The following is a 122,412-nucleotide window of genomic DNA, read 5'->3' on the forward strand; positions in this document are numbered from 1 at the left end:
CAGTGTGACACAGCAGAACCAAGAGCAGGGTACAAGTCTGACCATAATTATGAAGCTACGTGCCATGGGCACTCAGATGGGAGAGAGGATTTCTCTGTCATTCTCTCATCTCAAAGGTGGAGTCCTTCCAGCCACAGGCACTGAGTCACCACACTTCACGTATGAACAATTAATCCTCCCAGTTGCTGTCCTTACCTAAGTACTACCTGGGTAGCTTGCACAGTGACACATCCTCCTCCTGCTCAGTCTGTGAGATGTGAGGAGATAATGGAAGGCAGAACGCATGGGTAAAGAGTTTTCAGTTCATAGGGTAAATAACCTTCATGCCATAAACACAGACAATAACACAGCTGAAAGATAATTATGTGTTAACATCTCATGATCTATATGATTTGGTTTCTAAGGATTTTCCCAACACTTGTTAGTAAATCATTTGCAATTTCCATTTTTTTCCATAACTTTCTTCAGGATTTTTTTAGTTTTACATGGCTGTTAAAGTAGTAAATGAGAGGAGGTAATTTGTGTATGAGTTACAATGGTTGTAATGAAGCATAAAAATGTGCATGATTCTACCAATCTGTGATTCAATAGCTTTTACGAGCCCAACTCTTTTATCTGTAATAAGGTGTATTAGAACATATTAGATACATAAAGATGCATTAGGTGTATTAGAATACAAGATGTATCAGAATAAAAGATGTATTAGAATAAAATTAAATAGATGACTAATAAAGATAAAACAATTAAGCAATTTGAATTTCTAATAGTCAATAAAATAGTTACGATGACTACTGCACAGAAGTGTTACTTATTGGATGACTTACCATGTTCTTTTACTCACACAATAAATATACAGGCTGATGGCATGTTACTTTATCCATACATCTGTACAGAAGAGAAGCAGGAAAGAATCTTAGAGCCTTGGTTGTAAGAAATAAGTATAAGAAATCTAGGAGGAAGACAAATTTTAGATATATATTTTAATTTTTTAAAATTATTTTTTATTGATGAATCTAGATGTCAAAGGAGGTAATTTCTTGACTCATGCACATCAAAGCTATTCAAAATAGCTATTGATAATACCTATATATTTTATAACCAAGATGCTTGGAGTATATAACAAGTTTATAGTTTTTTTCTGAAAATCCTAAATATGTTTAAGCAGGCATGACTGGGAGCCAGCTTGGTTGAAAGGAGAGCACGTCACTGAGCCTAAATACAAAGATGAAGTGTACAGACAGTGGAAGTGGGGCCAAGTTACCCGGGAGGAGTGTAGAGGCATTGCCCAGGCATGCAGGGAAAAGCCAAAGCTCAGCTGGATTTGAAGCTGGTGAGAAATGTGAAAGGTAAAAAGGTCTTCTATAGGTACCTCATCAGCAAAATGAAGATCAGCAAAAATGTGGCCAGCTGCTGAATGGGGTGGTTGAAAAAGAACACGGAAAACACAAAGAAGTACTTTCTTTGACTCAGTCTTTACCGAGTAGGTATTTCCTCAGGCATCTCCAGGACTCTGTGCTGACTGATTGAGTTTGGGGGAGAGAGGTACTGCCCATAGTAAAAGAGGATTGAGTTATGGACTGCTTAAGCACATGGGACATAAAGAAATCTGTAGGTCCAGACAGCATACTGAAGGAGCTGGCCAAAGTATTGCAAGTCCAGGCTCTATCGCTTTTAAAAGGCCATGATGGTCAGGGGAGGTCCCCAGTGACTGGAAAAAGGCTTCTTCAAAAGTGCACGAAGGAAGGTCTATCTACTGGACAACTACAGGACAGTTGGCTCCAACTCAGTTTCTGGGAAAGTTATGCAGCAAATTATCTTGGAAGACATTTTCAACTGCATGAAGGAAAAGAAAGGGATTGGGAATGGCCAGCATGGATTTACCAAGAAGAAATCATGCCTGATCAGCATGACTGTCTTCTTGTGAGGAAATGGCTGGACCTGTGGACAACAGGAGAGCAGCGGATATCATTGATCTTGGCTTTAGCAAGATTTTTGGCACATTCTTCTACAGTATCTTAGTAGCCAAATTGAGAAGGTTTGTCTCAGATGGGTAGGCTGTAAAATGGGTGAAAAACTGGGCTCAAGGGGTTTGTAGTCCAATTGGTGTCTACTTATAAACTATGTTCCCCAGGGACTGAAACTAAGGTCAAAACGGTGTAACATGTTTATTGATGATGTGGATGATAGGGTGGAATATAACACCAAAGCAGGGGGAACAGTCAGTATGCTGGAGGACAGGGTTGTCTTTGAGAGGCTGGAGAAATCCTCATGAACAGAAACCTCATGAAGTTCACCAAAAAGACAAATACAAAGGCTTGCACCTGGGATGGGAAAATATCATGCAACCATGCAGCCTGGGAACTGACTGGGTAGAAAGCAGATTTGCAGAAGGGGACCTCACAGACAAGAAGTTGAACAGGAGTCAGAAGTTAACCCACGTGGTGAAGGCCAACCATACACTGTGCTGCATTGGCCAGAGCACAGACAGCAGGCTGTGGGAGGGGATCCTTCCACTCAGTGCTTCTGAGGCTGCACCTGGGGTACCGTGTATTGTTGTATTCTACAGTTTTTACTTCCTTCAGCTTTCCATGTAATTGTCTCTAATCTGTGTTAGAAACTCTAGGTAAGCCTTGGACATTGTGATTCGTATGACATGCTTACTGGAAGTCTTCAGTTGGAAGTTAAAAATATATTAAAAAGGCAGATTGTGAAGGTACCTGCTATTTGGTCAAGAAGCAGTCTATAAAATCTGGCAACCAGTGTTCCTCTGATTGAAGGGAAGAATGGGAAATTTCTGCCTTTCAATCTTTGGCATGCATATGCTCTTTATCTCAGGAAGGCAGGCTTTCTAATGTATTTATGTTTTAAACAGAAATTTGTGGATTAAAAAAAACACTGCAAAGAAATTTGGCTGAGGAATGTAGGTATGTTTTTGCAGAACCGAAAGCAGTCCTGTAATGCAGCCATCCTGCCAGGGCACCCAGGGCAGCTTGCTGGGGCTGGGGACCAGGAGCAGCAGGGGCTCCCTGCGGGGTACATCAGGGCAGGGCCTGGCAGCCAGGGGCTGTCCCACCACCCCGGGAGGAGCAGGGCAGCTGGGGGCACCAGGGCAGCCCCAGCCCCATGCGTCAGGCACCTCCATGGGGATGGGCTGAGGCCAGGCCAAGATGTGGGCCCGTGGACGGGCAGGGCTGGACTGCGGGGAGCTGGAGACCGGCCCTGCCACAGCATCACTGGGGAAGGGACTGACAGCCCCGGGGGGCTGACATGGGGTCCTGGGCCAGGTCGGGGGAGCCTCCGGGGGTGGGCAGGGACAGTCAGGCCCATCAGTGCCCTCAGGGCCATGACACTTCCTTTCACGGCACCAATTTTCCATTTAATTATATTCAAAAGATGCTGAAGTTTTTCTTACTGGAAACGTTTTCTACTGGGCACATTTTCAATGCTTTAATCTCAAAACAAGCCTTCACCATTCAAAATTTTCTGCCAAGGTTGTTTGTATAATTTGTCTTCTCTTTCCTGGATGAAAATGTTGTTTATCTCAATGTTTGAGACAGTATCTCTCCTTTCAGATTACAGGTGCAAATGTTGTATATCTTAACACATGCCAGGTAGTAATTTTTTGGTACCCTTATTGTCTGAATGCACATTATGTACAGTATAGCAAGGTTCCACACTGGTTACTAAGAAAAGTAGCTATTGATGTTAGAATATTTATATTAATAGGGAAGTTAATTTGGCCAGCTGACATACACAAGCCTTTGGTTTATGCAACTCAAAAAGAAATGACTCACATGACACCCACTCTTTTAAGAGAAAAAAGATCATGAAAACAAGATAATGCATTCTTGAATAGCTACTTAAAAGTCAGAAACCTTTCATTAATTTAGTGAGATGAAAGATTTGCATGAGCAATATTATTTGGATTTATTTGAAACAGATCTCCAACTTTGAAAATATAAAAACTTCCTCCTTTGAATGCAGTTTAAACGAAGGATGTTTACCGAAAAGTTGATCCTCATGATTTCTCTCACTTATCAATATATCATAGATAACTTACACAGTTAATAAACATTATACAGGTAATAAACTGCATAGATCATCTGTAATACAGCAAACGGGATCTATCTTTCCATAGAAGAATTTGTCAGTCCCTCTACACATTGTTTCAGGTATTTGTGATACATTCAAGGGAGACTTTTCTTTTTATTAAGGGAACAAAGAGGTTAGAAGTGCCCTCTAGAGTAACCAATAATTGGATTTCTATCCCACCCTTAGCTTTACAGCTTTTATCCCCCTGTCTCCCTGTGAGATCAAGATTGTTAGACCCCTCCAAGAACAGACTCTCAAAGGTATTATCATCAGCATAAACTTTCTACAGAGGGCTATGGAAAAGAAGGAACTATCTGTTCCTCTCACTGCTGTTCCTCCTGAATTATCCTTTCCTTTTGTTAATAATAAAACAGTCATTACTAGTAATGGCGATTATTTTGCTTGATTCCCATCATGGTAGTTCCTGATGTCCAACAAGCAGACCAACATGACCTAACCAGTCTCCAGCTCGAGAAAACAGCCTCCAAGGGCAACAGCTATTCCAATTTGGCCTATTGCTTTTATTACTCTATACTATATATTTTTAGCTCTTTTTAGGTAATTTTTGCTGTTACAAAACAGCCCGTTTTACCTCACATTCATCCCAGCATGTGAACTTAGTTCTAGTCCAAGTGCAAAAAGACATCTCTGCAATTTTTCCATCAATGGTCATTATACCTATATTTATATACATCCAAAAAGGCAACATGCATGGAATGATACACAGTGCAGAAATTAAGTTAGCAATGTTATTTTTGAATTTATAGTTATTTTTGTGTTAACTGAAGAAAAGCTAATCATAAGCATTTCTCAATGCTTTTTTTTATTTTGTAATTTTTTCATTTCCAGATTCTCAAAATCTCAAATCAATACTCCCTAAGCAAAGATCGCAGAGTCAGAGTTACTTAGGAAATAACAATAGCACATTTATTTTAGCTAGTGACTGAGAGAATTAATTTTTCTCTCAAAGTAATAATGGAAATTTATTACCCAAAGATACATGTAATCACTTAGATACTAATAAGACAATAATCTTACTAAACCTGTTGTATTTCTAATATGTTACATATTTGGTGGGTATTAATATTTTTTTATTTAAATTATTGTGTCAAGATGTATGTATTTCTATAAATTTCTGCACATTTTAAATAAGAAAGTGGGGAGCTGCCAAAATAAACACGTGTAGGAGAAACCTGGCTGTCTATCAGTACTGGTTTAAATAGCCAACAGGACTGGCACACTTCTGCTAGAGAAAAGAACAGAGGCTGAAGACCGACAGAAACCTAGTCTGCAGTGACAGCCTCCGTCCTGGCACACAGGGACATGACAAGAGCAGCAACAGGCCAAGGAAGAAGTGCAGCACTCTGCAACTTGAGAGAGAGACTTCTCTCCCTTGCAACTACATCAGCTTTCCACCTCTGCTGCACGGGGACTAGACGCCTGGAAATACTTGATTCATTAGGCAGTGCTGACAGAACACTTTGACACTTTGAACTCTCCTGAGGGCTACCATCTCCCCAAAGTGCACTTTATTTGATCCCTCGCTCTGTCAGGGCAAGTCTCCTAAAGACGCGTGGCTGTGTTCCCAAGTAGGCAGCTTAGTTAATGATGAGCTTTATTTGTTTGCTGTGCAAAGCAGCAGAGGAATCTTCAACCAAGGCAGTGAATTCAAATAATAGTTGATCTAGTGTGGAACACTTCATTGAATGAACTTGTACAACTTGCCTGTGACTCATAGCCCTCTTGTACTTCATGCATAAATCATCTTTTCACAGTTTCACAAAGTCACCTTGCGAAAAGGAGCAAGAAAATGTGAGCGGATAGGTTTTTCACGAAGAAGATGACACCCAGGATGTACAGGGCCCCTCTGGAGCCAAAGGAAGACCAAGCTTTGCATACAACTTCACTGTCTGACCTTCTCCTTACTTCTGCTCCTCCTCGCCCCCACAGTACATGCTCCTCCTTTAGCTGGCAACACATTCCCGAGAGGCACAGCAGGACAGTTCACTCCTAATGAAGCTAATATTTCAGGCTGTGCACTAAGCAACAGGTAGCCTGTTATATTTTTAAGGTTTTCTTCATATCCAGACAGAACGAGAAACATTTCTTTTGAAATAAACACAGATACTTTGATCTCATCATGTGGCCCTGGGCCCTGCCCAAGATTTTGAAGCGACACCTCCCTTCTCCCCACCCCAGGTGATCGCTGCTGTATCATGTCTTGGCAATACCTACGCCAGCTCTGAGTTCGTCTCCTTGTCTGCATGACTCAAGTGTAATTACTCTGAATTTTGATATGGGGGCTTTGGCACATGAATCAATCATGACTTAACAGATGAGTCGTCTGTTTTTCTACATATGGCTTTAATGAGCCATTGTTTCCTGTTGTCCAAGGTTTATAAGACACAGTACCTCCACCTTCACCCACAAAAACCTGCCATTACTATCAACACAACTGCCCTAATCATATTTGTTGCTTCCTGCACAGCCATGCAGGCACAGCTACTCATGTGTATACATATATGCATGGTGCGGTGTGGCACAGTACCCTGACAGAGACAGAGTGGGTACGGAGACCATGGGAAACTAAATGCTGACAGTATAGGGCTGAGGAGTTATGCTACCTCCTTCATACACCTATCTTTGCACATCTGCTTTTCCATGCTCCATTTTCTTAGACAGTCTCTTGCACAGCACGTAGTGTTTTAAAGAGATAAGGAAAATGCTGATATAAAAAGATTCCTGTACTTTCTTTGCACCAATGAAATGACTGAACAGGAACAACCACACTGAGGTAGATCTAAAAGAAACAGCTCAGGCTCAGGCCAGAAAGGCCTTTTCTTTTGCTGAAACAAAGCTCATTTTCTGACTTTTATAGTATTTTGAAACAATGTTCTGGTGTGGTTTTGCCTCAGCTTTTCATATGGAATGTGTCCTTAAATGGCATTTGTATAGTCCAAGCGAAAGAAGAGTCGTGCAGCAGTTTTCAGAAAATAAAAACTGCCTGCATGGAAGTATCATGATAACAAATAAAAAAATAGATAATGGTTATGTCCATATTATCTCTTAAGGAGAGCAGTATACTTGACACATGATGCAGAAAGCCTTAGCTCAACTACATACATCTTCAGTCATCCCTTGCCATATACACTATGAAACCCTTCCAAGAAGAAGGGTCAATATGCCTACCCACGTATCTACTAGCCGCATGATAGTACTCCACAGCACTCGGGGACAGGCAGTGGAGAATTTTGCCTGGCAGACAGAGTGGTGACCATGTCCATGTGTCAGGAAGAAGAGTCCTTGGGCTCTTTCCAAACAGGGCAAGCTGGGGCCCACTTCTCCCTTTTTCTGCTCCTATTTTTTTGGTGGCGTCATCTTGAAGTCCAGCTGAAGGAGAAGGGGGTCAGGGCCGCGTTTAGGAAAGCTTCAGCTGGCACTTGTTAGGCAGGTTTGATGTAGCTTGTGTGTTCTGCCCAACACTTTGTGGGCGTTCATTCATTCTCCCTGACTAACTTTGATGATGAATGTTTAAAACATGGGAAGTGTTTATGAGGGGGGTAACAAAGTGCCTCCAGATTTTGTGGGGTAAAAGGTGCAGCATGTGTATGCATTTTAAGTTAGCAGGGACTTAGGCAATTTCGGACTGACACAGCAGAGTTAGGCAAGCAACTGAACATTTTTTTTCAGTTTCTGGGTTGCCACAAAGATGCTTAAGTGGAAGGAAGGTATGAGAATCCCCACAGCTTGCAGCTGGCAAATATCCTATCATTAACTGTCTAATTCTTCATGTCTCTTCTTATTCATTTGCTTTTGAACTTAAACTTTTCAATTCTTATTCATATGGAAGTCTTTCCTTGAGTCTAATTATTTTTGTCACTTACCTCCGAACTCTTTTCATTTCTGCTTGATTAAAACGCAGTCAGTCATTTTATGCAGAATGATAACCCTGTGTTACTGACAGTGTGCAGTTTTTGCCATCAGGTTTGCTAAAAAAAAAAAAAAAAAAAGAAGTAGGTCAATAATTATTTAAATGAGAAGACAGGCTTCTCTATGTGGTAGATTAATTTCAATGCACTGCCAAGCAAAATGGTAATTTACCACTGCAAAAGACATGCTAAACATGTCAACTCTCAATTCTGTAATAACTGGGGCAGCACTTTCAATAAATCTAGCTCCAAGACCCACTGTCTCAGCATTTATATTCAGATTAACCAATCTCTGGTTATTATGGATGAACTTAGCAATTATATACTTAAAAAGCAAACTTGGAAAAGGTCTCTGTTTTTGGAACATAGGTGTAGGCTGTGAATTTTCTCATCTTAGTTTACAGAAAACAATCTCAACGTCTTGGCTTAGGTAAAAACAGTAATGCTATGTTCATTGCATCGCTACCAGGATCATCAGCTCCATAATCACTTGTTTTCCAACATCTTTGTGGTGCATATCCTTTTTGGTTCAAGCAGGTAATCCCGCCCTTTCTTTAAGTGAGAAGAATGGATTAGACATGTGGGAATCATCTATCCAAAGCATATTATGGAATATGAGCAAACACGAGAACAGTACTTTCAAAACCTGTAGCAGTCTGATATAAATGCCAACATCAAGGTTATAAATGCCAACTTCACAGAGACTAATATGGGTAATAGTGGAAAATCACTCCAAGTCTCTTCCCATAAACCAGCCATTTTTCAGTTTTTCTCTGTTTACCAAGTGATTTGCATACGGATCCCTCTCAGTATGAAAGCAAATACGTCCCTTCACGCTTTGCATAGACTCCAAAGTTCAAGTCCCCAGTCAACAGTGGCTCCTTCTTTGTAGTGAATTCTCAGGACGTGCAATGAGCTGACAGATAAAAAGATAAGTTTGTAAAAAAAGAGTAACTGATGGCAGTGTTTGGCATGAGTTTTCCCTGGCTGGTCATTGAATTTCCTTAACATTTCTGAAAGATACTATATAGAATCTGGAGTGACAACCAAATCTCAATTCTAAAAATGGGGAGAAACATTTTTCCAAAGCTCTGATGGATGACTACTATGGTATATCAACAGCATAATGTGACAGCCTGCCTTAAAGGAAAGGAGAAAAACATCAGTGCCATGAGTTGTGTATGTAAAATGTCAGTCTGATAAAGGAAGCTTTAGAGTGTAACTGAATTGAAAGATTTAAAAAAAGGATCTAGCAACAGTAGAACAGTTGGCAATCTTTAGGACAGATCCTGTATGTATGAGTATTACACGGTGTGAAAAGGAGACTCGGATCTAAAACCCACTCATTTATGTCCATCATGCCGTTAAAAAAATGATTGTACTTAATGCAAAAAATTAGTTCTTATAGCAGAACTATGGTTATGATAATGTAGAACGAATACAACATAACAGCAATACCAACAGGTCATCCTAAGGTTTGACGGGTAGTTTTCAGAAAACTATAAAAGTCGGGATATCTGACATACTCTGGAGACCTTCTTTTTACACTGCAAATTTAGAAGTTCAGCTCCTTTATGCCCCCAATAAACTAACAGAATAGGAGGGCCAGTGGGGGGATTTACAACACAGGGTATGTTTGTGCTATTTTGCAACATCGATTTAAACACTTTATAAGTTAACTGCAGTCCTGCTAACAAAAATCCTAAATACAATTCTATACCCTATAAAGAGAAAATAGCATATGGTCCTTAGTCTGTCTTCCGTATACATCGATGTTTTGAGTATTGCAGATGTGTACCTTTTGTGTCTCTCCGTGTTCACAAAAACACTGTTGAACTGTTCACAATTCTTATAAAAACAAACATGCAGAACAAGTATAACATGACTTTTCCTCAAAATACTGCAGGCTGCACAGTTGCCTAAGACTTCAGCAGTTTTGAAAACTCACTGTGATAATGGTTTCATTTCCAGGCAGAAAGCATTATACATGTGCAGACACTGTAAGTATCTCTAGAAATGCCTGAGAGGCAAACTGAATGGAACAGATATCAAGCTCTACTTGAGCTAGCAAAGGCATTAAATGCAATCTTCCAATAGCCTGCAGAATAAGGGTAGCCACCAACATATTCTTTAATATCTTACAACTGATGGAGGAAAGACTGTATTAGATTTTTTTGTTAATTTTTTTAGTAATACGCAGACATAGTCTACATTCTAAATTTTATTACATGCTTGCAGCTATTATCATGTTGATGTTTCCTGGCATTGGAGTGCTATATACATGTATGCATAGCAAAACAAGCACTGCAAATACATATGGGCTTCAGAGAAATACAGTATATGGAGTCTACAATATGTATACCCCATTTCCTTTTATGTAAATGAAGGATTTCACTTTTAAAATATTTCAATATTTTATAAGATTTAAAATGAGTGGGAGGGAATCAGAAGTTAGAATCAGGACTATTAAAATGTGACATATTTTTTAATGTATTTTTTGTAATTTATGACTTAAGGATTTTAAAGTAATTCAGTATTTCTTTAAACATAGAAAGAAATTACTTTCAAAGGTCTATAATATATTTTTCTTAATAGATTTGTGTTTGTATTTCAAATAATAAAGTTAACAATCAGGAGTTTTTAGAATTTCTGGAGTGATACTAAGTGTGACTTCATCTGGTTAATTAAAAGGGCAATCACTGGGAATAAGATTTATACACAGGAGTTTACACTACCACAATTGTATTCACCCAGCAAAAGGTAAAACTATCAGATATAAACTGCTGCCTTCAACACCATCAAGTTTTTTGACGTGTGATTACTGCATATTCCTGTTACAGTTAAACAAAGGAGTACTGGTTGGAAATAAGTATTATTTTAAACTCTAGTGCACATATGCCATATGATCTTAGACAAATGATATAATCTATTCTCTTGAATTCTACATCTGGTGATTCATACACAGTCACTAATCAACAATATGAACAAGGGATATTCATTTGCAAATTGCTTACATGATAAGTTTATTCTTTGTCTTTCAAAGTTATGGTTATTCCCTTAGGTTACATGCTGAGCTTAGATTTTGTTACTAAGACAGATGACAGTATCTTTAATGTAAAAGTAAAGAATGAGAAATAACGAGTATTTTTTACTGTTGGCATCCGTGAAAACAGTAATATATTCACCTTTGTATTCAGGTAAAGTAAAAAGGGTACTGAGAGAGGTAGGGAAAAAAAGGGGGTTGAGAATGCAGATGGATACTTAGGAGTCTGGTATTAGACATTTATAATTAATGAATATATATAACATACAGATGGTGAGGTCCTTCTCCAAACACAGTTTTACATGCAGTCATAGCAAAAGATTGCTATTACGGTTGTCATAGCAAGTATAGCTTTCATATCTTTTTCTCAGTTTGCTACTGTGATGGTTCTCCTCCCCAGCTGAGGCATAAGTGTTACCATTGAGAAACTACTAACTGTAAATAACTCTAAATAAAAAGTTCTGATTGTCCACTATATTTAAAAAAAAATAATATCAATTTATTATGAAAAAACACATAGTGATTCTTTTTTAAAAATCACAGTATTTGGTTTAAATAAAAAGGAATATTTGGCCTCAGTTCTTGGTTTGAGTAGAGAGACAGCAAATCTATGAACTGTGTTCAGTGAATCAACAGACATAGAACAGCAACATCTCTGATTTCTTTCTTTTATACATACATATATGTATTTAGAGAAAAAAAATCATAAAATAAAGGCTAAAATTCTAGTCCCGCTGAGGACTTGGGAGAGTTCAGCAGGTTTCAGTGAAGTCAGGATTTCATCCAAAGGACTCTTACAGTACTGTAACTGAGAACAGGATCACTCCAGTCTGGCCCCAGCCCTGAGATAAACTGAAATCCTAACAATAGGTCAGGGTTATGTCTGTCCTGGGGGATTTGGGAACATTTCCAGGCTCGTAACTCCAGCTGCATCCCCTGATTGCTCACATGGGTTGCCTTCATGTCGGAATGAGATCTCATCATTCACCACACCTTCCCTCATCTTACCCAATCCTTATTTTTTCATGGAAAACCTCATTTTCATGAGGAAACTCAGCTATAAGAGCTAGAAGGGAGTAATGGCATTCCCAAATGAGGTCCTTGATCTAGACAACCTGCGAACTAGCACCTTGAGGTGCACCACTTACCTTGCTTATCCCTAAAATGACCTTCACACCAAAGGCTGCACGCACAAAGGAAGGGATGAGAGCTAACTGTGCTGGTCCTGTCCGTACAAGGAACATCAGCATGTTAGAGTATCCCAAGCCAGAGGGTTAGGGCTGTGTGCTATATCAGCCAAACAGTTAATATAGGCTAGTATCTCTGGCTCTATACCAGATCTGAGCATGAAATTACGTAGTAAAACAGCCAGTGAGCACTGTATGAACCACTTATTTGACATGTTTTCTTGACATGGTAGAAGTAGTGCCCTATTTTTCCCGTGGGCTGAAGTTACAACATTGCTAGAGTTAGAAAAACATGAAAACTTAAGCTAATGGTATTCTTTCACCATATGTACTTAACTAAATCTAAACAGGAATTAGTCTCTCTGTGTACAGTCATCTGAATACATGATTGCTTAATGGGGCTGTTTTGTAACACTTCTTCTTTAGCTACCAAAACTTACTTTCTAACCACAAAACCAGAGTATGACAAAACAGACTACGGTACTTCATAATTTACTGAATGCAGACGTTGAAAACATGTCTTATCTTGTAAAGAAATAATTACATTTTTCCATAATACTGAAGACATTTCTCAGCTGGGCTATGCAAGCATATCTTCAAAGATGTCAGTGATAATCTGAGAAGCTGGAGTAGAAAGTAAAGCTGCAGAGTATTGTGTGACAGCTGCCACCGAAGGCAACTTGAACTCTGACTTGGGCTTTGCCATCTGCACTACGCAGCAGCTGGCTTTTGCACTACGATTTCCCTTAAAATACCCATCTCTAGCTATCCTGTATATTCCACACCACATGGTCACTGTGCTTTCTTCTCTTGCTTTTGTGCAAATCTGTACCCATTGAGCAATTTGAAACCCAACAGGAGCATGGCTGTTGTGTTGCATATGAGGCAGTGTGCACGAGACGGAAGAGAAAAAGGGAATGTGTTGCAAAACTGAGCTCAGCCCTAGAGCAAGGGGACAGATTCGGAGTTCTTGTATTAGAACGCCTCTCTCTAAAGTCTTTGATGGGCATCTGTTCACATAAGGAAAGCTCTTGCCCATTCTTATTGTTTTATTTCATTTATTGGTATCGACGGATAATCCTTTCTCCCTGAGTTTCCCAGAAGCTGAAATAAGAAGGAAAGCAACACAATAGTTTTGAAACCTGTGGAAACTCTACATTCAACAATTAACAGATAATGTACAGTGTCAACATCCACATTTTTTTGGTCCTTTTCAACATCTACTTGCATCCTCTAAATGACTTGATCAGATCTTACAAAGAGTAACAACATGTAGTAAACTATCACCTTATCACCCACCATGCATTCATGAGTAATACTTTCTATGACCATCAGGTGGCTAAAAGTTTCTGTCCCACTGTGGTGGGCAATAAGCCAGATTTTATTCACACCTTCATCACTTAGCTGGAGTGGTCTCTATGACAGAAGGTTGCATTTAGTTATATCTAATGTAATCCTTTTGCTCTAAGGACTGCATTGTTAAAAAGCTGCAACTGGAAGACCATATTGTAGTGAATTATAGACCACCCTGGACGGCCTTTCATCACAAAATACCATCATCATGCAAACCACCCTAGGAAAAAGAAGCCATAACGAAACTCACATTTTCTGAAATTGTTACAAACAAAATAGCCAAGACAGAGAAAGGATTTGAAGAGAGGATAAATCCTACAAGCAGAGGGGCTGTTTGAAAATATCCTACTACTTCCATTGAAAATATCCTACTACTTCCACAATTTTCAGTTCTTTCTCCATGAAGTAAACGGAAGGATGCTTTAGTTTCTGGCCCTGAATATTTTAAAGAGAATCAGCAGACAGAAAGATAAATATAGAAGAAAAAAAGGTAGGGGAATAAGCCAGGGGAGAAGAAGGAAAGAAGGAAGGAATATGTGCTGAGGACAGCTGAACTGACGTGGAGTTGAAGAAAATGTGAAGGAAGTGGCTGGAAAGCTTTACAGTGAACAGTCAGCATGAATGAAAATAGAAACAATGAAAACCAAAAATATTGAGTGCCATTCCCCGTGTCACGTGGGAGGCTGCTCTCTGTATTTACTCATGCACATCTGAATTTCTCTAGCCCTTGGAGTCTGCCTTTTTTCCAATACAAGCCCCTGTGGCACACACCTTGTGCCCCAGAGCTGGAAGTGCCAGCTGGGTGGGACTGCCTGCTCCTGCCTAGACCTGTTTTTTCCCATGGCACTGTCAGGTCAAGTCCAATACTGGAGGAAGGACAAAATCCATGATAGAAGAAAGAGGAGAATCATACAGGCAAGGGAGTGAGACCATGCAGTGAGACTATGTGGAAGGGGTAGAGAAAAACATGTGAAGTTAAAATCTGGATGAAGAGATGCTCCTCTTCGAGCATCTGTGATCAAGTGAGTGTGTATGACACATCAGAGCTGCTGAGAATGCTTTAGATTAGGGTTTGAAGCATAATACAATGCTGTGTAAACAAATGCTTGTGATTAAAGCTAATCTAAACTCACAAAGTTTCTGAGGCCATGATTCACTGATCTTCTGTATGTCATTTACTTGCTTTTGATGTATGAGACACACCAGTGAATGTCTAAAATCATTTCTGCAGTAGCAGTAAACTACACTTAGCATCCTGCAGTTTCTCCTGTCTACTTAACAAGTACACAGGCTATAGGAATTATGAGTTGCTAAAAAGAAGCTGCCCCGGTCTTTTGGCAAGCAGTGTACACATGATAACAGTCAAAATGCTTGCTTCTTCCATCTAATCCGCTGTCTCCCAAACTCACCACATCTTAGTTCATAGAGTCTATTCACTGTGGGAAGTCACAATTAAGCTTCATGAGCCTTACTATACTTAACAGGAGTGTTTTTCCTCCTTGGAGACATGCTTTTGCTAGGCTGACTTTTGTTTGAGGTTTTATTACAAGATTACCAAACTTTTTAATGAGAAGTATCAGTGTGTGTTTTAACTAAGTAGCCCAGTGCTGAGATTTCTGCTTTTTTTTTTTTTTTTTGGTAAAAATTGTCCAAGATTTTAATGAATCTCTTTATTCTTTTTCAACTGAAAGGTGTCTTCAGTAACTAGCTATAAGCTTTTAAGCTTTGCCACTCTTGCCTTTTTTTCAGTATTATGTTTGCAAATCACTAACAAATTCACTCAGTTATAATCTTTAGGTATCACTGTTACAAATTTACTTCTAATACCAGTTTTAGAGTGGTGCTCATCCTCCCAGTTAGGCTTGGGACACCCACGAGCCACTCCTGCCTCAGGGACCTTAAGCCTTAAACAGGCATGATGGAGAAAAGATGAGAAAAACTTATACAACATACAAGGGGAGGGATCTGGCTGTGAATAGAAAGTATCATACTGGTGCAAATCCATATGCTAAAATTCAAATTGGTATCGGCATCAGTGTAGCTGCTTGTCAAAAGATAAAGATCATATCCTCCAAATGGATTCACTTTGGCCTCAGTTCAGCAAAAAAGTGTCCAATACAGCATCTACAGTCAATACAGCATGCTAACGTGATTTCCATTGACATCTTCCTTCTCTCCATCTCCACCTCTGCCAAAGTGATTTCACAAAAAAAATCCCAAGACCAAAAGACAAAAAAGTGAGAAACCATTAAGAAAAAGGCTATGAAAGTTAATAAAACAGCCTTCATAGAGGCAATACTGTATGCACTTCCGCTTTCAACCTCATCCTACTGGATCAAACAAACATTTATGGGAGAAGGGCTTTCCTCTTCCTCACCTGTCACCTTCCTTTTGCAACATGACTCCAGATCCTGTCTGATGCACAGGCACATGATAAAAGAACAAGAACAATGTTCCCACACCTTAAAAATAGTTTTGTCTCCACAAGTAACTGAGATATCTCCTGACATGTTCTTCAGTGTGTTTTTCTGACTTTAACATTCAAACTATTCAGGAAGCTAGCGTCTTCAGCACCGAAGCCAGGAGTCCTACCACCTTGTTTTAAGAAAACAGTAATTTGCATCTTCATAGCATTATTCAACACATCCACTTCTTCACAACCTATATGGCCATGCTATGAATTTGCAAAGTCTTTTAACTCAAGTTGTTGGGACTCTGGGCTTCTGTATTGATTTTATTGTTGATGCATTGTCTGATCTTTGGTACAGTAATTTCTCTAAGTTTTTCCATATGTAAAACCAAAATAAAATACACCTCCCTGACACATTATTTCACTGTTGTGGTTTGTTATTGCTTGTAAAATCCCTTAGATGTCTTAGATGGAATCTGTTGGGATCATGCTAGACACCGCTGCTTTTCTAGGCTCTTGGATTGTCAGAGGACTTACTGATTCACCCTCTTCCATTGGAGAGTTAATAGCCAAGAAATCAAATGTAACCCTTATCAAGTCAGGATTCAGGCCTGCATGTTAGTCACCCTTTTTAAAAAAAAAAAGAACTTTATGAAGTTTATATATTTGTTATACATTGTGTCTTTTTAGCTGGATGATTAAATTTGTAGCATTACGGTAAAGAGGGCACCTGACCTGAATAAGGACTTTTAATCAAGTCTAACAACTTCTAAATGAACACATATTATGCTCAGCATCTCATAACTCTCTCCTTACATCTCTGTTTGGGGTACAGACTGGAATTACAATAGTTTGAATCATAAGAAAGATTCTGATGGTGCTACTGATGGCATGTTCTGTTTCTGTTGTATTTGATGTCATCATCAGCTGATGGACTGGAAAACAGCTGTATAAACCCAACCCTGTATGAAGGATACCAAATGCTTTCAGAACAGTGAGCCCATTTACAAATCAGGTGGGATGTATATGAAAATTGCTAAAAACTTTGGGCTAGTTTTCCATTTTTCATGACATTTGCCCACTAACAGAAATGTGAACAAAGCAGTTTCATATTCCATAGCAGATGTTCCATTGCAGATGATTTGCTTTGTTACATTTTATTACTGATAGAGAAGGTGGAAGTGATGTTGTAATGCTATTAGTTAAAAGCTGGTAAGCATCCCTTCTGGAAAGACCCTGTGGAGTTTAATAGGCAAGAAATCAATAAAGAAGTATTTTATCAGGAAGAGGTAATCTACTGAAATTGATAGAGAATTATCTCTTGTGTTATTTCTTAATGGATCTTAGTGAGCTCTGCACCACAGCTATTTCTTTCATTATTTTATATAAAAAATTTATAACCATTCTGATTAAAATTCGTACATTAGCTTACAAAGTAATACAAGCCGGGATCAGAACCATACAAACTATAAATTATATATGGCTTCTTGATTTGATATCATTCTTTTTCTTAATTTTTTTTTCAATCTAGCCATAATGTTTATATGCATAAGAATAATGCTTAATATAGACATTGTTTCATCTGTTTACAATGCTATATAATTAATTTAAACCAAAAGTACCCACTGGAAATAGATAATGTGACCTCCCATTATACAAATGTGGAAACCAAAGAGAGAGGGGTTAAATGAACCACCCAAACCAGTCAGAAAGTGTCAGTACCAGGAACAGAACTCAGGCGTGCCTCAATTCTAATCTAGATTTAACCCGCTACAGCAACAGCAAAGTCCAGAGGGGTGGTAAAAGGCAAAACAATTTAAACAACATTAGCTATAACCGATGGAGTGGAAGCATATAGGATATCCTTTGTGACCTTTACATTGGTTAAGCAATTTTTTCTGCTTATAATGTTTTAGAATATATTTTTTATATTTTCCAATATAAAGGGAAGGTAAAAAAAGACTAGACCTAGTCAATCAATACAGAAAGAATAAACATGCACTAAAAGTGGGTACTAATGATGCCCCATGATAAGCTACATCTGGAAGAGCATTTCAGTTGGCTCATATTCCTTCTCTCTTCCCCTTTTCTGTGGTATGTCTCTCTTGCTTATCGTTAGCCTGCCCTTGATAAAAAAACACCAAAAATAGCATGCATTTATGTCCACTGACTAATGCTTTAATGTGGTTCTCTGTGCATGTTTTATTTCAGCTGATGATTTTTGTTCAGATTAGTATTATAAAGTTTATTGAAGCGTTTACTATTGAGATATAATTTCAAAATTCCAGCTGCCTGTTTGCCTGGGAGAAGTCACTTTTTATAAGGACAAGTAAAAACATCATTATTCTTTTTAGTTCTCATCCTCAGCGTGATAAGAGTGGACAAGATTACTTTTATACAAGGGCTGGTAATTATTTTAATGAAAATTTTGCAAAGTTGTTCTTGTGTTGTCCAGGCTGCCCATAGCAAACCATGTGTTTCCTTCTGTTTTGTGGGACATTTACCCAGTACCATTTCACGCATTCTGTTGTGGGTGAAACCACGCCATTTTATGAAATCCATAAATCCTGATGATTTAGAGATATGTAATATTCGTAAACTCTAACTAGCCTTTAACCTGAAAACAGGCACTAGTTCCCTGTATGGTTTTCTTTGCGGAAGTTTTATATGTGCATGCTGAGGTGCAGGGGTTTCCATGGCAACTATACGTTTGCAGAGTATTCAAGAAAGTCTGCAAGTTAAAATTAGCTTAGATGGTCATGCATAGATGATAAGGCCCCGGGGCTATGCAAGTTTGTGCAAATTGTTTTTGTGAAATTTAGTGGAGGATGTTACAATCCAAACCCGATGTATGGTACGTATCAACGGATACAGCCACGGTGGATCTGGAGTGGATACAGAGAGCTGGCAGACTTTGGGCATCTAAGAAAAATGGAGTGGCATTTAAAATAAATTTTAAAAGAAAACCTGACTTTTAAATGCATTAGAGAATGAGGAAAAGTTCATTCTGATTAACTGGAGTTAATTCAAGTTAAATGGCTCAGAAGCCTTTTTGTTTTCGTTAAGTTAAATTGTTCTTACAATCATCCCAGTTCATTTCTGAATATCTTTTCCTTGCCTGGACACTGTTCTCACCCATGGTCTGTTGTAGGTTGACTCACTCCATAGCTACAAAACTGTAAGTTTAAGAGAGACCTCAAAGAAGGCATAGATTTGTGTCCCCCAGGTCTCCATTTAGGGTACAAATACAGCAGTACAGCAGGAGGCTTGAGATAACATTTCTGTTGTAATGAATCCCTCTTATAATACTGTGGGATCTGTGGCAATTGGAGTAACACTGTAGCTAACTTCTTTTATCTGTCTCTGAGATTGTCTTATACCAATACCCAATAAAGATGAGTATTTAAAGGTAGTACAATGGTGAAGCTGTATTTACGGAATAGAATAATTTGTAATTATATGCCTATGGTTTATCTTGCATATCTTGCAGGGTTGTGCATCCTAACACAGGACACAGTTTCATGTTTTGTGGACACTATATCCTGAGGAAATTAGGGATAGTATGTTTGGGTGTTCCTTTAAAACAATTCAGGAGAGAGAAAAATAATTTAAAAGGCATAATCTTACTGCTACCGCAGTCAGAAAGAAACTTAGATCTAAAGAAAGCTGTTGTGTTTTGTCTGGTCACTTCTTTAGGAGATTAAAACCTACAGAATCAGTTATGTGTGATTGCCCACTTTTTATCTGAACTACATTTTTTTTAATTTATTTTTTATTTTATTAGAATTTCAAAAAGAGTGTGGGATAAGTCATCGTTCCTTTCTGTTAATGAAAATGCTCTTTCACTAAAACAGCTAGTTGATTGAAGAAGCTGACATTATTGCTGAGGAGGAGATCCATGAAATGCTGGGAGGAGAGATGTTTCTCATCCTGATCATCTTATTCTGATAATTTCAGTAAAGCATGAATTCCAACAAAGTAGAATCCTCTCAAAAATGTTTTTTTCTTTCTCTGTGATGACTTCTGTATTGCTTCAAAAATACATTCAGGGAACACTAGAATTATAAAACTGACAATAAAAGCACCCAGAATTAAGGGGGCATTGTCAATATGGATGCCTTCTTCTGTGGCTGGATATTAAAAAGTTGCCTGCAGTCACAGGCTTGCCTACCTTCTCCTATCAACCCAACAAAAGAGACCAACATCTCATCGTGAAAAGAACAAATTGTAGCAAAAGCTGTATCATGCTCATGAGCAGCTAGGCACTGAAAAACAAAGCCATGCTAAGACGCAGGAGGAAAAAGATGCAAATAAGAAGAGACGGCAGCTATTAGTCGCATCAGTGGTGCAGCTTCACCTGCATATGCTGTACTATGCAGATCGATCTACCTCAGAGAGACTGTACCTTATATAAGGTCAGAAAAGAGTAAGAAAAATGCTAAAGGTGCAGCAATGTCTCTCTGCACTGAAAGGAGACTGAAAATACTGGCACTGCATATTTTAGCAAGAAGACAAGGGTACATGATGAAAAATATTTTAAAAGCACATGTAAGAGGGAGGTATGTCAGGAATTCTCTTGTTGCAATATAGTGAAAGAACAAGAAGTCAATTCACTATTTAATTTCCCCCTTTCCAGCCCAGGGAAGGGAAAGCAGCATCGCTGGAGTTGCTGCCTAACTTCTTTACTCCCTGCCTGTAGGTTTCTCATGCTCTGTTGTGCGTGATAAGGAGCTGTAACCAGGCAGACACTTGGCAGTAGTGCATTGCCAATAGGGGTAAGTAGAGTTCTCCATCTTCTTAAAGTTATAAAGGAGCCAGGATAAATCCTCCTGTAGAAACAGAAGGAAACAGGGCATCAGTCCTGACCAAATCTCCATCTGATCCATTAGCTCTTTAGGATCGCACAGTGACACACCGACACGCTGTTTCTGTATCCTAAATATGAATGTATAGCATTTTCTTCTGTCTTATTACGTAGTGTGCATATGGAAACACAGAACACTATTTATGAGAAAGAACTGGAAGAAGCTGCAGCAAAAAGCTGTGTTTTACAGTGAGTTGCCTGAGAAACAGCTGTTATTGGAGAAAATATGTGATTGTATTAGCTGTGCACTCGTGTGCAGTAGTTTTTCAATTTTAAGTGCTCATTCTAAAGCAAGATTGCTTTTGCGCAAAGTGTTATTTTCAGCAAGACCTAATTGGCCAGACCTAAACTGATTTTCATCAACACATTCATAAACTTTTCTTCTTTGAGGGCTATTTTGCTAAAAAACAATTTTCTAGTCAAGCAATTGCAGAACTGCAGCTATTTAAAAGCATACATATGCACAGACATACATATATATAGATAGATATGTTTCTTTACTCAGTCAAGATCCAAAATTGCTTTATCTTGGGCTATAGTGACCTGGGTCCAACAGGTAAAAATTTCTGGAAGGAATATATGGAAAAAAGAAGATCACAATGGGAGTGCTACAGCATCTGTCTGAAAATGTTTACAGATAGAATGTTACTAGTCCAAATGAAGAAAAGAACAACCGGCCATTTTTTTTCCAAATACAGGTTTTTACAACACTAAACAGCAAATTATCTTGTGGGTGCTTCCCTATATTAAGCCCAACTATTACAGCTACAATTACTGACCATTCCCTAGTTGCATTAGGGGTTCAGAACATTATAGACATCGGAATGAGAATATGCTATGCAAACCGCATCAGATGCTATTTTAGAACATTTTACTTGAAACAGCCTGCTTGCTTCGGCAAACATGAGGATCTTTTCCTTGCCAAATGACAGATTAAATCCTAACAATTAGGACAATTAAATCTTTACCTTAAAGGGTGGTCTTAAGAGTATGCAAGCTATAGAGCTGCAAGGCAGTCATAAAGCAACCACCGTCTACATTAATAATAGTAATGACTGAAGATGGAATAGGATGTGACCTGTAGCAAGGAAAACGTGTGTGACATAGGGAAAGTTTCCATGGGAACACCATAAAAAATTCTAAAATATCTCCATGTTCAATGAGAAAAAATTTGGGCAGACATAAGCTCGTCTCACAGTGGAGTGCCTTTGGCAGTTAACGGGCTCACTGAATAGGTGCCGCCCAAACCCTGTTGGTATCGCTGCTTATGTTCAACCTAGTTGGCTGTCTCTGTCTTTCCTCTAGCAGCTCTTACAGCATCTGCTGTGCCAGCAGCACGTAGGGTGCACACAGACCAAGCAGGCACACTGAAAGAGTCCATTACTTAAATAAGGGGGCTTTCATATTCCATGTCGACCAGCTATTTTGAATATATGTTCCTGAGCCAGATTCCAACCTTGTCTACATCTTTGAAAATCAGGACTACTTCCATTGATTTCTGTGGACATTGTGGAGACTAACTCGGGAAGAGAATAAGGGAGAGCAATAGTAAAATGTCTAGCTGTATTCTTTGAAATGTATAAATCTGTATAAATGTTGTAAACTAGATTGGTTTTGCCAGAAACTGATATTTATTCACAGAGCAACTGCAGCAGAAACAGTGCAAAGTCTGAATACATATTTTCCTGGCTGGGCTTCAAGTGCTTTATGCTGTCTTCCTCTCAAACTTATTGACTTTTATACTCTGCATGGTTTTCTGCTCCTTCCCATGGTTTCCAGGCTGTTCCCCTGGGTCTCCTTCTACCCCCTAGCTATTCTTTCAGTCTTTCTTGGCATCCCTCAGAGCCTCATTTTGGTCCCCATTGTTTTGTAGGCAACTCATGGACATTAGTGTGCTGCCCAGGATGCTCTTCTAAGACAGTGACCCTGAAACAGAGAGAGGGGAAGTCTCCATTACAGTCTGGGTAGCACACGAACTTCTTAAACTCAAGGTATCCCACACAGAGTAAACACCTTTTTTCCAGGGGTCCGTTCCCTAGCATGAATCACATGCTAGGGATCATCTTAATTTCTCTCTCTCTTACTTCTCTCATATTTGTGCTCTGAAAAAAATCTAGTTTTTTTCTCTAGGAAAAAGTGTTTCTTTTAAATCTACCATCTCTTGATCTGACCATTCTTATGATTCCACTGTTTCAATCTCCTAGTCTTTTTGATATTAAAATTTACCCCTCTCATCACCATCCATCCCAGATGCTGAAGCTGCATGTTTTGCTTGGAGAACACCAGCCCCTCTTGGATTTACTTCCCACAGCTGCTTATTGAACTGCATGTTGAGTTAAATCTCCTCCTTCTTCTCCAGGCTTTAAACAACAAAAAGACTGTAAACTCTCACAAGGTATCAAGTACTAAAATGACTCAGTATAGCCACAGCCGAAGTCCCTCCTAGACAAGCCATTTCCTGTGGGTCAAGTAGCTTCCTTTGCATGTTACAATTGTCATTTAGATTTTGGCACCAAGGTTTTCAGGAAGATACGGTGACTCTGGATATATCATCTGAAAATCTGAGGGCACTAATGGGGCCATACTGTCCCTGCCTGGCCTCCCCCCACCCTGCCCTAGCCCAGGACCCTATGTCAGACCCCTGGGGCCATTGGTCCCTGCCCCAGCGATGCTGCAGCAGAGCCAGACCCTGCCCTGCTGTCCCCTGGGACCCCCAGGATGCTGCCAGCCCTCGCTACTCCAGACAGACTCCTTTGAAGGCCATGCTCCCTGAACAGTGCCAAGTGGCTGTCCTCTCCAAATCCGATCTCTTAAGTTGCAACACATTAAACACTCAGCACCATCAATCTTTTTCTTCTTTTTTAATTTTAGCCTTTGGGAAAAGGAGTTACATTTTATGTGGTTTCTACAAAGTACTTAGCTTAAATGATAAGTGTAAGATTTGTTCTAGCCCTGAGTGCTTAAAGAATAAGAGAAGATATGACTTTCCTCATTCCTGCTGGTACAGAGATGGGCAGATTCCCTAAAGGAAGGGCACTGCTTTCTCTGGAGACCGTAGTCCCCCCCATCTGCGTCTGACACTCAGCGCTCTGGGCTCAGCGCTGCAGCCCAAGGTCACGCTCTGGCATTTAACACATACCAGTTTCACTTCAATGCCAGAAGTGTGTCCAGAAAAATGGAAATCTCAGATGAATCATATAATGTTGTGTGTTCTTGGAACATCATTTTTTAAGGTGGCTGATAATGTTGTAAGGAAGAATGTCCATTGAATTTGTACAGCTCTCCAGTGTTTTGTACGGGTGAAAGATGGAGGTGCACCAGTGCTCAGGGGATTCACGTGATAGACCTGCACTGTGCAGTGTGAACACAAACTCATGTCCGATCCTATGTGCCAGCTGTCCACTTTGTCTGGACCTGCACCATCTTTCTCAATGGTAGAAAAGTGACTTTCAGGAAATACTGGAGAAAACTCGTATCCACACTAGTCCTGAGTGTGTATTTACCCGCAGCGTAGATGTGCCAAGACTCCACTGGTTTGCTAGGTTGCCCCATATCTCCTGCCTGTGCTTGTGATACTTACCATGGGGCTGAAAGGGTGACCTAGGTCTTTCCCACAAGAGCCTGTGGCATCTTCCTGTAGCAACCAGCAAATCAGGTGGGTTTTGTGGTCAGCCTGAGCACAAAGCTGCCACAGGTCGTTTAAGTGCCTTGTAGCCTAAAAGACACAGGCAGCAATCCCCTGTCCCCATAAGCAAGCCTAGGGCAAGAAAAAGGCTTGGGAGCATCCCCTGCTTTTGGACTGCTGTAGGCTGTGTGCTTCCCCCGTCTTCTGTCTTGGTTTCACTGAGATCCAACATAAAAATATGACAACCCTGAAGTACATTTGAAGGTAATTCTTGTTTTACAGCCAGCCCTAGTTCTCACAGACGCTGCCCCATGGGTGATTTGATTTCACCGGTTCAGCTAAATCCCTATTTACCCAGCAAGAAAAATATTATGGATCACCATTTCAGAATGCTGGACATTCTTCAGCTATCAACATGTTATTCCATGGAGTAAGTAATGATGAACCCAGAATCCAAATAACCCTGACATTTAGTGTTGAGAGATTATATAAATATTAATAAATGCAGTTATAATATAGTGAAGAAAGCCTAATTCTAGCTCTTTTTTACTACTTTTAACCACATGCCAGACTATAGCATTTTAATGTGCATACAGCATGGTATGTACTTATTAATTTTCTTGCCTGCAGCGTTTACAGTATTTTGTTGGCCTCTTTGCTATGAGATACAAATTTCTAGCCAAGTACTATTTTCTTCTTCTGAATGTCAGAGAGACCCCTAAATTATTACTGCTCTGGAACATGTGACAATTTACAGACATTTCTACATTTGGTTTAAGAGAACACCCACAAAGAAAAAAACCTGCTAAAGCTGCAATTTCTCAACCTCGGTTGCAAAAGGGAAAGATGTGGTCAGTAATGGATTGTGCCATCAATTCATTCTTTTCTTTAGCTTTTTTACTGCTTTGTAATAGCTGGTTGAATAAATTTTTAGGATTAATTCAACAGAGAGCATTGGGAAAATTTAGAGGCTCTCTCTCACCTGACTGATGTGTTCCATCAAGCCCACCTCAGTGTGTTTTCTTTTTTCCGCACCAGTTTAATGTATTTGTACAAAATGGAGCCGAAGATAATTCTCCCAGGCAATTCCCGGAGTAAATGCCAAGATTATATAATGACTAAAACACCCAGCAGGTTTTTTAAAAGAAATCTGGACTGGACTAAACAAAAGCCTTAAATGCATGCATACCCAACATTTTCATTTTAGAGCTCTCCTCCTCGAACGGAATCCAGGTCGTAGAGTTAGTCACCTACACTTCCTACACAGAGCATAGGGAGAGGTAGGCATACCTTAAGGCCTACACCCCCAAAATGGGGAACTAACAGGAAACAGTAGGTACAGGAACGTACTTAAAATCCTCACCTAGAGCCCAAGTACCTGACTCAAGGCTTCAGGATGTTTTCTCCCTGCCTCTGGGATCCAGAACATGGAATCCACCCTGGAGATCAGGTCTTTGCACCTCATCTTTGAAAGAATAATCAGGGCACATCCTTTTCAAATCAACAATAATCAGGATGGTTACAGGTAATGGTACTGCCACACCTATTTTGTATGTAATAACAAGCCAGCTTGCACACATCTCCAGCATATGTGAGATCAAGCTTCAATTTCTTCTTCCACCTGTTGGGACTGACTGAAGGCCTGCCGTTCCAGGTATATATACCACCTGCAGAGAGCGATGCAAGGTTCATCAGGTCAGAAGGAGAGCATACAATAAAGGAGCATGACTTAAACATGAGAGTTTGGAACTAAACCCCAGAGGAATGGATCTAGTTTCTGATAAGGCTGGGGAACAGCCGTCAGTCCACAGCTCTTCATCCATCCATCCCAGCTCGATCCATGATCACCCTCCTGGCTGTTGCGGCTGCATTTGTTTTTAGGTGTTTTTGCAGTTGCAGTAAGAAGATTATTGTGTTGCAAAGTGGATGAAAACTCTGCAGAATGCACAGTGTTAAGCAAATACACAAATAAGAATTCAGCTTATCGAAAATATGGGATCACAATGGGGAAGTTACCCAGATGTCTTTATGTAATTACAAGCTGAACAGTCATTGACATGTGTATTACTAATTCTACCAAAGATGCAGAGAGTGCAGAAAAGACTGAAAGGTCATTTACATCAGATGAGTAACAGGCAACATAACACAAGAACATAACGCTTATTAATATTTGATAGAACAAAATGTTCTGATATTTTTGCAGCAAGGTTCTTTTTAAACAAGGTGTCTGTCTTGTAGGTAGAGTGCTTGAAAATAAAAATTAAAAAATCCCATTTCTTGAATATCTTAGCAATATAACTAAAGATAGAAACAGCACTGCTGACTTTGGGTGTCTTAACAACCTGCATACTACATAAAGATGGAAAAGCCAATAATTCACTCATCTATGCATACATACATCTGGCATTATCAATATTAAACATTACTAATACGTGGTTAGGACTAATTTAATTTCTAATGAATGAACAGCATACGTGAGAATCTGAGCATCAGTGATTGTAAAACTCCACCTGTTGGACAGAAAAGTCAGTTCATGAATCGCGTTGCCACAGACAGTTTATTTGTGCCCTCTTCACACTGGAAAAAGATTTCTCAATTTAGATAATTTTCTTTAAATGAAGCTCTGCTTCTCCTGGACTGGCTTGTGCCAGTTCAGCAAGTGAAATACACTATGCTGATGAAAGCCCATTTATCTGGCATAATTGTATACATATACTAGGACTTTTCCAGTATAAAAATGTCACAAGAAATCCCACGCTCTGTCATTATTATGCCAGGAAAGGCTTCTCCAATATAGACCTGAACTCATTCTAAAAAAAAGTTTCCCATAGGCACATTAAACAGGATTACGGAGGAGGTTTAAAGACACAGATAGCTTTAAAATAGGAAAGTTCCTGGAAAAAAGTATTGAAATTTCACAGGACTGGAGAACACTGTGTGTCAAATTTGAGCTGCATTACCTTGAAAATTGTGTTCAGTGCCCTGGAGTATTCTTCCCAATTACATCAAAGCTTCTGCAATACTCTGAGAAATGTCCTAGAGGTACAGGAGACAGCCTGAGTGACAGCGTGTGTAGAAAAGGTTCTCACTTGTATTTATATGCTGATTGTGGCAAGCAGTGTTGCTGGCACTTCTTTGCTCCAGGACTGCTAACTAGTTCAGCCTGAATGCTGTAAATAAGCATATTTATAAAGTATCCATGTGAGACAGTAATTGAATGGTAGAACAAGTTGTCCAAAGAGGCTGAGGGGTCTCCATCCTTGAAGATAACCAAAACTTGAAAGGTCTTCAGCAACCTGAGGTTAGCCCTGCTTTGGGGAGGGGGTTGGACTGGAGGACCTCCAGAAATCCATGCAAAGCTGAACTAATATATGGGTCTCTGTCACACTTCTGATAAATTCAGTACGCCCCAACACAAGCAGGATGTTTGTGCTCTTCAGTCCAGTACCTTAATTTTTTGAAGATTTGGCTCAAGAGAACTCACACCTAAAATGGTCTTCAAATTCTTACAACAAATCTAAATATTCTTAAGAATTCAAACATAACTATCATCTCCCTCAAATACTGTTCAGCATATAGTACCAAACAGAGTGCTGTTCATACGTACCTACATTTTCCAGACAGGTTCACAAGGGCTTGAAAGATATTGTTTTAGCGCTCCTGTGACGTCCTGTGGTTATCCCCAAAATTGCTACTGCCAGGGAAGCAGCTGCTTGCTCACCCTTCCCCACCACCTGGTTCATCCTTAGCCTGGAAAGACCTTGGTTAGGGGAGACAAGGTAGTTCATTTTCCATGCCCAATTAGTCTTTGGTTTTCTTACAAGGCTTCCAGAAGGGAGAGTGATTTTGCGGTGGGATGCTTGTCTGCTGAGGGTTGGCCTGTGATCATTAACTCATTTCACATGGACTAGCAGACATGAGATAGTAACAACCTTTGTTCAGCTCCGAGCAAGGCGCTGACCTAGAAGTGGCAGAAGTCCTCTCCCATTGTTAATCCTTTGCACCACTGCCTTCCCCTTGAACACGCGTCTTTCCCTCTGAAGTATTTAAAGTACGCTGTAAGTCTTTGCAGCAACTGGCTGCCTTCCAGAGTGGCTGCAGCATGCAACGCAGTCCGCATAATCCAGGAGAGATCACAAATTTTGGGAAGAAATGTGTTTGATGTTTCAGAGCATTTTAGTTAGGTTATTTTTATTCCCATTTTTTGTACACAGCTCCCATGGATGGAGATGAGAATCCTGTACATAGGAGATATTCCTATTTGATTTTCATGGTGAGTCGCTTGACTCTTGATTTGTCAGCCACAATATCAGCCAAATTTCCATGATCACCTTCCTAATACTTTTGCAGATTTTTTTTTTAATTGATGTTGGTTTTACAAAAAAGATCTTCCCTCAAAAAAATGATAGTTGGCCACGTGTTACAAATGTTACAGATTTCTCAGTCCATAATTTATAAGGACATACATAAGTTCTGGCAATTGACTGTAAAGTACTTAGTTTTAAGAAAGCATATGAACACAGGCACCATCTCAGCTGTAAGCAGAGGTGAGAAATCTTGAGGTATATTACAATAAGTTTTATTGTTAAAAACACATTCTTCAACCCTACATACAAAAATTTAACCTTAATTTAGATCTTCTTTGGATAATAAGACTTTTCAAGTTTGTTGTACAAGAAGCCCACTGGTGGCAAAAAAAACAAGGAATAAAAAAAAGGGTAGTAACAACGGGTGTTTTGGGCAATCCAACTATAGGATGTACAAAAATAAATGAGAAAGCAGCAAAACAAGTTCTGTGACATTTGCAGGAGTGAGTGACTAATTTACACATGACAACAGGAAATATCTAATCATATCTGATGAGATACACTTCAGAGCATTGCATCAGTAACATGGGAGACAGAGAAGCTTATGCTACTAGATAATCAACATGGATTTATTTATAGGCACGCTACATTCTTTCTTAAGTGAGCCGCAGTAAAACATTTACCAATCTTTTATAAAGCCAGTCATTAGAAAATAAATCAAGATGATAAACACTTTCCTGCTCAGTCTTTTTTTTGTGATTTTGTTTCTTAAGAAAAGTTCTTCATGTGATTTTCCAGAAGAAATATCCCCTGGATATCACTGTAAGATATTTTTCTTTTCTGAATTCATGCAGTCTTGCCCTACGTTGCTCTTAAACTATCTGAGCACTTGATTCTTCACATTCTTGCAGCACGAATATCTACGTATAGCTATACAAACTAGATAGATAGAAAACAACTATCAAATCACTTGTTTCTGCTAGTGAAAGTCCTTCTCACATTCATTCTCAAGGGCAGGAGAGTGAGGAGTGAGGCCCAGAAGCTCTGAGTGCTAACAAACACAGGTACCGAGGTGTTCCTGAGTTGCAGCAGTGGAAATTCTACTTGAACAAACAGAAAAAGGTGCCACCACGGTGGTGGCTACGCCCTGGTGCAGTCGTCCTGGGCGGTTCTGGAGTCTCTGTCCTTGGAGATACTCAGGTCCCAGCCTTGTAAGGCCCTAAGCAACCTGCTCTGACTCTGAAGTATGAGTCTGCCTTGAGTTGAGGTTGGACCAGGTGACCTCCACCGTTCCTCCGTGGTCTAAATTTTTCTATGCTTCTAGGCGTTTTGGATTCTCTCCTAACATCCAGTCTGTGAGGTGATCTTTGAGAGTCCTCTCCGTGTACAAGAACAAAACTTCCATCCCTGTATCCTGCATTTTGAAAAAATTAGGAAACAGCAGAAAGAAACTCCCTTCCTTCTCAGACCACAGCTGGCTTTGTTTTTAGGGGTGCTGCTAGGTCTAAGTCCTCTGAAATGTGTTCTGGTATTACAAGGGCAGTCTTTCCCTCTTGAATTTTCAGTATTGCAAATCTTTTAAGTGTTAAAAGATAAGAACTACTGTATCAGATCAGACCAGAGGTCCATCTGATACGGCATACTTTCTCTGGTCAAGGTATTAATAGTGGATGCCTAGAGAAGCGTGTGGGAATAGAACAAGTACACAGGAACACTTCTCCCATGTATTTTCCCAGTCTGCAGTGATTTGTGGCCTGGGGACTTTGTGAGCTGGAGGTGGTCTCTGGTGGATTTTTCCTCTGTTAATCTGCCCTGTCTGTTTTTGATCCCATACAACTTCTAGCATTCGCAATGGTGAATGCTAAAAGTGGTGGAAAAGAATCCCACTGCTCACCTATAAGTTTTATGGGGAAGTGCCGTCTGTTGCTTGTTTTGCATCTTCTAGCTTCCAGCTTCAGTTGATAACCTTAGTCCTTGTTCTGCAAAAGAGCAATAATTGTTCTTTATTCACTTTTTCCATGCTGCTTAGACTTCATTAGATCTATTTCTTTTTTCAGAGTTGAAGAATCCTCATCTATTTAATTGTTTTTCATACTGAAGCCAGTCCAAACCTTTGATCATCCCTGCTGACTATGGTTTATACAGCAGCAGTTTGATGGTTTCTGCTTTGTTCACTATTGTTTTCCTAATTGCTCCTAACATGCAGTTTGCTTTTTGCCCACTACTGAGCACCAAGGTATGTTTTCACAGCTCTTGCTATTACAGCTGACCGATACCTTTCTAGAATGGTGGAAGCTACCATAACTTTAGGCTTGCTTTTTCATTGCCAGTATCTCCTCTTTATTTATACGGAATTTCACCTATTTTATCAAACGCTTACTAGGTATTTTGAGACCTTCCTACAACTTTACACCCTCAGCTTTCATTTTTATTGCTCAGGTAACTTCCTTGTATCTGCAGATGTTACATCCTCATTATTCACACTCTTTCCAGATCACACATGAATATTTTGAACGGTGCAGGCCTTTGTACAAATCTCTGTGGGACTTTGCTAATAAGCCACCTTCTGCTTTGAAAATGATCATTAAATCTACCCTTTGTTTTCTACTCCGTGGTTGTCATTTTGGCAGCACACTGCTCAGAAGCTGCCAGTTGTGCCATAATGGTGGATTCACTGAGAGAAAAGGAAAGGAGTAACGTTAAAAAATTTTTGTTGTGTTATTTTTGTTAGTTTGAGTGAACTTCTGGCCAGAATGTTTTGCGCAACCCAGTAGCTCTGCTGAGGTCAATAACCAGGTGTAAGTGTAAGTGCAAAATCAGTGCAATGGAAATGTAGGCCTTGTTATAAATAATTAAATACTTACAAACTGTTAGAATTATACTTCACAGTAATTAATTATTGTGTTATTCTTACATATTTATGTCCTTTATGTTTCTCACAAGATGGAAAATAAGAAGTTTCACATTTTGGCACAGTTCTTTTGATACATATCTCGCAGATTAAAATATGTATTCTAAATGTCATAAATTCTGTATAGAGGCCTGTGTGTGCCAGCTTTCTGTGGTCCTGGAATTGGCCCTAACATCACCTTGTTGAAACCCAGCTTTCATTATAAAACAAACTGTCATCTAACTCTCCCCGTCCCAGAGCTGTTCAGACACTACTTGAATAAGCGTGAACCTACACAGTGATGCCCTAAGTTTGCAACAAGCCTGAAATGGCTTTAGTGAGAGCTGGGGACTTTGGAGATCACCACTGTAGGAAAAAAAAGCTGCTACAGAAAACTCATGGTCTTCAACAGTGTGAAATCTAGCTTTTTTCCCCAGCTGCCACTGAAATCAGAATAGAATTTGCTCTTTTGTGGAAACGAGTACATAGAAATGAGTATTTCTTTCCTTCCCTGCCCTGTCAGGACGTCTCATCCTCTGCTATGTCCCATTCAGTTTTTTCTCACAAGGGGCACTGAGCTGGGCTGAGGGAAACCTGCCCTGTCCTTGGGGCTGGGCAACTGGAGCCCGGCTGGGCTGAGGACAGGGAGGCAGGGTGCTGAGCCCAGCTGGGGAAGGCAGGGAGTGCTGGAGAAAGCCCGCCCTTTAACATTGTCACTGTCCAAAATAATCATGCACTATTTTTATTTTCATAAGTATTTTTACCTATGAACCAGTGTTGTGGTGCACATATGCTTGTGTAAGAGAGGGAAATCCTGATCCTATTTAAAACCAACGGATGTTTTGTTACTGGTGTTAGCAAGGACATGATTTCCCTCAAAGGGTATTTCATGACAGTAAAATAAACTATGCTTGCTGCAGCATTTAGAGATAAATATCAATGGGACTAAGTTCCATCAGGTCAACAATTACAAAACGTTCTGGTTTTAAGAACTGAAATTTGTGTTCTGGTAACATAATTTTGGCTCAAAAAGAATCTGAATGTATTTAGAGGTGTATTACTTTTTCCCAGTTCTGTTGAAACATGAAAGAACATGTTTTTAATCATCTAAATGATGTGCTAGTGAGCTGGGATAATATTTAGACAATGTGAGGTGATAGAAAGAGAGAACAATATAAAACAATATCATCAAGACTTATTACACTGTGACTGAAAATACTTCCAAATTTGGAGGATTTTTGTCTTTAGTTAGATGCAATTGTGAATTTTGGACCCAGCTCTTAGTAATAGTATTTGTTATTACAAATGAGAAATTCTTCACTACGACTTATGCTCACCAAATAGCTAACACAAACAGGCAAAGCCTGTCTCTGATCTTATCTCAGTTGTTGAGAATCGGTAAAATCAATGTGATCAGTAGATGGACACAGATGTAAATTAAGTGAAATCAGAATCCTAATTTCTGCTGAAACACAACTGTGTTCATTGCAATAGCAGCATAGTTCTGCTTGAAGTCTGCTTAACTTTTCTTTTGATTTTCTCTGCCATTCCACTAGAAAATAAATTCCCCTGTATTTAAGATAATTGGAATCACTGACTGTAACATTCAGGATAATCACTGTCTGGCACCCCTGGAGACAAAGTACTAATCTTCTGACCTAGAAAGAAATACAAATAGGAAAGATACCATGATCTAGACTTTCATCCAAAGGTAATGGGAACTGCAAGCTTCATCCACAGAAAGAATTATTATGGCAAGGGGACGTGGAGCTATGCTGCAAGTTTGTCTGGCCCCATGTATCTGTTTGTGCTCCAAGAACACTCCAGAAGGATTTGTTGAATATTGGAGACTACATTAGGGCAGGCTGGGTGTTCGCAAACTGGACGCAATGCCATTACAGTGAGGTTCACCCGGAAAGATGATTGTGCTGAGGAGATGAGAATCCGGCCCCATGTATTCCCAGGTTTCTTCGAGAGACCTCTCCTAGAAAGAAGCTGTTTGGGCTTTATAAAAAATGGCATCTGACAGCTTGGAAAGAAAAGCTGTTGTTCTTCCCATGCCAAAATTCATAAAATTTTGGACAGAAAAGTACATTTTTATGATGAAGGTAAGAATTTATTGGATAGTAAATTATTTGTTAAATTCCGATGATGTGTTGGAGCCTGACAAGGATTATAGTTTTGCTGTCAATTCAATTACCCTACACTTGTGGATGCTGGTTTAATTATTTGTTGCTGGTTTAATTAAAAGGCGCTTAAGTCGGTGCAAGTTTTGCCCCTAATGTCAATGAGATCAGTCACAGGTCCAAGTTGTCTTAACTCTTAGAGCGGTTAATAAAGAGCAGATCTTTCAGAGACGCCATCACTCACAGCCACACGCAGTTAATCTTGAGCTATCAGAGCCAAACACAACGTAGCAACAAACTCACACAAGTTAAGCGAGTGGTACGCACTTATCCTAGAGCCTGCTAAAACACAAAGCGAGCAGTGATGCTTGTGCTATAGGTGAGAATAAAGAAGGCTGAAATGTATAAAGCAGAATTTTGTTATTGTAAACTGAATGGAGAATGTGGCCTTAAGAAGCTGAAGTTCAATGCAAAGACTGAAGGCACAATTGAGACAAGACTGCAGGAGACAGAAATAACTTTCCAGGAGATATGAGGTAAGTAAGAAGTGACCCCCCTCCAGTCTTCCCTGCTGCTCCTCTCCCCTCCAGCTGCGCGTGGAAGAGCAGGGCAGGGCTGGGGGCACCAACCATTGCTCCTTTGTGAGACCACTCAGGTGGGCAGAGGCCCCACTTAAAGCAAATTGGACTTGGTTCCTCCAGTTCCTCAAGCTTGTGCTGAGCCCTCAGTGCCTGCATATATGCCGCAAATACTTTTCAGAGGAAGAACAAACTTGCCTAGTCCCTCCTAAAAACCCTGCTTGAAAGTACAAGCCAGTGACACTGAGATCCTTCAAGCCCAGTCAAACAATTAATGTCAGGAGATGGCTTAATTTAGCCATCCTAAATTGCCATCGGCCTGAGCCTGAACTGAGCGACCTTCTTCTCTGCCACATTTAATGACTCCTTCTGAGCCAAATGTTGGTTTCTGTGGTTTATGTTGGATTGCGCCTTTTGAAAGTCTAACTACAGCCATCTCACTGCAACCTTTTTCATCACAGAGAGCAAGCTTTATATCTGCAAGAGAAGCTGGGTCCACCTGATTTATTTGCTATTTCCCTCCAATCCAGCCGCAGTCTCACCAGACAGCTATACGAATACGTGTTCTCCAACACAAGCTACACAGAAGAACAGGAATACGGAATCAGATATTTGAGGAGAGGAATGTGCAGTCGGATGTGTAAGCGGACTTTAAAATGCTAGTGAGGTGATGACATTCCTACATAGCTAGTCTTCAGGAGATATTATTTGAACAAAGTCACCATACCTTAGCTAAAGAACAGAGATCCTTTGGAGAATCATGTTCTATGTTGTTTAATTAATCTGCTTTCAGCAGTTTAGCAGTTAGTGCTTAGATGATGAATCCCCAAGCAAGGGCTAACAGCAATCACTGTGCACTGGGATTTTCTGAAAAAAATCTGTATTAGCCCAATGCATAAAAAGAGAAAAATACAAAGTGACCTAGAGACACATTAAAATACTCAGATCATCTAAATGTGAACGCTAATTGGATGGGGTCTGTCTCTGGGACCCTCAGCAAGATATATATGATATCTACTCCATCTATCTCAGTCACATTTGCATGAAATAGGAATAATATTGACTACGAAATAAGCTACCACTAGTTTGTCTGCTAACATTTGTCTGGCTCTCGGAAGATAAAGTGGTAATTATTAGTAGAACATCTCATCTGGAATTTCATCACAGATTTTGAGTTTTGTTTCAAGATGAAGGCATCAAAATGCACACAGGACAATCAGCATCCATTAGCATATTTTAGAGTTTTTCCTTTGCCTACAAATAGAATAGCAAATGGATTTTCCAAACCTTAGTTACGTAGTGTTTCCTATGTTTTAATTCAGAAGGTATGTCTTTTGGAGATCCTGGATTGGGAAAACACTCCAGGCATAAAATAAGTTCCACCCATGAGAATCGCTGCAATGAAATGCAAAAGAAAACAGATTATAGATTGCTCAGAAAGAGAGTATGTGTTCTCTGAATTTCTCTGAACAAGGCTCCCCCTCTTTGGAGGGCATAATGTGTGTGTCAATAACCCCAGACACAAGCAATGGCTGACATCTTCACGTCATGTGCCAAAAACTATTTGCTAATTTACTCAAAGATGGTACACCTCAGTTCCATATCTAACTACTGGGATGGCGTTTTCTTCCTTCATGCTGCCACAAATAGATGGCCAATACTAAGCAGTCTCAAAGGCAAACAATGCCATAAATTACATATATGACGAATAAGATGGTTTGGCACCTGGCTCTTTTCCATTCCTCTGCAAACCTTCTGGTACTCCTTCTAAGCCCTGGGTGCTCTCACTTCTTCCTTCCCGTGCCACATCATCCCTTCCCCTTCCTTACAGCTTCGGCTGACTTCCACGTCCTGCTCTCCCTCCCGCTCCTTACAGACTCCTCTTGTGCCCTACAGATATTGCTGCATGACAGAACAGGAATATTTGCATGGTGGATAAGTGACTCAGGTGTATGGGCACTTGGGCAAACATTGTGAAATCAAATTAATATTTCTCCAATTTTTAATTTTCTTTATTGACAGTGGTTTCATGTGCCAATTCTGGCACAGATATCATGTTCACCATCGTGATGCTGGACTGCAAGGCTCCCTGAGCGTACCTTTCTTTTGAAGGAGGAAAAAGTGGTATCACCCAAGATCTGCTTGCTTAGGCATGAAAATGAGACATTATTCATGGCAAACTGTTCATGTCTATGATCCAGCCCCTCCCTTTCTAACAACAGACATACAAGTGTCAACAACATTGGCACTGGAATTACCAATACTGGGAATGTGAGTTACAGAAAATTGGGACGAACAGGGTTGTTCATTACTCAGTTATTTCTTCAGACTCTCAGCAGAGATCATTGCATTTGCTACATCCCACATTAAAAAAAAAAAAAAGTCCAGAAATTTAAACTATTTTGGAATATTAAGAATCTAGAGAAGATGAAACCTTACAAATGTGATGTATTAGCACAGACTGGCATACTTTTCCATACATACATGAATTTTGACTGTGATAACTATCCGGACCTTCTGGCTGTTCACCTCTTTTCCTTGCACACAGATTTTAGTCTCTCTCTCTCTTTTTACATCCATGTGAACAAATATGAATAAATGTCTTTGTGTGTCCAAATGTGTACTAGTCTATGGAAAGTGAGTGCTTTATCAATGACAACTGAAGAACACGAGTCTGCTTCGTAATGCCTATGTGTATGCCTTGAAAAGGTTCAAGTTTAAGCAATGAAAACCCTTTTAAATAATTGGCTTTATTCAGAAGAACCAACTGGGACATCACCAGCTAGGCTTCTCCTAAGGCCACCCGATGAGTAAATCAGCGAGAAATAGAAATGCCTTCTTTATGGGACCGGGGTTCTCTTGTTCTCAAAGCTTTTAGTCTTAACACCATGTCAGGGCCACCAGCTTCCTCAGCCCCCCCGCCCCGGTACATATTATTCTTTCATCTGAACAGCAGACCCCGCCATTCAGTGACTGGCACTGCTGAACTCACATTTTCTTAATCTCCCTGCCCTGATGCTGGCACAAGCAGCAGCCTTTTCTTCGCTCTCTTGGCTTCTTTATATTCAACTGGCTCCAGAGATCCGCCCTCAGAGCCCGCCAGGACACACATGTCTGTCCAGCCTCCACCTCCTTTCCTTTGCAAGATTAAAACAGACCCAGCAGCCTGCACCTCCCTCCCTGCTGGGTCCTGCGTGGGGCAGGAGGAGCCGTCTGCACCCATTGCCACTCTCTTCTACAGGACTAATGAGAGGGAAGCAGAGAGTCTGACTATAGACACCACGTATTCACATGAGAGAAGTGAAGAAAGCCAGCAGTGAAGATGAAAGGCAACTGGTAAGAGCACAAGTGGGATTTAGAAAAATCTGTAAATAAGAGATTAGAACAGTTAAAGCTGTCCTTGCCAGCTGCTGCCTTTGTTGTTTGGTTTTATGACAGCATTATATGAAGGAAATGGTAGTAGAAAGAGCTTTATTGACATGTTTTATTATAAGGCAAAGATAAAAAGTTCTCATGTAAAGAAATTGTCTTGTCAAATCTGTTAGTAAATCCTTAACTTGGGTTTTTATACATTTAATATGGACGGCTCTGAAGAGAAAGTCAATAACAGAATCTGTCAGAAACTATACATTCATACTGGAGTTTTGTTTCTGTTTACAGGAAAATTACAGCTTTCTTTTACGTGTGTAGTTTTCTGCGGTCTTTCATCTCAGCCACCATCCAGCAACAATCACGTAAGGAGACAGACTTTATCTGCATTTCAGCTTTCTGTAATTTTGACTGTGAAAAGAATTATTCTGAGCTTATTCAAAATTAAAATCCTCTCTAGCTAGCCATCACAGACAGGGAGAACTGTCTATGGTTATGTACGGATGTATATGTCAGAGAAAGAGGAGAAAAAGCAAGAGCTGTGTGTGCTATTTTAAGCTCACTATTAGGTATATTTTTAAGGTAACGATTAAAATCTGGATATTGGTGGTAGATACAGGACACAAACCTCCCCACATCTTTCAGTGCTTCCAATTAGATATTATTCTGCTACCTGTGGCAACAAACTGGTTCCACCTTATTTGCTGGGCATAAAATGTAAATGACTGGATGTCAGCCATATGTCTCATCAAATAATGTAGAATGAGGCCGTTTCTAAGGTGTAACATGTCAACCTGAATGTTCCCTTTAAGTCCATGTTGTCAGAAGGAAACCCACATTTATGGTTGAGACCTTGCAGCACACAAGAGGCTCTCTGTAGGTTAGAAATGCACCTCCTTCCAACTTGCACGCTTCATTCTTCCCCATCCAGACTCTACTAACATTTTCCAGATTGACCTGATACTGGACTTGTACCTGACTCTTAAACTCTTCAAATAAATGTTTATTTTTCCTTCATCCTTCCTTAAATTAGGGGAATCTGGTAGGTTTTCATGCCCATTACAGGGCTTTTTGACAGATAATGTTCTGAAAAATTAGATTTTTAAATTTGGTTTCCTCAAACAAATTTCTTCTACATTCTTATTTGGGTCAACAAAAAAGGTCTGTAAGTTCTTCTTGCCCCCACCCTATATTTAATGAAGGATCATTTTCTGATCAAATGTGGCACAGAGGAAGGTGGGAACACCTGGAATGCCAGAGAGGATGGAAAAGATGCCAACAGTTTCTTAACAGTCTCTTTAGTTGGCATGAGGTTTGTTTAAGTTTCCTTGGGACTAGGGAGACTGTTGATTTAGGTAACTGGCTTTTTTTTTTTCAAAGTTTGCTTAAACCACCAAAAGTTCCAAACCAAAAACTTCTTACACAGCAGGCCTTCTTATGCTACAACTATTTCTCCATAGCTCAGCAAGAGAAGAATTATTATAGCACTCTCATTTAAAGGCTTAAAAACAAATTCAAATAATCAGTCAAGTTATAATTTTAAATTTGGAGCTCTCTAGAAGCAGATGCTTATTTTCTTAGCCCTCTGACTTTACTGAGTACAGTTAAAATTTATTATAGGTATATAATTATTATTATTATTATTTATAGCTTTATTTAATTCATAATATTCTTACAGTTGCTTCACTTAAATTTTTAAGGTGATCTGAGGCAATGTGCGGGCACGTGGTTAACAAATTCACCCTTTTTTGCAGGACTACCAGTCATTCTGGGTGCCAGTCAGAGAACTGATCTCTGCCCAACAATCAGGATTGGCCAAGATGACTTACCAGGCAAGTAGCATCCTGACTTTTTCAGGAAAAAGCTGCTGTTAAGAGACTTTATCAGGTTATATTCAGCTCTGTGACTGCACAATTCTCTAATTAAATTAAAATGAAAGTTACATTCTGGACGTGTATTTTTTCCTGTAGGCTTTGACCTGATTTCTCAGTTCCAAATAGAAAAAGCTGCTTCCCAAGGAATTATCCAGAGAGTCGTGGGCTCCACTTCTCTACAAGTGGCTTATAAATTGGGACCCAATGTAGACTTCAGGATCCCAACCAGGTAATGCCTTTTGTTGTTCAACTTTAAAATATATACATTTTGTAATATTAGCATTTAAGGGATAGATCCTCTCTCCAGATAGATCACCTCATTTGCAAAGTTTTTGGAAGGGGAAAGAGGAGTTCAACTTCTTTTTCATTTCTACCACCAGACCAGACTGATTCTGTAACAGCAATTTCAGGGACTTCCACTTTCCTCTACCAACAATATTGCTCAGGGTGCCTCAAGATTTGCCGATAGAAGGGGATTCATCTCTAAGAAGTGAAACCAAAAATTGCTCATGACTTGAAAAGAGACAGGGAGGCAAAGAAAAGACAACAGAAGGAGAGCAAGGAAAGTTTTCTGAAAACATTGACACAAAGGGATCTTTCTGATCATGTCAGGACTGCAGAGACGAGGTAGGATAAAAGCTTATTGATTGTATAGTAAGTGGGTTTTTTTGCTTTTTGGATAACTGGTAGATGCATGTTCCTCGCTGATTTATGGTAACTTAATCTATAAAAGATAAAAACTCTTATTTAGCATGTCACAGGCAAGTTGCAGTAGGAGCCAGGATTTAGGAATCTAATTGCGTTTGTGCTTTACAGGCCGGACTCGCTGCCAGTGACGGAATAGAGACAGTACAGTAGGGTAGAGATGTCTTTGCCAACCTTAGGCAAGTCTGGATTCTGGTCCAGCACCTCATGTAGTTAAGAATGCCTTTACTTAGCAATTAACTGGCAAGACCTTTAATTGGTCTACTGTTTCAGCTAGGAATAATTGGAGTGCAAAGTATTTCTGTCATACGCCAGCTATCACTGACAACTTTTGCTTTCTGCAGTCCGCCCTGGCTTCTACCTTCATAGCCACCAGGTTAAGCCAGTGTACAGCTTAACTGGTTGGTTACATTGGACTCGTGACTACTTTCCATCCCAGTGGCAAATCAGGGCTGCTAGTGCATAAATGTGAATCCAACCACAGACAGTAAATGGGATCTTCATTTTACTAAAAGTTGGAGATTCTCAGATTTTCAACTCATGCTTCTTAGCTCAGAAACAATCTGAGCTATCAAAGCTGTAGTATTTTCATTTTTAAGAAAGTTTAGACTTATTGCTATAGATGGCTCTGGTGAGTTATATGCTCGATATACACAATTTATCCCTGATCAAGCCTATACCAGCTGCGTTAATACACCATGGCATCTGAGCTGACTACCGCCACTGGGCTTGTTGGCTGGGTATGATGCTGTAGTATCGTCAACTTACCCCATTCAGGACACTGACTGGTAATTCCAGTCAACACTGTGTTCACTGCCATGCTACCTCATGGTATAGCTGAAATTTGGCCCTGGCTCAAACTAAACAGTTGCCTGCACTTGAGGTGAGTGTCTTGTCCAAAGGAACGGGTTAAGGCTTGAGTCCTGACTGTGCTCTAGTGCATCGCTGTGCTGCTTCTCTGTCACTGAGCCTGGGCTTGCTGCTCTGCTCCAGTGTTATTTTAGAGTGTGCCCCCCTCAGTAAGCTGACTCAGAAGGAATGAAGTTGGCAGTAAGTAGCTGAGGCTAACAGCACAGGAGAGGCACACCTTAGGCCATTTCCAATTTTTTTTTTTTTTTAAAAACAGAACTCTCCATGTAATCTTTATAATGTGGCGTGGTAGGTGAGTTTTACTGGTATAAATTTGGGATGATGAAATGCCTGAGAAGCATCACAGGAGTTAGCAAGTTACGCAGAGCACCACAAGCAAGGCTGAGCATCTTTAATGGCACAGGCATAGCTCCGGCTTTCTCAGACCCAGGCATTGCAGCAACCCTGAACTCCTGCTGCGTTTCCCTCCGGCCACCCCCCCCCCCCCCCCCCCCCCGCTATCCTTTAGCCGCACGTGGAGTTATTTCACGATAATGTAAATATTCCCCGGGGAGAGAAGGGCAGGGAAGGAGAAGGGAGAGGAGAGGAGAGGAGGAGAGGAGAGGAGGAGAGGAGGGGAGAGGAGGGGAGCGGAGGGGAGGGGAGGAAAGGGGAGGGGAGGGGAGCGGAGGGGAGGGGAGGGAAGGGGAGGGGAGGGGAGGGGAGGGGAGGGGAGGGGAGGGAGGGCAGGGCCGCCCCCGCCCGCCCGCCCGCCGCCGTCCCGGGGCGCCCGGCCGGCGGAGCTGTCCGTGCCCGCGGTGCTGAAGCGCCGCCCGGCCGCCGGCTGCGCAGGCCGCGGGGGAGCGGGGGAGGCGGCGGCCGCCGGAGCTGTCGCCGGGCGGGCAGACGGAGGGTGTCATCCCCCGGTTCGCGCCTCCGTCCCTGTGAGCTCCTGCTAGAGCCAGCTTGGCAAAAATGCGCAGCACTGTTTTCCAGAGCTGGGTGGCTGACAGGCACGACGGCACAAGGGCTACAGGCGCACTGGGAAGGGACCCTCAATAAGCACATCAGGCAACAGCAGGCTCCACGGCTGCTCCGCTGCAGAGATCTCCCCTCACACCTTTGTTAATAAGCAGCCATATTAGTGCCTGGTAACCTGACAGCCATGGACAGTGTTCTCTCTTGCCTTACAAAATAGGGAGGGGTCACCCTAAGCAAGCCTGGTCCCTGGCCTAAGGCATTCGAGGCTTTTGAGGAAGGGATGGGGAGGTAGGCGCACGCGTAGAAATGAAAAGCAAGCCAATTACAGTATTAGCACGCAGGGCTTCACTGACTGTCACTATTCAGTCAGTATTTATCAGGAATAGTAAAGTAATTTTTTAGACTAGCATATGATCATTACACTAAGACAGACAAGCCCATGTTACAGTGGCTATGGCATAGGAATGAGAGCTCAATTAGATGGGCATGGCTCAGCGTATTTATTCAGTCTCTGCTGTAGCAATAGCTTATGCCTTGAAAAGCTTACATAGCTTCCTTAAAATGCTACTGAACTGTAGCTTGGTCTTTTTGCTGCCTAGCATACTTGCCAAGGTCCAGAAGTATATCCCAGAATGAACAGAAATGATTGCCCATGAGTCTTGACTTAAGCTTCTCCTGTCATCCACATAAATTCCCATTGGCCACTGCTTCTTCTAGTGTAAAATCTGCTGAAGAATCAACATAGCGTTCCTCGTGTAAGAAGAACCTGTGAAACTGCCATGACTCATACCCATTGTCTCTGACACAGTGAACCTGTCATTTTTCAATTTAATCTATGTACCTGTTGTAGGTGTCCACCAGTTAGGAAGTACAAAATTAATACTAGTAATTTGGATAATAATTGTGTTGATTTTTAATTGCAAGCTTTAAAAAAATACATTGGCACAAAAGAATATGTTCATGATGCGTTTTTACGCGGGGGAAAAGGGCTAGCTATCTTTATGCACTGGATGAAATCTTAATCCTTTGGCTTCACAAATGCAGCTGTCACATCACAAGGCCCCTGTGTCCACATGGATAAATTAATGCCAGGGAACATTCCAAGGCATTCACACTTGATCATCTATACTGTTAAAATATTACACAAGACCTTGGCATGTTTTGGGTCCAGACTAATTAGCACTCTTTAAACAATTCCTGGGCACAGCTTGGCAGCTAGGATAGGTCATGGACCATTCCCAATAAGCAGCTTGCATATAGTCATCACATTTTGGAAGTAAGCAGGTTTAAACTTTTTCATGAAAGCTGAACTTAATATCAGAAAGCAGTCCTGGGCATATTGAACTTAGCAACATGAAGGTAGCCTTCTAGAAATGTTACCTCTTTGCTTGCATCCTCATCTCAGTAGAAAGCAGAGCAATGTAAAAATGTAAGCTGCTTTTTGAACAGTATTTATATTTGGGGTAGTGGTGTACCGCGGACCACTGTAGCAGAAATTATAAAATGTAAATTGGAAGTTTATAAAGCTTTATCAGTAAGCTTGGAACATCCACAGAATTTCATAGGCTGATTTCCTGATTTTTCCTTTGGGAATAATGCTTCTCTGTGAAGTTATGCTCCTCAAATGCTTATGCCTGAAGGTCTGGCATTTCTACACGCAGCCACCAAAGAAGTTCCTCAGGTTATATTGATGCCTCGGTAGGACCTAGCCTTGAAATCTTAAAGAAAACTTCCTGGTAAGCACTCAAGCTATGGGATTAATAAGACTCTTAGGTATTTATGAAAAAGATTAAAAGAAAACAGTAGTGTTTCAGAAGTTCCTTTAGATGAATGTTTCACCTCCTCCCGCAAAGGTATTTAAAAAAATTAAGCAAGGACTCAAATATCTGATAAAATACCTGACCTGCACTCATTTCACACATTAAGCAGTTAATAATAGTCTGAGTACACAAGGAAAGCAGGACTAGACTGCTATCTTACAAACTTAAGATATAAAAATGAATTAAAAAAAATATCTGATGGCTTATATCCCTGGCAATTTTAAGTGTATAGGAAAGGGATCAGGACTGAATTTGGCCTGTATGCTTGAAATAATCTTGCATATTAATTCTTCCTTTGCTCATCTGCCTGATTCTAAATTTAAAATTGCTTGATTTCCTTCCATAAATTAGTGGAATTGGAAACACGTATGTTAAAAATAATTTACGTAAATAATTTAAGTGATTATATAGTTACCAGCTGTTCAGGAAAATTACAGAATCCAACACTCTTTACTTTGCAGTGAGATGGAGGAATAACTTCTCACCAATTGTTTATTTAAATACCATGATAAATTTGCCCTAGTTTCCAAATATTTAGCATTTTAAGCTGCTGACTTCAGTAGGGGTTTTGCCTATGTAAATCTTTGGGGAAAACTGTGTACCTAAATACACTGATACCGCTAAAGCCACTGGAATTGCTTTTCATTACTATTGGAGGAACTGAGATGAGAATCTATCTCTGCTTTACTTGTAGAATTATAGGTATAAACCTTACACAGTAACAGTCCCCTGCAGAGTACCCTTCTGGCGATGGGTCATGCTGTGCTTCGCTATGTGGAGTCACGTTACTGATACTGAGTCTTTAGTCTAAAGGCAGCAGTTCTTCTGGTGGGTTATTTAAAGTTTTTAAAAACGTAAATATTTATCCATGTTTGTGCACTGACTTTTTATCTTTATTATTCTATATAAATTTCTTACAGTTTTATCTTACCAATGTCAGAAGCTCTTGCAGAATTTCTCTTCTTTGTATATCACTTGAAAAAGTTAGCACATTTCTTTTCTATTTTGATTTCTGAAAAAGAAGGAGGACCCATATGATGGCTTGTAAAGGACTAACGCTATAGCTAAATATGGTGCAAAGAATCCTTTTGCCAATATGGTATAAACAATCTTCTAATCGAAAAGTGTAACTATGTTTACTTACTAGGTTTTTTGTTTGTTTGTTTGTTTTTTCCAGTATAGTTATGTCAGCTGAGGTGAGGTGAGAATGTGTGTGATATTTTAACCGGTATTGCCATGACAGCAAAACTTATCAGTGCAGAGAAAGGATGAAAACCTCTCCTCAGAGGATCTGGGATTAGCAATGCCTCCTTTAGCTGCAGAGCTCAGCATATCAGATCCCCTAGAGTCACTGAACTTGATAGAAAGTGGAATGTCAGATGGAGGCTAGTAAAAAAATTACCCGACAATACCACTTTCAATAGGGTAGTAGTAAAACCAGCTCTTGTCCAAGAACAAACAGCGGGATTCAACAAATGAAGAGATAAATTAGTCAGATGAGATAAGGTTTTAGCAGCAGAGGACATTGAATTACTTGTTTAAGAGATACTATGGAGGAAGAAGGGCACAGAGGGCCATAAAAGATGTGCTGAACTGGATCAGGAGCTTAGCAAGAGTGTGTCTGGATAGGGAGAGGGAGTATGTTCCCGGAGCACGAAAGAATATATAAATATACTGTGTAAGCTAGAAGCCTAATGAAAGGATAGGGGACAGCAGCATACACTGGAAAGGGCTCAGAACAGGAGGAAAGGTGCAATGTCTGTGCATTGACATTTGCATTTAAGACGGCAAGATACAAACTGAAACAAAACAATAAGAGAACACAACAAGTTAGATAAAATCGTATCAGACAAAGCCAGCTGGGACAGACTACTGCATCTGCAGTCAACAGAGACACAAGTCACAGCAAACCACAGGCATTTCAAAGATAATGGCAAAGAATCCCTTCTCCCACTTTTATATATATCCACACTTTGTGTAATGAGATAATCTTCCAGCTAAACATTCCCCTTCCTCATACACCAGCTTTCAGGCGTATGTAAAGGCTCACGGGGAAAGAGGAGAAACACCAGCAGTTTGGGTAGTTTATTAATAAGGCGAAGCTGCTGCTGCTGCCAGGCTGGCCCGGGTCCTTACTGAAAGCTTGCTGAGGCTGTGCCGTCGCCTGCTGGAATAGGATTGCACTACAGCTTTGGACACTTTAACACCAAACTACAAACTGCAGAGACTTTATCTGGAAGTACTCTCTTACTAAATCAGTAGTCACCAAGCATACAGAATAAGAACTAATGTATTCAATGTTTTCGTTTTTTTTTTTTTTTTCTCCTTAGCTTAAAGCCTGAGGTTCACTAATGCTGGCTAAATTGCTGCTGAGATAGGACTGATCTGCCACTCAAAAATAATCTTTTTGTTCAAAATGCCTACTTGGCTGAGAAGTTATTCTAATGAAAGCTGGTGACAAAATAGCTCTGCATTTCTCCATACTTAAGAAATTTATTCAAATACAACTTATTCTTAAATGTGGATAGATGGCAAATAATCTATTGATGTCAACCGGATTATGACACTACAATTTTTTAATCTATAGAATATGAAAAGGCATATTTCTTAAATATTTTACTGGATTCACTGACACATTTGAGACAAAAAATTACATTACTGTTTTGCACAGTGATACAGCCAGTAGTACTTGTTTGTGTTTCCAAATGCCACATGTTGTAGGAGTTGCAAAAGAATGAAACATTTTATGTGTGGCAAATCTGTTCCCTGCTACTTCTAGTCTTGCAGTTGAAGGTTGCAGGACATAATAGATTTTTAGTGTGGGTTCTTACTAAGCATATATTTGTCAATGAATGATTTGTTGAATGCTTTCTGCTGAAGTGCTAGCTAATACATTAACAAAATGGTTACTATCAGGCTGAACAAGGAAATGCATCTACCAAAGACATCTTATGTCTTCAAAACCAAATCAGATCTGCACTGACTATCTGCCTGGTCAATTATAAAGTCACGCTACGTTGACTGATTTTGTAAGTCTAATAGTAGGAAATAGCGTAATTGTAGGATATACTTTCTAAATGTGAAGTACAAGACTGTTGCTGCTTCATCCATTACACTTAGAAAGGGTTGTCGCAAATATGGTACAATGTTGGAAGAACCCACATTTCTGAACCAGTTCCTTTTGCCGTTAGCAACACTAATGACTCAAAGGGACATCCCGTTTCGGGACTCTGCGCGCAGAAGAGCACTGATAAAAACATGGTTGAAATATGGTTCCAGTGAGTAACTGTTTCTCATTACTCTGTGGTGATATGTGGAGCTTTTCAGAACAAATACACAACAAATGTACTGTATTTTGATCCTACACAGTGCCATATATTCCAATGGATTGCCAGATGAATATTCCTTTCTAACTACTTTTCGGATGACTGGAGCCACACTTCAGAAATACTGGACTATTTGGCAGATTCAGGATTCTTCAGGAAAAGAACAAGTTGGAGTGAATCTTAATGGTCAAATGAAAAGCGTTGAGTTTTCTTATAAAGGAGCGGATGGAAGTCTCCAAACTGCATCATTTTTGCATTTGCCTTTCTTGTTTGACTCCCAATGGCACAAGCTTATGATAAGTGTGGAAGCAAACAGTGTCACACTTTTTATTGACTGTATTAAGATAGAATCCTTAAACATAAAACCAAAAGGGAAAATCAGTGTTGATGGCTTTGCTGTGCTTGGAAAACTTAAAAATAATCCTGAAATTTCAGTTCCGGTAAGTTCCAAAATCTTTTATTACTGCAAAAAGTGTTTTATAGGATCTTTACACTTAATATTTTGTGAAATGCATCTTCAAATGTTTTATGGAAGCAGAAATGGCTGAAAATAACAATTCCTTGGCAGGTAAGTACTAGCTTTGCTTTTTAAATTTTGCACGTGTATATACTGTGTAAGGTAAGAGATGACCCAGGTTATGTCTAAGTTTCACCCGTGAAATTTCTCAGACATCCACACTTCTGTCACTGGATTCTGCGGTGTTTGGATGCATCAGTTGGGTGTTCCTTTGCTTATCTCATATGTGGAGCTTGATCTAAAAGGAATTCGCAGGACATGGATTTGTGGGCTGGACCTCACACCAAAGAGAGCAAAACATTAATTGAGCAAGAACTGGGACTCTTCTTTCCTATCCGTGCACCATCAGCTAGAGATATTTAAATGTGTCTCTGGCAGAATAAATATTTTAAATCATTAATACAGAGGGAATATCTCCTGTAAGGGAGATTGACGGAGGTCCTTTTTGATCTACTCTGATGTTCACAGAGGAAATAAGAGACCCATGTTTAAACCTCAGTGCTATATCAGAGATTATCATGAGTACCTCATACCTCAGAAGACTGTTCTAATCATTGTGCTACCTGGTATGCTCATGTTAACAGTCACTTTTTCTCTTTAATTAGCTTGAGTTTTTTGAAAAAGACTGACCTGGAGCAGACAGTGAACTCTTAAAGAAGGTTCTTGTTTATGAATCCTAAGAGGGATAAGTGTAGCATCAGAGACTAGATCCAATCCAAACGAAGGGCCCAGCAGAGCTGAGACATAAGGGCCACCCACCTCCACAATACCTTCTCCTGGCTAGCTCAGGACATCCCACCCCCGCATCATGGCTGCTGTGAATCCCTTTGCTAGATATTTAACTTCCCCTGTGCATTGGAGCAGACACCTAAACTCACTGTGGAGTGCTCCTTTATTCTGTGGAGCCAGAGCAGGCAGGGAAATTTTATTCTGTATCCTGTTCATGGATTTAATGCTGAAAATAGCCTCTTCATGCTACTACATTGCAAGGAGACTTGTTTTGATGGAGAAAATAACATTGGGGGTGACATATGGTAAATATTGAATGCTTTTGTGCTCTTCAACAAAGAACACTGAATATGAAAAACCTCAGGGATTTTATTATTCGATTATCTGATTTACTTTCTGAGACAAGCAATTAATATAAAACACATACAAAGTGACATACCCATAATTTCTGTCAGAAAAAAATTTGTAACTCTCACATCTGCATTTTGCCTTTCAGACATCCATGAAAGTGTTTTCTCAACTAGTGTTTTTTCAGCTAATGAGTTATACTGCACTTTGTGCTGAATAATGTAACAATTTTGTCCCATGGCGGCACTAAATGACATTTATGACTTTGGGAAGGCTATTTCTGAATTCACTTTGTAGATTAAAAGGAAATACTTTCAAAACACAATTGAAAAAATTGCAGAAAACATTGCAAAGTTCCATATATTATCCTGTTCCTTTTCCAAAGATCCTCTTTAAGTGTGTTAGGAACATATGAATGGTAAGATGCCCATACTTATTTCAAAACGAGTTGAATGGCAAAAGAGAATCGGATAGTTAATATATTGTAACCATTTCCCACATCCCCAGCATTGTATAAACTTGAAAGAGGAAACGTTGCAACAAAAGAAGCGTCTCATGCTTCATCACCTCTGTATGTATAGGTTACTATATTGCACTGTGCAGAAATCAGTTTTACTTGAAAAATGATGACAGAAAGCTGCCCCAGGTGCCTGAAAGTGGCTCTCTAGTATGTTGCTATAAATGTGGATTAGAAAATATCAATAGCTGAAAAGTTATATTAATTCTGTTGAAAACAAAAGTTAGTCTTTGAAAATGTCATTCAAAAGTAATCTTAGCTTTGCTAACTGGTCTCAGGGATACTGGTGGATGAATGGATGGATGGGATGATGAAAACATTACATATTCTATGCATGTTACTAGGATGAAAAAAATTCTACCCCAGTGTTGTATTCCTCTTTGGAAAGATATTTAGATCAAACGCACAGAAAGCTATAGGTATTAACGTAGTGGTATTACAACACCTAGTACACAGTGCTACAGTAAACTGTGCCCTCAAATTAGACACAGAGACATTCCTTTAAAAATTAGGAGGGTTCCTGTTGCCTGTTGAAGTAATGATTAGAAATGGCAGCCTACAAACAAGGAGAGAGATGTGGTATTAAGGCCACCTGGGCAAGAACTCAGACTTCTCCTCTGTTGGTGCTCTGGCTGACCTTTGGCTAGGATTAAAGAAGTCAGGAAAAGCAGCAGAGGAAATTTGGAATTTTATTCCCCTTCACCTGCAGCCTGTGTTTTGCAGATACTTACTCTTTTCAGCAAGGTATACCAATGAGGAACACTGATTACCCTAGGCTCTTCAGGCATCTAGTGGGGGAAGAGTGTCTAGCATTAAGGTCTGCCTCATCCATGTTTAAGCACGTACATCATTAGGCACTAGTATGAAGCTATGTTAAGTGTAGGACAAAAGGACAAAATGGAATTGTCATTTTTACAATTCACCACTTACCGTGCAAAATATTTGTTTACACCTTTAGCATGTTTCTGGGAAGATTCAGTCCTATTTAGTATATTTTATGAAAAAAATCAAATCTTTGCATAAGGTTGGCCTTAAAACAGGAATGTGATGCACATTTTTTGACAAAAAGAATAATGAAAGCACTGGAACAAATTATCAGAGAAGGAAGAAGGTAAGCATCACATTATATTTTTAAACTGAGTTTGGATGTCTAAAAATACACTTTAAGTCAGACAGAACTGTGACTTTGACATAGGACTCACTAGATTGAATTGCATGGCCTGTACTATGAAGCCAAAACTGACAATGGTAGTGGTCCAACCTGATATTATACAAATGTAGATTTAGGAAGACCATATTCTCTGAAATTATGAAAAGAAATTATACAATCTGATGGACTACTAATTTTAAAATGGCTGTTTATATTGCACAAGTTTCAGTTTTAGCCTGTGCATTTAGTTTCTCTTTAAATTGAGTAAATAAATCTATGTTTGGGGATATTCTAGGCTTATCCTTTAACTTGCTTGACTACACTCAGTTTAAACATCTCACCAGTCTTGGTTATTTAATATGTCCCAGACACAATTTCTAATTTATTTCCAGGCATTGTTAAAGTATATTACTTCCAGTGGTATAATTTTTAAAGGACATAAGTTATGTGTTTCCTATTCTTCTTTTTTTCACTATTCTGTGAGCGCTCTATTTATCTTGCAGAATAGGTCAGCTTCTTATAGGTGCACTGTAATACATGTCATTTTAAAAGAGATTCTTTATTGCTTGTTGTTACTATGATTGCCTAGGAGAGTAATAGAGTTCCATTAGAAACTACGGCTTGCCTTTGAGCCTTTACAAAGATTTATTCCAGGATTTCTGGAATGTTTTATGGAGGGCAAATTTTTATACAGGTTTACAGCTGCATTTTATCTTTTATTAGATAAAAAAGAAAATAGTTCTTTTTATCTAAAAGTAATTCAAATAATCCACTATAAACTCTAAGCAATACAAGATAGATCATCATTTCAAAACTGAAAAGGAACTTACTCTCTAAATCACGTGCTTGTTATAGAAAGGTAAGAGCATTCATTTCTTACTGCTCAAAGATTAACTACTGTGAGATAAATTGCCTCAGTTTCTGCGATTTCAGAGGCATTACCCTGATTTTCTCATAATAGACACTAAACACTTTTCTAGAAATGATCTTTGGTCATTATTTAATTGACATTTAATGCTGTTAACTAGCTCAGAGCAGCTGCATGACTTGTAACGTCTAAGAGGAAGATGCTTATCAATATTTGCTGAACAGGGATTAATTTACACCACAGAACAGCTTGTATGTGTGAATTGTAAAAAGTCACGTCTCAGGTTTTTTTCACCCTGTGAAATCTCACATTCTGAACCCTTGCTATGGAAGGTCAAATAACACCAGAATTTGCTGTACTGTTCTAAGACTTTGAAAAAAGATGCAAGGAAAGTGACGCTCTAAAAACCCATTACAGAGATGTAGGAAAATGGATAAAACATAAAATAGCTCTAGAATGAGATATGTTTAAATATGTGTAGCTTATTCTTGGTCACTTAACAAATGTACAAAGAGTTGATAGCAGACTTCCCTTAGAACAAACATGGATATCATCGAAAAATTGTAGAAAACCTTCCCCTGAAAATTACTTCGCTGAGTTGTACTTCCCCTGAAGGGATGACTTCCCCTGCATCACCCCCGAGGCAGCGATAGCCCAGCGGGGCACAGGGAGCCAGCTCTCCCAGAAGGGACCTGCAAACGCGCTCCAAGTGTCACGGTTTTCCTTAAAGCCTATGGTGCTGATAAATGCTTTCCTGTGACTGATGCTATACTGCAAATACTACCCTAGATATTTAGGTGTCATTTACATCTTATTTAACCTTCAACTCTCTCATCTAAAGTACTAATAAGACAACTGAGTTGCATAGCTGATACTGAGATGTGCAAAGCTGTGGGCATTTGCAGGCATTTCCATAGAATTTAAGACTATAAGTATTTAAGTGAATAGACAGACATAACTAATCTAATTATATTTGTGCTGACTAAGAAATTAAGATGAAATGGAAATCCTGTAGGAATCTTGGAAAATGGATATCAGAAATATTGACCTATGGGTCTTAAACACCTATGGGTCTTAAAGGATTATATTTTAATAATTTTGCTTTACGATTACCCCTGATTTATCTGAGGTTAATTTCTGAGAACTTTGTGCCTGTACTTCATCCTTAGTAACACTTTGTATTGATATTGATAGAACATCTACATGAGACATCTTCAAATTAGTGGCATCCTTTAAAGCAGCTTAATATAATCAACAAGATCATTGTGAAACACTGGTGAGGGAAAAGGTACCTTGACAGCAAGGCTAGGACATATTTGCCCTTCTCTCACCTCTCCTAAATCAATGGGAGGCCAGTCACACCTTTTACTGCCTTGCCAGCACAAGACTTTCATTTTTCATTTTGAAAAAGTCAAACAGGTTTCATCTCGAGTTTTGCTTTATATACCCTCAAAACTGTAACGAAAGCTCTAAGCAAAAAATGTACAGAGCAACCAGTTTATTTAAAAAAAAAAAAAAAGCTGCCTGGCTAAGCAACTGTGAACTAAGAAATGTCAAATTAAAGCTGCATGTTCAAAATATTTCAACTCCTTTTACATTCGCATCATGGTACAGTGTTTTGTAAATAATGCTAGGTACTTTTTCTGCGTAGGACGCCTGCCACATTTATTCAGACTTTTTTTTGCGTGTCTTAAACTCATGGGAGTACCAGGCCTTACTTAATGCTCACCACTGAAGTCCCATCTTGAACAAAACAAAGTGATTGGTTTTCTCTTTCGCCATTCAGGAGCATTGGAAAAAACCATATGAGACACCAGAAGGATTTGCTGGCTCAGTGAGGCAAGTTCCCACTGCAGCAAGCAATCCCATCTTCTAATCTCATTAATAAATTGAGCTCTCTTTTAATATTGATTATGTTCAAAGCTGAAAAACTGTGCTTAAACTTAAAAAATGTGTATGCATTTGCTAGTAGTATTCTCTTAAGACACAGATATTGGCACTTGGACAGCCATGCATCAAAGTCTAACACAACTCAGTAATTAGCATTTTATCATCTCAAATCTTTCTCACCTTAGCACAGAAGCCAAAAACCAGACACACACACACACACACAAAGACAAAAAAAAGGCAATGATTATCCGCATAAAAAACCTACAATGTGCTGATGCAGATATTGGCTGCTGGTGGTATGTCTTAAAAGTAATTTTTTCAGTGTTTACAGATTTTGTACCATGTTATAAGTTGAAAGCACAGCTCAAGACTATTGATTTCAGTTACAGTTGTTACTGATCAGCCTTTTTGCATAACCTGTACCCAGATACTTCATTTCAGGCACCCAGTTCTCTCCCCCGTCCCATGCAGAATTCTCTCTAATGTGGTTATTTTGATTTAAATAATTTGCCAGCACTATATAAGAATTATGAAGCAAAAGCAGGCTCAATCAGTGGTATCTGTCTGCCTTTTCCACAAAGCCATCCTTTCTTTTTTTGCCACCTTTCGCCCCATTTACTTCCAAACTTACAGTTTCTGCAGCATGGGAACTGTTTTCACGGCCTTGTTCATTCGGGGATGAATGAGGGAAGCGTTCTAAGGAAAGAAGTGTGGCATCACACCATTTCAGGTTACATACAGATTAGATTTGTACAGGCAACCTTAATGATGGTATTTCCTAACTACTGAATGGATGACTTTTCAATTTTAATATTATTTAATATAATTTTAATTTAATATTAAACAGACCAACTGAAAAAGTAGAAATTCTGTCACTTAGAACCATGCCTATCTTAATTTAAATCATAAATACATTATTATTTAAATCAGAAATAGATTATAAACAGCTTTAGAGCCAGTTATGGATCTCTTTCCCTCTGCAAGTGAGCTTCAGAACTAAGTAATGTAGAGACTCAGAATCTAGTTGTATGGTATGAAATAAATTATCATACAGGTATAATCTGATCCCATTTTTCTGCCTTTTTATAAATCCTCATCTTCAAATTCCAGATACCCTCTCATGTTTATTCTTGTATTGCTGCCCTGTAGTATTAAATTGTAGTATACATTCAGTTCTTTTATATGTATATTATGACATTCAGTTGTCTATTATTAAGGACTAGGAAAGGTTTTAAAATGAGAATTGGATAAAGGAGGTAGAGAATTGACTCACAGATAGTGGTGTCAGATAACAGGTAAAAGAAGGGAGGGTACTGCCTCTTTTGTGCTCTAGTCTCAGCACTCTGGAAACTGTGATGACTGCAAAGTAAACAGAACAGTAGAGATGCGATAGCGAGGATTTCAGGAGTGGCAGCACTGAAGTGGTGAAGGTGAAAGCAAAAAAAACAAAAAAGCAACTTGTGGATATGTGGGTGTCTTGCAGAGATCTTGGAGGACTTCAGACTCAAAGCATTTATCAAAGCATCTATTAGCTCTAGCAGTCAGCATGCAACTAAGTCAATGTAAGGATGGTGCAAGAGAGGAAAGCATGTCAGAATGACAGTCTGCCTTCTGCATCGGTTATGGGTTGGGAATTGAAGAGAGCAATGAGATATCCCGGAGGGAACACAGAAGGCAGCCAGGAAGCACCGAGACATTATTTTGTGGGAGGGATGGTGGGGAGCTACTTTAGCTCAATAGAATAATAAGAAAGACTCACAGAAGCAAGGAAATAAGAAGTGAAAGCCCCCAGACACTCTTTATTTTCAGCTTCTCAGAAAAAAACAGTGTCTTTTCCATACCAGGACTGTAACCAGTCCTGGTTTCCATACCAGGTTGTAACAAGAAAAAAACACCAAACTTTCCCCCCAACTGCTCAGCCATCCATAATGAAAAGAAAGGAATAGGAGCCTCTGAACTGTATCATCAAACTGAGAAATCTCTGGATAAACCACTCATTAGTGGTTCATAAGCCAAGCTGATACTATGTGTGATGGGAAGGGGCAACAACCCAAGACTTTAAAACCTAGATACAATAAATATGCCCAATTGTTGGGCCCAATGGTACTTAAAATTCCACGTGATGCAATATCTATATCAGTGGATATACCTCTGAAGCTGTATGGTTGAGCTATTCAGTAACTTTCAGCAAAGAGTGTGTTTTCTAATCTATATAGCACATCAAGCGAGTCTCATTTGCAGTTCCTGAGGTTTGCCTTATCGTGTGTAGTTTTCCAGTGCCAAATACAAATGTTCGAAGAAGATGCGAAATTTCCCAGATGCGTATTACCCAGCTGCAGACGGTTGCCAGCGTGCATACAATCCTGCTGTCCGAACTTCTCGCGCTCAGACCACGTTTCTGTCCTCAGGCCTACCATTCTTCACGGGCACAGCTACCCCCTTAGAGAAAATCGTTTTGCGTGTCTAATGAAACCACCACATAGCATGAGGAAAAACGCCTGTGCTTATACAGAGCATGTGAAAAATACGATGCAGGACGAATCTCACCTTCTCTTTAAATCCCTCGGCAGGTGTATGCCCTCTTTAAAAGAGGCCCACACCCACAGCTGTTGCCGTTCAACACCCACCTCTTAAAGCACGCCGTGAGCTGACCCCTGCTCCTCCCGTTGCACCCCCGGCCGGCGGGACCCCCTCACCCCAATTAACGTGATCTTTATCTCCTTTGCCAGTTCGAAATCCAGTGGATGGTGATTCACTGCGACCCGCTCCGACCCCAGCGCGAAGGCTGCGGCGAGCTGCCGGCCCGGGTGAGCCCCCTGCCCTGCCCGGCCCTGCCCGCCACCAGGTCCCTGCCTGCCGCCGGCCGGCGGCAGCCCACAGAAGCCTCGCTTTTTCTCCCCCTTTCTGGCCCGAGATGCCTGTTTTTACCATATCTGCCTGGAATTTTGTGCCTTTAGACATCCCCCCCTCCCCCGAGCAGCAGCAGTCTCATTTTAACCCTTCCGTGACCTACTTTCTCCCCCCGCCCCCGTCCCCCGCTCCCCCGCTGCTTGGGTGGGAGACTCGTGAACGCTGCGCCTTGCAGCCCGAGGGATTTTCGCGGCCGCCTCCCCGGGGAGCCTGAGGGCGGGAAGCCCCTGGGGGAGGGCAGGGAGGGAAGGCAAGGGTGGGTGCCCAAAGCAGAGCAGCAGGGCAAAGGGTTAAGGCGCTGCTGGCATGCGGTCCTTCCCTTCCAGCCTTCAGCTTTCCTCCAATCCCCGCGACCCTCCCCAAGGCGTTAGCCAGCAGCCGTGAGGGGCTGCGGCGGGGCTCACCTCTCGGCCGCCTGCCCCGGCAGCCGCAGGCCGCTCCCGCCGTCGCCATGGCCCGGGCTCTGCGGGGCCTCCTGCCTCTGGGGCTTTTCCTGCAGGTTGTTTGCCTCTGCCTGGCTCAAGTAAGTTTATTCTGACTTTGACTCTGTTTTTCTCCCTCGCAGATAAGCCAGACGGTAATCGAGGTAAGTGTGAGGGAAGGGACGGTGCTCCATGCTCGGGGAAAGGGCGTGGGTGAGGAGAGACTGCTCTCTGTCATGCCCGGGCACCGACCCGCTGGAGGGTTTTTGACCCTTTTCTCCCCCACAGTAGCTGTAGCTGACCCTGACGTGGTGCTGGGAAAGGCGAGTTGACCACAGGGTGGTGGGTGCCATGTGTGGGTGCCTACATGGTCCTGCCTGGTGGGCATCGGGCAGGCGCCCGGTGGCATGGCGGGGCTTGAGCTCCATCTACTCCTACTGCTGGATGGATTATTGCTGGGAAGACTGGTGTGTGGAGGAAAGGTGTCCAGAGCAGCAGCGCCGTGGGGAGCCAGGGGCCAGGCTCAGGGCCCCAGCAGGGCCTGGGCCAGCCTCCTGATCACAGAGCACCGTTGTGGGGCCGGGGCCGGAGCTCGCTCCGAGGAGAACAGAGCCCCCCATTATCGGTGCGGGACCTGTAAAAGCCTTTCTCAAGGTTTCCGCGGGCTGGTGGCGCCTCCCGCCTCCCCCTCGGGAGCCTGGCGCTGTGAGAAAGCGCCTCTGTAGATGCTAATGTAGTCCTGAGGAACCCGGGGAAACCGCTGAGCCCGCCAGTCAAGTAGGGAAAGGGTTGTTTTAAATTTTCTTCGCTAGCACGAACTCTTAGGAAGACTGTCTCCTTTGTGTTGGCTGAAGGAGTAACTAGAGTAGCTTAGTGAATTTCAGTGTTTGATTCGCAAAGATCGCTTTTTTTATTTCTGCCACCCTATCATTGCCATGCGGTGTTCAGATCCTGCTGGGCTGGGGACTCGAGCCCCCTCCGCCTTGCTCTGGCCCTGCCAGCATTGCAGGGTGCAGGAGGGCGGCAGGGCCCGAGGAGGAGGGTTTGACACCTCATCCCTGTTCTGCCCACGAGGGGGGCATTGCTGGTCCTCGCAGCGACAGCTAAGATGGCATATAGGGCCTGTGGGTCCTGACACGTGTGGGAGCGAGGACACTCATCATAGCTGTGACGCCCGACTAACCCATAGAAGCTGTCTATCCTTGTGCCAGTCCCCCCCAGACTGGCTCTTGCAGGTTTGCCAGGATCTAATTGCTCCTTTTTTATTTCTTACTCCTTGTCAGAGAGGTCTCCCTGGTCCACCAGGCCCCCCGGGTCCGCCGGGGCCACCAGGAGTTCCCGGTATTGATGGCATCGATGTAAGTGTTTCCCATGCTGTGCCTAGGAAATAGGAAATACCTCCAGCTGTACCTGCATTGTCCTCACTGTCAGCATTTTACCCTGAGGGGTTTGAATTTGGCTGGAGAACCACACAGGAATCAATGGGTCTCATACTCTGTAGCGGGTTGGGTCAAGGGGAGAAGGTTGCCTTTCAGATTATCTCTGATATGGAAAATCCAGGATTATTTATTTTATTTAATCAGCTTCATATGCTATGATTATTTGCCTTGAATGGGGTGTGGGGATTTTATGATTCTAATCTCAAAAGGGATAACATAATATCACTCATGCTAAAGCATGATAAGGATTTGAGGCGTTACTCCTGACAGGAGCTACTTAGGTATTTTCCCCCAATTCCTGTCAGAAGTTTCTGTGATCATTTCCGTTAGTCTATAATAGGGATCACGTGGGTTTAATATTAATTTCCTACAACAAGAATCAGTTTGGGATTATTCCTGATACTCTGTAAATCAGTGTTTTTCATGAGGGGCCGTAAAAGGTCGCTGTAGCTCTGACTGATACCTTCCTTTTCATATCTTGTTAGGGGGAGAGAGGTCCGAACGGCCCCCCTGGTCCACCGGTAAGTGATTTCAGCTACTTTGCATTTGCTCCTGTGAGAGAAGAGATTTTGAGTTTTGTTTCTGCTTCCTTCTCTGAAACATGCTTAAATGTCCATTTAAATCCTGAAGGGTCCAGATGGGGATGCAGGCAAACCAGGATCCCCTGGCCTGCCTGGAGAGCCAGGAGCTGATGTGAGTACACTTCATTTTCTGGAATTTCTTCTTTTTATTTTTTTTTTAAGAAAATACTTGGTTTTAGTCTATTTCTGTAGAAGCATGACCTCCTTTTGAGGTCTCTGGCTTCCTTACAGCTGCCGGTGAGTGCCAGCGGTGCGTGTGGGGGAGAGGCGCTCTTCTCTAAGCTGAAAGATGCTCTCTTGGAGGAGCACAGCTGGGCTGCGGGCGGCCGGGGCAGCAGCTGAGGAACAGCTCAAGGGCTGTTGGGTGCTGCCACCCTGCTCCGGAGAGGGTGCTGGGCAGCGGTGCTGCGGGAAGGAGCACCTCTGGAAGCAGCCTTGGGTCAACGGCCACCCCCCTGTGTGGGCAAAGAGCAGGGCAGCAAGGGCAAGAGGGGGATACAAGCCCAGGCCTGGGCAGCAGGGTCTTCTGCGGCTGAGGGCACCTAACGGTCATTGCTGTGGGCTGGCCTCTTGCAGGCAATTGGTGTTTGATGCCCAAAGGGTGTCTGTGGAGGGGTTGTGTTTAGTAATTTTAGGTCTCCTTAGCCTCTCCTTCCCTAAGCCGGAGAAAATGGGAAGAAAAAAAATCATTTAGATCAGCCCTGTAGGCCTGATGTTAAAGCGAACAGTTCTTTTTTTACTAAATTGAAGCTTAAGGATGGCTTTTAACTCAGTTTCTGAGGAAAAACTGTGATTTCCGTATAGCTGTTATTCCAAACACCCACCCCGCCAGACTTCAGCCAGTGCAGAGCCCGTACCTGCTGATGTATCTTCCTTTCTCTATGGAAAATAATACAGAATAATAAAGCTTCCACATCATCTAGTGTTGATGGCCTGTTAGGTTGTATCTCTTGAATAAGTTAGTGGCCATAAAAACACCTTCATACATTTTTGGGAAACTCTTCATATTTCTCTCGAGAGCAGTGTTTGAAAGCATTTCTTGCTGTGAAGCAAGATTGTTACATTAGTACTTAGATTTTATGCCAGGAGGCAGGCAAGCTTATGTTTAATTTACATGAGTGGTAGAATACTTGTTATAATTTAAAACATCAAAAATAAAGATTATATACAACAAACAAGTATATTAGAGAATATTGCAAATTATATAAATGAAAAAGTCTAATATTTATTGAAGATTGCAATACTGTTAGAGGTTAATTTTTAATTTGCTTTTGAAAAGAGATTTAGTGGATGTGGAGCTGTAACAGTCTTTTAGTTAAACTGTTCAAATTTCAAATCTGTAAGAGGAAATGGGCTTGCAGTGAGTGGTATCTCATATCACTTCATTTTTTCCTGAAAAAGATACAGGGCCATAACCCATTTGTACATGTCAAAAACCCATAAGCAGATCTTTAAAAATCATTGCCTCTCATAATTTTCACTTAAGGCATGGTTTTGTTTTCCTTGCCAGAATTCATGGTAACACAGTCAGGTGAAACAGAACGTTTTAAACTCAGCTCAGCTTTTGATACTTGTTCGCACTTGTATATTCCCTCATATTAGTGGATGAGTGGAACTGTAATAGTAGAATACTGTGTTCTGAAATGGTGAGCCTTTTTTATTTTTGTTTGAAGACAAAACATGGGGCCTTGTTGTACTCCCACTGTGCATTCAACTTTTAATTGGGGTTTTAGATTTATAATACCTTCGTCCATGTTTAATTGGTGAGGCAGTTCTGACTTTTTAAATCTCATTTTTCTTTCACAAACTATTTCAGTGTCAAGTTTAATAGACTGAGTAAAGATAGCGTACAGTAATTGCCTGTAATGATCATGTAAGCTTTTGAAAGCAAATTGTCAGAGAAAACATCCCTTTGGGTGAACACAATTGCTGGAAGTGTACCAAAAAAGAAAAGTATTGGACAAATGTAAAAGCAAGGCTTTTCTTATGGATATCTGGAAATTTCTAAGCCATATAAGCTGGTTAAAAATTTGGAAACAAAAGAAAACAAAAGAACTCCAAATGAATTTGTAGTTATAAATTATATGATGATTGCTTTTTAATTTTAGCCAGATAGACAAGTGTGGTTCAAAGACTAATCTCAAATCCAGCCTGGCAGCTTTATTGATTTTTTTTTTTTTTTTTTTTTTTTTTTTTTGTCAATGAGTGGTTTATTTGAAATGTAAAGCACTGACAGTCGTTGTTTTTAACCTGAGCCATGAATTAAATTCATCAATCTCCCATTGAGAGGAAATAAGATCGTGTGAGATCATGTGTTTAGTCTAACTGTGACTTAACTGAATAGTTTCTGAAGGACACATATCACAGGCACTGATGTTTGTCACCAGAAGTTAGTACTGTGAACCTGGACAGTTGTATCTGTACATGTAAACAGGCATTTGAATTTTAAGTCTCCTGCAGTTACTTATCTCATTTAATAGCTTCATTATTCTATGTTTTAGAACGTTTTCTGTTGTGATTAAGAAAACCACGTAACCTTTGCATTAACATTGTATACATTACTTCCAAAGGGATTCACAGGACCTGATGGCTCACGTGGAGCCACAGGACCAAAAGGACAGAAGGTAAGAACAAAATTATGCATTAAATTATGGCATTTTTTAAGCAAGATTGTTGTTTGTCTCTATGCAACTAATGAGATGCTGCAGCCTTTCTTACAATATTAAAATATCTATAGAATACAGACCCATTGGGCCCTTTTCACACAGTACAAAGCAACTTCCATTCCCCTAGCCAGCAGTAAGGAATGGTGGCATTACATTGATGACATTAAGGTTGAGCATCTTCAGTAATGGTGAGGTTCCTTCCATCTTGTTGTACTGTAATTATGTCATGGGCATACGCAGTGGGAACCAGAACAGTGAAACCTGACTTCATCAGCAATCAGACAAATGAAATATACATCAGAAGTCAGAGTAACCAGCATGTTTGAATTAGGGTTTTTTTGGGGAAAAAAGGCCTAAGGCTTTTTAATACGGAGAAAGTCTTTCCTTTCTATCAAGTCTCACTGAAACCAGTGTAGCATTAATGAAGTGAATAATACTTGCAGCATATGTCCACTAAATGATACCCTCCAAAAGGTGAGAGCACCTTCCTGTATGTTGTTTACAAAACTTTATGCCTCTTGAAAAACTCAATTTTTTATCTTTTAAAGGGTGAACCAGGACTGCCAGGTGCTCGTGGACTTCCAGTAAGTAATACATTTAGTATTTGAGGCTTTTTAGACCTTAAGTATCAATATGAAGGATTCTTACCATTAAATGTAGTAAAGAAATAGTTTCTGGCTTTTCTGAGGTTTCAAAGAACTCATAAGATATTAAAATACTACATTAAGGAACCTTTTTGTCTTTATATCAAAGTGTGCAGATATTACTGAAAGGACGTTTGGTTTGTATGCTGTAGAGAAGAAAGGAGTGTGTGTGATGTGGTCACAAGTTTTGGACACGTACCATTGTTTTCCATCTCTTTGTGAAAATGCTGTAGAAACAGGAGAGCCCATGTTTTATTTGCATAAATTAGTCTACAGTTGTTCCTGTTTCAGCTCCTTGCCATGTGTTTAAATGGGATCGCTGAAGTGTAAATGCTGTACGGGACTTCCTGTGCTCTTCCATGTGAAAACAAGACAAAATATGAGAAAGGACATGCGAAGAGTAGTGTTCCAGTTGGCATGCAGATGGATTTAACATCTGTCTTTGGGGGCTGAAAAGAATTATGAATTTTAGGAATTTTACAGGACTGAAGAAGTGAATGATGGTTTGCATGTAGAAACTTAGATTATATAGAATCATAGAATCGTTAAGGTTGGAAAAGACCCTTAAGATCATTGAGTCCAACTGTTAACCTATCACTGCCAAGTCCACCACTAAACCATGCCCTCAAGCACCACGTCTACCTGTCTTTTAAATACCTCCAGGGATGGAGACTCAACCACTTCCCTGGGCAGCCTGTTCCAATGCCTGACTACCCTTTCGGTGAAGAAGTTTTTCCTAATCTCCAACCTAAACTTCCCCTGGTGCAGCTTGAGGCCGTTTCCTCTCATTCTGTCGCTTGTTACTTGGGAGAAGAGACCAGCACCCACCTCACTACAACCTCCTTTCAGGGAGTTGTAGACAGCAATAAGGTCTCCCCTCAGCCTCCTCTTCTCCAGGCTAAACCACCCCAGTTCCCTCAGCCGCTCCTCAGAAGACTTGTGCTCTAGACCCTTCACCAACTTCATTGCCCTTCTTTGGACACGCTCCAGCACCTCGATGTCCTCCTTGTAGTGAGGGGCCCAAAACTGAACACAGTACTCGAGGTGCGGCCTCACCAATGCCGAGTACAGGGACGCTATCACCTCCCTGGTCCTGCTGGCCACACTATTCCTGATACAAGCCAGGATGCCATTGGCCTTCTTGGCCACCTGGGCACACTGCTGGCTCATGTTCAGGCAGCTGTCAACCAACACCCCCAGGTCCTTTTCCGCCAGGCAGCTCTCCAGCCACTCCTCCCCAAGCCTGTAGTGTTTCATGGGGTCGTTGTGACCGAAGTGCAGGACCCGGCACTTACCCTTGTTGAATCTCATACAGTTGGCCCTGGCCCAACGATCCAGCCTTTCCAGGTCCCTCTGTAGGGCCTTCCTGCCCTCCAGCAGATCGATGCTTCCACCCAACTTGGTGTCATCTGCAAACTTACTGAGGGTGCACTCAATCCCCTCCTCCAGATCATCAATGAAGATATTGAACAGGACCGGCCCCAACACTGAGCCCTGGGGAGCACCACTCGTGACCAGCTGCCAACTGGATTTGACTCCATTCACCACCGCTCTCTTGGCTTGGCCGTTCAGCCAGTTTTTTAAGAGTGCACTTATCCAAGCCATGAGCAGCCAGCTTCTCCAGGAGAATGCTGTGGGAGACAGTGTCAAAGGCGTTACTAAAGTCCAACTAGACAACATGCACAGCCTTCCCCTCATCCACTAAACAGGTCACCTTGTCATAGAAGGAGACCAGGTTAGTGAGGCAGGACCTCCCTTTCATAAACCCATGCTGGCTGAGCCTGATCCCTCGGTTGTCCCGCACGTGCCGCATAATGGCACTCAAGATGATCTGTTCCATGACCTTCCCCAGCACCGAGGTCAGGCTGACAGGCCTGTAGTTCCCCGGATCCTCCTTCCGACCCTTCTTGTAGAGGGGCGTCACATTTGCTAGCTTCCAGTCATCTGGGACCTCCCCGGTTGACCAGGACTGCTGATAGATGATGGAGAGTGGCTTGGCAAGCTCCTCTGCCAGCTCCCTCAGTATCCTCGGGTGGATCCCGTCGCGCCCCATGGACTTGTGAGCATTCAGGTGGAGGAGCAGGTTGGTGATTGCCACCTCTTTGACAACCGGGGCTTCATTCTGCATCCTATCTCCATCTCCCAGCTCAGGAGCCTGAAAACCCCGAGGATGACTAGTGGGACTATTAAAGACTGAGGCAAAGAAGGCATTAGGTACCTCAGCCTTCTCCTCATCCTTCATGGCAGTGTTTCCCTCTGCATCCAACAAAGGATGGAGATTCTCCCTGACCCTCCTTTTGTCGCCGATATATTTGTAAAAACATTTTTTGTTTATCTTTAACGGTGGTGGCCAGTTTAAGTTCTAGCTGGGCTTTCACCTTTCTAATCTTCTCCCTGCATAACCTCACAACATCCTTGTAGTCCTCCTGAGTCACCTGCCCCTTCTTCCAAAGGCAATAGGCTCTCCTTTTTTTTCATGAGTTCCAGCCAAACCTCTCTGTTCAGCCAGGCCAGTCTTACATCACATGGGGACAGCCTGCTCCTGTGCCTTTGAGACTTCCTTCTTGAATAACATCCCACGTTCCTGGACTCCTTTGCCCTTCAGGACTGCCTCCCAAGGGACTCTGTTAACCAGACTCCTAAACAATCCAAAGTCTGCCCTTCTAAAGTTCAGGGTAGCGGTTTTGCTGACCCCCTTCCTTAATTCACCAAGAATCGAAAACTCTTATCATGTCATGGTCACTGAGCCCAAGACAGCCTCCAACCACCACATCGCCCACCAGGCCGCCTGTGTTCGTAAACAGCAGGTCCAGCGGGGCACCTCCCTTGGTTGGCTCCCTTACCAGCTGCGTCAGGAAGTTATCTTCCACACACTCCAGGAACCTCTGAGACTGCTTTCTCTCTGCTGTGTTGTATTTCCAGCAGATGTCTGGTAGGTTGATGTCTCCCACGAGAACAAGGGCTAGGGATTGTGAGACTTCAGCCAACCGCTTGTAGAATACTTCGTCTGTTTCTTCATCTTGATTGGGTGGTCTATAACAGACTCCCACCAGGATATCTGCCTTGTTGGCCTTCCCTCTGATCTATACCCATAAGTACTCAACCTTATCATTACCTTTGTTGAGTTCTAGACAATCAAAATCCTCTCTAACGTACAAGGCTACCCCACCACCTCCCCTTCCTTGCCTGTCCCTTCTAAAGAGCTTGTAGCCATCCATTGCAGCACTCCAGCTGTGTGAGTCATCCCACCGTGTTTCCTTGATGGCGACCACATCATAGTTTTCCTGCTGCGCAATGGCTTCCAGGCCCTCCTGCTTATTGCCCATGCTGCGTGCATTGGTGTAAATGCACTTCAGTTGGGCTATAGATCTCTTCTCCAACACAGGCATGCCACCCCTAGGCTCATCCCTAGCAAGCCTGGTTTTATCCCTTTCCCCCTTCGAATCTAGTTTAAAGCTCTCTCAATGAGGCCAGCTAACTCCTGAGCCAGACTCCTTTTCCCCCTTTGCGACAGGTGAACCCCATCTGTCTCCAGCAGGCCTGGTGCCATGTAAACTGCCATATAGGAAACCAGAAAAAACCTCAAGGAAAATGAGTGATGGAACAAGATGACTGGCATGAAATTGTAATAGGGCTGCACATAATTAAAATTTAATTAAAAATTAGATTCATTTTGGAGATGTTATTGGAATTAAATAGAAGGGGGATTATATTCCGATATAGCACTCCTTGCTGTGAAATTCTGTATCTTTGACTATATCTTTGTAGTTTTGACCCTGTCCCATTATCTTTCATTAAATTTATATTAAACAATCATTTTGGTATTTGGCCAGAAAGGAAATTATAATGTTATTCTTGAAGACATTACATTATAGACATATTCAAACTTAAGATGAATCATTCTATGTGGACATTTGCGTTTTAATTTTCATGGATGCTGTTTCTTACCTGAAAATCTGGAAAATAGGTAAGACTTTTGTAATGGCTGGTCAATCTGTAAACTCAATATATGAGCTAAATTTATTCACAGAAAATAGCAGATCTGAGGCAGCTTCTAGATAGACTGAAAGCCCTACATTTTTCTGTTAGAGGTTTGAGGTTTTTTTGTTTGTTTGATTAGTATGAATTTTTGCTGTCAAGTAGATGGGGAAATAATTTCTGGGTCGTTTGCAATGCATTTTAAAATGTGTAGCTGGAATGAAGAGATAGCTTAACTCTGTCAAATATGTTACTCAGGTGATGTGGAAAAAAGTGTATATGAAAAGAACTACTATGGGAGAAGAAAAAATGAGGAATTAAAACTGAATTACTGAAATACTAGGTTAAATTACTGTAGTATTTTAGCCTGTCAACTGAAATAAAAACTGGCTTGGGGAAAATATGCATGATTTTACCTCACCATTAACAGATTAATGTAAGAACAAATAATTTAAGAGCCTTTAGAAAAAGTGGGTATATAAAATATATGTAAATAGAGTTAATCTCAATCTAGAAGTGGAGATGTTACTATGGGAAAGCAGCAAACTGGACCAACTTGTCAAGGTAGAATGCTGATTCTGTTCAGAGCAGCATTTACCTGATTCAAGTCTTTTGTGACCATGTTTTGAGACTGCAAAAGCAATAAATCTGAAGAGATTTTGGACCATTGTTCAAAGTTTAGCGATTTTGTTTGCCCTGAGACATTCAGTCTTAAGGTGATAACGCTTCAGTGAATCTCAGTAGGGATTGCCTTTGGAGTTGTTCTGCCTCTGCTTAATAAGCAACTGGACCTTGTATTTAAAGGTGAATCTGCAGGAGTATTTATAATGAGGAAATGAGAATTCTTAGTTATTTAAAGGTAAGGAAAAGATGGATATACTTAGTCACCTTGTGTCATTACCGTTGTAATTCTTAAGGTTAATCCTTAGACCTTGCATTTCAGGAAGAAGCCTAGTGTTTGATTTTGTAGCTCCATGGTTGTTAACCTGTATATGCTGAATCCTTATGGAAAGATTAATGCTCAAAATAAATCTCTTGGGGAAATTCCATTTATACAGGCTTTGCTTTTGATGAATGGCTTTAAGCTGGTAAGATATGAGCATTTAATGGAAACTTCTCAAAATGGCCAACACTGGTCATCTCACCTTTAGTGAGGTTAAACTTAGAGTAATGAAACCTAATTAAAAAAAAAAAAAGGGTAGGAGTGGTAGCGCTGGAGTGTGATGGTTCTAATTCTCAGATTCAGAGACTTTTTGAGAAGCTCTTACTACGAGCGTGAAGTAATGGGGCTGTTTAGCCTTTGCAGGTCTTTCGTTTGATCCATGAGACCTTGTTTACTAGAAACATAGTGAGCACAGTTATGAGTCTGCATGCTGGTTATGTGATTCATTGAGTATTTAGGTGTAATTATGCACTGCTCTGAACTCAGTCAGTGGCCTTTTGCAAGTGGATGGTTATCCAAAGACTTCATTTCTCACAAAAAACCCTTGCTTAAGTTGTTAAAATGCTCAGTGCAAACAGAAAGTCAGAAGCCTTGGCTACGACGTTAATTAGTTTTAAATTATTGTCACTTTGTCAAGCTCATCCAGTGGAATTTATTGGCCAAGTTAGGACTTCGGGGTAACTGGAAGAAAGAATATTAAGTATCTAAAGTTTTATATACAGCATTTGCTTTTCTTCTTCTTTCACCCTTTCTTCGCCAGAATGTATCCTGGCAATCTTCAGTTATCTTCTTTTATTCTCCCTTTCCTCTATTTTTTCCTGCTTCATCATTTAGTTTTAATTTATCCTCTTTCTCTCATCTTTTTTGTGGATAGTCTCTCAAATGACAGATTTACAAAATTAGTAGAATCCTTCTGATTAATTCAAGTAATTTACCACCAAATATGCTGATGTCTCTGATTTGGCCCTGGTAAATGGACCTGGGGCTGCTGCATTCAGTGCATGCATCGCACCCTTCAGTCCGTTCTCTCTTAACTTCCCTCTAATTTTTCTATTAGCTGATATATTGCTAGTGCTTTACAGATCTGACATATGGGTAGGATTGTGTGTATGTAGTGATAGAGAAAATGAAAATATTTTAAGGTCCCAGGCTGCGTGGAGAGGCTTCCCCTTTAGGGCAGAGGCAGGAGCATGGGCAGCGGGTTGGGATCATTAACCCTCTGTGTAGGTCCTTACTGGCTGATTGCCCTGGAGCTCTCAACTCTCCAACTTGGTCTGCTTGCAGGGAGTTCATGGCCAGAAAGGGGGAGTAGCTGGGTGAGGGGTAGGCAGGGATTGCTGAGGGCCAGCCCCTGCTTCTGTGAGTCCTAATTAGGAGGGTGAGGAGATGCAATGGACTGGGCAGAGAGGGAGGAACTGGTTTCTCCTGGGCCTTTGTGTGGGCTGGACGCAGTAGCTGTAGCAGCTTCTTTTGGTATCACTGACTTTCCCTGCTACTGTTAGGGGTGCATTAGCAAGGGGTACTCCAATGGGAACCTGCAAGTAGTAGGTTTCCTTCTTTCAGAGGCAGGTGATATGATATCGGATATGTGATGCAGTGAAAGTTTGATCTGAGTAGTCAAATATAGACATGTATAATATAACAAATTGCAGCAAAGGAGCATTAAGTAATAGCAAAGAAATTATGTAGGTTATGCAAGATGAAAAAGTTTACGTTCTGCTGTGTATTCAATGATTAAAATGGAATGACTCTAATAAATGCTTGAAATTTTCCCTGTGTTATACCAAGTTTTCTAAAGACAACCTTGCGGATACAATCCTGGTATGATATTCTGTGGCTTTTAAACTCCACTCAGCTTAGGCACTTTATTACATCAAATGTCCTGAAGACTTAAGTATGTTTGTGATTTTATATGCCAGGATTTCACACACATCATTGACACTGTTCTCCATAAAATTATCCATTTGCTTTAGTTATGTAAGACTGAGGGATCTGTTTTCTTAGAGCGAGTGTAGTGTCCAAATAGGCAGAAACACATTTGTATCTTGGATACTTGTCATTAAAATGATTCAGAGGAATACTGATGGAAAATGTAAACAGGAACAGTTTGGTGTCCTTTTGATTACCAAAAAGTGCTAGTTTAATGGATTTAGGCCTTGAGGAAGCACTGGGAAAAAAAAAACCTCTTTCATTATCAATTTAAATGCACTGTTAGAAGGAAATTATTGTAGCATAGATGTGTTTATCATGGTACTTGATAATTAGCTAAACCCAAAGGCTTTAATGTTTTCATTCCTTTGTGGAAGTATATGTGTTTGTAAATATGTGTAAATAAATGTTACTGCCAGGCAACTTAATCAATAATTTAATTTTTCTGCTAATAATAAAATTGATATTTAACATTAGTTAAACAAGTTTTCAAAATGATTTTGCAGAATCAAACATCACTTTTTTTTTTTGGTACCTTTTTATCCCAAATACTCTAATCTTGGCAAACAGCTTGACTAGGTGTGGAACCCTCCCCATGTTTCTGACCTTTTTTCATATTTCACAGGGCAAGGGGCTTCTTGGACCACCTGTAAGTATCACTTTTACAATTGATAAATATACTGTTTAATGAATCTGTTTAAATTTTCAATAAAGCTGTTGTACTGTAATAAAAAGTAATTCAGTGAAAAAAGAAACTTTTTAATCCTGATGTTCTATGTATATTATGTGTGCTTTCTTCAGCTACTACTGAGGTTGCTTAGGTCTATGGTATATGGGGCAAGAATACTGGTGTCTGAAGGCATAGTTCATTGTTTGAGAGAATTACATGTTCTCACTCTTTGGATGCTTGTTACAGAGGTATTGTATGGTCTAAAAATACTATTTAACTTGGTTGTTATAGGGTCCAGCTGGTGCAGCAGGACTTCCTGGGGAAGTAGGTCGTGCTGGTCCACCTGTAAGTACTACCATGTTTGCTAAAATTGTAGGTTTATTCAATCGCTAGAAGATACTTATAGAAAAAATGAATAATTACTGTGCCGTCTAAACACTATTTGGGTTATAGCAGCACTTGAAAATATATTTGTTTCCTCTACAGTGACCACTGGTAGAAGAAAGATTGTGTTTGAAGCTCATCAGAAATAAGGAAGAATTAATAGCACAAAGTCAGGGCCACCCATTAGATTAGAATGAAGTGTTTCATATAGTGTCCCATACTCCACTTCTCCTCTTTATTCAAGGAAAACTAAAATGAAAAAGCAAGCCTGCCAGACATATAGGAAATGTAAAACTTAACATTACATGCAGACCTTTAGCTTTACTCCTGTCTTCTCACATATACATTATGGTACATGACCACATACTATTTCTGTTTTCCATTTGCGTATCAGTGAACATAGCAATTCAGTATTTCTTCTTAGTTTCATTTTAAGTGTGACTCCACCTACTGACCTTACTGCTAAACTGTGAACTCAGTTTCAGCACACTGTCATATTTTGACTCCATACTTTACCACTGAAATGCAAATTGAAACCAATTGTTAATTTTTTACTTGAAATCTGAAATAGCATTAAAATTTTGTTTAATGAAGCCTACTTTTTAATGCATACCTCTCCCCATGTGTTGCACTCAGTCATATAAATTAATATAAAAAAGACTATTAAAAACTGCTAGTTTGTTTCAGAAGATGATCCATCTAGCTCACTGTCTTGTCTGTAGCAAGAGCAATAATGGATACCTAGGGAAGTGTACGGACTATTTGTAAAATGACATTTTCCTGTCATACTGTCCCACATTCGGGCAGTTGGCAGTTCAGAGACTGCTTGAATCAGAAATTGCATCTGTGCTGCCTTTTTCGAAAGCTATGTATGAGCCTATCCTCCATTAATGTAGTCAGTCCCTTTTAAAATCCATTTATATCATGGGCCTCCACAACACATTGTGATAATGAGCCCCACAATGTAATTATACATTGTGTGGAAAAGAAATATTCCTTTTTAGTGCTTTTAAACCTGTGGCTCTATAGCTCATGCATTGTGAGAATTAGTCAATAATTATTCTATATTCATCTTGTTCATTTCATTTATGATTTAATAACATATCAAACATAGTATTGAAATGACAGTAATAAGTTAAAAGGTGCTGCCTGTCAGAATATTAGATTTATTTTAATTAAAAGCATTCAGAAAAAATAATGTGCAGAGCTTCTGTGTTGTTTTTACTTCTGAAAGCACTGCACATCAAAACTTCACAAACAGGAGAAGATTCTAACTTGGTAAATTAATCTTGGGCTCTGAAAAAGGGGATTTTTTCCTCTCTGTGCTTTGGGCATTTTTGCCAGTTACTGGGATTCTTTTAATTCAGTACTTAATAAGCAATTATGAGACAGAAGAGTGCATAGGTGATCCTGTGGTCAGATGTTTCAGCTTTCTAAAGCAGCTGAAAATTAATTGGTTTTTGTGACTCCTATTCCACAACGTGGCTCCCATTCTACTAAAAAATCAGTTTTTCCATTCGACTATGGGAGCCATGTTGTGGGTTTAGGTTTTAATTGGCTACCTAGCCTGTCCTTCTGTAGCTACTTCATTTCTCACTGCTGCTCTGTGGTATGACTATGTAACTGCTGGCTGTCATTATTACTACGAATCAGCAAAATTACTTTACCGTTTTTTAGGGAGATCCAGGAAAAAGAGGGCCACCAGGGCCACCAGGACCACCAGGCCCTCGAGTAAGTGACTGCCTTTAATATGTGCTAATGTCTGAATTATGTATTGTCGCTGCTTGAACAGAACTTCTCTTCAAGTCCTGCAGCTGAGTACTACAGCTGAATACCAACTTTAGGATTTCAGCAGGCTATTTTAATTCATAATGTCTAGAGGCTTGTGTTCAAAGCCTGAGACACAACTCGTTTAATCATATTAACATTTGATCTCTCATTTAGAAAGCAAGTTTCTAGTGTTTATGGTTATAAAAGACAGTTTGAAATCCAAACTCTAAGTTCTGTCATGATGTCTTCCCATTTATGCAAATGGTCTTAAACTGTAACTTTTACAAGTTTTAAACTTCCCTGCCCATTGTAGTGTTACTGTAAATGTAGTCTTTATTGACTCTCACTAGTCACTCTCACTTCAGCAGAGGTAGACTTTTCTCTGTTAGAAGGAGAAAAATTTAATATTTGGCTCGTGAGCCAGAAATATATGCTCCCAGGTAGGTTAATTTCTAATGTCTTTCTTGGAACCAGGCCTGCTACTTGCAAGGGATATAAGAAAGTTTTACACCAGGGCTTTGCCTCTCTAGGGCAATGGTTATTTTCTTTGAGCCTCTTGGGAGGAGGGATGTGTGCCTTTGTCTTGTGGCTATTTAACTGCCCAGAGAGATAAAACTGAGTGTCTGGCAGACACATTGGAGGCTGGGTGCTGTGAGATGCAAACTGTTAGGAAATGTGTTTATGCCATACTAATGTCTTTTTAAAAGCTGTACTATTCTTCTGCTGGATGGACCCTAAAAGCACATGCTCTATTTATGCCATGTTTCTTGTTTTCATTAAAGTTGCCAGAGGGTTGTCAGAGGCATTGTAAAAAATGTGAATGGTAAAGTGGAGAAGAGTATTTAGGAAACAAGTAAAAATGAATTCTCAATAATGGTGTATGCTGCTTCTATTCATTGACAGTTTTGTCCTTTTTAGATTTCTGAAGTGCCACAATCCCACTCCAGTTGGTGACATTATGGACCCTCAGTTTTTTTTAAATCCTTCTGTATAAAAGGAGACCAGCTCATTCCTTAAACTCCCCTGTGCTTCTCTCTGAAACAGTGTGCTCCCTCCCACTGGGCTTCAAAGAATACAGCTACTGCTGTGAAATCATATTTCTCCCTGTTGTGCCTCATAAGCCTCCCGTTAGCTTCCATCAAGTATTTGATTTAATATGAAGAATGACCTTCCCCCCACTGAGTCCATCTCGTTGTACACTGATCTCTAGTTTATTGCAATTCCACTAACTGCCAGACATCTCACTTGTCTACCAATACTTGTGTTGTGGGAAGATTATTTTCTCTGTAAAGATCTGAATCTTTTGCTGGATGGTAGTAAGTTGGAAAAGTAAAAGTTATCCTTATTACAGACATTGCCTTGGGTTCTGTTGGAAGTTCATGGGGTTTTGATGTATGTGCTCTGTTGAATAGAAAATATGTTTCAGGTAGCTTAAAAAACAAAGGAAATATTTTGTTTTTCAGAAAAGTTGATCTAAGTTAGAGGACAGGATTTTGCAGGTACCTGCAATCCTACAATAAGATCCTACAGTTTAGGTGCTTTTCATGTCGGAGATCCTTTGGTTGATTGTACTTCTGATTCCAGCTTCAGATAGTAGTATTTTCTGTTTTGTCTAATGACTATATTGTCTAATAAGTCAGGTCTGGTTATTTCTCTTTTATTGACTTCGATTAATTTCATTTAATTTAGGGAACAATTGGCCTGCAAGATGGTGATCCATTGGTAAGATAGTTGTCCATGTTTTTGTTTTTTTTTTTAATAATTTCCGGCAACCTTATTCAACCCCTGGGGTACTAACTATGTGGATGCTTTTCCAGTGTCCCAATGCTTGTCCACCTGGCCGCCCAGGACACGCTGGCTTAATGGGAATGAAGGTAAGGGAATCTGTTTGTTCAAGCATTCCTTACAGAGATACTGTCTCAGAGCACTAGGGAGGGTAACTGCTGGCTCGACAGCAGGGCAGTTCACTGCTAATTTCAAAAAATATTGCATCAATGTGGATGTTTAGAGTTACTTTAACTCCTTACTCCCAAAATAACCTCTTGTTGAAATCTCTTACTGCTGCTGTAATCTTCAGGGTAAAATTTATGTGTGGTCCTGAAAGGATTAGAGTATGTGAAGGATTGCTTTATTTACTCTGCAGTCCAGTAGTCTGATGACTCCAGAAACTAAATATTCTCTCAAATCCTTAGTCTTTTTTCCTTCTTTTTCTCTTCATCGGAGATCTGTAGCATACTAAATTGAAATAAACACTTTTTGAGTCTCATTTTATCTAAGATTTTTTTAATGTATTCTTTGCTGGTTTCTGGGAATACTCTTGGCCTGAGGAAATTGTTGTGGAGTAACCTAAGAAGAAATACTAATCCATCTAGAAACCTGTCTTAACAACCCTGCTAGATCCAGGAGCAGATCTTTTTGAACATGGTGCTTAATATGTGGTATTAACCAGATAGGGGAGGAAGCATTTGAATTGCAGAGGGAACAGCAAGATAATTCTGAGGAGCCTCTGTCTGTTTTGCAAAACTCTGTATTTTAATTTTTAATAATCTCTAATTATTTATTTTGTTTTTTACGTTCGTTTTAGGGACAGAAAGGTTCAAAAGGAGAGTCTGGTGAACCAGGAAAACAAGGTTATAAGGTAAAAAAAAAAAGAGAGGAAAGACTGCTGCTGTTGTTAGCAAGCTAATAGTAGTTTAGCCTTGTCTTCAAACACAGTATTAGATTTCGTTAGGACTATTAACTGTTTTACCAGAATGCATGAAGAGATACTACATATCATAATATGCCAGAGTAAGCAAAGGCACATCTCTCTTCTTCATTCACCTGTACTCTGTATTTATTATGATGCAGAAGTCAGTGCTGCCATGCTCCTCTGCTTTTTATTTTGATTTTTCAATTTAATTGTTATGGAACTCATGGCAAAAACTGAAGTCAAATTTATTAATAGGAAAACTTCCAATCATTTAAATGCAGAAGTATTCTGTGGATTTACCAGGTAAATTGTTTTGTGGCACAGCTGTGTAATAACAGGGACAGGGAGAATGAGAGAGAAAAATGTATTTGAGAGAGAAAAGACACAGTACAGGTTCATAGGCAAAGAAGGATTATAACCACAGTAAAGAGGCCAAGTCCGATTCAGCTTGAAGACTGAAATGTGAACTTTTTAAAGGTGTTTCATTTGAATTAACCTTGTTTAATATTGAAATATTTGTAAGAAAAGTTGAGAAGTTTTGCACTGCCTTGGTCTATGCTTCAATGCTAGGAGAAAAAAAATCAGAGAAAAATGTTTTGTTTTATTTAAAAAGAAAAACCCACACGCTGCTCTTTATTCCTAAGCATATTGAAAAGAATATTAACTTATTAGAAATAGCTCCCCTGTTTTTTTCCTGTTGTCTTATGCTCCAAAATGCCTTTATGCAAATTCAACTGGGAGGAGATACTGTCGTTCCACTAGTGTGCACTATCATTGTCTGAGACAGGTTATCATCTAACTAAATTGGGGGTTGACCAGATAAGGAGTTTTACCATTTTAATTTTCAAAAAATTCTGCAGTGCATTGTGATATTGTGATGCAGAGCTACTAGCGTATCCAGTCCATTCACATATGTAACTTCATTACACTTTTAATCTAAAAGAACAAGAAAAACCTAAAGAGATTAACATCAAGAAAAAAAGGAATGGCATATTAGGAGTAAAATATCATTACTCTTCTTTATACTGGGCTTGCTTTGAAATTACCCTTTTGGCTAATAGTTGAATGGAATGTGAACCTAAATGAGTATCTGTCTATGTTCTGAGGAAGTAGTGTGACTTCATTTGGATTTCCTTCAAGCAGGACATGATGACAGAAAACAGTAAGTAGTAAATGTACCTCCTACGATGAGGGAGTAATATGCGTGGTATGGATTAGCTATAGATGTATTCCTTTTGCTTTCCCAGGGTGAAGAAGGGGACCAAGGACCCAGTGGTGAAGTGGGAGCTCAAGGCCCTCCAGTAAAGTATTTCCTCTTAAATAGTGTTACCCATTTGCTTTATTATGTCGTATCTTTTTTTTTCTTCTTATTGTAAGGAAACAGATATTATAAAAACGCCTCATACCTTTCTCTTTATTCTGCCATATTGTCTATGAGTGAAGGTAGAATTATTTAAGTTCCTCCAAAAAGCTACATTATTGCATGGCACAAAGCTCTAAATATTTCTTTGGAAAGGCTTATTTTAAAAAGTATTTAATGTCCTAAATTTTGTGTTATATTAGGCTGTGCAAATAGTTTTTTTTCCTGGTCTTCCTTTCCATAATTTTGATGACTCTGACTTCAGCCTTGCAAAGCTAGTGTTTATGTTTAAAACACGTTTAACTGTGAAATTGAGGCTTAGCTAAGACTTGAGGATGAAGTAGCAGCCACTGAAGAACAGACTTTTTTTTTTTTTTTCCCTTCAGTTTTTTGCCTTCTTGCATGCCAAGGAAGCAGCCTTGAATCACACCTATGATTTTGGAGTTATTTTCTTGTCCTGCTTCACCTGACTTCTTTGTTCTGGCACATACCTCCTCAGCTTGTTTCCTTGTGAGGAGCTGCTCTTATAGTTATCACAGCTGAACAGGCAATAGGAAACAGAATAAAGGGGTCATTTTAAGTTAGAGAAGTAGGCATAGACCTTATGCATAACACATTTTTATATAGTTTATTTTCTGATGGGATCTTATGTTTTTTCCCTAGGTGTGAAACTATTTCTTTAATGCCATTGGTGTCCAGATGTGATATACAGGAATTTACCTTGATGCACATGACATCCAAATCCTAAATTACGGAATTCTCTATAAACATAAGACAACATAAATGTCTGGATTAGGATTAGAGAAAGAATAGAGACTAAGTAAAGGAAAGGGTGTAATCCTTCTTATGTTTGATGCTGAAAAAAGTATTCCTGGGGCCCTGATGCAGAGAAAGTACTTGTGTAAGATGCAGCTTCTGCTGTCTGAAGGGCCAAACTCAGTTTCATAAAGTTCTTATATCACTGTGAAATAACACAGTAGAATTAAAACCAATTAGAGATTGACTTTCCTTTCCTTTTTTTTAAATACATTACTCATTTCACTTCACTGTTTCACGAGTTGACGACCTTACAAACAAGCTTTAAAATAATTGTTTCTTATTAAAATGTAGCATTCATAATATGCAGAAAGTAATGTCAGATAGACCACCTGTGGAAAAGAGGATAGGCAGTGCTTTAGAGGCACAGATGGAGAGGCTGTAGAATCTGTTGTATTTTCTTGTTTCTTACATAAATGAATGTAAGGCTCAGATCCATAGAAGGGATTAGAAATCCCGTCTCCACAGCAGCACCCGCAGTCTAGCACTTATGTAATGCGTTGATAAGAAGACTTGCATAAGATAGCCACCTCTGGAAGAGGTGTTGCTTTTGACAGAAAGCAATGAGTACCACAGTGTGCCTACTTCCGTCTCTGATATTGGAACAAGGATTAGGCTGTGGGTCTCCCCCTTACTGGGCTGCTGTAGTCACTGTTGCATTATCATGCTTTCTCTCACATTTTGGGCGGACAAAGCTTTAAATGTTCTGTACAAGATTCCATCTAGCTTCGTTAGGAGTGAGTAAAAGGGCTGCCCATCAAGAGTCTGGTTTGCCTATGCTGCACTGAAGTGCCTGTAGCTGTTTCATTAACACAGTTGTAGTGCGTTCTTGCAGGACAAACATGTTATGGCTGAGGGTTTGGTCTCTCTGCAGAGAGAAGATGTGTCGTGTAGTTTCAGTCTCTCAGGAAGAGGAAAAAAATGAAGCCAAATTTCCCATGAGACTGTATTTTGAAAGGAGGTGATGATAGTTATGATGCCTCTTGTTGCACTGGGATGTCTGCTCAGTCCAGCCTCTCAAGTGTGGTGGGCATATAAAGTTAGCACTTGTATTCTCAAAAACCTTGCCCAGTTTTGTCTGCCTCTAGACTTCTATAAAGTTTGATGGTGCCTTTCTCCTGCATCTGTCCTATACCTCACTTAAGACAACTTAGCACTTTTGCAAGTCTGGCCTTCATGTGTTCGTCTCACACAGGCTGCACAGGGAGAATGCTTCAGCTCTGTGGTAACCAATAAGAGAAATTAGTGGGTTTTTTCAGTCCTTAAGGCATATTTGTGATTGTAGCATTCAACCTGATAGTTTTGTTACTCTTTAAAAAAGTCTTAAACTAGTAAAATATCAAATTACCATATAAATTAAATATTCTAATGCAGAAGTAGCTGGATTTTTCCTTCTATACTAAGAAAGTAGTAAAATAAGCATAAAGAAAGCATGTAGAACTCTTGAGTCTTCTGTCTGAAAACTAGGACAGTTCTGATGCAAAGATTTAAGCATAATTTGAATATACTTTTCATTTTCAGGGCATCCTAGGTATCAGAGGTATAACTGGTATAATGGGACCTAAAGGTACTAAAGTGAGTATTAACCTTTCTTTCCATAAAATGGCCTGGATAAAAAAAAGTACACCCCTGAATGTTTTTAAAGCTTATTTAAATTCCTGCTTTTTCCCCCTGCATTTTCTCTCTCCCGCCAGCTGTATTTCCATAGCTACTGTACTTATGGCTAGGAAGAAAGGCAGCTTGGTCGTTCTGATTAATGAAGTGCACGTACTCTTCACACCTTTCCCTCTGATCCTTGGATTTATAGTATTTTGGCATGTGTGCAAGTATGTAGTTAGCAAGATAGCAAGTTATAGCAGCTGTAAACTATGACATGTTTTATTTAAAGCTAAAATTTATTAAGTAGTCCCTCCTGTGATTTGCATCTTCCTGAAGCCTTTTGCTTCTACTGTCCCAGTTTTTATTAGAGCTTTTTATTGAGAGTTTGTTCATTCTTCATTCTTTGTGTCTCTTGCATGTTTTGTGTCTTAAATTGCTTCCAGTGGGATTCATGTTTATATGAGCTCTGACTTTGCTGGGTAATTCTCCTGCTGTTCATCAAAGTGTTTTTAACTGTTGTTTCAAAACAGACTGTTACATTTCTATTCTTATGATCTTGCTAAATCTATATGCTAAAAATTTCTGGAAGGAATAAAATGTAGCGATCATGCCGTTGTCTCCTTCTCCAGAAATGAAATCACAGAAAACTTATTCTGTGATCATCTATGTTCAAAAACAACATCATGTTTGTCCTGATTATGCATCTTCTCATGAGTGATCCTTCCTAACCTCTCGGACACATTTGCGAAGCTATTACTGTCTTACTTTGCTTTTCTGTCCTTCTTTCTATCTTCTAATTCTTCATAGTTATTTGCCAACATTTTTGTGCTGTTTTGTCTGTTTGGAATATTTACTACATCTGTTTGACAAAGCAGTTCCTTATTCTCTGTAAATCTTTTTGAAAACTTTTTTTTTTCCACTCTCCATTTAAAATTACTTTCATGGTAGCAATTACATTGTTTCCTTGAAACATATGTGATAAAAATAGCTGCGCTGCACTTGATAATTTCTATTCACATGTTGGTGCTATTCTATTATGTTGTGAAGGATATAGTATTATTAAGGACGACACACGCATTTTCTGAAGTAGTGTGAAAAGGTCTGCCTCTTCACTGTCTGGTATGAGTTTTTGGAGAATGAACAGAATGTAATTTTTTGAATGACATTTTTCCATAGTTAAAAAATATTGGCTTTTATAACTCCACAAAAAAACAAGATAGATTGAAAAAAAAAAAAAGTTTGCCAAATTTTTTTTTTTTTAAAGTTAGAGCTATACAATACCTCAGGGGTAGAGAAGTGGCAGCTCCCAGCAAACCAGGAGGGAGCATAAGTTGTTAGTGTTTCAGCACTTCATTTTAATGTCTTGTGTTATCTACTTGTTTGTAGGGAGCTCGTGGACTTGATGGTGAGCCTGGTCCCCAAGGTCTTCCTGGTGCACCTGTAAGTAGAGTGTATGTTCGCCAAACACTTCCCAGGGTCTACCCAGTTAGATACGAAGACCTGAAACTTTGTGGCTGTGAATCAGAAAAGCCTCTGATTAATCCCATTCCATTGATTCCCCACAGAAGAATAAATGATATGACAGTGATGTCAAGTCCAGAATCTCTTACTGTCCCCAAGGAATTATGGGGTAGATGAACACATTTTAGCCTCTTAGTATGTTATTGTTACTTCTTCATTCTGAGTGCTACCATGCATTAGGGTGGCTTGGAATTTTTCAGGTTTTAAACTGGAAAATATTAATTCATTAGAACAAAACCCGTACAGGGCAATTTGTGCAATTTTTAAATTCTTCCCTGCTCCCCCAGCTGGAATTTATGTTTGGAATAGCCAGTAACTGTATGGGCTGAAGAAGTGCAATATCCTTTCCTTAGACACTCCTGGATTCCTAGGGGATGGCTTGAGCGGTCTTTTCTAAAATGTAGCTGCCAGCTGCAGTTTTAAGAAACTGCATTTTTAAACATAGTATGAGTTTAAGACGTCTGCTTTAACCAAGTGTGAATTGTACTGTTGTTGATTTACTGCAGGTTTTAGTTAATAATACAAGTAATTTTATTCTGGTTTTATTGCTAAAATAATATTTTTTTTTTCTTGTAGGGGGATCAAGGACAGAGAGGTCCATTGGGAGAGGCAGGTCCAAAGGGAGAAAGGGTGAGCACAGACAAATTTCAACTCCGGTTGACATGCAAACATTGGTTGCTTTTAGCATATAAACATACAACATAATTGGTACTCTCAAAGTAATGCATATCTGAATGAGTATGTGTTGACATTCTTTGCATCTGTCATTTCGGTGTGTTTATTTTAATTTTTTAAAATTATTATTCTTAGGGCCCTCAAGGTACAAGAGGAATAAACGGTCTCCCTGGGCCTAAAGGAGAGTCTGTATGTATATTTCATTTCTTCATTTGCTTCATGTCATGCTACTTTGTATATCAGAGTGCTTGGGTGAAATCTCTCCAACAATACATTAATTTTTTTTTTTTCTTTTTTTTTCTTTCAAGGGCTTACCAGGTGTCGATGGCCGGGAAGGGATCCCTGGAATGCCTGGAGCAAAAGTAAGGCACAGTTGGCATATCTCTGAGCTTTGACAGTGCCCTAGATTTGTTCACTCATTTGTGGCTTTTTATCATGCTGCTGCCCATGGCTTTATGCACATTATTAGGGTAATTGAATGAACTTTCCCATCCTACAGACGCAAAAGTACTCCAGCTCTGTGTTCCAGAAATAAAATTTTCCCTTTTGTTTGATTTGCATAAATTACAACTTAAAATGTTTTTCAGGGTGAACCAGGAAAACCCGGAGCTCCAGGTGATGCAGGGCTTCAGGGACTGCCAGTAAGTATGTGGTATTTTACCTTTGAAAGTTAGGCTCAGTTCAAACCACAGAAAGGCCATATATAGGTTAGCTTGATGCTGATGATGTAGTAATTTAAGTGAAAACCTAAGCAAAAGACCCAGGAAGAGTATGTCTAATGCAAGGGGAAATTCTGCTATGTGTATCCAAAACTTTTGCAAAAAGGCCTAAACCTCCTCATGGTGCTGTAGCGAGGAACTCGATCTTACAAAACGTTTGTGGCCAGTATGCAATTCTTTTAGGGTTTTTCATATCTGAGACCCTGTGGATATTATGGTGTGACCCCACAATTAGAGCTGGTATCATTGTGTTGACTAGGGCCAAACCTATTCCCAGAGTGAGCTGGAAGAGCCGACCTGCTAGTCTAACAGACCTTAGATGAACAATCATCTCCTTTTGATATTCTGCTGGCTCAGAACATCTGGAATGCATCACGCTCATACTTCTTTCTGCAGGCAGGGGGGAGTTTTTTAGTGTATCCCCTGTGGTGAAGTTATAGGGAATCAGTAGTGCTTTATGGACTCTTTTAGAAGGTAATCCTCGCACATTAACTGAAAACTGTGCCAATTGTCAAAAACTAAATAGAAACTTCTTTGAAACACTATGCTATAGGCGTAATTGCTGTGAGGATATAGTGAAGGAGCTGCGTTAAAATGGAACTGGAAGTAAATTTGTAATATGAAGAGAGTTCTTAAGCTTGGAAGAAAATTTGGTAAAAGCATACTTGCTGTTGCACCGAAGTGAGGAGGGGATGAAATGTCTACAAAAAGTGTCTGTTAAAATCTCTACCTCCAGTCTCAGAATACTGGGATCGAGAACCTATTTCTAGTCTAAGTCAGAATAAACCACAACTCCTCACTTTTTCATGCTCCTTTTGCCGATTTATGAAGTGGGAATAATACTCCTTATCTGTTACTTTGTAAATAGAAGGAATTTAAGCTTGGTCCGTTATTGGATGAAAGTGCTTCAATATAAAGTAAAAGGACTAGGAATACTTTAACATGAGAAAGATGTTTTTCAACACCATTTCCAATCCCCTTAACAATAAATAAACACTGTAAATGTTATTTCTTTCAGGGTTTACCAGGCTCTCCAGGTGTGAAAGGCATTCCTGGCCCAAAGGTAAATCATCTTGAGTACTGACTTATAATACTGTATTTGTGTTTATTAAGTTCTAAAGTATTCAGTGAAATTATATTAACTTTCCATTGTGGTAAGAGACAAGCCTTTGGCTGAAAGAATTAAATATATTATTTTATCAGCTCTAGTGGTGTGCTTTTTCATGATTCTTTTGCTACATGATGTGGTTTTCATGATTCCAGGCATTAAATAATACCTAAAAAAGGCCATTTCCTTCTAAATTCGTGGAAATCATTGCTAGAGGAGATATGTGACATGGGTACCTCACTACAGTTTGAAATCAGGGATCTCATAATAAGAATAATATTTATAGCTGCCCTAAGTTGATTGAATCACAGAGATTGTCATCTCTACTTACGTACCACCAAATTGCAGCATCAATTCCAATTAAGTTTAAAAAAGTATTCTATGATTCAGATTATGGAATGTTTCAGACAATAATGTTTGAGTTTAGTTTTAAGTAGTTGAAAAAGAAAACTAGATTGAGACATGAATTTCTTCTGAAATTACATGGAATTATATTATCCTTCTGTGATTTGAGAGCAGCAATCAAGTGTATTTGGGATTTGTCAGTATGTAAACAACAAAAGAACTGAAATCTCAGTTTTGAAAAATTAGATAGAAGGAATTAGGTGAAAGTTAAATGAAAACCATAATAAAGGTACAAGTTAAAAAATGAATACAGGCTGATTTTTTTAGACCTTATTGATTTCCTTATTTTTTATTTTAAAATGGAACAGTCAACCATTGGCTTGGCTAATATTTTTCATCTTTTGTCCAACAGGGTAATAGAGGTCCCCCTGGGGTGCCAGGTTTGATGGGAAATTCTGGTAAACCGGTAAGATCATTAATCTTATTGAAAAGATCTAGAAAAATGAGAAGTTTTGCATTGTGCAAATAATCACTTTTCAAATTTGTTGCATACTTCCTGTTCCCAAAACAGGGTGAACAGGGGCCAGAGGGAGAAGCAGGTCCAACAGGACCCCGGGGACCACCAGTAAGTATTGAATAAATTTTAACTGAGCGTATGTAATATTGCAGTGTCTCAAGTTATGGTTGCTGAAGCTAACCATGAGGTAAAAATATTATTCAGCACAAGTGCTAATTTTAAGGTAAATACTAGGTGTTCTCTAATCCCCTTCTGTACCAGATGGATGTGCATCATCACATAGAGAAATCCAGCAGCACATATCCTATGACTGTTTCTGGCTTTGGTGACGAAGTAAATTTTAAACCCTTTTTTATATTCTTCTGGTCTTTGTTTTTAAATATGCTGAGTAAAAGCCAAAACAGAGGGAAGGAGGGTGGTTTGTGACAAAAAGCTGCAACCAAACTCCTGTTCTTCCACTGCAACACTCAACTCTCACAACTGGTGTTCAAAAGCTTAAATTCACTAGCTGCCAGTAGATCATTTGCTCTGTTATTTAACTGTTTCAGCCTCTTAAAGAAGCTTGTGCTGTATATTACAAGGCTTAGCTGTACATTACAAAGTTTTGAACTTTGGACCAAGTATTCAGAACATGAATTTTTTTTGCTAGTATCTTTTTCTAATGCACGTAATGTGAACAGCGAGGCAAGGTATGAAAGAAAGTTAGCTGTCTGTCCTACCGGGTAAAGAAAATGGCTAGAGACTGTCCTCACCCCCTTGGTCGACTGGCCTGGCATGGTTTGTCTTCATACTGCTAAACTCCCTTAACACCCTGTCATGTCTAAGAGCAGGCTGGGTGCAGTCAAGTTGCATATTGGGAACAGTCTCTTGCCTGTGTTCCCAAAACTATTCTTGGGCATTATCTAGGAAAGCCCAGTTCGCCTGAGACAAAAACATACTGACCATTATCATGGGTGATGGTGGGATGCTGCTTGGGCCTGTGCCTTGGCCCGTTCTCATCGGTATTATGAATGTAGCTATAGTGATGTGAAGTAAAGCATTTACTTGGGAATACTGATGTAGTTTCTTTCACTGGAGATTTTCCTTAACACTAGAAAGATTTGGAAGACTGGAGAAATCGTTGCTGGGCAGGTAGCTCGCCGCGGGAAATAAATGTGCTAAGGAAAGTGAACTGATGGCATTTGCTAAGGCTCACTGTTGAAGACAAAGGACAGCTGTTCCTGAGGCGTGCTTGGGGTACTAGAGTCTGCTGGGTACAGATTTCCGATTCCCTCTAGAGCGGACCTGGCATGGATTGAAGTTACATAAGGCTGATCTAATTTCCCTTTGCTGTTAATCCTTCTGTGAGGGCTGAGAGGGTCAGTGATTTGAAGAAAATTTTCATATACCAAAATTCAGTCTGATGACATTGACCAGGCTCCAGGCCCTGTAACCAATTGCTTTTGCAAGCTTCTCTCTTGCCACTGATACCCTAGGGATACTTTCCTGGAATTTTTTGAGCTTCTGCTATCATACAGTGACATAAGAGTTGTAGTCATGGAGTTGTAGGGTTATCCGTATACACGGCTTAGAGAGTAACTGACAGGGATATATTTATAAGGGTGTTTCATGGGTCAGGAATATCTTCTCTGAATTAACTCTTAAACATACAGCAGCAGTCAGCCAAGTAAGAGATTTCATTTTCTTCCGTGGTTTGCATTATCATGTGCTAGATGCATTAATTCATGAGCTCACGTTTATTTTAGACTGAATCTTTGTATGAGTGCTGTGTCCACAGCTGCCTATGTATGATACAAAAAGGGGATTATAGGAGCATATACTTACTAGGATGGAATACAGGTATCTTCAGCCTCCCATATACCCAGGTTGCTGGGTAAGGTTTTGTTGTTTGTGTTTAAAAGTGTTGGGTGTACTAGAAAAAGATTTCAGCCCTGTTCTTCTTGAGCTGATATTTTGTATAATTGTAACAGGAATAAGAATTATAATTGAATCAGACAAAAGTAATTGCCCGCTCTGATAATGCACTGTAATCTGCTAAACTATGCTTTTAATCCTTTCAATGTGAACATGAATTTACAAAATCAGCAGTCCATAGAACAGGAGTTGACATGCAAGGTTAATTATTAGTAACCCTGTAGTCGGACAGAAATACTTAATGCAGATTAAATACAATGATTTTTCTGTTTATCACTCTAGAGACCAGCAAGACATCTGGGTATCTTGCCTGTATTTCCTCTGTCTTTACAAAGTGCGCTCATTTTGGAAAACATGTGAACATTAGAACAAAAGCATAGAAAGAAAAAATTTTGGTCAATACAAAATGGAGAAAGGAAGTAAATTATTGATAATAAAGTAAGTTAGCATGTAGAACCGTAAGCAGTAATCTACTTCTCATCTATAGTTCCTTTAAAGCTGTAAAGAACCTTGAATAATTACTATGTTTATCTTCCTTCTGCTGAAGACTACAGGCAGCATGTGACTGGAATGGCTTTCTGTTTTCTTTTTGGGAACACTGGAAAAAACATTACTTCTACACAAAAAACTGGAATGATGAGGATTTTTTGTTCAGGAAGGACACAGGGTTGGATTATTGAACCTCAGTGAGCTTTGGTCCAAGTTGAATTTGTACTTGTTTTCAGGGCAGAATAAAGAGTACTATCTCTTCTGCAGCATGTACATGTAGTAGATATATTTGAGCCTCAGCTTTTAGGACTCTGCCCTTACATGTCCAAGAAAAAAAAAATCTGCTGGTTAAATAATTCTACACTCCATGATTTTCAAACTTCTAAAACTAGAAATTTCGAAAATAAGTTGAGAAAAACTTTTATAATTGCTCTAAAGAGAATTTTTCATGTGAATATTTTTGGATTTTTTTCAGATTTTGAAATTTTCTCACAACTTTAACATTTGATAGTTTTTGACCAAAGTTTTATAACCAAACACTTTCAAAGCCTGAGGATTTTATGGTTACTATTCACATATTTTTCTTGTCTTTTTCCTTCCTATTTTGAATTATCCTCTTTAGCACTCACCTCAGTTCTTTTCTTTCTCCTTTACCCTTTGTTCCATTTCACTCTTGGTAATAGAAGACTGAGGTAGAAGTCAAAAGGGGCTGGGCTTCTTCCTTGGAGTTGGAAAAAACCTTGATGTTTTGCAGGATATGGAGAACTTCAGTCCCTTAATGTATCGCTGCATGGCAGCAGCCTCATGAGACATCCTCTTCACTTTCCCATTTCACTTACCCCTGTTCTTTACATCACTACTGGGGAAAGACAGCGTGGCTGGTAGCTCCAGGAGGGCCAGAACGGTAGAGGAAAGGAGCTCCAGTGAAAGTTTGGGGGGGATAACAAGGCTGACTCTGCTAATATGGAAAGCAGGCTGGTATCTGCACTAGGGAAAAACAACATGCCTACATTTGTGTTATATTAAAAAATTCCCTGACTTTTCAGCTTTAGCTGCTTGCAAAAGACATCTTTTTGAGAGAAAATTTTCACTTCGACTAGTGTGTAGTTTTTTGAGGAGTTACACAATGGAGTGCTATTAAGCAATCATCAGTGACTCTGTGGGACACATTAATATTTCTATGCTGTTTAGCAAATAGCCTGTAGCATCCACTGGCATAAACCATGTTGTTTCAATGTTATTTTCATTATTAAACAACTGTTGGAATGTAGTTGGAACGGTATTGTTGTTACTAAGCAGCAGATTCAAATTTTGGCCTTTTGTGACTCTGTAAGCAGTTTCACAGGGAAGATATTAAATGGTTGAAAACAGTATAACTAGCTCTAATTAAAAACAGGCAAAACCTCATGTATTGGGAGACTCTTACCTCACTGCTGACAAATCTCCCTAGGAGAAAATTACTTTCAAAAGTACCATTTCAGTCTATCATTGCTTTTCCTTAAAAAACTTAAGTTGGCACCTGAGAAGGAAAAAAGTTTTACTTTTGTTTATTTCATTTACTATTCATCTGTTCAGTAAAACAGAAAAACAACTGGAGCAACATGGAAATTTTGTCTTTTGTTTCTAAATCAAACGTATTCTCCATTCCACCCTAATCGTTTTGTCGGTTAACCTTATGTTTGCTTCATGTTATGCTAGCCAATCCAAGTAATTACCAAACTCATTTGTGATTTAAACCTTTCTAAGCCTGTCATCATGGCAGGTGGCCCAAAGGAAGCAATTCTCAAACATCAGAGTGTCATTCCTAATCAGTGGAGTTTAGCCATGCTCCCTAAGCTGCTTAACCATTTTCTTTCATATTTGCTGAGATTTAGTAAGATTTAATTTTTCATATTGTGTCTGCAGAAGATACTGACCCCTGCCCCTGCTTTTTTCATCCCTTGTTTTTCTTCAGCTATTTAACCTTTAAATTGCTAACACTTGGAGAACATGTATCCCAGCCTGTGGTTTTGCAGTGTAAAGAGCTTGGAACATTTAAGTAACCATTTAACTTAAAGTTCAATATTTGCCTAGCAAATTGAGAAAACTCGATTTATATGCACGCCAGCATATATATGTTGTTGAGGATTTAGGATGCAATGCATGTTTTCCTAACATTAGCAAGAGAGGTTAAGTATCTAGCTGCCTAAGATTTGATATTGTAGCCCCCTCTGAGAGACTTCTGAGGGGCCCTGGTTGCTAGGGCTGACTTGCTCTCTGGAGGTGCCTTTGTCTCTCTGCTTATTATAACAAGGGAGCCTGGAGAGTACCTTGGATTTGCTATTAAAATGTCAGACAGCCTGAAGTTAGATAATACTGTTTTCAGCATTTTAAATTACTTTCAGCTAAATAACATTTTGAGTCTTTAAAGATATTTTTGTCTTACCTACCCTGAAATGTACCTTTGGTTACCCTAACAATTATAACTAAAATCTAGCTTTTCTATCATATTCTTTTTACATGGCTCCAACTAAAATAATGGGTAATGTTCCATAGTTGGTATCGGTGTAGTGGTATTGGTAGTGTGGTAGGATGAAATGTCCTTGCCTCAGTTTATATGATATGTTTAGGTATTTGTGTGAATATTTTGTATATATAATTTCAGAGGTGTTCCACAAGTGGTGAGTCATAGTTTACATGTAAGACACAGCTAAAGGGATTAGCATTGCACAGTCTATAGCAGAGTCAAAAGAACAAAAGGATTTCCATCCTGCCAGGTACGCTTTTTATCCAGTAAACGTAAGCCTCTAGATGGATGTGACTAAAATCCGACCTTGCACAATTCTGCAGCATGGTTTGTACAGGGTAGCACTTTCTCCTCTCTCACTCACAGACTACATATCCCAGCCAAACCTGTTTAGTATCTCTAAGCCTCTCCAGTTCTCATACTGTCTATTCCTGACTTTCCAAACTGCATGATCAGATTCCTGTCTGCTACCTCACTCTTTACCCCTCCACTTCCAGCAACAGCTTCCTTTTGACTTTTGGGCATGCTAGACCTCTGGATGTCAGCAGATATCCCAATGTTGGCTTCTCCTGAGCAGTGTAGACAATAACCTGGGTAAAAAATGCAGTTGTTATGGAGTTAGTGTCCTAAAGCTGTCCTAGACTTCAGTTAACACTACAGATGCAGCCAGTATGAAAGGTCTCTGTCCTTTATACTTGGCCACGGTATCATCCTTGAAGAGAATGGCAGCTGTTGGGCTGCTGCTTGTGTCCAAAGCATGACACAGTTAAGAGGAAGGTACATTTCATGCTACACCTATCTCTTACCATTATCTTAAGCAGTACAATTTAATTATTACTCTGAGAAAGGTGCAAAGGTGCATTTAAAATCTCAGAGAAAGTTTGCTGTATATTTACTCTTCCAGCAAATAGTAGTTAATATTTTTGAATACTTTTTAGTACTGTACTGAAGGTCAAAGGAAGAGTCCTGTTGATGCGTCCATGCATAAATCCTTGAACTTAAATTAATTCCTCTGAGATTTTGGATGAAAAAAAATTGATGAGTTAAAGTCTCGCAAGCATATAATTGATAAATGGGTTACATTTTGCAAAAGACTTTGGAATACTAAGTTTAAAAAAGTTCATTCCAAAATATACTTAGTTTATTCTTTTATATTCTGCATAGATTTAATTCTTAATGGCACTGCTATTGAATATACTAAAATTGGTATGACATATATTATAAAAACAAAATTCTTAAGTAGAGGAGAGTTTATTACAGTATACACTGTGAATTACCTGTCAAGAGATTCTGATTAGTGTTTTGATTATCTGGGCAGCTAAGTCAGATGCAAATTACCTGGCAAATACTCTCATTCATATTATTGTTCCACTCAATTGATCAACAGGAAATCAATAAAACGGTAAAAGAAACCATTTTAGCATGAGAATGCATTCTGTAACTGCTTGTGGGAATTCTATAAAAGAATCAAGTCTTCAAAATTTAAGTGAGGATGAAAACTATCCCAGACAACCTAAAGGAGGGTCTGCTGTAAATCCTGTAATGTCCCCTTATGTATGTTATGTATGTTGTTCAAAGGCTAAATATAGATCTAAGAGAACTGAGAGGGAGACATTAAATCTTCATTTAAATGTATTGAGTGGTCCAGCAATCCTGCCTTGGAACAAAGGGAAGGTAGGTTTTGTTGTAAGCACAGCCTAGCACATCAGCTGTGGGAGGGCTGCATCCTGGTATTGTTCAGCATTGCGGTGCTGTACTACCATTTCACATGTGCCTTGCCGTCCTTTGGGAGAATGACCCTATCCTCAGCAGTACTGACATGCTAAGCGATAGTATACTTAACAGAAATCAATTATCTATACTGTTAAAGTACTGGTGCGGTCCTGGACGTGCTTTTGGTCCACACTGTCTAACATCATTGACTGAAATAATCTCTAGGCAGTGGCCAGTCTTTGGAGTACTCAGCGGCCATCTGCAGTGATAGTCTGCATGCTACCTCCCTTCATTGTAGGCCAGGAAGGTTTACCAGCACGGGTGCAAGCCAGTCTGTCCCAGCTCACTCTAAACTAGAGTAGCTACTTCCCCTCTTCAAGCGTTCCACCTCTAGGAAATGTAGGAATTTTGAAGTTTGTCAAAAGTGCATAAACCATACAGATTCTGGTCCTTTTTTTGTTAAAACCAGTGCAACAGGCCCACTGATTTGTGAGTGGCCTGCAGCTACGGACTGTGCTATATACAGGGCTGCCGTGTAAGAAAGGTAGGCTGAGGACATGGCCAAACTGCCTGCTGTTCTGATTATTGCCTATGAGTAACTTGGAGCACAGAGGAGGGTTTCATCTGACCAAGTACAGATGTCAATGCCTGAACCAGTTGTTACAGAAACTTATAGTCTGTGGGGAAAATGTAGGTGCTTCTAGGGCATGACTCGTGATGTATTTTAAATGTTTACATGAGGACATTTCAAGATGCCTTTTTTTCTTCATCCCCTATGAAGGGAACCAGAAGTAACTAGCTCAATGTAAATCCTATCCCAGGGCCATTTCAGTCAGGTATAACTTGGGGGAAGTGTTACAGTCTTTTAAGTTATGCCATGCGCCAATGGGATTCCTGTTTGTTCTTTGGGTTACAGTTCCTCTCTTACGTGCTAAAACACAACTCCTGCACATCTTGCAGTGGCGGCCCTTAGTTTTGAAGTGATCTGTCCTTACAGACATAATGTCAGTTTTCACAGGAAATACTATCCTTTTGTATTCCAGTCTTCTGTATACTAACCTTCTTTTTTACCACCTTAGAAAAGCATTGGTGTTTGGATAAGTGCCTGTAGTGTATATTTGACAAAATCATTTTTTTGCATTTAAAATAAAACAGAAGATTTTTCTTGCATTCTGGAGGACCAGCAGAACCTTTGATGTGCTCAAGAGGTTTATCATATGATTTTAATTCTATGGAAGGTGACATTGCTTTTGTTTTATAGCTGTATAGCAATCAGACATGAATGTTATGACATATATGAGGAAACGAGTTTCTAATACTGGTCATAGTTTTAATCCTTCTCTTTCCTGCATCAGAAATGTAGTATTATTCCAGGTCAGAGATGTAGTACAGAATTATGTGATTAAATAACAGATTTTCAAAAAGGTTAATGCATCTTCTGGGTTGTAACATGAAGGTGATTTGGGGGCCTTTTTTTGTTTTTCTTTTTTTTTTTTTTTTTTACATAAAGAAATTTCTAGAAATTATACAAAGTTCTTTAAAGGAATAGTGATTTTAACACCACAGGATATTTTGAAGGAAATTAATGGAAAAGTCTGTTTATGTTTCGTTCTCTGATCTCTCCAGGATACCTAATTATTTTTTGAATTGTAGAGTTAGTTTTCCTAAGCTTGTGTGAGAAGTTGTCATTGCATTTAGGACCTGGTGTAAAAGACCATGTCTGCCCTCTCCTTTTGTTGTTTAGTATGTCACAATATTTCACAGTATTTTTCTTATTATGAAGAAAATATCTATATTTAAAATTATCCATTGTATACAGCACTAGAATGCTTAGATCTGCTTTTATCAAAAATTTTCTAAGTTATGTATAACAGGTTATCTACTTACATATCTAATAACTTCAATTCTTGATATTTTATGATCTTAAATGCTGTATCATTCTTCTATAGCAAGTACCCCTTATGTATTCACCCAGTGGAAGTAAGAAAAGTGTCTCAAGTGAGATTTAGGCTTGTGTTGGGACAGCGTTTGAATTTATCTGTACAGGCATATATCTGTACAGCTGAGAGTAAATTTGTAACACTTATTGCGCTGTTCTGAAAGGTTTAATCATAAGAGAAAAAACCCTTTTGAGAAAGGTACTTTACTTTGAAAATTGTTTAAAATCTTTGAAAATTTGACTCAACGTCAGGCTTACCCAGACTATATATTCGAATGGCAGCATTAAGAGATGGAGTTATAACACTAATGTGAATATGATGATCTGAATGAATAAATATATCTGAAGTGAAGATATAAAGTAAAAATCCAGTAAAAAGCATATTTATACTTATCACTATTATGAATGGGGATTTTTAAAGGTTACCCTTCCCTATAACAGTCTAGACTTTTTTTTAACCTGAGTTCACATTTGTCCATTGTTCAGGTGGGATCATGGGCTTTTACGTATGTGGTCGTGTGGGAGTTCAGTTGATGAAACTGAGCAAAAGCCTAAAGCTAAGCATGCGCGTCAGAGTTGTCTTGGTGAAGTAAATGTGTTCATGACAGGTAACTCTCAGGTGCGATCCCGTGAAGGAGACTTCATTGTGCATAATCACTCAGCAGGCTGAATTAGTTGAATTGTTTAATGCTAACTAAATATTGTATGCCATCGTTAACTAAAAATGTTTACATTTCTCAGAAAGTATTCTCACTATTTTTAATGCATGTGATATTTTTGCACTGATAAACAGAAGTCTTGATTAAAGCCAACAGCTCTGTAGTATAATTCACTAAACATTAAGAAAAAAAAAATCATACTTTATTCCCTGTTCACAGGAAATATTTCAGGAAGTAACAATGTCCTTCTGTTTCCCATAAGGGTAGCAGAGGGGAGCCAGGTCCTGCGGGTCCTCCAGGTTTACCAGGGAAATGGGTAAGCAGTTTATTTCCATATTCAGTGCTCATGTTTACTTTCAAGGAGCTATGATATCATCTGGAACTACACTTACAGATTTATCTATGCAGGGGACTGAAAATAATGTTGAAACGAGTGATTGTTGAGTTTCTTTTTCAGTCCTCTGTGACTGTGCTAATATTAGCAAATGCTGTTTTAAAGTATATGGAGATGTGTGGGACTTTTTCTTCTGTTTAAAAAAACATAAATCCTGTGATGTGCAAAGTTGGGTTGCATACTCCTGTGTGGGCTGTGTGTGCTTGGGGAACAGGAGCAATGAAAGACTGGCTTTCTGCTAACAGCTACGTGAAACTAATGAATGGAGCGGATGATGAATGCCACCTTTTACCAGTGCTCCAGCAGTATTTACACAGTAACAGTCAGAAGCATAGCTGGGGAGGTTTGGGCTGAAAGAGCCTGCTGTTCAGAGGAATGCGCAAGTCACAGAGTGCAAGATCTTACGGAGTATTTTTAAGAAAACCATACTGTCGTCGAGGGACTGGAGGGTGGAAAGCCCTGTAAGCAATTTCTGTTGTGTTTGTCAGCAATCAAATCAGAATAAGACGCTGTTTAAAGGGCTGTATTTTGGATCAGCCCTATTTTCATCAGATAATCATCTTTCATCAAGTTAGGACTGTTCTGGGAATAAGACTCTGCCCCATCCGCTTGTCAGGGTATGACCCTTAGTTGTTCATTCTAAACCAGACTGAGTAAGTTTACAGCCTTGACTTGTTTTCACAGGGTCCCCAGGGTGATATTGGACTTCCTGGACTGCCAGGTCCTCCAGGCCTACCTGGTGGTAAGGGTGACCGGGTAAGAAATGCACTCATATATACAGACTGCAGTTTGACATCAGGAGTAAATATGATAATTTGAGCTTTTTTTTGCAGCTTTTACTTGAACTAATGTCTGGTTTCTTGTTTTGCATGTAGATCTGTTAACTGCTTGAAAACAGTGCTCTAGGTGCCCATTAACTACTTGTAGCTCATAAAATATACAGGAGGAGTCTTGACAGTGTTACTTAAGGAACTGAAATAAGATTACTGGCCTAAATATTTCCTTTTATTTCGAGTTGGAATCATTTAAAGGCCTAAGTCATATTGCAAATCATTGACTCAGCCAGATCTGAAATGGTAATCAGGGTCTCTGGCCCCTAAAGAGCTTTGGAACTTCAGCCCTGGTCTACAGTAGGTACAATGCCTTTTACATACGTCTTAGGGCTTGCTATGGAAATGCACAGGCTGATGCAGCTATTGAGACACCTATGCATACATGCCCAATTACAGGATATAAGTACCTTTTCTACTATTTTGTTAGGAGGGAAGAACTGGGCCCTGGGGATCTCACATACTTGCAGAAGATATCCTGCTTTGCTGAATAAATGTTAGTGAAGACTATATATAAAAAAGTACATGTTCCTTATCTTCTCTTGCTCATAGGAGGCTACAGAGAGTGGAATTCACTCACCAAACTTCAGATGCCTTTGTTATGGAAATAGTCGGTTCTACACTGTGTTTCATCCTTCTTACTTGAGACATCTACTTCAGTATTAAATGAATTGTACTTTTGAAGTGCGTCTTCCTTTCCACTGACAATAGAACTGTTAGTGAGACATAGGTATCACTGCTGTAGATGTCTTTAGTTGAACAGAGGAATCCTGCCACTGGTATGCTCCCAGTATACATCGTAGGGTGGCTAGATAGGGCTTGTAGTTGGTTTTGGCAGTTTTTAAAAGCTGCTCAGGTACTTAAAAACAAGTTCCTAAGACTGTCTTTGTTGTTGTTGAGGTATTTCTCATGTGTTTTTTTTTTTTTTTTTTTTTTTTTTAATGCTGAGATCAGGAACATGTTTCTAGTCAAATATAAGTATTGACATAAAGCAGTCTTTTTTTGTTAGATTGGTAATGATTCATACTTTAGACTTCTCCAGAGGGAGATTGAAGTTACCTGAGGAAGCAAATCTGGAAGGAAAACAGCAAGTATTTGTTGCAGTGGTGACAATCTCCCTCCAAAGATGCCTGATTTTCCTCATTTACTGTATAAAGGGTCTGGACCTCTAGGATAAGAGCAGAAGGTAGATGCTGTAAACAGACCCAATGATATTTAGGCTACACCCAGGAGGTTTCTGTTTATATAACTGGCAGATGACTGTGTCTTATGCCTGGAGCTTTTTTTTGAACCCTAGAGTCAGTTTAATGCCCTCTGCAAACACCTTAAAGTCCAAAAAGCTATGCTAGCAGTTACCTCATCCTGTGATTGCTTTTTAGCTTTCCTGTTTCGAGAGAAGTGTCAACTGGACCCACTTGTATCTTTGATTCATTTTTTTTTTCTTCAGTCACATAGAGGCTGGAGTGAATTTTCTGAGGCAGGCTTAACGTGGCTGCAGCTTTGCCAGTAGCACTGATCTGCAGTATGCATTCCAAGTCAGAAGCCCGGAGAGCATTGTGCCACTCTATCCTTTCTCTACCCTGTTCAACTTGCAACTGCATCTGTCTTATACAGAGCCAAACACCCCTGTCAGGGTTTGGAAATAGGTATCTCTGTAGCCTGTTGACCCTAGTCTTTGGGTCAACCACTGGTATCAGTAAGTTCCAGACTGAAGTAAGCTTTCTTCCCTTCCTGATTTCAAAACTTCATGGTTTTGTACACAGGGATCCTATAAAGTTCTGCTGTGAAGCCCACATATGCATAAGAGTTGATGTAAACAGCAACCAGAAGCCAAGTAGAATTCACAAAAAAACGTATTTCAGTAGTCATTCTTGATCCCAAAGCTGTTAGATATTGGGTACTATCTGCTGGCACCTTGTCACATGCGGGCTATTTTGACTGCTTAAAGAACCACTGCCAAAGATATCAACAAAAGTGGTTTTATTGAAGTAAGATGTTGTAAAAGTGAGACTTAACAAAGTTTGATGGCAAGGTCCAGTCTATTACTTACTGCAGAGGATATAATAATGATTCAAAGTTACCAACACAAAACCTTAGTGCACTGTAATGCAAGGGTATGTGCGATGTCAGTCACTTACCAACGATCTGCAGCTGGTAAGGGGTCTCTCGGCCTCAAGGAGTAACCTTGAGAGGTGTCCCAGCCCAAGGGGAGATCGCCACCATGCAGCCAGCTGCTTAGCAGGGAGAGCTTGAGAAAGGCTCACTCAGGCTGTCATATTTATGGAATCATTGGCTCGTAGTCAAATTACATGCGATGGAAAAGGTAAGCACGAGACTCCTTGTACCCGCAACTTTCTTTGTTCCTTGACAAATGAATCTTGGAAGAACCAGGTGCTATTGATGTGTTAATTGCATGGTCGATGTTGCAGTTTCCAAGCCCATATGCATCAGAGGTCACCATGTCACCCTGTTCTTGTGTGGGTTTTCAGAGACCAGATTGGAACTAGAGAATTTCTTGGCCTGGTTATAGCCTTGGCCTTTACTTCTTTTGGAGCCTGAACCAAACTGTGACTAGTTTGGTCAAGGAGTTGAGTGCATCCGTCACACTCCACCTCATGACTACAGTCAATCCACTTTATTGAGTCATAGGGTGGTACTATGGTTACCTCTTGCCTCTATGTCATAAATATGTGGTATATTGCAGATCAGTGCTGAGGGTACATTTATCTGAAGAGTTGCTTAGCTTAAGTGTTACAATTAATGCTAATTATATACCGTTGCACATACAGAATCAGTTGATTGTGTATGTTTTACATGTTGGATTAACACAATTTGTTTCATTATTCGCCAGACTTTGATTTACAGAATGATTGATGAGCAACAAAATAAAGTCAGAACTAACAAAACTACAGCTGGATATAAAATCAAATTCAAAGCTCCAGTTGATGTTGGTGAGCATCCAAGGAGAGTTTCCCACCAGTGGTGTCCTCCATCTTTTTTCACTCTTCCTAGGACGTGCTCTATCTTCTCTGGTTATGATAGATGGTAATCAGGGTTCTTTGTCTGTTGTTTTGAATTCGTTTTAGCAATTGACACAGGTCATCATGTTGCAACAGTTTTCTTACCAATGTGAGATTCCTTCAAATGGGGGTAGGTAATAAATCTTGATACAATGTATAGTTAGATTGTAACAATTGGTGGGGTGTGACAGGAGCTGAATATGAATGACAAACCTTTTTTTTTCAGTGTCATGACAAATGTCTTGGGCCTTAATGGTATTACTTTCACAAATAAATCCTTGTTCTTCCCATACAAGACATGCGTCACATCAGCAGTTTTCCATTTGTTCCCATTTTGTTGGGCCCATACTCTGTGTTCTGACAGGTAGAGTACAGTTCCATTGTGGTTTAATCCCAGTGCAATGATTTGGTATAGGGTGTATACCAAAGCATTGCGTATTGTTAAAACAATGCTTTACTGTAGGTAGGCTCATAAGTGAGGTTGACTAGATACACCAAGATTGGAAATCCTTTTTGAATTGAATCACATTTTCCCAAATTACCTTTTGAATCTTAGTGGGCAAGGTGCCCTCATCACCTTCCCTTATAATTGCCGCTACAGTACATTGCACCAATAACTGAGCTTGGATACAGCTAAGAGCTAGAGAGACATTATTCTGGGCAATGCCAAGTGCGTCTACAATTAGTTGGTGGTCCTTCTTGTTAGTTCTTTCCCATTTAGGCAATATATCAGATAAGAGCCATTGACTAATTCCCAGTGCCAGCAAACAAGATCGAAATGGATGTTTTAATTTATGCAAATTACTCGCTGCCAAGCTTAATTTGTTTGCTAAAACTTCAGCGTCTATGCTGTTTAATACTCCTGAATCCTGTTCCTAGGTTGCCAGTCACATCTCTCCTTGTTCGTTTTGGAGAGGTGAAGGTTCGCCCATGCAACCATGCTAACCATCCTGTATAGGATGTATTTAGGAATGGTGCGCAGGTAGGTTTAATTGCAGAGATATTAACCTGCATTGATAGTTCCACTCATTTGAGGGACTATGATGGGTTAAATAGCACTTGTTGCTGGTCTGTATATTTAATAGCATAGGGTCTGATTTCAGAAATCGGAGGATATGTAGTTTGGTTGGTTGTGGGAGTAATAAAATAGGGAGTAGGTTAATAGGCAGTAGGGTTGGTGTAATGTGAGGGCTGGGAATGGGCGTTAGCGTGACCTTTAACGATAGTCCATTTCCATTCTCTTTCCCTGTATCTGTCCACAGGCATACTGCCTCTATAGTTGTGTCATTAAAGTGGAAACTAATTATACAGTTGGGGCATGAGAAACAGTTTGCTCTGCCTTTTGATTGAGTTTGATTTGTCCTTTTGATGACTACGTAGGTGTTTCCCTTTGAATAATTTGTTACATTACATTCAATAGAGATTTTGTCACCTGGTGTAGCAGAAATAAGGTGACTTTTATTTGCTTTTACCATTGTGTGATTACCAGTGATTGTTATTGCTAGGTTTTGTCTTGGTTTTCCCAGTATTCCTGTATTCCCATCAATTTTAACCATGTATGGCACAGAATGTACTATAGTTACCATATTGATTAGCATAAGCAAAAGAACTGGAAGTTTCCATCCCGTGCGTTGGGCTTGTTGATGTGTGAACCAAATTTCATCCATGCTGGTGATGATTACTCCTGTGAGAAGGATAAGCAATCCTCCGATGGATTCCAGGATCTCCAGGGGAGGTGTGCTGGTATCATTCCTTGTATTGTTCCTGAAAACAAAAAACAATAGAAGTCTCAGCAGGATTTTTCTGGACTGGTTACCCCTTCTAGTTAGTGGCTAGGATGTATCCACCTAGCTCTAATACAATGTTTAGCTCCATTGTCTTCTGCTTCCCAGGCCAAACGCAGGGTTTTGTTAGCATCATTGGGACAGTGCCAGTTTGTGGGAAATCTACCATAACGGGTTGCCCCGGTTGGAGGGCAATAGGGTACGTTTTTACATCTGATGGAGGTGCTCCATAAGGTGCTGACAGAAAGAATGCACGAGTGACTGGGCTTCCTGTTAGTCTGTATTGGTTATTCAATAGGTGAATCATTTCAGGCAATCGAGTATCCCGGTGGGGCTCGTGACGTTTAAGACTCCTTTTAAATAGACCATTTGCTCTTTCTACTATCCTGTTTGATTGGAGGTAGTAGAGGGTATGGGATACCCATTGAATGTCTTCCTGCTTTGCCCATTCCTGTACTTCCTTGCTGGAGAAATGTGAGCCTTTGTCACTTTGGATGACATCAGGGGCTGGTAGACGTGAAAACCAAGAGGATAATCCCCGATGATGTTCTGACCATTAGCATTCTAACATTTAGTTGCCATAATTAGGCCTGAGACAACTTCTACTCCCATGAAGATGTACTGATACCCTGACAAGGGTTTAAAGGGTCCAATGTAATCAATTTGCCTCACTGACCATAGGGTTTTTCCTTTATTGAGATGTAAGGGTGGTGCTTCAGCAGGGTGATCCATTTGCAATTTCAATTTACATTGGGGGCATTCTATAAGGATGATTTTACATGCTTTCCTGTCTAGAGGCCAACCTTGGCTTTGAGCTGCAAAATAAAGTGCTTCTTGGCCTGTGTGGTCTAATTTCTATGCAACTATTCTCCCAGTTGGTACCATTCGGGGTCTGGTGTGTCTCATGTTTTCATTCCCCTAATTCTGGCTAATTCATCTGCTTGTTGGTTCCATTTTGTGGCTGGCTGGTCATTTTTTACATGGGCTTTTACCCATCCTAGTTTAAATGGCGCTTGTCTAACTACATCTAATAATTGCCAATCTTCAGTTCTCCAAACTGGAGATCTATTTACCTCCCAATTTAGGGCTTACCATTGACAAAGTCATTGTGTGGCACCTGCCCACACAGCATAGGAGTTGACATACATAGATGAATTTTGCTCCATTTTGTGCTGCTAAAACAACTGCCCTTAATTCTTTTACTTGTGCACTGCCTTCACCTTCTTCTATTACTCATTTGCCAGTGGTAATGTCTAATACTGGCCTTAGATCACCATCTACCATTTACTCTCTTTTCTGAGGCATCGGTAAACCAAATGTCTTCAGTCTGTGTTCTCTTGGTGAGGGGAAGTGCATTTAGAGCTGGTAAAGGTTTAAATGACTGGTTTAGTGTTAATGGGTTGGTATTTATAGGCATTTGTAATATGGAAATTTTTGTATGTCCTTCAGTCAGTTGTATTTCATCTGCTACTCCTATCAGGTAGGCGTACCATTTCCTGGTGGTGGGTTTCTGTGGGGAGCAGTTCCTTTCAGAACTGTTTCTAGCAAATTAAATGGCCCTCTAGTCTGGCAGGGTTGTCCCTGGGGTATTTTCTCAACTTGTTTAACTGCTCAGACTAAAGTCAGGGGTCCCTTTTCCCACACAGAATCTCTGTTCTGTCTCTTTAAATGCAGTTGAGCTAAACATTAAAGGCCTTTTTGGCCTGTTCGACCAGTTTGGAATAGATTGGAGTAAGTGCCATGTTCTGCAAAACCCCATTCTGCTATAATAGAGTCACAGGGGTGCATTGGCCCCAGTGACTGATATGTCTTTAGTTCCTGTATTAGGGTTTTGACTGCCTCTTCATGTTCTGGCTTCCATTTCCACGGTTTTCCTTTTTGTAAAAGTGAGTACAGTGGGTGAGCAATGATAGAAAATCCAGGTACATGTGTCCTCCAGTACCCTCAAGTACCCATAAGCTGTTGTATTTCTTTCCTAGTTTGGGGTATCTGCAGTTGTTCCATTTTACTTAGAGTGTCCGGTGGAACTGCTGCACTATCCGCAGTCTACCCAGTAGCTAAAAATTTTACTTCTCTACTTGGTCCTTGACATTTTTCAGATGGAACCTCAGTTTCTGTTTTATATAGTGATTGCCACACTGCTGCTGCCGCTTCCCCCACTCTTCCAGGGGAAGTCTCTCTGATCAGAATATCATCTGTATATTGGTACAGTTTCACATCCTGAGGAAGTGAGACTGTCTGTAAAAGTTAAGCGAGTGCAGCATGAGCAATCATAGGTGAATATTTATACGACTGTGGGAGTCTGTTAAAGGTATGTTGTATACCTTCCCAAGTGAAAGCAAATTTCTCTTTATCCTCCTCCTGCACAGGGACCATAAAGAACATATCTTTCATGTCTTGTACCGCCATCCATGGGTGTGCGGCTGCTTGTAGCATGGCCGTTAAACTTGCAGTATTGGGTACTGCAGCTGTTAGCAGAGCTGTGCTGGCATGATCTATTGTCAGGCACCATCTCCCATCCGGCTTTCGGACTGGCCAGACAGGTGAATGGTATGGGGAGTGGGTTCTGGAAATAATGTGCTGTTTTTCCAAGTCTGCTATTATGTCAGAAATTCCATTTTGTGCCACAGCAGAAATCGGATACTGTGGTACCTTGGTAATTTTTGAATTGAGGAGTGCAGGAGCTGCATGCAGTATGCATACTGTAGCCCCCCAATTTGCACGGTTGGGGTTGCTACTTGAACCGAAGGACCACACGCTGCCATCTGGCAAGCGCCAGTTTCGTCCAGTCAAAACACTGAAACGTTTTCATTCTGCTTTTTAACCGCAAAGCCAGTAGATGATGTGCTTCTTGCCTGGGAGCCATAAATTAATTTTTGCGATGCTCGACCATCATCTCGACCTTTTGTTCCAAATTTTGTCTTTTCTCCTTTTCTTCCCTGTAACTGCTTCTGTAGCTGCTCAATTTGTAAGGACAGTAATAACTCAGCAGCCCTCCTGCCTTTTATTTAGTCTATTAGATCTTATTTCTCTCTATTATTATGTTTCCTATACTGACTGGAGGCTTCTATGCAGATGCCTAACATCTTACAAATAATTCCCTTTCCTTTACCATCTTTAACATTTCCTCTTGCTAATTTTATCTGTCCTTTGATGGCACCCCAGTCGTGCCAGTGCCCACAAGACCATTCTGAGAGTTTGGGACTTGGACTTATTCCATGCCTCTGTAAGTAATCAGCGATACTACTTGCCATCCTGCTGACTACGCCAAGTTGTTGCACGGGAGATTTTGACCACTTAAAGAACCACTGCCCAAGGTATCAGCAAAAGTGGTTTTATTGAAGTAAGATGTTGTAAAAGTGAGACTTAACAAAGTTCGATGGCAAGGTCCAGTCTATTACTTACTGCAGAGGATATAATAATGATTCAAAGTTACCAACACAAAACCTTAGTGCACTATAATGCTAGGGTATGTGCGATGTCAGTCACTTACCAACGATCTGCAGCTGGTAAGGGGTCTCTCAGCCTCAAGGAGTAACCTTGAGAGGTGTCCCAGCCCAAGGGGAGATCGCCACCGTGCAGCCAGCTGCTTAGCAGGGAGAGCTTGAGAAAGGCTCACTCAGGCTGTCATATTTATGGAATGAAGTGGTTGGCTCGTAGTCAAATTACATGCGATGGAAAAGGTAAGCACGAGACTCCTTGTACCCGCAACTTTCTTTGTTCCTTGACAAATGAATCTTGGAAGAACCAGGTGCTATTGATGTGTTAATTGCATGGTCGATGTTGCAGTTTCCAAGCCCATATGCATCAGAGGTCACCATGTCACCCTGTTCCTGTGTGGGTTTTCAGAGACCAGATTGGAACTAGAGAATTTCTTGGCCTGGTTATAGCCTTGGCCTTTACTTCTTTTGGAGCCTGAACCAGACTGCGACTAGTTTGGGCAAGGAATCAAGTGCGTCTGTCACGCACCTGATCTATTATAGCAGAGACAGCAATACAAACCAGTGTTACAACAATGGGTCCTGCTTCAGTGAATCTTACAGAGTGGTTATGCAGAGATGTTACGGAGAATGGCCAAACCCCACCATTCACCAGTTACTTAGGCTATTTCTGATTCACGTATTTTGAATTGGTTTCAGACACTCTGGTTCTGTCTATTTTAGTAAATTGAACAGCACCAGGCCAAGACCCAGACCTCGTCACTGGCACACAATCCTTTATACTGTTAAGTAGTTAGTGTAGCCCCTGGTACAGTTTTGGCTGATGCTGACTGGCAGTTTCACAAACAATTCCTGGGCATGTTGAGAGGGATGTTTACAAATAGACAAGCAGTATGCCAAAAAAGTGGGTATTTTCATATTTTTACATCTTACCCTGTTGTTTCCATTGAAATTTTGGGAGTCAATGTAGAATAGATTCAGATAGTTTCAGCTGTGATTTTTTTATGTTTGCTAATACAAATATTATAGGCCAAGTTTCACAAAAGCAAAAGCTTCTTCCATTTCAACGTTATCTATTGGAAGTTTTGATGCTCTAAAGGAGACTAAGTGGAGAACAGAACTCCCAAAATGATGTTAGGCTCAAAATCAATGTCTTTTTGTGTGAGTAAATGGAAAACCTTAATAAGACAGGATTTTGAGAACACTTCAGACAAAATAGTTTCAGTGTTGTTTGACAAAGTCGGAATGCTAAATAGGTCTGTGATTTCCACTGCTTAGCTTTGTGGATAATTTAGTATTGACTCTTTGTCCTCAGGAACATGAGAACAAATCTGAATTCGTTAAATTGTAGATGTTACACCGGTTTTTGTGCCTGTATCTTATGTGAATTAAATGGATCTCTGAAATGGGAGAGAAAATGCTGTATCTCTGTCTGTTTTAGAATTTTTTTTTTCTGCAGTTATAGTTCTTTTGGAATGTATGTGTTTGAATGTCCACAAACTGCAAAGAACATTTAAGGATGGTGTGATTGGTTTTCTAACAAAACACAAATACTAAGATTTTCTCAAATAATACACTGTTCTACAAATGAAATGCTTTTACTATAGAAAGAAACTACATATTTTTGAAAAGGATCAGGTCATTAATTTATTCCTCTTTGGTTCTTGCCTGTCCACACAGGTACATTTTGTTACAGGATTCTAAGATGAAACATAATAATATTATTTTTTTTAAAAAAGGAATATCAACTTTAAGATACAAGCCATGCAGTTTTGACTGTAATGATCAAAATTCTAGAGACAGTTCCTCTAAAAAACACTGAGAATTAAACAGCAAGCAAGCCAAGATTGTGACTGAACTTGTGGATGCCTCAGTGTGCTTATCCCACATTAGCAGGACTGGTATGGCCTACAGCAATGCAGAATACTTAATAGGGCTAGAAAAAGTGATAACACTTACTGGATTTCTTTTACTTCTAACTTCTAAGCAATTTGCAGAGCAGAGTTGTAGCAGCTGCAAGAGCATCTGCCTTGTAGAAGGGGAGATCTACTGTTTGACAGTCAGAATCTGTCAGAATCTACTGTTTGACAGTCAGAATCAGTACCATCCAGTGTGGCAGCGGATTGTGTTTTCCATGCTATTACTTGCCTTCGGTCTGTCACCTTAATTATATATTAAGATTTAAGTGCTTTCATTGTCATTCTTAAAAATTGGCATCTTTAAAGGTCTCTTGCATTAATGCTAGGTGGTAGGGAAGATTGAAGATAACATAGTACGCTTTCGAACCTGCAGTTTCAAATTCTGATTATTTTTTTTTTTTTTATCTTTAACCTTTTAGGGTTCAGTGGGTGAACCAGGACCTAAGGGTGAACAAGTAAGTCATGTTACAGGTCATGGTACTTTCAAGTCACACTACCAAATGCTGCAGTACATTAAGTTGACTAAATCTGAAGGCTGATAGAGTGTCTTTTTTTGATATAGGGTGCACCTGGAGCAGAAGGAGATGGAGGAGAAAAGGGTGACTTGGTAAAGCATTATTTTCTCTTCACCTCATCTAATATTGTGGTGTCGTAAATTAAAACTTTAAAGTATTGTTGGAGTGCTTCAAGCATATTGTTTGCTCATTGAAAGTCACATTGCAGTTTTATACTACCTGGGCATTGCAGAGCACAGCAGTTCCATTAGCCTGGTCATGCCATTCCTGCTGCTTTGAAAACACTCTGAAATACGCATGTTCTATTAGGTGTACAGTACAGGCTGCCTTGGAGGGGGGTGTGTGTGTATAGGTATATAGATAGCTACATATGTAGAGGTACACCAGGTGTTTCTATATAAATATATATATGCATACACACACCTAAATTCTTGGTGTTTGAGGCAGTGAGCATGAGGAGGTAGTTTAATTCAGGTGAAACAGGAGCACAGATAATAAATACCCATAATAACTCAGACTTGATATTGAAATGTTTTGTTTTGCCTTTATCTTTGGAAGTAAGGTAGCAGCTGGCTGTTAGGGAGAGGGAGAACGGTCTGGGAAGAGGCTGTGGCACTGTGATATTGCTGGAGGAAGGTGTATGTACTGCAGGAGTGTGGCGTGTTGTGAATTCACATGGGTAATGTCTGGGTCATGTGCCCTTGGGTAAAGAGGATTTGTTTTCCTACAAAAAGAGAAATGTGCTGGTCCAGCTGCTCCTATGGAGCCCCATCCAGCAAAGCCAGAACTTGCTCTTTCAAAAGGAATTAAACCACTCCCTATTTAAAAAAACGGTAGCCAGGTTGTGTGCTGGAAATGAGCACTTTTTTCCTACACTCTGCAATTCGGAAAGGCTTTTAAACTTAATTAACAGCCCTAGCGAGCTGGATGTCCAGTAATGCAGCTTTACCATCACTATATGGATTCCCAGGAAGCAATACTATGGGTTGTTTAAGTGTGCTGCCAGTTAGTCTGTTTTTAAACCGATAACAGTTGTTATTTCTGCTTCACTTATGGCATATTCATTAACAGACAAAGTGGCCTTTCTCACCTTTAGAAACCAATTATTTCACCAATGACATTTAGGAACTGGGAAAATATAATTTTCAGAAATCTCTCCAAGAGTAATATGAAAACAGCGAAGAAGATGAGATGATCTATTTCATAGGTGATTACAAGGTTTTGAAACTTTTTTTTTTTTTTTTTTTTCCCCAATTCAAAGGGAAAACTAAAAACTTCTGAACAGTTGGACTGCTATACACCGTCAAGCGACAGGGGGATCTCAGGGTTGTTCAAACCAAGAGCCATGTTGCTGGGAAGAGGAACTTCTAGGGGTTTGGCTTCTTCAGAGCACATTGGGTAGACACCTGCCTGGTTTCTGTTGCAGTTGTGTCAGGCCTAACACAACACCGTAAAATACCTGTAATTCTGTCAGACTAGAAAATCCTGATTAAATAATGCTTCCTCTAAAGGTTCCAAGCAATCTGCTAAGAAGATTGTCCTGTGCTGTAACTGTGGTTTGAGAGGTTAGAGCCATGTGTCTAATTCTAAGATAAGCAATACAAATGCAACTATAATAAACATGCTTTCTTAGTTGTACCTTACAGAAAAGTTTTTTAGAAAGGAATTTTTTAAAAAAAAAAATTTGAAAGTTAAGGTTTTTTTCAAATGAACTGTAATTCGAGGTGCAATTTTTGCATAAATCAACTAAATATGTGAGCTTTTTTGTTTTATAGTGGAAGAAAAAATCATGTCAAGTTTACTGCATTTGTAATGGCTATGATAATGGATACTCTCTTCTAATATATTTTGTCTTATTTTTGCTTAGGGTGATATGGGATTACCAGGAGCAAAGGGAGCTGTAAGTATAATGAATAGCACTGTTAAACAAATACAAAGATTCAGTAGATTAGATAGATGGTTTTCTGATTTAAGAAAGAAAATACAAATAATGAGCTGAGCTCTTTATCACAGTTAAATTGAATGAGTTCCAACAGCGTTTCTTCTCTTTAAATTTTGAATACGGTTAATATTAAAATGAATTAGCTTTGGAAAATAATTCACATCCTGAATTCTAAGCTCCATAAAAGAGAAGTATTATTCAACAACAGTGTTCTGGCCAACTAATTTTTTTTTTTTTTTTAAGGAAATGAATGCACTCTTTGTACAGTAGGTGTTGTATAGAAAGGAGGCCCAGTGCAGTGGCTGCGTGCAGCCTGTAATCTTTACGCTGTGAAAAAGCTGGCAGCAGGACTGTGATGTCTGTGAAAGCAGAAGTATTTATGGCCCAGATTCCTTTTTTTTTTTTTTTTTTTTAAGAAAGAACAAAATGATATCTTTGATGTGGAAGGTGAGCGGAGGCTTGTATGTCACATAAGAAAAAGAATGTGAGAGCTGAACACATTCTTTTATTTCGGGATCACTGAAGAGTGGGATTGTTAGAGCAGCTGACAGTTTGGGCTATGATACTAACATATCAACAGTTCTGCCTACAGGGAACAGAGGCTGAATGTAACAAAAAGAGCTGTGCTTGTGTTCTCAGTGGCCTGTGTGACTTTGCGGCTAAGCAAATGCAAGCTAGAGAGTCTTTACTGCTAATCAAAATCTTACAGGAAGGACATGAGGAAGAGACAGAGTAGAGGAGAACTCTGTAGTTTTGTCCCCCTAGATTTTTAAAGTCCTCTTCCCTTGATGAGAACCTAGAGTGCTTGTCATACTAGTGAGTACATACACAAAGATGAGTAATCCATCAGGAAACCTGATAACTCGCCAGACTGGGCAAGAAAGAAATGATGGCTTCCTGGTTGTATAGTCCACGAAGGGAATTTTGCTGTCTTCTTAATATAGTTGTCTTAATATATCTGTTGAAGTGTGTTCTTTGGGTTTTTTCCTGACAGAAGAAAATTAGCTGTCTGAGATGCAGCATAGATGGAACTGAAATGGCTCCATCCTGTGGATTTAACTGATACCACAGTTGAATAATTTGCCATGTTTTTGAGCATCTCTTTCAGCAGGTGTTGGTTTTTTTTTTTCCCCAGTAGATTTGGTAAGCCATAAGTATGTAGGATTTTTTTTTTTTCTGTTTGTTTTGGTTTGAGGGTTGGATTTTGTTGTGTTTGGGGAGTTTGTTTGGGTTTTGTTTGGTTTTTTTTCTTTGTTAGTACTACTATTGATTAATAGTAATACAGCAATGTGCATTGAAAGTAACTCGGAGGCACCTATTGACGTACTCTCTATGAAAGGGAATGAAAGGCATTTGGAACGAGCAGGGAGCTGGAATTTTTGTGACTTAAGGAGCACTTAATGTCTAGAAAAGTTGCATGAGACATGCACAAGGGCCAAAGTAGAAACCAAGTGTAGGAGATACGTTCTTTGACAAAAAATCCAATGTCTTGTGCATGTCACTATGGATGCCCATTTGCCTCTTTTCACAGAATATCTTTTTTTTTCCACTTCTCCCCTTTAAGGGAGGAGTACAGACCTCCTTTTAAGTTTATAAATCACACAACCACTGACTCCAGTCACTTATTTAAAAAGCAGCTGTTCAACACCTCTGCATCCCAGCGTTCATTGCTTTGCATTTCCAAATAGCTCCTGTCAGCATTTTGATATGTCAGAATGAGTCTAACTCTAGTATAGCAGTCTGTTGAAAATCTTCTCTTTCATTGTCAGGTTGGTAATCCTGGAGAGCCTGGTTCCCGTGGGCCTGAGGGAAGTCGGGGACTGCCTGGCATGGAAGGGCCACGAGGCTCACCTGGACCGCGAGGCTTGCAGGGTGAACAGGGTGCCCCAGGTCTGCCTGGCAGCCAAGGTCCAGCTGTAAGTACTGTTTTAACATGATTGGTATCTTTTGAACGCTGAGCTGTCACTCACACCACTCCTTTTCTTGCATCAGGAGCTATGTAGGCATGGAAAACCCAAGTGCCACAGCAGAGTTTGAAATACACTGTACCTCACAACACACATTTGTGCACCAGAGAACTCTTAAGGTGGTATACAGTTAGGTCCTTGGGTCCTCAGCTTTCCGTTCAGTTCCATTTTCTTACGCCCAGCCCACTGCTGTAGTGCACAAGTACCATGTGTGATACATGGGTGCATCACACATAATATCTACCTTGCTAGTCAAATTGACTTCAGCTGGAAGAGTTGCACTTGCAGGGACTGGAATATCTTTTATTGACCGGCCAGCATTTGTCACATCAGGCACACTTATAAAAGGTATTGTGATATCAACTGTTTTTTTAAACTAGTATTTTTTTTAATCCTAGGGAAAAGAACCAACTGATCAGCACATTAAGCAGGTCTGCATGAGAGTCATGCAAGGTAAATATGCTAAAAAGTATTTGGTGTTTCTTGTGCATTTAAATCAGCATAACCTACTGCTGTGGAGGCAACCAAGAATTTCCCACTCTTTGCCAGAACAAGCAGCGTGGCCTCAGCAGGGGGCCTGGCGGAAAATCTGCCCACATGTGAATGTGGACACAATATGAGAGAATATGAGAAAGAATTCCCTTATTTTATATATACTTTGCAGCCTCATTGAAATACCTGTTGATTCCACACTATTACTATAGTAACCAGGCGATAGACCAGAGTGTTTTTATGATATACATATATTTTGTGTAGAAATCACTTGCTATGTTTACATATATAAAAGTACACTGCTTCACTGAAAGCTTGTTTTGCCATTTGTACTCATACACAATTAGATTACAGCAAACAAACTGTGCAAAGTAGGTGAAAAAAAGGAGCAGCGTAGAGAGAGGCTTTCTGTAGATAACATACCGTAAAATGAAAGAAAGGGGCAGATGTTCAAAACCCTAATTATATTTGCTCAGTTCTTCTTGACACACACAGTTGGGTGCACGGGATTTATCGAGTTTAAAAATTTATGTTGCCCTGTAAGCACAAAAGAGACTTTTCAGTACTTGCTATTGAAGATGCCCTTGGGGATATTACGCCTTTGTAATGTTAAGAGTTTACCAGAATGAAATTGCTGCTCATGATTGAATGTAAAAATTATCAGTAGTCATCACTGTTCTTGATACTGCCCAACAGGGTATTTTTTTTTTTTTTTTTAAACTTTCTATAAGTAGGATAGAAAGGCCTTTTAAAGTGATCTCTTGAAAGACACAGTAATATTGAAGAGGATTATAGTGAATATTATAGTGAAATCAGATATGGTGCTTGAATTTATTCATAACCATCAGAATTAGCAGTGAAGAGAAGGATATGGGAAAAATCTAGATTATCTTCGTTGCACCCCTCTTGAGAGCCCCTATAATTTTCAATGCTGTCATGCTTAAAAAAAAAAAAAGACAGAAGAAGTTTAAAAAAAAAGAAAAAAGAAAAAAAGAAAAAAATCAGTCCAAGTGGGTCCCTGGAACCTTGTCAGCTTAAAGACAACTGTAACTGAAGTTCAGCTCCTGAGTAGGCTTTGCCTGCAGATTGCTATCTCCAGTCTTCTTCATGTATCTGCTAGCCATAGTTCCTGTTTTATTTCAGATCCTTTGCACCCCCTCATCTCCACACCCCCATCTTCTTCATTTTTCTTGGTTGCGGACACAAAATAACTAGTCTTGCCAAGTCATGCAAACTTTATAGCAAATGTCATATGGAGTTGTGTGTGGCTGTATCCAGAGAAAGTTATTTCTAAGGAATGCTTGGAAGATGCATTTGAAGTCTAGAATAGAAACTTTAAGCAAAGAAAGGACTGCTCGCATGCTGTTACAGCAGTGGCCTGAAAGGGGGATGAAGAAAAGGGAATAGCTAGCTTAGACCGGTCCAAGGAATGGCAAGCTGATCCTATGCCTAATGAAGAACAAAGCTCCTGCTGATTTACCTTAAGAAAAGATCAACATAAAATGTTTAATGATTTATCAAATTTGAGCTCACGAGCACCAATTTGAGGGGTTTCTTTCCTCTGAAAAAGAAGGCCTGCACTTACTTTGCAGGCCAAAGCAGATGACTGCCCTCATGCCTTTCAGCTGTTCCTTCTTGCAAAGATGGATCTTAATAAGGATTAACAAGTAGCAATGAAGAGAGATATTTGCTCTTTTAAGAGGAAGGAATTGCATGAGTAAGTTTCTTGCTAGACGGTTGAAATTTAAATGACATAGAAAACTATAAGACATTTCTAAATAAACGATATATATTTAAGTCATTTCAGCTTGCAAACATTAAATGTTTAAGATGTAGGCTTCAGCGTCACCAGCTTCACAGTGTGCCTAGGCGGTTTCCCTCTAGTAGTACTAAGATAATATATGTAACAAGCTTTATAACTAGCACTGTGCATAAGGAAGGTGCTGTACTGTCATCTGTCCGTTTCTGTAGCAGAGAATGCACCACCTTCTTCAGTGAACACGAGAATCTCTCCATTCAGATCCACTTACTGCTTAATTCTGTCCTCCTGTTCATTGCAGAACAACTAGCTCAGCTGGCAGCCAGTCTTAGGAGGCCAGAATTTGGTGCTCCAGGTCTTCCTGGCCGACCAGGGCCACCAGGTGCTCCAGGGCCTGCTGGCGAAAATGGCTTCCCAGGACAGCTTGGACCCCGTGGCTTGCCTGGCCTTAAAGGTCCCCCTGGTGAGATCGGTCGTAAAGGTCCTAAAGGTAAGAAGTTCTGTAACTGGCTTCAGTTGTTGACTGCTCTATTTTTTTGTGTTGGGTTTTGGGTTTTTGTTTTTTGGTTTTTTTTTATTTTTTCCTCCTTTGGATTACAGATTGTGGATGTACATTGTACACATGTAAAGTCCAGAGAGATCCTGAACTAGCAACCTAAGCTATTTCCTGTAACTGTTGCCTCGGTTGCCCCAGTGATTAAAGGGCACATTGGCCTGGCCTCAACGAGGCTTGTTTATAAATCCGTTTTTGCCATCAAGTCACTTATACAATATGAGAAAGGACAGACATCTGCCTCGAACTAGAAGTAAGCAGCTGAGTCGGATTCCTAATATTAATTTTCCCTCTCACGGGCTTTTGAGGTTTGTGTTTTTCATATGCTGAAAAGTTCCAGCAGTGATTCTCTCTTTCCTCCACTCAGTCTGGTTGTGGACCTCACTTCCGCCAGACTTCTGTGGTCCCAAAAGCTAACGTAAACAGTCAGATTCATTCGCTAATCTCTAGCCCGTTTTTCTAAGTCTATCCAGTTTCTCACTTCACAAGTGACTGATAACAATCATCTGCCTCTTTTATTTGGGTATAATACTTGAGCCATTTAACAGCATTGCACCATGTACCACAATCTATTGATTCTTTGGCAAGAACAAATCCATAATAAAATTGACTAACCTTAAACTTTACAAAAAACCTTTGATCTAAGTTAATCTCTTTTGTTCCTGACTGAGAGGGTTTATATACCTCCAAAGGATTATATAGTAGAATTTTCTGCAGTGTCTTATGACCACTATGTATGTATTAGTTTCTATTCAGCAGTGGTTTTGAGTTGTTTGCTTGAAGGAAGGTTTTATTTAAAAATTGCATTTCTGCACAAAGCTGGTCTGTCACTGAATTGGAGCATTTACTTTTGTCTCAAATTGTATTTGAAAGTAAAATTGGGAAAACCTTTGAGAGAAGGAATAGAATACAAACAAAGCAAACCTGAACAGCATTGTTGCTGGAGCTCTGTTGCTGTTTTCATTTAATGTAATGCCATCTGTATTTGCAGAAGCAACAAAAAATGGAGATACAAAGGTGATCTGATATGCTGAATTTGATTCATCACACAGCAGGCTGCACTGTGTTAATATTAAAAAAAAAAAAAATAAATCTACAGAGCATAAAAAAACCCCAAACAAGCAAGCAAAATGCTTTGTTTCCTATCATAATTGTCATCAAATTCCAAGTTAGCTTACAGTAAACCTTGAAATACAATTACAGATACGAGAGAAGTGGTGAATGCTCTCATGCAAGAGCTGTTATGATGGTACATGGCAGGCACCCTGAAAAAAAACCTCAGTGCTTCACTCTGAGTTCCTGGTAGTTACCGGAGTTCCTCAGAGGTCAGAGAGATGAACTGACTTTCCCCATCCATTTGGGGAGTTGTCTGGGATGGGAGTGAGAGGAAAAGGGTACCCAGGACACATGATAAAAGGGAAAAGGAGGAGGATGTTGAGAATGGTTTAGAACGGCATGGTAAAGAGGAGAGAGAAACACAAGAATATGTTACCACGAGATAGAACAGAAGATACAAAGGTACAGTGATTTTAACAGCGTCAATAACAGCAGAATCAAAAAGAGCTGGCTCGAGGAAAGCGGTTATAGTGACTTTAACGAGCAATCAGGGGTAGTGAGGGAGGGCAGAATCAGAAATAAGAAGTTGGAGAAGTTTGGGGTAACCAGCAGTAAACACTATTCCAAAGTGTTCAGTAGCTGGAAATAGCAGAATTATATAGGGGTAACCTGACATCAGTGCTTCCAGTAGCTGTGTTTACAAAGACAGGCTCAATCTCCATGTTGACCAGGCAGTCTGAAGGGTAGAGATACGATTCCTCCTCTAGTACCCTGCGTGCATCTTTTATTGAAACTTGGACTTTTGTACTGACTGACTCCTGCATTCCTTTACACACCTTCCTCGTTTCCTGCTGTGCCGTTTCTAGGCAAGCCCCAAACTTAACAGTCTACTGCAACTCTCCTCGCTGCAGTACAAGAAAGTATGGAAGTATAGAATAAAGCTCACTCAAACATTATTAGGCATGTACTTGTGACTTTTGACTTGCAGCAAAAAAAAATAAAATCAAGCGTTTACATAGGGTATTCACGAGTGGTAGATATATGTAGTTTTATGGAATGTATACAGTGAACAGAATTTGAACTTTACAACCAAAACAAGAAAAAAAGCTTCCTCTTATTACGATGCTTCTTGTTTGGAGCAACATATGAGTTTGAAGAAACGCTGGGCACCCACCAAAGAAAAGTCTCCATAATACCAGTATACGAGAACGAGGTCCTTTGTTTTACTTTTATGAATGTCTTATGTGGATGTCAACAGAATACTGTAATGTGTACAAGCCAGCTTCTCTTTTTTTCCCTGCACTAGCTGTCTCAAGGACCAGCACTTGGGAATTTTTACTTATTTGTGGAATTCACGTGGTCTTGCAAAAGCCATTTGCCAGTACCCTCAGTCTGTATTCCAAAATAGCCCGTGTGGTTCTGTGGGTTTGGTTTATTTCTGTTATGCAGGCTATGGCATATTTCATGTGGTACTTACTGTCCAGCCCCAGGCGTTGGTTTTTCCCTCCAACATGTCTGCTTCTGAGTAGAACTCAAATGGGGGGAAAAAAATCCAAACAAATCCCAAACCTCTACAAGGACATGTGTCAGGACTTCATTCAAAGATGCTAAGAACACATACAGCCACCTGAATTCTTTGCTTATTAGCCATCCACCTCTGAGAGGCTGTAACTAATATTTTGTGAATTTGCTTTAGGTGAACCAGGAGAAAGAGGAGAAAGAGGATTTCCAGGCAGAGGACCGAAAGGTTACCCTGGACCAAGAGGTCTTCCAGGTAAATATAACAAGGATGAGGGTAAAGAAGGAAAGGTGTAGTAAAAATTTATTCAGAACTGATACCTCAAGCTGCCTTGAAAAGATAAAAGGTGTCCATTAAGCAATAAGCTTCCAAATAACAGTACTTCATAATTTTTACTTTGTAGGTAATAATAGTCACAAATCAGAATTAAAAGCTCTTTTACTGAAGAGCTACCACCCCATTTATCTCAGTGGAGAAAGATTAAGAAAAATGTATACAAAGCAAATGTATACAAAAAAAAAAGAGGCAATCACATGTATATGTATGTGTGATTGCCTCTTTTTTAATATATTTATTTATATATAAAATAAAACAAAAAAAGGCCACAAACCCCAGATTATCTCACTGGCAGTCACAGCAGTCTTCAAAATCTCCATTCATCATTAGGGCATTCAAAATACAATTCTTTATTTTTGTGATTATTAATTGGAGTGTTATGTAATAGGGGTCCAGGACAGATTCTTGCTGATAAGTGCAGCACAAGTGGCCTCTAGTGGCCAGTGAATGAAAAGAAACACGTTCTTTCCATCGGTATCTCTGTACTATGTGTTTCTGTGTGTATACACAGGCAGAAACTGCCAAAATTTGTTCTCTTTGTAAAAGAAGGAAGAAAAAAAAAATTCAGTCGAGTATATACTCATACGTAGGACATCTGTGAAACTCGGAGTTGTCTTCTTTAGAAATTTATCATTGGAAGAGGCTTACTAAAATCACTATATTTCATCCCTTCATTGAAGATTTAGAAGTAAAAAGATACTTTAGTGCTCAGCAGTTCAACTCTATACATCTTTTTCCCCAACACATCTGAGCAAAGAATAAATATAAATTCTTGATGCGTCTCTTTCTGGAGCGCTAACATAACTCTGAAATAGGGAGTAGCACCTACACCTTCGTACGCATCGCCAACAGGACCGTCTGCAGTGCTGCAGTCAGTCCTACTGGGTAGCTTTTTACAGCAGCAGATCTGCCCCAGTATAACTGGAGGGGGTTGGGCCTGAAATTTCTTTGCTGTAGGTGTGTTAACACAGCCTGGTTGTCTGTCAGAGGAAAACTGTCCCTCTGAGTAGGCATCTCTCTGGGGAATCCACCGAGAGCAGTAAAAAGCCATCTTCATACAACTGTTAAGAACAGGATGTTCCGTAAAGCTACACGGATACTAAGCAAGTCACCTGCTGCCAATTTTTAGACCTGCATCCACTTTTCCAGGTGAACCAGGCAAACCCAGCTATGGCAGGGAAGGCCGTGATGGTGAACGAGGTCTCCCTGGGGTGGCCGGTCAGCCTGGGGTTCCTGGTCCTCCTGGCCCTCCCGGCCCTCCAGGGTACTGCGAGCCGTCGTCTTGCAGAATGCAGGCTGGACAGAGAGCTGGTAAGAACATGAAAGGGCCGTGAGTGGGCAACGCAAGTGCCACCAAGTGTCGCCATCAATTTACTTCTTGCACAGACAGCTGGGAAAAAATAAGGAATGAAGGAGAAATACAAACGAGGAAGAACCTTTCAACCAAGGTTTCAGTAAGGCATTTTTAACACAGTGGCTGTACATTCTTTCTAAAGGTGTACTTAGCAACACAAGCTGGAACAATGGTGCTTACAGAACTACACAGGTGATGCCTTCTGGCTCCTTCTCCTGTTGAAGGAAAAAAAAAGGCACTTGTCTCTTTTTATTTTTTTTAAATAAAGAGTTTCCGTGATTTCTCCTGCTCTCCTACTTAATTCTATGTGTGATATACAGTGAAATAACGTCTCCAGCCATCAAATAAAAAAGGAATGGTTTATTTACTTCAGTTGTCACTATTCCTTTATGCTTATAAAATAAATTCCAGAGCACTCCCCAGCAACTTGCATCACTTCATGCACAGTCATTTCATTGTACGTACGTGCTGCGCAGGATATGCTGAGCCTCCCTCAGCTCTTCCGTTCAATGGTAGGAACACAGCTGGGAGGCTGTTCCTCTGAAAACTGGCCACCCCAACACCTTTTACGCTGTAAATCTCTGCAAAGGTATGATCGCTGGGTTCTCATGAACAAGCCATGTGGAATAACCTCTTCATTTTCCACTCCAATTTGTGTTGCATTCTTAATTTTGTATGAAGCCTACTCCAGCTTGCCTCCTTCTACGTTAAATTAAAATAAAAGGCTAGAAGCCACTGTCAAGGGAATTTTAAGTCCCAGAAATATAAAAGTTTTATAGTAGAGATTACAGATTTTGAAGTAACATCTGTGGTTGTACAAAAAACCAAATAAATAATGTTTTAACCCCCTCTATGTTTTTGTATGTATGATTGCAGTCAATATCAACAAACAGAACAGCTAGAAGACGGCCATTAGGCATCCCAAGTTGCCTTTTTTAGATAAACTCAATTTTTAGAGGAAAATGCGCAATGTGGATATTTTGTTTCTCTCTGTACAAATGAAACTATTTGTGGTTTTGACTTTACCTTCTCTGAAGTGTATCTTCTCTCAAAGACGACAATGAAACCAGCCTATGATGTTTTCTTTTATTTCGCTATTAGTCATCCAAATTTGCAAATACGAACTTTGGCGCACTTGCTTTAAGCAGTGATTTTTTTTTTCTAGCCCTTCATTGTCTGTTTGTGTTCCAAATAGCGGACATGTGTGCCACGTGGGGATATAAAGAAATAACACGATCATTTGAGCGATGCATTTGCCCTGTAACGTATAAGACAACACTAAAGGGAAAGATACTGGTGTGATATATACTCTAAAAGGAATTATTGAAATAAAACCAACACATAAGCCTTCCCCCAAACAAACCCCTAGCTGCATCTAAGAGCCGCTTCTCTGGCACCTCATGTGTTGACAGAAAATGCCTAAATAGAGATCACTTGGGAGAAAACTGTCTGATAAAGCTGCCTACTAAAAGAAAATATATTTGCACATTTATTAGACTTCTGAGAACAAGTTAAATGGGCTTAATTTTGATAATTGCTTTGTGTGGGCCTGTGTGAACCTCATGAGGTTCAACAAGGCCAAGTGCAAGGTCCTGCACTGGGGTCGGGGCAATCCCCAGTATCAGTACAGGCTGGGGGATGGAGGGATTGCGAGCAGCCCTGAGGAGAAGGACTTGGGGGTACTGATAGATGAAAAGCTGGACATGAGCCGGCAATGTGTGCTTGCAGCCCAGAAAGCCAACCGTATCCTGGGCTGCATCCAAAGCAGCGTGGCCAGCAGGGCGAGGGAGGGGATTCTGCCCCTCTGCTCTGCTCTGGTGAGCCCCCACCTGCAGTGCTGCGTCCAGCTCTGGGGTCCTCAGCACAGGAAGGACATGGCCCTGTTGGAGCGGGTCCAGAGGAGGGCCACAAAAGTGATGAGAGGGCTGGAACAGCTCTGCTATGAGGACAGACTGAGAGAGCTGGGGTTGTTCAGCCTGGAGAAGAGAAGGCTGCGGGGAGACCTTGTTGTAGCCTTTCAGTAGTTAAAGGGGGCTTATAAGATGGGGACAGACTTTTTAGCAGGGCCAATAGCGATAGGACAAGGGGTGATGGTTTTAAACTAAACTAAAGGACGGTGGACTCAGACTAGATATAAGGAAGAAATTTTTTACCTTGACGGTGGTGAGACACTGGAACGGGTTGCCCAGAGAGGTGGTAGATGCCCCATCCCTGGAAACATTCAAGGCCAGGCTGGATGGGGCTCTGAGCAACCCGATCTAGTTGTAGATGTCCCAGCCCACTGCAGGGGGGGTGGACTAGATGGCCTTTAAAGGTCTCTTCCATCCCAAAGCATTCTGTGATTCTACATCCCTTGTGCAGCCCAGCATTTTAAATGATAAAATATAAAAGAGGTTGAATCTTTAGAAGTAAGTCTTTACCGCTGTCTGGTTCCACAGACGCAGCACCAGGTGAGATTTCAGGGAAAAGATGGGGGAAGAAAATGGGCATAAAGGCAGGTGCCATCCTTCCCAGGGACTCTGGGCAAAGCCTGCGACAGAACGGCCGTCCTGCCCCGCCAGCACGGCCAAACTCTCTCATAACCGACATCTCCTACTTTAATACTACAAGAAGTCATCTGAACAGATGAGTGCAAAGAATTCCATTCTTAAGAAGCAAATCCAGACAACTGCATACAATTGATTGGCTTGTTCACACATAAGGGTTCTCCCAAAAAATTTTAGAATTAGGTCAGTTTTTACTGATTTAGGGCATGGTCCTCAAAAGTGCTCCTTACGTAGCGCAACGAATAAAACGTTAGTGGTAATGACAAACTGTAGTTTCACCAGCAAACTTTTATTTTGACTATAAAGTGTGTAAAACTGTTAAAAAGAAAAAAAAACTGGTAACAGAATGAAAATATTATTTTCCATATGTAATGCATACACATAATGAATCAAAAGAAGCAAAAAAACCCAACATTTAAATACAAATGTGAAGTGCTTTAAAAAATAGAGTCTGAGAAATGCATCAGATTCCACAATGGAAAGAAACTCATGTAGGTGAGAAAACATTCATATGTAAAAACCAAATAAGAATTATTACAATCAAACAAATTCAATACTGAGGGTCAATTCAATGCAGAATCTATGTAAGTGGATAGCTTAAGATTGTGAGAGATTTTCTGACTTCAAGCTGACTCATGAGTTTTAACTTAAAATACAGAACTGAACAATAAATCCTCAGGCCCATCGTAAGACGGTATGGGACACACTGGTTATTCTAAGTATTTACCAAGTGCGAATCTTGTGCGAAAGCGGAAGAATTTTATCTGAAGAATGGTAGACCGTATCCCAAAAAATGCCAGGAACTGATTTTTAGTAACAGCAGATTCAAGTAAATAAAGATTTGGAAAATAAAGACAGGATTGTGAATTTAAAAGAAGGGCGTATCAACTATCGTGATACAGAAAAACCAGTGCTAGTTTAAATAAATATAGTTAGAAGGCGCGAAGCAAAGAGATGGAGGGGTTTCACCAGCCACTGACAGCGGGCGGCCCGTTCTAACCAGAGGCTCCTGGAGCCTCGGTGAAGTCCCACGTGAATCTTGTTCTCATCTCTTTCGGGTTCCACATTATAAAATGCTATGAGATTTTTTTGAACAAGAGAGTAATGATGAAAATCACTTTTACCCATCAGGATCTCTGCTGCCACTCCTAATTCTCGAGGTCTAACCACGCTGTGATAAATACATACTTTTGCTCCTCAATTACTTAAGTCTAGGCAGAAACCAAGAGAAAAATGTTTAACAACTGTCCTCAAAATGGTAACCAATTCATCACAATCCAATCTGGTATTTTAAAATGGTGACTGCAATGCTTTCCCTACTGGGCTACTAACAAGTATTAGTAACACTGCTGCTGAATGCTGCACTAATATATATGTATATGTGTGTGTGTGTGTGTGTGTTACACATACACAGTTTATACATGTGTATACATCTAAGAAGTTTTCTGCCACAGCCATCGCTGGGTTTGAGCGACCAGGTACAAACTGCTACCAAAAGCCCCCTGTGAATGTTTCAGAAAGGCTGAAGTGTCTGTCTAGCCGAAGGATGAGTGGTGGCTCCGGCGCGCAAGCTGGAGCACCCAGACGAGGCAAGAAAGCGAGGCTGGGGAGGATTCCGCCAGATTTTGCTTCCCTGAAGACCCAATTTTGATCGGAGTTTACAAACACGTATCTACAACTAAAATTTGCTCTTCCTTCGAAAAGGGAACGTGCCAACAGATGGTACTTTCAAGGTTACTTGAAAGACAGAGCGAACAAGAAACCGAGTCCCTTCGTTTCAGAGACAACGGTGTTGGTTCCTCCTCGCAGAGCCTAGCAGTTGTGCTCCGTGTACAAACACATGCTGCGTTTTTGCAAAGGTTTTTAAATTGCTTAGATAACTGGGCGAAATGTCTTTGCTTGACCTGCTCAGCGCTGCGTTCTTATTTGGCCACGTAGTTTCTGGTTCCTTTACACTTAAAATGCAGTCGCTGCATCTCCTCTGCTCACGGATCACAGGTAAAGAAGAAATGTCTTTATTCTGTGGGGCACGTTACTCCCATCTGATCTGTTACAGCTTCAATTTTGTTCCCCTCCCCTCAGTCTTTTGTTTTACTGTTCTGTTTTGCTTGCTGTGCATGCCTTCAAAAGGACAAGTAAAACTGTGGCAGCTTTAGACAACCTATGAAGCAAGCTTGCTGAAGCCGCTATGAAATTTGAAGAAAGAAAATCACGTTAGTGGTCAAAGTATTACCTAGCATCCTTGAAAATGCCACTCATTTGGGAGTTCTCTCTTTTTCTCCTGGGAGAGTTAGGCAGCAAGAGAACACTGAAAATACCTGAAGTTAAACGGTTCAGTCAATCAGTTTCTTGAATAAAAGTGATGATCTCATATTCAGACAGGAAAGTTATCTGCATCTGATTCAGAGATTCTATTAACTTCCATAATTTTTTTTTTATATCTATCTATCTATCTATCTACCTACCTACCTACCTATCCATTTATCCATCTATCCGTCTATCTCTGTATCTATACAAGGCCAAGGTTTTTCACTTTTTTTTCCCCCCAGCCTGTGGAGCCCTAAGTTTCACCAACCCGTAGGAAGGACAAACCTGGCCTCGGTGTGGTCAAAAGCCCGAATTCAGCCAGCCCGGGCTTGCAGCCCCGGCGCCGCACGCTCCCCGGGGCTCGCTGCCGTGGCTCTGCGCCTCTCCTTTCTCTCGTTCGCAGTTCCCTCTCATGGCTTGACACGGAAGGAAAAGTTGTCATTTCTGACAGAACCACACACAGAAAGTATGTGAAACGTTTCCATTTCCATCCAGAATCCTATTTCAGATGCAAATGGCCACATAATAATGTAAAAAGCAATTTTCTATCCACTTAACACATTTCCATTGAACCGAACCGTAAATACTGCAAACCAAAAGTATAATGAAAGGAGCGACCAGTCGGCACATACTGTGATTCATTCAGTGACAGCTGCATAGCATTCAGAAATTAAAAAAAATAATAAAATAAGGTATGTCATTGAAAATCCTTCAAATATATTGACTGGAGACAGAATATATTTACATTGAAACTTCAGTAAATAATTAAATGCATTCGTGTTTGTAGAACAGCAGACTCGGAGATAAAACTGCTAAAAGATGTGTAGACTACATTCTTTTTAGCTACAAACTTATTTTGGTCTAGAATCTGTAACGTTTGTCAGCAATTATAGTTGAAAACCACATTTCCTTAAGGTATCGTGAAGCTTGAGTTTTCCACTTAAACACCAACCAAGGCGAGGTCACGGTTAAACTTGTTCTCCATGGCCTACACCCACCTACGTGTATGCGGAGGGATTTAAACACCCATCCAGTACAACCTAGTTGTAGTGGACGGAACGGATTTCAAGGAGGATTTATATGACTCGGTACATCCAGGATCTAACAAAAACATGATAAACCGCCCCCCCAAACCAACATTGTTTTGATTCCTGAGGTACTTCTCATGCTCTAACTCCCTGCTCCCCTAGAGCCAACCATCATTACAGTGGACAGAAATGATGCCTGAAAGCGAGATGTCCCGCTACTGCATGTTCTTCTATAAAGTGTACATATAAAAAACACAAATAAAATCTAAGCAATATTACCTGAAAATAATTATCCAAGAAAGGCAGTATTTCCACAAATACTACCATGCAAAACTAAACGGACTTTAGGAAAAAAAAAAAAAAAAAAAAAGGTCAGGCTCAAGAACAAAATCCGAAACGCCGACTCTTGTGCTGTGAGTCTACGCAGCACCGGGTCGTTTCTTGCGCTGCTGAGCGAGTTCAGCCCGGGCTTTACCCTCTGTACGGAAAAGATGTTTTGAACTCCACCGTGTGGACAAAAGGAGGTATGTGGCAGCCTCAGAAAAGTTTCTTACCAAGTTTATTACTTTCCTTAGGCAAACTGAGTAGTTCTGTACATAGCTATTTGAAGAAAATCCCAACACGTTGTTAGCAGATGATAATGCAACTTGCCATAAAATATAATAGTCTGACCCTGAACTAGAACGAAGCTTAGAGAGCTTTTAAGAAAGGTTTAAAACATTTTGTTGAAGGTATTTCAGTTCAAAGTCCTGCTGCACGTAAACATTCCCAAATCAGAAAAATAGCTTGTGCTACTGGAAAAAATTATCCTCTGTGTTGAGTTCCTCGCAATGCGTACTGCAGCACAGAGTGCTCAAAACAGATACAAAATGGATAAAGCAAATTGTAAACCAGATTAACATCACTCTGCCCTCCCTGGCCAAAAACTAAGACAACATCAGCCTGAAACTGCAAAGAAATTTCAGGGGCCAAACCTGAAAACCATGCAGAAGCACGTTTCCAGCTCCAATCTGCTTTCAATTCTACAAATATAGAGTAGGAGCAAGCCAGTGTGAAGTAAAGTTAAGCTGGGATTAACTCTGTTCTACCCCAGTGAAGAATGCGGCATCTTTAAAAAGGTATCGAGATAGCCCGTATAACAAAATACCCGTTTTCTCACGTGATAAAATTAAAGTGGGCTTTTAGCAAAATAAAAAATAACGCAACAAGATAATTACCAAAGTTACCTGCAAACAAATTCAAAGTGTTCAAATACATTTTAAAAAGACCTTTAGATTTGAGCCTATAAAAAGAAAAAGGCATCCATAGGAAACATAGATGAAAAAATAAAACTTCTTCAAATATAAAAAGTGTTCTGCTTTCCGATAAGTTCAAGTAAATTAACATACAGCAACTG

At 40.1% G+C, this 122,412-nt stretch overlaps 1 protein-coding gene across 1 annotated transcript; it reads left to right on the plus strand.

Annotated features, from left to right (window-relative positions):
• Positions 1-56,708: 56,708 nt before the first annotated feature.
• On the plus strand, positions 56,709-115,115 carry COL9A1 (collagen type IX alpha 1 chain; the record flags this gene model as incomplete). Its single annotated transcript, XM_082305974.1, has 32 exons — positions 56,709-56,780; positions 57,963-58,037; positions 58,604-58,639; positions 58,749-58,811; positions 61,270-61,323; positions 61,914-61,949; positions 69,485-69,508; positions 69,821-69,874; positions 71,591-71,644; positions 73,373-73,405; positions 73,501-73,557; positions 74,268-74,321; positions 75,623-75,676; positions 78,073-78,126; positions 79,537-79,590; positions 80,248-80,301; positions 80,482-80,535; positions 80,655-80,708; positions 80,934-80,987; positions 82,084-82,128; positions 82,931-82,984; positions 83,090-83,143; positions 92,518-92,571; positions 93,334-93,405; positions 104,062-104,097; positions 104,205-104,249; positions 106,025-106,057; positions 107,869-108,015; positions 108,465-108,519; positions 110,619-110,807; positions 113,623-113,700; positions 114,931-115,115. 32 exons carry the CDS (start codon positions 56,709-56,711, stop codon positions 115,113-115,115), a joined length of 2,037 nt encoding a protein of 678 aa, XP_082162100.1.
• Positions 115,116-122,412: the final 7,297 nt, after the last annotated feature.

This window comes from Platalea leucorodia, assembly GCF_965183815.1.
Source record: "Platalea leucorodia genome assembly, chromosome: 3".
Lineage (NCBI taxonomy): Eukaryota > Metazoa > Chordata > Aves > Pelecaniformes > Threskiornithidae > Platalea > Platalea leucorodia.